We start from the raw sequence: 129,598 nt of genomic DNA, 5'->3' as shown, positions 1-129,598 counted from the left end.
CTTGGTATTAAAGCCCCAATGGTTCTCCTGCCCAACTTTAAGATTGTGTACCTTTTCAGCTATTGTTGTAATAAAGAATTTTAATCCCATTTATTAGTTTTTGATTCATTTCTAATTTGCCTATTAACCATCCTTTCTTCCCAGCAGTTCAGGTCTCATCCTTTTTAATGCTTTTTGATTAATTACAATAAAATTCTTTATTTTTACATGTCTGTCTCATCAGCCATCAATCTATATGCCTTATCCATTTTCAATATAGTATTCAAAGTTTTGTCTAGTATATTAAGCGTTGTCAAATTGTTGCCCATTTTTAACCTACTGTCCTTTGCAACACTGGGAAGACCAAGGAGGAGCAACAGTGGATCCAGTTCTAGCTCAGTTCCTAACATGCTTTGCATTTCGTACAGAATGGTTTCCCACTATTTTTGTAATTTTCGGCGAGACTAAAGACTGTGTAAGGCTGCCAAGCATCATTTGCATTTAGGCACTATAAGGAGAATATCGATTTACATTTGGAAACATCATCAGATGATGAATGCATTCTGTCTAGTATTCAGAATTTTAATGCCCTGGTCCAGACAGATTGTGTTCTTTGTTTTGTATTGTTCCAGATATTCTCCCTCATAGCTTTTGTAATCGCTATACCAGGTTCAGGTTCGTCCCAGTTCCCATTCATGTTGTATTCAATGAGGGGCCACTATGACCAGGGGCCTCATTTTTAAAGGTTGGTTATGCACAAAAGAAGGCGTCTGCCACTTTCAAAGCAAACTTGCAAACGTGTAGAATAGGAGAAATGTAGCTTCAGTCGATGCTGCCTCGACCGGGCAGTTACCAGTTCATAGTTTTCACTTATCCTGTGAAATATACTGTTTACTAAATATTTGATTCAGCCCTCCATGGTTCACAGATGATGCATTCTACTGATTTTGGTCTTCTGATTTTCTAGTTAGTGCTACCATGGCGTCATTTTCTCAGCTTTAGTGAAATGTATGAAGTTATTCAATGGATTGTCATGTTGTGCACACATTCATATCCCTCTCAGAATGAATTTGAATAACTTTTGTGACTTCATCTAGTACCATCGGGTCAAAATTTTCATTTGCACAAATTACAAGGAACTTGCAAAGCTAATGACATTCCCAGCCTTGGCTCCATTTTGCTAATATTCCCTGTTGGATTGAATTAACTGTCGACGCAGAGTAATGATTTCACAGGGCACAGCTGTGAGAACAAAACATGTTAATCTAACAGTTTCATTCTTTATACTACAGGTGTTGCTGGGGTTTTGACGTTACTGAAGTAACTGGTCTGGATATATGAAAATTTGATTAAATTATTATTAGATTAAATTAGACAGTGTTGATCACAACGACTCAGGAAAAAGGGTTGGATGATTTGTGAAAGCCTCTTCAGTTTGTGCCCAGTTTAAAATGCCTGTTACAACTCAACAAAAAATACCACACAATCACAATCACAATCACAATCACACATTATCAAGTTGAACCAAATCTAAATGAATGCAAACTACCAAACTAAAATCCTGGGGTTTTAGAGAGCATTAGAGACAAAGAAGGAGATATCCAGCCCTCGACATCAGTCGCAGCAATCAAAGGAAGTTACATCAGGTGTGGATCATTCTCAATGCCACAAAGAAAATTCCAGGTTTTGTCCAGATGAGATGTTTAAAAGGAGAACAGGGACATTTTTGTGTATATTTGTATTTATTTCTCATAGCCCCTGGGAGATGGTGTGGAACAGTTAGAGTGAAGAAGAGTGAAAGGGAAAATCGGCAACAAAGCTCTTCATCAAGGGGTGTGTGTATGAGTGCCTGCAAGTCTGCGGTCCGTCTCCCTGCAGTGTAGAGGATATCTATTAATAAGTTCATCTGATTCATCTATTAATACATTTCTCCGCTTTCTCCTCACACTGGCTCACTGCATAACAAGCTTTGACAGTAGCCAGTTGGGTATAACCATGCATGTAGATTTGGGGGCGGGGGTCGTCACTAGGCTGTGCTAGCTTTCAGCACAACAATTAGTGCCTCGACTTCGTTCATACAGGGTGGAAGAGGAAGGGGCTGCCTCTTTCTAAATACATGGCTCACTACTGGGTTTAGCAGGCCCATGACCTGTGGACCAGTCAAGTGCTTCCAAAAGTGGTGACGCTATCCCCTAGTTCTCTTAGAGTGGCCTCCACAGTGTCCTAAAGTATAGAAAATGTATAGTTATGCACTGCACAGAGTTCATGTTACAGTTAGTAGGTGTAGTTGGACCAAGAAGCGGACAAAAAGGCAGGGAGTAGTGTAGCAAGGACATTTATTGAGGCTTTACAGGGAGTATGCTGGTATGAGTAGTGACAGGCTCTGGCTGGAGAATCCGGAGGAGGAGGAGGAGGAGGAGAGGTAGCTCACAGTGGCACTGGTGGATAGCGTGGAGAGTGGCACTCAGGGGAACTCAGGGCAAGGCTGTTGGCTGCAGAGGCTGAAGGCTGGGTAACTGGAAACAGAGCCGCTGGTAGATGCAGAGTCTCTCTTTTCCCCATCCTCTGACACCCACGTTGCAACGCGCATCTCGGAATGTTTGGCAGACTTGGACAACTGCACACCACAAGCTCAACCTTCATAAAACTGAACTCCTCTTCATCCCAGGGAAAGACTGCCCTCGCATGGACCTGTCAGTCACTGGTGAGGACGTCACAGTATCGCCTTCATCGACTGCGAGGAACCTGGGCGTAATCCTCGACGACAGACTATCCTTCACCCCCAACATCACTGCTGTGGCCCGATCGTGCAGATTTGCCCTCTACAACATCCGCAAGATCCGGTCTTTCCTCACAAAGGATGCAATGTAACTCCTGGTCCAAGCGCTGGTCATCTCTTGCCTGGACTACTGCAACTCGCTCTTGGCTGGACCAAGCCTCTGCGACTAAAGCGTTGCAGCGTATCCAGAATGCTGCAGCACGCCTCGTTTTCAATCTACCCAAATTCTCCCATGTGACCCCCCTGTTCCGTGACCTCCACTGGCTTCCTGTTGCAGCCAAGATCCGATTCAAGACGATGGTACTGGCCTTCAAGGCCGTCCACGGAACTGCACCCATCTACCTCCAAACACTGGTCAGATCACATGCCCCAGCGCGAGCACTTCGCTCTACTACATCAGCTGGCCGGCTGGTACCGCCATCGCTGAGAGCAAACAAAGGTCGCTCAGTGACTCTTCTCTGTTCTGGCGCGTCAGTGGTGGAACGAACTCCTGACCAATGTCAGGACAGCAGAGTCATTGCCATCTTCCGCAAAAGACTCAAGACTCACTTGTTCAGACTTCACCTCGACCCCGCATAGCACTCCCACCCTTACCCACCTCTACTGTGATATGTTGTGGTTTCTTTCTTGTAACAAATGTACTTATTGTGAGTCGCTTTGGACAAAAGCGTCTGCTAAATGCCCTAAATGTAAATGTAAATGTAGATGAAACGAGGTAGATCACTGAAAAACACAAAAAAACTCTTAAAGAGATTAGCACTAGCAGGGGCCATGTACCATGCTGTACTGACGAAATCATCTGGCACCAGTCAGAGTGAAGACCAGGGTTATCGGCAGCCGCTGATTGCCAATCTGCTGCAGGTGTGTGTATGTCAGCAACTCCGGTGAGGGGAAACCCTGCCCAGGATTACGTCAGGAGAAGCCATTGTAAGAGTTAAATGTTGCTTCGTGATATTTGTTTTCCACTACCATGGCAATCAATTGGAATGTTTGCCTTTGCCTTGGCTGTCCCTCTACCATCATTGCTGGAAACTTGCTGTTTGTCTTGGATACATAATTCACGGTTGTTTCTTTTCATAATTATGAAAACATTTCCAAATTGTAAAAAAGATTAAACTGGTTCAACTTCAAATAATTTGTAACCTGGCTGCCTTAAATTGTTTAGCTAGGAAAGCTAAGAAACTTAAGTTATTAATTTGAGTTCCTTAAACATAGAATAAAAAGTTGGGTTGACAAAGGTGACAAAATAGTCCAGTCAACAAAATAGTCCAGTCAACAAAAAGTGTTTTGTTAGTGATACGACAAGACATTTCAAAATGTACAAACCTAAATCCTGGTTAAGTCAACAAAGAATTACTAATAAAACCAACAAACTTGTCTTAATATCTGAGTACAAATGTGAAAAATAAAATTTGTCTCAACTAAGCCCCTTGTTGATAAACTTATCTTCTAAGGCAGTCAGGTTACTTTTTCAGGAGTAGTTCATCTTAGTTGCAAAGTTAAGGTATTCAACAAAGTTGAACAAAGTTAGGATGCTATTTTTTCTAACAGCACTACATAAAATTGACCCAACAACATCAAAAAACATTCACAATTGCTATTTTATTCTATTTAAAGCTGACAGTGGTCTTATTGGTTTGAATGTATCAAGTATTAAAACATTACCATGAGGAACGGTTGAATGTTATAACAAATGCCACATATTTAAAGCAACATGGCCATCGTTTACAGTCTAAATGCAATTTGTATTGTAAAATTATTGAATGGAAAATGAGGTTTAAATTATGGTCATAACTGTGTGAACACATGGTAGTATACATGAAACCGAAACAAACAAAAAAACCCCAAAACAATAGGTATCAGTAACTTAGTATGAACAAGAACAAATGACAAACCCTCACTTTTTTCTCACGTAACAGCTAGTTTTTGTTTTGTGTTCAACAAGCTACTCAAACAAATTGCCCCTCATGGGATTAATGAAGTCTATATCTGTAGATGTCATAAAACAGCCATAATTCCGTCTGCATCAAAGCATCTGACTTGAAGGTATTATTTTAATATTGGTTGTAACTTTAATACAGGCTGAGTCACTCAATGCTTCAAACTGTCTAGCATCCAATACAGACTCAAGGCTGTTTTTGTTTCATATACTTAAAAATATGTGGAAAATATATTTCCACCATCCCCCATGTAGCGCCAGTGAGTGAGAGGGTAGGATCACAGCATTACATAAATTTTTACTTCAACATACAAGTTTTCAACACATAACATTGTTATGATGTCATGAGCACTACATCTGACAAACTGTTACACACCTGGGATCTGTATTGACCACAGTGGTAAACTTTTTGTATTAGCTCAAATGTATACTTCAGTCAATGCTAAGGCAGCAAAGAAGAGCCATCAGTGTTGCAAAGGCATTAGCACCTTCTTTTGGGTTGTGCAGCATGACATGCTCCTCCAGCAACATTGACAGTCTCTTAAGGCCAAGGACAGTAAGAAGGCCAATGTCCAGTTCTTTTGTAGCATCCACTTTCAAACCAGAAGTCTATAGAGCATAATGAAGTATTTAGTAAGTAGGCATTGTACCATCACTGCCAAACTTCATGTACTACTCTGTGTTGAGATAGACACAATGACAACAAAAACATTGTACAATGCATTTTTGTCTTCTGTACACACGTAAACAGTGAAAACAGAGCATTTGGAAAACTCCTACCAGGGTGAAGATATTCAGAAACTCTGTTTTCAGTGCTTACATCTGGATGGGCAGAAACAGAGATTTTTTGACACACGTCGTTTATCAGTGTTTGTAGTATCATTGGCAAATCTGAGCTTGGAGTGTTATTATATTGGAGTATTTGAGTTTGTGACAGTGACGGAATGGATGTTTCCCTGCCTTGTTAATAGTATTTTCTGTTGCTAAGCAAGCGACCCGACTATATAATCTGCTTCCTGTTTAAAACAGCACACATGCCCAGTGTACATGAATGGCCATGAGATGTGTGTTTTTCAGGTGTGTTCTGTGGACAGAGACGGTGCTAAAATGTTCGAGAGAGATATTTTTTTCCAATACCCTGTTTACAAAACTACTTGTGTACGTGTGACATGGGCTCTAGACTATGGGTTAGGTATGCTCAGGACACTGTTACGTGTTTATACAGCTGCTAGTCTGCTAGTTTGACAAGCTGAGAGAAACAAGATATACGAAGGCGAAGCTCTCAATTTACCAGTCCATCTCCATTCCAGCCCTCACCTATGGTCAACATATGGTCTACAAGTGGCCAAAAAGAGATTCCCCCATAGGGTGGCTAGACTCAGCTCGGAGTACAGCTGCTGCTCCTTTGCGTCAAAAGGAGCCAACTGAGGTGGTTCAGGCATCTGATTAGGATGGCTCATGGTGCCTCCCTTTGGAGGTTTTACGGACTCGACCAACTGGAAGAAGACCCCGGGGCAGACCCAGAACTGCTTGGAGGGATTATATATCTCATCTGGCCTAGGAACGCCTCGGGATCCCCCAGGAGGAGCTGGAAAACTCTGTGACCTGACCCTGGATAGGCGGAACACAATGGATGGATGAATGGACGGACGGACGGACAGATGGATGGCCACGGTCATTTGAACATATGAATATGTCACACAAACATCATTCCTCCAGAATGGCTGACACCCATACTGAGAAAATAAGAAAATGCTGGCAGAAGGCAGGGTCTCTCTGCAGATACAGACACTGCTACACCCTTCTATCTGTTCCTAAGTGTGGATTGGGAGAGAATATTTTTATATGAGTCTATGCAATTTTTTTAAAATATATATATAGAGTGACGCCGAGATCGAAAAGTGGCTAAAGGTATGTCGATTGCTGCTCAGCGGCATATGCCGATCCCTAGACTGGTATACCGATCTTCGGAGTGGTGGCCAATGGTATGTTGATTGCTGCTCAGCGGCATATACCACCTGCTCAGCGGCATATCCCTAGACTCTTATACCGTTCCTCGGAGTGGTATGCCGCTGTTATGCCGCTGTTATTCCACCGACACATGACGGTATGTGCCGCTAGAGACTGTTAGGCTTCTGATAGACTGTTGGACACACACACACACACACACATTGATTGACAATAGTTAGAAAATATCTCAATGTACAGTGAACATGATACATAATATGCCACAATGGTTAATGTTCGGCGAAGTAGATTTTATATCAAGTATTGTATTATTGTGTTCTCCTAATAAAGGAAACCTGTCAGTAAGTATTGTTTAGTTGGTTGGCTCACAGTTTCTGCTATTGAGTCAGACTGGATACTGTGGCTGGGCTAACAGTAGCCATGTTAGCTAAGGCTATCTCTTTCATTAGCTTAAAGTAGTTTATCGGCACAAATTTAGAAATATTACTTTGCTATCATATCACAAGAATCCCACGTGTTATTACTGTCTATGCCTACATCCCACCAACATAACATCCAAAAGAAATACATAGCCTACGTTCCTTTATTTACGTCAATGTGTTAAGGTAGCATTGTCAAAAAAGACTACAAAAATGTATACAATTATGGCAGTACCTGTCGTAAAACCAGCCCAGTGGCATTATATTTGCATATCCATCAGGGGGCGGTACCCATCCAACCGTCTTTCAGAAGCATAACAATCTCTAGCGGCACATACCGTCATGTGTCGGTGGAATATCAGCGGCATAACAGTGGCATACCACTCTGAGGAACGGTATAAGAGTCTAGGGACCGGTATATGCCGCTGAGCAGGTGGTATATGCCGCTGAGCAGCAATCGACGTACCTTTGGCCACCACTCCGAGGATCTGTATAAGAGTCTAGGGATCGGTATATGCCGCTGAGCAGCTGGTTTATGCCGCTGAGCAGCAATCGACATAACTTTGGCCACTTTTCAATCTCGGCGCTACTGTATATATACAGTACAGACCAAAAGTTTGGACACACCTTCTTATTCAATGAGTTTCCTTTCTTTTCATGACTATTGACATTGTAGATTCACACTGAAGGCATCAAAACTATGAATTAACACATGTGGAAATATGTACTTAACAAAAAAGTGTAAAACAACTGAAAATACGCCTTATATTCTAGTTTCTTCAAAGTAGCCACCTTTTGCTCTGATTACTGCTTTGCACACACTCTGCATTCTCTTGATGAGCTTCAAGAGGTAGTCACCTGAAATGGTTTTCACTTCACAGGTGTGCCCTGTCAGGTTTAATAAGTGGGATTTCTTGCCTTATAAATGGGGTTGGGACCATCAGTTGTGTTGTGCAGAAGTCAGGTGGATACACAGCTGATAGTCCTACTGAATAGACTGTTAGAATTTGTATTATGGCAAGAAAAAAGCAGCTAAGTAAAGAAAAACAAGTGGCCATCATTACTTTAAGAAATGAGGGTCAGTCAGTCCGAAAAATTGGGAAAACTTTGAAAGTGTCCCCAAGTGCAGTCGCAAAAACCATCAAGCGCTACAAAGAAACTGGCTCACATGAGGACCGCCCCAGGAAAGGAAGACAAAGAGTCACCTCTGCTGCGGAGGATAAGTTCATCCGAGTCACCAGCCTCAGAAATCGCAGGTTAACAGCAGCTCAGATTAGAGACCAGGTCAATGCCACACAGAGTTCTAGCAGCAGACACATCTCTAGAACAACTGTTAAGAGGAGACTGTGTGAATCAGGCCTTCATGGTAGAATAGCTGCTAGGAAACCACTGCTAAGGACAGGCAACATGCAGCAGAAGAGACTTGTTTGGGGTAAAGAACACAAGGAATGGACATTAGACCAGTGGAAATCTGTGCTTTGGTCTGATGAGTCCAAATTTGAGATCTTTGGTTCCAACCACCGTGTCTTTGTGCGACGCAGAAAAGGTGAACGGATGGACTCTACATGCCTGGTTCCCACCGTGAAGCATGGAGCAGGAGGTGTGATGGTGTGGGGGTGCTTTGCTGGTGACACTGTTGGGGATTTATTCAAAATTGAAGGCATACTGAACCAGCATGGCTACCACAGCATCTTGCAGCGGCATGCTATTCCAGCCGGTTTGCGTTTAGTTGGACCATCATTTATTTTCAACAGGACAATGACCCCAAACACACCTCCAGGCTGTGTAAGGGCTATTTGACCAAGAAGGAGAGTGATGGGGTGCTGCACCAGATGACCTGGCCTCCACAGTCACCGGACCTGAACCCAATCGAGATGGTTTGGGGTGAGTTGGACCGCAGAGTGAAGGCAAAAGGGCCAACAAGTGCTAAGCATCTCTGGGAACTCCTTCAAGACTGTTGGAAGACCATTTCAGGTGACTACCTCTTGAAGCTCATCAAGAGAATGCCAAGAGTGTGCGAAGCAGTAATCAAAGCAAAAGGTGGCTACTTTGAAGAACCTAGAATATAAGACATATTTTCAGTTGTTTCACACTTTTTTGTTAAGAATATAATTCCACATGTGTTAATTCATAGTTTTGATGCCTTCAGTGTGAATCTACAATTTTCATAGTCATGAAAATAAAGAAAACTCTTTGAATGAGAAGGTGTGTCCAAACTTTTGGTCTGTACTGTATATATACAATTTATTGTAGTGGTAATCTTAAAAGTTTCCAAAACACCAAATATCACAAACTGAGTTTGGAGTAGATGTGCAAAAAAAGCATTTTAGAATATATTTAAAAACTGGAGTCTTGGTGTAAACATCATACAGCCTGAGACAGACATACAGTTATTCATAAACATACAACATGTGATCATGGTGTTTGGAAAAAAAAAAAAACCAAATGGCTAACTAAATACCAAAACACAAATTTGGACCTGCAATCAATATCAAACTGACTGACAGCACTTTCAATAGCTGGATTAACACTGTACAATAATTGTGGCCTGTGCAAAGGCCTTATTGGAATTGCTCTGATTATTATTTATGCAAATGAATGGCTATTTTGGGGGCTTTAACATGTTCAAAAACTCATGACACTAAATCATGTTGGAAATGCATGTATTTTGCAGGTTTTGGCCATGGGCAGGAAAAAATGGCTCATCAGCGCCTCCCAAAATGCAGCCCCTGGGACTGCTTTCACCTACATGTATGAAATTCAGTGCACACGTGTATCACATCTAGACCTGCAAAAGAGTCTCTTGGTGCCATGGCCTACCTAAACCCAACAAGAAGTTGGCCATTTTGAATTTTGGACTCAATTTTGGCGTTTTGCAAATGGTGTACTCCTCCTAGAGCTTTAACCTGAACAACTTACAATTTTTCACAGGCTAATGTCAACACGTGTGCAAAGAAAAGTTATTTCAAGCTTGATTTTTCGTGGAAGAGCAAAGCCGTGGCAGCGCGGCAAAGGTCAATGTGTCATCATGAAACAGAAATTGCTGTCACTCCGTTGTACATGTTCAAATCTGCCCCACACTTCACACATTTGACAACAGACCCAACCTGGACACATCAACATGCCAATATTCAGTTACAGTCATAGCACCCCCTGGGTGGCAACAGGAAATTACATGTTTCTCTACTTCTATGTACTCCTGCTAGAGGGTTGACCAAATCCACCTCAATTATTCGCCATGAAACAGGAAGTTGTTATAATTGTGTAAATGATCCAATCTTTCCCAAATTTCACGTTTGATCAGAGTCCCACCCTTAACACTTCCACATGCCAAACAGAAGCTGTAGTCATTGCGCCATCTTCTGTCAACAGGAAGTAAACCCTGTGTGACAATTGTTCTTTGATATACAGAACATTTTCATGGTGCGCTCCAGTCTTGATATACTTTGACCTAACGTGTTATTAGTAAGGTTTTTCTGGCGCCACAAAGTGGAGACAGGATGTCACATTGACCTGTTTTACGCAAAGTGTCAAAAACACATGACATTTCAGAGGCCTGTCGAACAGCCAAAGCTGCTGGGTGGCGGCTGCAGCACACCCCGACACACGTGGGGGTACGAGGGCCCGTTCATCACTGCTTGCAGTTTTAATTAAATGTAGGTTCTGATTTGTAGTAGTACGTTAATATCATGTTTGTAAAGACAGCATGAAAACAGGCTTATACTATATACTATATAGCCTACTGTATGCTATATGCTTTCAATTATGATTAAAAAATTTGCTTTTTCATTTATGAATCAAGCTTTTTAACATGTATAGATATATCAATTCAGTTCACAACGCTAATTTTCAATGTCAATTAATTCGTTGATTATTTTCTTAATTAAGTGATTGGTGATTTGTTCTATAAAATGTCAGAAAATTGTGAAAAATGTCGATCAGTGTTTCCCAAAGCCCAAGATAATGTCTTCAAATGTCTCACTTTGTCCACAACTCATAGATATTCAGTTGCTGTCAAAGAGGAGGAAAGCCAGAAAATATTCACATTTAAGAAAGGTGGAATCACAGCTCTTTGACTATATTTTTCTAAAAAAGAAAAAAAGAAATTCACTCAAACCAATTGATCAATTATCAAAAGTTGGAAATTAATTTCACAGTTGACAACCAATCAATCATTCAATTAAATGTTGAAGCTCTACAATTCAGTGGTAAGTGCATTTGCAGTGTCAATATTAAATGAAAATAATGATAAAATGACAGTTATTTAGCTGTCTGTCTTACATTTACATTTACATTAATCAATATATTGTTTTTCACTGTGATAAGAGTTTCACACTGAATGTAACTCACACCTCACAGATACAGATCAAAGTGTTAGGATGCTCCTTCAGGCCAAGCAAAGCAGCTGCTCATCCTTCTGGTTTGACTTTTCAACACATGAGAACACCAACAGAATACAAACTGTGATAACTGTAGCAATAAAGCCTGCCTACGTTAGTTATTTCTGACAACACTGCGACTAAATTATCGCATTATAAGGCCTGCCCTCCTTATATATAATTTATAAGTAACTAAATATAGTAAATATAACAATATAATAAGTATGAAGTAACTCCTGTTGAATTAAGTTATTGGGACAAAACAACACATTATGTTAAAATACGATTAATTTTAAAAACAATATTAACAGTGTTAATCATTTATAATTAAAGATTTGTGCTGAGTCTACTATCACTTATTGTTAACCGTAAAGTACACTTACAATGTGGTGAGCATTTAGTAGTGATACCCAAAGGTCTGGTGAGAATTATTACACCATCAATAGTAGACTCAAAATATCCCTTGATTGATTGTAAAATGGCAAGCACAAGTACAGGTGTAAAATAAAAATTTGTAAAACCGAACGCTATCTACTATCAATGAATGAAAAAAACTTGATGGACACATCACTAACAGTATGTTAGTATTTGCTGTTGATCAGTATTCTGCTGCTACAGTTAAAGCTGGGGTCAGTAAGATGAAAAAATCATCAGGCCCAAGTATCCAGCCAGTGAACCCCGCCCCCTGCCTCTCTCCAAAGCCACTCCCCCCAAACCATGAATGAGCACTTTCCGAAAACTTCCGATAACTGCCGAATACCACCAACGGAGTCCGAGTCCTCACCAGCGGTAGGAAGAAGAGTATAACTTTACACCATTTTCATCACAACATCAAATCAAATCAAATCAAATTTTATTTGTATAGCCCAAATTCACAAATCACAGTTTGCCTCAGAGGGCTTTACAATCTGTACAGAGAATACACCCTCTGTCCTTCGACCCTCGATTCGAGTGAGGAAAAACTTGCCCCAAAAAAAAGCCCTTTTAACAGGGAAAAAAAAAATGCGGAAGAAACCTCAGAAAGAGCCACAGAGGAGGGATCCCTCTCCCAGGACGGACAGACGTGCAATAGATGTCGCATGTACAGAGCAGATCAACGAGATCACAATGTATACAATTATAATGGATGGTTGACAGGAAAGTACATAAAGAGGTATTACAGCAATAATAATGAAATGCACATGGAAATGTGATTACTAGTGATAACAGTAGCAGTGGGTAACGGTAAGGATAGTATGTAGTTATGCATTACAATAATAGTAGTGGAACGTATGTAACAGAGATATGACTAATATTAGCAACTGTAGTGGTGGGTGTCAGGCAGGGCCATGGCAGTAGGCGCATCCATGATCAGGCAGGGCCATAGCAGTAGGCGCATCCACGATCCACGACCCGGGCGCGGCCAGGATCCATGGGAGCCTGTAGGACTAGAAAGCACAAGGACTCCGGGGAAGAAGTGAAGTCAGTGACATGCAGAGATGGGGCATGTATACAGGCATAATGTATACAGATGGAGAGGAGAGGAGGAGAGAGAAGCTCAGTGTGTCATTTGTCCCCCAGACTGGGCCTATAGCAGCATAACTAAGAGCTGGTCCAAGACGGACCTGGGCCAGCCCTAACTATAAGCTCTATCGAAAAGGAAGTTCTTAAGTCTACTCTTAAAGGTAGAGAGGGTGTCCGCCTCCCGGACCAAAACAGGAAGATGGTTCCACAGAAGAGGAGCTTGATAACTGAAGGCTCTGGCTCCCATTCTGCTTTTGGAGACTGGTTCTGCTGTGAACTGACTCTTTGAAGGGTGGATGTTGATGCGTCCTCTCATAACTATAGGCAGGGCCGCCCCTGGCAAAATTGGGGCCCTAAGCAGAATTTTATTTTGAGGCCCCCCCCTTTACAAAATGACTGTATCACAAAATGCCATTTAGGTTTACAACTTTTTATTAGTAGGAACAAATCAAATGAACAGCCTCTTTCAACAATGGAACAAGCCTTTTACAGATGTAGGCTGCTTCAGTAGACATGGTGCCTGATGGCCCTTGTGACATACTGGGTGCTGGCTCCGTGTCACCCTTAGTAACAAACTTCAGCATGGACCCTGTTATGACAAGAAATCCATCATACAAGCAGATTATTAAGATTTGTTTTGGTCTTAATGGTAAATTACACAATGAAATTAATGTAAATACTAGCCTCACAAAGATTAAAATGCAATTAATGCAAATACGACTACAGCTAATAATATTCATTATGATTTGATTTGATGATATTTCTATATTTAAATATTTTTATATACTTATTTTTACATTTAGTACTTACAGTAGGTTCTATATTCACACTGCTGTTTGCTGCTGCAACGCTTTACATTTCTCCATTGTGGGTCAAATAAAGGATTATCTTAATTTTTCTTATCTAATCTTATATGACTTATGAATTAAATTCACCAAGAGATGGCGACATTTTACCTCCATAAAAATAGCCCAAAACTTCTATTGATAGCATAGATTGATAGGCTATAAACCTGAGCCAACATACGACCACCAACTGGTCAGTTAACCGCTCCTTTTTCAACAGAGGTGAATGTAGATGCAGTTAACAGGACATTCAATAAATGATAATCAGGGCCACTGGAAAATTTAATCTCCAGTCCACATCTAGACAGAATTATCCTCTCTTCTGTCTCATGATTAGCAGGCTAGCAGCTGGGCTGTTTATGCCACAACATACCCACCTTCAAGTCAAGCACGAGCCTCCTCTTGTTTTGACTCTGTCTTTCTTTTGCTTGCTCCCGATTCATATTGCCGTTTGGACGCCATCTCTCCACCTGCATACAACTGCCTGTCGGCGCATCTGACCGCTGATTGGTCAGATGCTGCGTGCTGTCAATCATTGCGGCAACGTGTGCGGTGTCAGATTACTCGTCTCTGTTTTTTTTCTCTCCTGCCTCGGGCTGACTCGGTGCTCTAAGCGCGCCTCGCGGCAGCGATGCGCATCCTTTGCACAATTGCTGAGAATGCTTCCCCTTGCGCAAAATGGGGCCCCCCACGAATCGTGGGGCCCTACGCTCAGCACGTGTTTTGCGTCTAGGGAGGGGCGGCGCTGACTATAGGACACAGAAACAGGCAACATCAGCACATTTGTAAAACGTCTAGTTCAAAGTCAATATGAATGAACTTCATATAAATACTATCTAACGACATCTGCTTACAAATACAATGCAAACTATATTCAGAGATATATGTAATCTTCCCAGGACCTCTGAACAGTGGACTTGGCCTTTCACACGTGTAGCACAAGAATTAGTTCGCCCCTCACATACAGCTCGTCTGGCTAATGTCCAAACAGCCCAGGGTAGCAGGGCATGTGTGAACACTGCTATATGCATTAGATCCACAGTAGTGGTGTATCTGGCGTGTATCTGGCGTCGTATACTGAATGCTTTTCTTATACTACTACTTCTACTAAGACGGGACGGTGAGCCCCACGACTCATCCAATCACTCTTCTTTGTTCCACTCCTCATTGGATTTCACTGACACAGCTGTTTTCCATTATTACTATCTCTTCTTACGGGGACATGCTTTGAACTCTTGTGTGCGCGACATAGTGGATGATTGCTATGCTTTAAACTCTCTTTGGAGGAATCTGGCTGACGCTTGCTAATGAGGTGTCCGCCCCTTGAGTGAATTCAGCTGCATTTAAAGCTACAAAAGCCTGCTGCAGGACCTGAGATAGTCCAAGATGGCGTCGACCCAAAAATTCATTAGGCTCCACAGAAGCGCTCTGCAGAATATGGCCTTGAGCTTTATCTGAACTCCCTCCAACTGTACATCCGCTCCTCTGAGCCTCTACTGACATTTCACACTCATGGTTTCACATTTCAGTGCTTCAACTGTTATGTGCTTATTTAACCAGCTGATGTGGAAAAGCACACATTTCTATCCATCTATCATGATTTCTTCACACATGATTATTACTTACATGATTATTCTACAATGTTGACTACATAATACAGAGTAATAATAGATTTCCCCCAACCAAAACAAACCAGCTCATTACCTGTCCAACAGAGACGCAGCTACCATGGCGTCCATTTTCAGGCCTTCGACTCCATCAGTTGTCTCCATTGTTGAACAGCCGCTCCAATGTTGACTCTCGTTTCACCTCTTGAGCTCTCCAACTTCTTTTTGTTTGTAGCCTTCTCCAGTTCGGTCTTTCCTTTCTTGCTCAGTTTGGCAGTACCAGCTGCTGTAGGTACAGCTGATAATGAAAAGTGTGGCTGTACTTTCTCTGCCATTCTTGTCCGTAAACAATGAGCTCACCCCGCCACAGCTCCAGCAGGGCGGTAAATTGACTCCGGTCACGTGCAATGACTGATGGGCGGAGTTAGCGCAGGGTGGACAGGTAAGGACAGATTGATGGACAGGTAGACTGTCCATACAATATCTTCGGGGCGCTAAAATTGATTGGATGAAGTTATTACAGCCCTGTCGCTGCCACAGACCATGGATTTTTTCCCTTTTTTTCCAAAGCGTTTTATATTTTGATTGCTGTCTGGATGTTAAAGTGTAACTAAACCCCTAGGTTTTGGCTGAGGTGCATCTGGGCTGGAAATTCAAAAAATGCCTTGATTGTGGGCGGGGCTCCAGGAGCAGTTAAGACACGTCCAGCCACTCTGTGCAGCCTCCAACAGAGGCCCCCCCCCCCTCCCACACCACTACACTCACACATGCAAAAACACACACAGAGGGGTGGGGCGAACAGTGGTGGCTCGTGATGTAAGCTGCCTCCAAAACTCATCGGCCTCCATCTCAGCCAATACCAAAATTCGATTGTAATAGCCGGGTTTTAACCCATAGAGGGCAGTCACTCTTACATTTTTACAACAAAATACACCAAATTGAAATACTTTAACTAAAATGTCAAGAGTTGGACCAGAACACATCAACAACACTACTTCATACCCAAATACATTTGTTTTCAGCAGAAAAAAGTGGTTTGGGGGTTTAGTTACACTTTAAGAGATTTTATACAAATATAATGAAAAATGCTTCAGAACAGAAATACCAACCCCAGCTTTAACTCTGCCTGAAATGCAACCATAACACTAATTTAGCACCAATATGGAAAAATCTACTGAACTGAAAAATTTCCCTCCTCACTCCACCTGTTCCTCATCCTGTCATTAGTGTGTCTGTATATAGTCTTTGTTCTCCCTCATATCTTTGTCAGTTTGTTTCGTTTTTGTTGTGGTTCCATCTTGGTCCGTTTCCGTCCATGTTGTTCAATGTGACTCCGAGTCCGGTTCCGTGTTCATCTGTGTCCACCCGTGTCCGCCTGTGTTTACCTGTGTCTTCCTCCGTCGTGTCATCTCCAGTGTCTCCTCATGTCTCGTCTGGGTATGTTTCTGTTTTTTGTTTCTCTTGTTTCTCATTGATTTGCACTGCTTTTGTTTGCACTTTGTTTTAGCCTTTAGTTGCTACTTTGTTTTTGTCCTTGTGACTTGTTTTGGTTTTCCTTGTTCTCTTGGTTTTTGTAATTCAACTTTGTTAATTAAAGCTCACCTTTGGTTCCCCTATTTCCTGCCTCCTGTGTGTGTCTGCACTTGGGTCCTCACCTTGCTAAAAACCACAACATTACAGAACAAACTGACCATAATGGACCAAGCAGACAACATCAACACACAGTTTTGACTTGTGGAACAATTTGTGGGTTGCTTTAAATGGCAGGAGGGATGTGGTGGTAATGTTACAGGATGTATTCGCTTTCAAGGGGAAGCTGTTTTTTAGGCCCTGGTTGCAGGAGGCTCCAGGCGCCGCGGAACTAATTTCCAAGGTGGAGATGCTCGAAAGGGCTTTAATAGAAGAACTAAAAGGCAGTAGCTCCCAGATAGCTGCCAGTGCTCCAGCCCAAGCCCATGCCTCAGCCCCAGCCCCAGCCCCAGCCCCAGAGAAGCCCCAAGTGGACCCATTTTTAGGAACCTGCCTGGCCTACAGGGTGCTGCCCCCCCCAGTAAGGCGATGTTCCCGGCCGCGTCCTGGCTCCCTGAGGTCTGGCTCCCTGTTCTGTGGTTCCTCACCACTGCCCGGGGCTTCGTCTTCACTGCTGCCCAGTGCCCTGGAGCCGTGCCTGCCCAGAGCTCCAGCTCCAGTAGTGGCAGCCCAGCCAACACCAGCCTGGTGTTCTCCATTAGCGGCATGGCTGACACCCTGGCCGACTCCTGGCAGTGGTCCCCAGTTGGGAGTCCGGCTGACACCTGCCAGTGGTTCTCTGTCAGCGGCTTGGCCAACACCTGTTCCTGCTCCTCTGTTGGCAGCCCAGCCGACACCTGTTCCTGGTCCTTCGTCGGTGGCCCGGCGGACTGCTGCTCCTGCTCCTTTGTCAGCGGTCTGGCTGACTCCTGGCGGTGGTTCCCAGTCGGCGGTCCGGCTGACTCTTGCCGGTGGTTCCCAGCAGGGGTGTGAATCTTTGCTGGTCTCATGATTCGATTCGATAACGATTTTCCTGTCTTCGATTTGATTCAATTCCACACTGCATCACGATGCATCACGATTACTGCACATGGCTATGTTTTCATCAAAAGATACAAGCAGTCAGATATGAACCCCCTTTTTATTTTATGTGCTCTGAGAAAGCACAAACATCACAAAAACTAGAACCACGAGTTTATGTAGTGCTGTTTACTTGTTAACAATATGTTAACTGACATATGAAATATGTTATACTGATTTAAATTTTTACCATTGCATTAATTGTAAACAGAAATAACTGAGATAGGCCGAGCCTACCTGGTGTGTGAATAACTCTTCAAAAAACAAAACATTCTGCAGCTCTGTAATATACAAAATAAAAGCTATAACACATGTTAAAGTAAACAGAAATAAATACGATAAGTCAAGACTACCTTGTTGTGTGAATATGGTCAAATTAAAAAAATATACATTCTGCAGTTCTGGAATATACAAAATAAAGTAAACAAAAATAAATAGCATAGGCCTAGCCTAAGCCTGTTGTATGAATATTGTAAATCTTCAACATTTTGCACTAACATGCTATAACAAATATAAAAGTAACAGTAACAGCCAGGGAACTTCCTGAATGTGCCGTACATGTGTGCCATACATCACAAACATGAATAACTGCTCAGCATTTGGGAATATGCAAGTTTTTCTGTAAGAACACTAGCTGATCCACATGCTCTGGTTTGAGAGTGCTTCTTTTTGCAGTTTACCTTCAGTGTCAGTAAAAGACTGTCCTAGCAAAATCACAAGCAGTAATTTCTTTCTTTTGGGAGCAGAGTGGCTGTCCTCCATGGATGTTTCATCTTCCAGAGTTCCTGTTCCCCCAGGCTCTTCATCCACTTCTGTCCTCCTAGATGTGCACTGGGTCTATGTTTGAACAAAATAATAGAAAATGGCTTTTAGATAATGTACTCAGTCAGTAAATGCAACAGCTCACATCTATCAGGAGAACTATTTTTACTATAACTTTTTTTTTCAGACAAAACTTAAACTTATTGTAACTACTTTTAATATCGTTATGAGCAATGTTTTAATATATTAATATTAAATATATTTAATATTAAGTTACTTAAATATTATTGAATTACTTAAATATTAAAAATATATTTAATATTTTCATATTGTTTTAATTTTGTAAGTTTTACAAGAAACATGATGAAATTACCTCCAAGGCTGCAGCCTTCTCAGCCACTTCTCTGTATATCTCCAACCTCTCCTCTTCTGTGAGAAAACGCAGTCCCTTAAAACGAGGATCCAGGGTAGAGGCTTTATGAAAGATCATCTTCTCTACCTCACTGCTGTACCTCTTCAGGAGATCTGTTTTGATGGCATTCTTGACCTCATGGACCAGGGGCGAGTCTCCGATGGTATCTGTCATGTTCTGGAGGAGTTGTGCATTTAGAGGAGCACAAAGACACACTGTGACATACACTCATAATGTCCTCTGCATTTGACACATCTGTTTCGTTGAGAGTGCAGAGGTCTGACTCTCCTTTTATGATTTCTGGAGACGGCAAGGTGGCACAGATTGCAGGCTGTTGTTCCAAGAACCTCTCATATGCGCTGTTCCACCTTGTTGCAACATCAGTTATCAGCTTATGATTCCTCAGGTCAAGACATTTCTGTTTCACTTTCAGAAGATGGCTCGCTGTAGTGCTGCGGTGGAAGAACGTTGATATTCTTCGGACTCTGCCCAGAAGCCTGGAGACAGTAAGACCCCGCTGGGATGCGAGATTCAGCGTATGTGCGGAAGCATTTCACATGAGGGAATTTTCTGACTTGAGCTGCAACAATCATGTTTGATGCGTTGTCCTTCACAAGCGCCACATCTTTATCTGATCATTCTTCCACGACACGAGACATCAGCTCTGCCAGATGAGCAGCAGTGTGAGACTCACTAACAGCTCTTGTTTGCAGCACAAGCAACAAAATCTGCCAGTCCTTGCTAATGTAATGTACCATTACTGTTAAATAAGATTCCATCGTGAAGTCCAGGAATCACATGTTATTGCTACTTGACTAGCTTGACTCGTTGATGACATTACCTGGGCTTTGGTTTTGTGATAAAGTGCAGGTATAACCTTTTCTGTGAAGTGGCTGCGTGACGGGAGCTTATATCGCGGCTCCAGTGTCTTCAACGGGTGATGAAACCCGGTGTTGTCAACAACAGAATAAGGCCATAGATCCTTAGCTATAAAAGCTACCACAGATTGGGTTATTCTCTTCCCTTTCTTTCGGCCAGCCTCCAGAGGGCTTCCGCCGTCGCCGCTGGCCTCCAGAGGGTCCCAGCTGTCGTTGTTGGCCTCCAGAGTGTCCCAGCCATCGCCTCCTGCCTCCAGAGGGCTTCCACCATCGTCTATGGCCTCCAGAGGGCTTCCACCGTCGCCTACAGCCTCCAGAGGGTTTCCGCCTTCCTTGCAGGCCTCCAGATTGGCCACTGTCTGACCACACTGGAATGTTGTTACGTTTTCTCGTCTCCTCCTCTCTGTTCGCTCTGGATCTTTTAGCGGTTTTGACAAAGGTCCAGTTTGGGTAGCCACAGGTTTTAAGTGCTCCCCTGATGTGCTGATGTTAGAGCTGAAGAAGCCTCTTGCATAAGAGGTGAAACGTGTTCAAGAAACTGAAACAAGTCCAGTTGCCTACGATACAGCACCTAGATTTGCCATGACCTGGATGACTGAGAACCTTCATCAACATAGGGGCATAAAACAAATCGCATTCTGGCAACGCAGTAACGATATGTTACTTAATATATTAACTGTAATATTAATACTGATTTTGAAATTGTAATCCCATACACTACCTGAACTCGGAAAGGTAATAATATTACAATAATATATTATTGAGTATTGCTTTACTGGCCAACACCACTGATAACATAGGGTACCTGTTCAACACTTAATTTGATTTGATAAGGGCAAAACGTTGTGCTTACCTTGAGAACTCTGATGGAAAATGGATGGAGTTGTCTGTGCATAACACGACACAAACATATTTGAGTCAACTAAGAAATCTATGTTGCCTCTATGTCTGACTGAACTGATGAGTTGGGTAAAGTTACACTTGTTATGGTAAATGGTCTTGCATTTCTATTGCGCTGACAGCTCAAAGCGCTTTACAATACTTGGCACATTCACCCATTCACACACATACATACACTGATGGCGGAGGCTGTCATGCAAGGCGCCAACTGCTCATCAGGAGCAATTTGGGGTTCAGTATCTTGCTCAAGGACACTTCGACATGTAATTGAGGGGAGCCGGGATTCTAACCAGTGGCCTTCCGATTACTGGACAACCCGCTCTACCTCCTGAGCTACAGCCGCCCCTTATAATAAGTACACCCAACATTTTAGTTGAACTCACTTAAGAAAATGAGCAGATAGCTAAAACCTCAAACCCTCTTTACAGTGACTGCTTATGAAATTCAGATCAAAGGTTCTGTTACCCCATGTGATGGAGCAGCTCCGTCACTGACTGCGGGCAGCGCATACACACAGACACACACACACCCAAGGCACATTGCTTCGTGGTGTCGCTGGCTGCAGTCCGCACACACACACACACACACACGCCACACAGCTCTTCGACCCGTTTACGTCGGCATGAACGACATCGCATAATTATCCATTCCCTTAACTGTTCAGTAGCGTGATCAAGGGTGCACACTTGCTCGCTCTACTATTTCCACGCATACACACATACTCACACAATCAGTTCACACTCACCTTGTCCGCGCTCAACCGGCAAAATGGAAGTGAAACCACTTCCGCCCTTAAAAAGAGTGGGACACACATTTCCAGGGTCAGGTGACCATTAATTCTGGGAAGCTGGAATACGCCCAGGGGAGGGGTTTTTTCATGTAAGAGAGCGCCATTTGGCTGGGGAAGGGCAGTCTTACCAGGATGCTCACAGAGAAGGTGGCATCTGAGACAGCAAGATGTAGCTGCTGGGCTCAACTTTTACTTTATTGCTGTGAAGTTTTGGGGGATTATTGAAGAATTCAACCTTCACTTTATTGTACAGTTTATTTGTTATTTTGTTATTTTTCACTTTTGTAAATATTTGCACTGCTGCATTGTGGTGGTTGGTGAGAATAAAATATATTTTCACTTTATAATTTTCCGACTACGCCATCGTTTTTTTGTTTTGAAGGAGTTTAAAATAGAACCCCGTAACATATGGTGTCAGAAGTGGGATGGCTAGTCGGAGGAACACAATCCGCCCCACAAGGCGGCGCATAGGACTGCGTTCGCAACGGCAGTTGCAGTCAGAGGAGGATGCAGCACCCTTTGGAGACCTGGCTTGGGAGACAGTTCCTGCCTCATCATCATCAGAGGAGGATGAAGTGGAGAGCAGGTATGGAGCAGGCCCCACAGCGTCTGCAGCCCCGGCATCAACAGGGGGCCAGGGGGGAGAACTGGTGACTATGATGAGAGACTTTCTAGCAGCCCAAAATAGGAGAGAGGAGGGCCTGTTGGCAGAGCTCCGAGGCCTGAGAGCATCTCTTCCACGGGCTGACCAGATACCTCACCCGGCCACCCAGCCACCTGTCCACACCTCACCGGTGCTAAACCAACCATACCTTGCTATTACACCAAGCACGGTAACAGCAAGCAGCCCAAGACTTGGCCTGCCGACTCCAGCACCCCGGCATGGGCGACGAGATGCACCACCAGAGGCGTCGTCTCCTCAGGTACAGGACTTTGACAGCAGACCTGAGCAGCCGAGGCCAGAGTGGAGACATTACACCGAGCCCAAAATACCCCAGTATCAGATGGGGGAGGACATTGAGAACTATTTGCTACGTTTTGAGCGCATTGCCAAAACATGGAGATGGCCAGTAAGTGACTGGGCATGCAGACTCGTGCCACTGCTGTCTGGAAAGGCATTGGAGGCCTACAGCATGATGGACGAGGAGAAGGCCCACTGCTACAACGACCTGAAGGAGGCACTATTGACCAAGTTCGACATCTCACCAGAGACAGCGGTTCCGATCCCCCATAGTACCACCAGACGAGACACCCACAGAGACCTACCACCGCCTTAAAGGTCTCTATCGACGCTGGATTCGGCCAGAGCAGCGCACCAAGGAGGAGGTCGGTGAAGCCATCATCCTGGAGCAGCTACTCAGGATACTTTCCCCTGAGGTGAGGACCTGGGTTAAGGAGCATGATCCAGAGGAGGGACTCGGCGCTGCCAAGCTGGCGCTACAGTACCTCAATGCTCGGCGGGGAGGACCACCTGTACGTCCCAGCCACATGGCACACAGACCTACGTTTCAGCCACTCCAGCCCCGGCCTACAAGGAGAGAGACCAGCCAGGAACCGCCAGGTAACCCCAGCTCTGCCCCAAACCAACGTGGACCTGGTAAGGACCTTGTTTGTTTCTACTGTCAACAGACAGGCCACAAAGCTTCTGTGTGTCCCATACGCAAAGCAAAGCTGACCTGCGCTTGCTATGCACCCCGGCCTGAGGTGGGGGGTGGTGAAACAAGGTTGCAGCGCTACAAAACTGTGACTGTTAGTGGCCAGCCGGTCACTGCTCTCTTGGACGTGGTAGTTTCATGTCACTGGTTAGACAGGATCTGGTACCAGTAAGTAGTATGGATTACAGCAGACAAGAGGACATTCTGTGTGTTCATGGCGATAGGCATCCTTACCCCACAGCTGAACTAACTGTGTTTATTGATGGACAGCCATACCTGATGACTGTTGGGGTGGTTGCAAAGTTGCCTGTTGCGGCCCTCTTAGGCTGGGACTTACCTGTCCTGCTGGACTTGTTGCTGGAGAATAGGCCAGCAAAAATAGACTCTGAGAGGAGTGGGGAAGAAAATGTCAATGTGTCTTGTACTGTGATCACTCGTGCTCAGGCGAAAGCTGGGGTCCCATTGCTCCCAGACTCCGACAATAGTCTGTGTGAGGGTGGCACTCAGGAGCTAATAAAAGAGGATCCTTGTGGTCAACCTCTCCCAGACTTTGACAATAGTCTGTTTGATGGTGGCACCAAGGGTCCAAGGAAGTCCCGTCGCCAACGCCGCTTTGAGAAGCAGCTGAGGTCAAAACCAAAAATCATCTGCCAAATCAAATGTGGGCTGTACCTGATAATATTTCTGTACTGCAGAGGGAGGATGAAACATTGAAATGTCTGTTTGCTAAGGTGGTAGAGGCATCAAAGGGTGATTGTGTGGGGAGGGACAGGTTTATTGTGGATAAGGATGTGTTGTACACAGTGAATAATGGGCACAAACGCCTGGTAGTCCCTGCTAACTGTAGGTCACTTGTCATGCACCTGGCACACACAATCCCATGGTCCGGACACCTTGGCCGCCACAAAACATATCTGCGCATCAGTTCACGTTTCTATTGGCCCTCCATGTACACTGACATTCAGACATATTGTGCCACATGCCCAACATGTCAGAAAACATGTGCTGCCCGCAAGTCTGATCGAGCTTTTCTGCAGACACTTCCTGTTATCTCCACTCCATTCTGCAGGATTGCCATGGATATTGTGGGCCCTCTGGTGAGAAGCAGCGGTGGACATGAGTACATATTGGTGGTGTGTGACTATGCTACCCGTTTCCCAGAGGCTTTTCCACTACGCACGATCACCACACCTGCAGTGCTGCGGGTTTTGGTGCAACTGTTTTCCAGAGTGGGAATACCGGATGAGATCCTGACCGATCAGGGGACCAATTTCACCTCCAGGTTGATGCAGCTCTTCCAGAAGCAACTAGGCATCTCGGCGATAAAGACTACGCCATACCACCCACAGACAGATGGTCTGGTGGAAAGATTCAACCAGACCTTGAAGAGGATGCTGCAGAAGTTTGTGGATGATACTGGCAAGGACTGGGACCGTTGGCTACCATTCCTGCTCTTCGCCTACCGGGAAGTTCCACAGGCATCAACGGGTTTCTCCCCCTTCGAACTGCTGTATGGCTGGGAAGTACAGGGACCCTTGGATCTGCTCCGGAAAGGCTGGGAGGCACCGTCAACGACGCAAAGCGACAGGAGTGTGGTGCAATTTGTGCTGGAGATGAGGGATCGGCTGGCAAGGTACCAGGAGGAGGCCGCGGTTAACCTGCGGGAGGCCCAGATAAGCCAAAAAACCTGGTATGACCAACAGGCCCGGCGCCGTGAGTTCCTGCCTGGCCAAAAAGTCTTGCTGCTTCTCCCTTCATCAAACAACAAGCTCCTAACAAAATGGCAAGGGCCATACCTCGTCACCCGCAAAATGGGCCCAGTCACCTACGAGATCCATCACCCGGAGAAGAAAAAGCCCAAACAGACCTACCATGTAAACCTCCTGAAAGAGTGGAAGGATCGGCTGGTCCAGGCTCCAACGGAGGTTCTGCTGGTAAGGAAGGTCGACAGTGATGACGAGATAGAGACTGAACTAGAGACCCTGACTAGGCCAGCTGTTCCAGTGTTGGCACATCTTGAACCCGACCAAGCTGCACAGCTCCTCCAGGTCTTCAAGGAGGCTCCCTCCATATTTGCCGCCAGCCCAGGGAAGACGACATTTGTGGAGCATGTCATACGCCTTAAGGATGGACGACCAAATCGCCAACGTCCCTACCGGGTTCCCCAGCAGCTGGTGGGAAAACTGCAGAGGGAGGTGGAGGAGATGTTGAAGCTGGGAGTGATCGAGCAGTCCAACTCCGAGTGGTGTAGTCCGGTGGTCATAGTCTTTAAAAAGGATGGCTCGCTCCGTATATGCATTGATTTCAGGAAGCTCAATGCCATTTCGGAGTTTGAGGCCTACCCCATGCCAAGAATTGAGGACTTGCTGGATAAGATCGGAGTGGCCAAATACATCACCACCCTTGATCTCTACAAGGGACACTGGCAGGTGCCACTAGAGGAGTCGAGCTGGCCCTATACAGCATTCCGAACTCCAGCTGGACTCTTCCAATTCACCGTCATGCCATTTGGGTTACATGGAGCCCCAGCCACCTTCCAGAGATTAATGAACCGAGTGCTCCAGGGGTGTGACAACTACAGTGCTGCGTATCTTGATGACGTGGTGATCTTCAGCAACACCTGGGCGGAGCACGTTCAACATCTGTTGTTGGTTCTGGGAAAGATCCAGAAGGCTGGACTGACACTCAACCCCTCCAAGTGCGAGTGGGCACAGCAAGAGACACGATACCTGGGTTACCAGTTGGGACGAGGAGAGATACGTCCGCAGGTTGATAAGGTGGAAGCTATCCAGAACTGCCCTCGGCCCCGCACCAAGAAGGAGGTACGGTCCTTCCTTGGATTGATTGGATGGTACCGGCGATTCGTGCCTCAGTTTGCAACCATTGCAGCCCCACTCACAGCTTTGACCTGCAAGGAACAAAAGAATCCAGTCACCTGGTCAGATGACTGTGAAACAGCCTTCAGGAGCCTGAAAACCCACCTGTGTTCGTCTCCCGTCCTCAAGAGTCCAGACTTCCAGAAAAGATTTTTGGTACAGGTGGATGCCTCGGCAGTTGGCCTTGGAGCAGTTCTGGCTCAGGGTGACCCTGGGGAGGAGCACCCAATCCCGTATCTGAGCCGCAAGCTACAGCCACGTGAGACCAGGTATTCCGCCATGGAAAAAGAGGGCTTGGCCATCAAGTGGTCACTGGAGAGCCTGCGCTACTACTTGCTGGGATGTGAGTTTGATCTGGAAACTGACCATCGGGCTCTCACCTGGATCAACAGCATGAAAGACCACAACAGTCGCCTAACTCGATGGAACCTCTCACTGCAGCCCTTCAAGTTCACCATCAGACATCGTTCAGGCAAGACCAATGTGGTGGCCGATTACCTCTCCAGATTGCCATACATCGCCAATCTCCGGGAGGAGGGGGATGATGTGACGGAGCAGCTCCGTCACTGACTGCGGGCAGCGCATACACACAGACACACACACACGCATGTGCGCACACACACACACCCAAGGCACATTGCTTCGTGGTGTCGCTGGCTGCAGTCCGCACACACACACACACACGCCACACAGCTCTTCGACCCGTTTACGTCGGCATGAACGACATCGCATAATTATCCATTCCCTTAACTGTTCAGTAGCGTGATCAAGGGTGCACACTTGCTCGCTCTACTATTTCCACGCATACACACATACTCACACAATCAGTTCACACTCACCTTGTCCACGCTTAACCGGCAAAATGGAAGTGAAACCACTTCCGCCCTTAAAAAGAGTGGGACACGCATTTCCAGGGTCAGGTGACCATTAATTCTGGGAAGCTGGAATACGCCCAGGGGAGGGGTTTTTTCATTTAAGAGAGCGCCATTTGGCTGGGGAAGGGCAGTCTTACCAGGATGCTCACAGAGAAGGTGGCATCTGAGACAGCAAGATGTAGCTGCTGGGCTCAACTTTTACTTTATTGCTGTGAAGTTTTGGGGGATTATTGAAGAATTCAACCTTCACTTTATTATACAGTTTATTTGTTATTTTGTTATTTTTCACTTTTGTAAATATTTGCACTGCTGCATTGTGGTGGTTGGTGAGAATAAAATATATTTTCACTTTATAATTTTCCGACTACGCCATCGTTTTTTTTGTTTTGGAGGAGTTTAAAATAGAACCCCTTAAATGTGGCAAGGTGAAGAGGGCCCGGGCGGGGATTGAACCCACACCTCCCGGGTAAGAGTCATGCGCGCTTGCCAGTCAGCCAAAGGGACATCCCTTTGGCCAAGTAGCCAGGGCACATGATCAATTGGAGGCATAGTGACCGGAACCTCAACTGTGACATCTCTCCCCCTCTTTTCACAAGCACGTCCTCGTGCTTCCGCGCAGGCTGCCACACATTAGGAATCCATGGACCCACCCCTAGTGCTACATGGATCCTCCCAACAACGCCAGAATGTGGCATCTGAGACAGAGAGATGTAGCTGCTGGGCTCAACTTTTACTTTATTACTGTGAAGTTTTGGGGGATTATTGAAGAATTCAACCTTCACTTTATTGTACAGTTTATTTGTTATTTCGTTATTTTTCACTTTTGTTAATATTTGCACTGCTGCATTGTGGTGGTTGGTGAGAATAAAATATATTTTCACTTTATAATTTTCCGACTACGCCATCGTTTTTTTGTTTTGGAGGAGTTTAAAATAGAACCCCGTAACACCCCATAGCAAATGTTTTCTGAAATACATGTTAGTGTACTAAAAGTACTGTAATGAAGACATATTTCGATCCTTTAATTAAGTAAAGGTACTAATACCAAACTGTGATAATACTCCACTACAAGTTTAAGTCCTGCATTCCAAACCTTACTTTGGTAAAAGAGTGTAAGCATTATGAACAAAACTTACTCTAAGTATTAAAGGAAAAGTGCATTTTATAAGGAAACCCTGTCAGTGGTTTACTATCTGTATTTTGATGTTTTTGGAATAATATTAGTGCTGAATTAATGTGTATGTTAAATTACACTGCTGTAGGTGTTTAAGGTTCTGCTGATTTGAATTACTTTGGTAGCTTGGCTACTGTTGGATAATGTAATCAGCAATGCATATGATCTATAAGAACATCATATGCTTGTAGTGTTGCTATCCTGTGAGAACCTCGCATTTGTAATAAGTTAATTACTACCACTGATTACGAAAAACAGCCCTGTTTTCAGCTTTGTGACGATGCATTTTCTAGCTGATCCAAGAGTCTATTTAGTTTAATAAGTAGGAGACTTTACTCAAATCATAAAGGAGCACTTCATCCTTCATTTTATCTGAAAAATTACAATTACAAATCAACAAATTTGGAGATACATGCTTTTCACTGGCTAGTATGAAAAATTGTAATCTGAAAAGTAACAAGTAACTGTCAGACAAATGAAGTGAAGTAGGAAGTACCTAATTTGCCTCTGAGATATAGTTAGTGTTTTTGGCGGCCTGTTTTAATTTTAGTTTTAGTCTAGTCTTTGTGTCAGATTGTCATTTTAGTTTTTATCAGTTTTAGTCACGTTTATACTCTTTTTAGTCTAGTCAAGTTTCAGTCGACTGAAAGTCTGAGCATTTTAGTCTTATTTTAGTCAGAATTATCCATGACTATTTTTGTCTAGTTTTGGTTGACGAAAACTGATGACATTTTAGTCTAGTTTTAGTCAATGAAAATTGTACTTTAGTCTCTTTTTAGTAATGCTATTTAACCCAGTTAATATAGTAAGTACCTAGTATAGAATAGACAAAACCAACATTTTCTTTAAGTCACCCATTTCACAAGTCAAACAAGATTATCTTATTATTAAATTATTGTTACCTTATAGACTCAAGAATACGTTCAATTCCAGACACGGAAGACACTCTTATTTCTTATTTGAACATATTTATTTATTTATTTATATCCAACCCTGTAGTTATTCTACGTGCTGTGGCCAGGTTTTGTTTGAGCTTAACTTTCTCTTCTTTGGAATCAAGTTAAAAGTTTTATGTCTTTTTGGCACTTTGAACTTTTTGTCCATTTTTGCCATCATGGCGATGAACTCCTCATCTTCGACAATTCGTGCTGGGAGTCCTGTGTGGCCTATCCACTGCGCTATCGCCTCCTCTTTGGTACATTGTTCTGGGGAGTTGTCGTTGTACCTCCTTGTGGCAAAGAAGTCCTGAGCACTAGTTGGCTTGTCCATCTTCTTGGGCGGGACTTGCTTCACTGATGCTCTATCTGGAATCTAGCACAGGAATAGATACAATGTCACTCAGGACAGTTGCAGCCTCTGGAAAATCTAATTAAGTAGCATAAATCCTTGTTATGATTTTTACCTTACTAAATCAACCTCTGAGTGAGTGACTTGACTGGCAGATATTTTGGAGAAACCCACTTTACACTCTCTCACACTCTCTCTCTCTCTCTCTCTCACACACACACACTATTTGTGTATGATTCTATATGTTATCTGTCTATATGTGTACTTGTATTGCATTTGCTATGTTGTATCCTCCTCCCCTCTCACCTATAGGCCTATGTCATTTGGTAACAACAGCACACACACACACACACACACACACACACACACACACACACACACACACACACACCTCATGTTATTATTCATTATTCTTTGTTCTATTTATTTTCTTTTTTGTTTGTATTTTTTATGTATCCCTTGTTTTCTTTTGTTTTCAGACACACACACACACACACACACACACACACACACACACACACGTTTGTCTCAGTCATTTTCAGCTCCAGTGGCTAACGTCTAAAGCTGAAGCTAACGTTAAAATGTGACACATTAACCACAGCCTCATGAGTTGGCATGAGCTTTCTAAAATAGAAAGTAACTAGGGGTGTGAATCTTTGGGAGTCTCACGATTCGATTTCGATTCTTAGGGTCACGATTCGATTCAGAATCGATTCTCAATTCAAACGATTCTCGATTCAAAAATTGATACAGTGCATAGTGTGTTAAGGCAAATTATGGCATCAAAACATACAGTTTGTATAAGATAATGTGATTTTTAAACAAACGGATTCCAATGATGTAATTACACAAAGGCAAACATTAAAAAAAGGTAACATTTATTCATGCTAAACAAATAAAAACTTACTTACTTACTGTACAAGAAATAACTTGCATAAATAAAATTGCCTAAATAAAAGCTTAGGCCAGCTGCCCTTTTCTCCGAGGAGTTACAAAAGTAAACTGTACACAAATAACACAAATTGGTGTTTTGTGTGATTTTTCAAAATAGAAAAAAAATAAAATAATAAAAATCGATTTTTGAAGTTTATGAGTCGATTCAGAATCGTGGATGATTAGAATCGCGATTCTTATGCGAATCGATTTTTTCCCCCACCCCTAAAAGTAACGTTTCGTTAATGTCTTGACTTACCTCGATTTCATTATGGAATGCCTTGACATGTCTTTTAAGATTCGTGGTGTTTTTTCCTGCGATTTTGTGGCCGCATTTCTCCCCATCTTTTTCCACAACACATTCGGTTTTCTTTTCCACTTCAATGTAATGAAAGTGTGTCCAAATGTCCTTTCTTCTTTTTCTCCCAAAGACGAACCCCGGCTGGCCGGCCATCGGTTCCATTCTTTGTGTCAGACTTAACTTTGTGTCTTGAGTTGTCGTTAACGTTAACCCACTGCAGTTGCATCTTCTAAATAATGCCGCGCGAGTGGGGATTGAGGAAGTGACGTCGCCTGCGTCTGCGCAGTGCGACCTGATGCAGCCCCTGAATTGAGACTCAGGAAACAGAAATATTGCAAATAATAATAATAGTGAGACAAAAGAGAGTTTTTATTTTGTAAACCACATTTAGTCCCGTTTTTTTCATCAAAAATATTGCATTATATATTTGATTATAGTTTTCGTCACATGACCACCATTTACGTTGCGTCTCGTCTCGTTTCCGTCACGTGATGAAGGTTCATTGACGACGATATTTAGTCATAATTTTCGTTGACGAAAGCAAAACTAGATGTAGTGGAGTAAAAGTATAAAGTTGCAGATAATGGAAATACTCAAGTAAAGTACAAGTGCTTCAAATTTGTACAGTAGCTACTATCCCATACAGGCTGCAACTACGTTTTCACCTTTTGAAGAGTAGAGGGTTGAATTCAACCTTCATCATGAAGTTTTAAGACTTTTACATTGATTTTCTTCTAAGTGCTATATCGTAGGCAAAAGGACTTGTTTCAGTTTCTTGAAGGCGTTGCACCTCTCATCCAAGAGGCTTCTTCAGTTTTAACTAACTGGAGGGGAGTTGCAGGCTTTTAAACTCTGTGTGGAAGTGTCTTTACAGAGTTGTTAGGGCCACTTGTGGGTCGTTGACTTAAAGGATAACTACCGTTTTTTACAACCTGGACCTTATTTCTAGCAAAATATATGATCATTTACTCACCCAGATAACTTTGGTGTCATTTGAAGTCGTTCGGACGCGATTAGATCCAGTGTAGCGCCGGTATATCCATATAATGCGAGTGACGGGGCAAAAAAGCGCAGCCTCTATGAGCATTATCTGCCATGAAACTAGTTCATTTCACTAATATTTTGTTACGATACGCTAGTGCTATTCCCGTCTGAGTCCGGGCTCGTCTGCTGTCAACATCCGGGGTCTGTAGGTTGACCTACTACCTCTGACCTGGAAGATGTCATCTCTGAGCTGCGCGCGCACCCGCGACAGCCCGGCTTGTTTACCTGTAGCTGCTACTGCTAGTTTGACCCCGGATGTTGATAACGGACGAGCCCGGACTCAGAGGGGAATAGCACTAGCGTATCATGACAAAATATTGGTGAATTGAACTAGTTTCGTGGCAGATAATGCGTTATATAGAGGCTGTGTTTCAGTGCCCCGTCACTCGCATTATGGATATACTGGCGCTACACTGGATCTAATTTCGTCCGAACGACTTCAAATGACACCAAAGTTATCTGGGTGAGTAAATGATCATATATCTTGCTAGAAAAAAGGTCCAGGTTGTAAAAAACGGTAGTTATCCTTTAACCGGCCTTCATGTGGGTTGCTAGGGCTAGGTGAGCCCAGGTGTGAATGGTTGTGAAGCTGTCTGGGGAAGGAACTCAGTACTGCATTGTAGGTGGGTGATAAGTAATGTCTTAGCCCACCTCCTCTGTTCAAAGATGGTCATTCCAGTTTGACATAGATGGATTCCTTTACTCCTCTTTCAAACCATCTGTCTTCTCTGGCCAAGATGTTTACATCGCAGGTCCTTCCTTCCTGCTGCTGTCAGAGTCTACAATCAGCACTGCTCCCAGTAGACCTCACATGTGCACGGTGCAATACAAAACTATACACATATCCACATACTTTTTGGTTTGCACTAGTTGGACAATTTTTAATACTCATATTTGTTATTTATTGTTTGTAAATAAAAATAGCAAACTGTTCTTACTTATACTGTTATTATAAATATTATATTATAAATACTATGTCATATTGTTAATACTAAGTTCATATTGTAAATACTATGTATATACGAGTAAATTCTATTTCTTATCTTCTTATTATATTGTTTATTTTTTACTTTTTATTATTGTTTAGTGTGACACTGTCCTTTGGCTGCTGTGATTAAGAAATTTCCCCATTTGCGGGACAAATAAAGGAATTCTGATTCTGATTCTGATTGTTGTCCTCAAAGGAATTCTAAGTGCTGTATTCTAAGTGCTGTATTGTAGGCAACTGAACGTGTTCCAGTTGTCTTCGATGCAGCACATATAATTACCATGACCTGGATGACTGAGAACCTTCATCAACATAATCACAAGTAGATAATAATTTGTTATGTTGAACTACTGGCGCAAGTAGTAGTGTGCAGGCAGCAGCAGTTGTTTGTCCTCTTTTGTCTGCTGCAGCTACATGTTTTTGCTTGTACAGTAATAGGCTAATGTTTACTGTATAAAATGTGCATGATTTCAAAATACACCTTTTAAAATAACTTTTATACAATGTGCCGTTAGTGCCAAACAAGTTGGTAGATTATTGTTCCATACTATATAAAGATGGATTGTATTGTATTGTATGTTGGAATGTATTTGGAGATGAAAAGAAATGGCTTCAGGCCTTCTTAAGTTATGTTCATTAAATGTAAAATTAATAACTGTATTTGAAACAGTGTATTTGTTCAGGGTTTGGTTTATGTTGTGCAAAGTTGTGTTTGCATGATAAACACTGCATTTGAATATTTTATAATGGTCTAGTGATGTTGGTTTATAATCTTGATACATTTTTTAAATAATAAATATCTTCATTAGTATCCTATGATACTTACTGTGGGTATGTTAACCTCAATTAATTTTAACCTCATTTCTCCGGCACAATATTAAAGTAGAACAGAGTGATGTTAAATGTGTGACAGTAGGCCTCATGGTTGGCGAAAATGTCTTGTTTGGAATCATCTCCGTCTCGGTGTAGTATTTTAATAGGCTACTAACTGATAGTACCCAATATAAAAAGCGTACACTGTGGTGTGTCCGGTATCGTCATCACGCCGCCGAGTAGGTGGGGGGTGACGTATGCAGCAGTCCTCCACTCCTCTCCCCCTCCCTCTCTCGGTTCCTCTCGCGGATGCTGCGACCGAGCTCAACTCCTCCTCCTCCTCCTCCTCCTCCCTCAAAGATGTCGCATGAGGTTCTCCTCTCACCGCAGCGTTTCTTTTCTTTTCTTTCTTTTCGTTATCTCCCAGTGCCATAAATAGTTCACCGAGTTCGATCAAATTAGCAACTCTCACCGCCGGGAGCAGCTCGCCTTCTTCTAGGTACACGGACTGCCCCTCCTCCCCACAACGGAGGTGTTTAGACCCCCAACCCGGCGCATCCTCTCTCTCTCTCTCTCTCTCTCTCTCTCCATCTCTAGCTCTCTCTCTCTCTCTCTCCCTGTCTCTGTCTCTCTCTCTCTTTCCCCGCAAACGCCGCAGAACTCCGCCGACCAGCCGTCAGGTGACCGCGCGGAGCGGAATATTCATCAGCAACGTCGTCGTCTTTCATCCCTTCACTCCCTCGGACTCCAGGCTGCTGCCGCAGCCCCGGTCCCTCCTGTATCCTCTCATCCGGTCTGGGACATTCTCTGCTCCACGCACACGCAGATTAACGGGGATTCTGCCTCCCCGCCCGCGCGCTGATGCTGATGTCCTTGAGCTCGGCCTGCACGGTGAGTCGGTGAGTCCGTGCGCGCCTGCGTGCGTGACTGTTATTTACCCCGGGTGCCCGGGTGCAGTTTTATTAGGGGGATGTGTCGCTTCATTAATAGCGTGTCGGGAGGTTTGGAACGGACTGGCAGAATGTAAAACAGGCCTAAGGTGGGATTTCTCAGCACAGGCCTGACACAGCTGTAATGATAGCCTACACAGGAGGGCATACCATAATACCCTGGCAAACAGCGCTATTACATTATGAGGGAGTATGTGTGCGCGCGTGCACGCGTGAATGTGCTTGGGCGCGCGTGTAGAGCTAATGATACATATCTGTCCGTCCCCGTGTCCTGTCACTTGATGGAGGGCTGTCGCTTGCCTCTTGGTTTCCCGGGCGCTAGTATGCACCAGGCTGTAGGCTGCCGGCTATCAGCTGCGCTGTTTGTCTCTGTTACGGCGCGTCGCACCTGCAGCGCTGAGCTGCGGGGCTGTCGGTTTGATCTGGGAATGATCTCTGGCCGGAGGGACCTTCACAAGCCGCCCGGCGCAGGGTGGATGTGAGCCGGGCCGGTAACCTTGCGGAGGGACACAGGGTAAGCAAGTGGCGCACCACACTCAGTTTCTCCTTGCATTATTAGTAGGCGTTCGGTGCAGTTCTCAGCGTTAACCAGGACCTCCTCTTGTTGCCATGTATGTGTTGAGGACGAGGATGAGCAGTGGGATGAAGCTCAGGCACGTCTGAAGGTGACCAGGAAAGGTCGTTTTGTGTGGGAAACACACTGTTGAATGGGGCCATTCCTTGAATGAAATGTGTGAGTGTGTGTAGCTTTGGGTGGAGGTGGATAGTAGCTCATCTGGGAGGGACATGGGACACTGTTGAGTGAGATTGTGTGTGTCTGTGCATGTCTTTAAGAGAGATGGATAGACATCAGAGTGGACATGGATCAGTGTTTGCCAGGACTTTCTTTCTTTCCACCCCCCCATCATCATGTGCCATCATCGTCCTCTTCATCACCAGTACCATCCAGTTTTCTTAATATGCTCTATAGTAATGCAGATATCTGTGCCCTGTTGGCTGCTCACCTTTAATGGCTCCAGCCACTGACTGTGTCGAATTCTAAGTGTGCTATTTCCACTGGGCATTACAGAAGTGTGTGACTGGCGCTGAGCCAGTGACGGCCGGCAGCAGCCCAGATAACACAAGGGCTCTGCTAAAGGTGACCCTTCAGATGCCTGTCAGAAAGTAGGACTGCAGGTGCACAGGTGGACCACAGACTAGCCTGTGTAGGAGGAGAGATGCAATACTGACAAGTTCACACTCACACACACACACACACACACAGAAGTAATGTGAACATGGTCACCTAGGATGACAATTGTGTGCACCAGAAGTGCAGACAGGAACACGTGTGTGTGTGTGTGTGTTCATGTAGCTTGGATTGCCCCATCAAGTGCACACACACAGACACACACAATCACTCAGACACACGCATGCAGACACAAAGCATAAAAGGACCTGCTGGTCTAGAATCAGATCACATGAGGACCTGCTCTCCCATATCTTCTCCACTTTGTGCCCTTCTCAACCTACTTTCCTCGTCAATAAAGAGAAAATACCCAAGGGGAAAGAGCAGCCACGTTCCTTACAAAAAACGAAACGAAACAACAACAACAACAACAAAAAAACAATCAAATTGCTGCGACCCTCTGAGGGACGGTGGAGGAGCATGGCTCGCATTTAGGATAAATGGGCAGGCTGCTGAGGACTGTGGTGACCTTTTTTCTGACTCTTTTCATGTTCAAACACACTTTCAGCCAGGACAGACCTGTCTCTCCCACTCTCACTTTTATTTTGAAAGGACTGTGGTGTATGACACATTTGTGTGTGTCATGACAGACATCATATAGGTGATGTCTATGGGCATGAGTGTTAGTGTCTTTGTGTGTCTGCTGTACATTGTGATGCTTGCATCCTGTGACAGTGGAACATATTTTTTTGTGTGTGTGTATGTATGTAAGAGTTAGGAAGGCGTGACAAATTGGAAAACAAAGTGTTTTTTTGTTTCTTGCAATTTATGTAACACAGACTCTCAGACGCACACACAAACACGTGTGCACTGTACACATCAAAGCTATGGGACAAACAGAGAGACACAGTCAGAGTTAGTTGCAGTAGTTCGGAGGCTGAACAGAAGAGCTTTTTCTTGCATGAGTGTTATAAAATCAGACAGAACCAGTGAGTAAGAGATCAGGCTGAGAAGAAAATGTGCGACTGGCTGAGTAAATAAATGATTGCAGTAGCAGGAAGCAGATAGACAGGGAGCGTGACAAAATGAGGGAGTCAGGAGTGGGCAAAAAGAGGAAGGTAAAATAATAACAAGCAATGAGACACCACAAGACAAGGGAAGCAAAAAACTGACAGAGCACCTATAGATAGATAGATAGATAGATAGATAGATAGATAGCAAAGCAGGCAAATAAGAGAAGATGGAGAGCGAGAGGAAGCTTCAAAGGCAAAGCAGGGTGACTCAGACATAAACTAACACTCAGTCAGGATTGAGGCATGGCAGGGAAGAGAGGAAAAAAGGGAGGGAAGAAATGCAAGAGGAAGAGGGAGCTGAGGGAGAGTGAAGAGTGGAGAGGAGGGAGGAGAAAAGGAATTAATGATGAGCTTTACTTCTGTTTTTTCATGCTCATCCTTATGTGAAATACCCTGATAGGGAAATCTGAATATGTTGTCATGTGTGATGCTGAAAATGTTTAGTTACAGGCAGCACTAATTGCTCATGTGGGAAGAAGCTTGGGCTCAATCAGTGTGGCTGAAGGAAAGCAAGTCGCTGTTCTACTCGGCAGTCCTGAACGCTATCGGTGTCAGATTTATTCTAATTAAATCAGTTCCATAGATGGGTTGAAATGTTAATTCAGTGATTAGGAAATTGTTTTTCAGTAGATTCAACACGAGCAGCCCGCTTCAGGAAATTTCTGTCTTTCAGGTCTCACAAGCTTTTTATTAGGCTGAACAACTTGAACATGAATTATAATCACACCTGTCAGGCATGTGGATGTGTCCAGGCATGACGTGGTTTGTGTCACAGTGGATGCACTGACATACATGGACTGAAGAAATTTATCTGGGCTAACCCAGAAAAACAAAATTTTTTTTTTTGTAAAATCAACCAATCCCACAAGCCCCATTGTTCAAAATCTATTAAAACACATCAGTGAGCCACACTGTTGCACTGGGAGACACGCTCCGTCATTTGAACGCACACGCTGTAGTTTTTTTTTTTACTCAATCCTACATACGCCTACCTGCTGCCACAAATACTTATTAGTCCGCAGCTGAAAGTAGTCCTCGCCCAAGGCACAATGTCCTCCTGTTTGAATAACACTTGATAAAAACTGCAGTGCAGGAAATGACTGCGCAATTTTTATATATATGATACTACATATTTGTGAACCGGACTGCAGTTTGTGACTATTTTTGTCAACCCCAAAAATCTGTCAAAAGTGACACTTTCATTAGTCGCATCAGTGCGCTTGATATTCAGCAGGTCAAATACAAAAAAGAAAAGCCTATAAAAGTATTTTTTAACACGCACCAACCAGATGGGTGTATCCACAGCTTTAATTGAATAAATATTAGCCTGTAAACACATTTTCTGTAGATTATTTTCTCAGCATGGATTTTATGTACCACTTGCTCGTGTCGTGCATGTCTGCGTGTGCATGTGTGAGACACAACGAGAGCACTATAGTGTGTAGTTTTAACACTAAGTTCCAACATTTAGATCAATTAAAGCTGCTATAAGCGTTGACGTCATTTTAGCTAACGACCTGTCCGTTTTACAGTTAGCAGTCCCCTCCCTCCTCTCTACATCACCACAAAAACCCTGAGTGTCGCCACTTCATCCAATCAGAACAGACAACAGCAAACTGGAGGATCCTGCTCTCTGCGTGTTCACAAGCAGACAGGACCACCTCTTTATGGAGTTCTCTGTTCTGATTGGATGAAGTGGGCAGGGATACCAGAACATTTCGTTTCTCTTTCCCTGCATGAGCGAGGGAGGAGAGACATGGGTCAGTGACCAAACACTGTAACAGTGATGAATGTACGAATATAGACACACTTTAACTTTAATAAGAAAATACCACAGCAGCTTTGATGGATTGTATAATACCCCAGTAATATTTGATATTTGAAATATTTTCATACAGATTCTGCAATATCGCTGCAACAAAGGCCTTTACGCCGCCTTTGTGTGTTCACATTGAACACAGCATGCCGGCACTGCGGAACCAAAAGAGGTGTCGCGGCATACATCATAACGTTGAGATCTCTGTGTTTTTTTTGGGTTATTTTTTTGTGTTTCCAATGGTTTCACGCCAACTGTTTATAATCATATGGATGCAGTTATAATGTGTTGTGATTGCGATCCTGACCCGCCATGCATCGTGGAAAGTGACAAAGATATGATTTTTGCGCAAAATGACATCACATAATCACCATCAGTAAGAGGACCCTGTCTGACTCTGACTTGCGAGGAGGCATGCTGTTTTTTGGGGGAACGTTCACGGAAGTCTTGGTCAGGAGGGCTGACTGTCGCAGTGATTTTTTCTCTATACAAGTTTCCAGAGAGAGTAACTACAACAACACAATAGTGAAAGGCGACCAAGACATAGTGAGTTAAAGTTTTTGTCTCTGAATCGCGTCACATAATCACTGCAATTCAACTGCAGGAGCTTGCACTTTTCCACGTATAAATGCAATATTTTTTCTCCTCATATAATTTGCCAAATACACGACCTGCTACCACATTACTGTTGTTTGGTCCTGTAACGTTGCTTTGTGGGTTGAAGTGTGGGACATTTCTCTTTAATTTGATGAGTGAAGGATCTGTTTAGCTGTCAGACTGTGAACACCATCACACTGACACACCCCTGATCTGTGCTGCTGGCTTACCCTTTAACACAGAGGTCTTCTTGCCTCTGCTGCGGCTCTGTTACTGTTGCTGACAGATCAGAGGCGGAAGGAAACTGTCCCCCCATTCCGCCTTGAAAAGGCAGTTTGAATGGGGCTTCAACTTCAACCAATCGTCCACAGGCTTGTTTATACAACAGAGAGAGATGGGGAAGGTCTCATTTTTCACATCACATTACAATCCACTCACATATGACCAATAAAAAAGCAGCAGGCAGCTCAGAAAGTTCAAACATGTAGACTAGTAATGCTACAGGACCTGCATGGCACCAAACAGCAGACAGACACAGTGATCGACCAGCTGGTGAACAGAGAGAAGCATTTAGCAGCCAAAGAGCAACATTTTCTTCCTCAGAGTCGGAGTGAATATTGGACTTATCAGGTGGCCAAAAACACAACTCCAAATGAATGCCAATTCTGCTCAGTATCTGCTGGACTTGTAAACAAGCCATATCCACTTTGTGAGATAGTATTATGACAGTATTGGTTTCAGTTTGTTGTTAGAGGGGTGAATCTACAGTGGCCTCACAACTGGATTTGATTACAGTTCAGCTGTCAATGATTTTCAATATATGGCATCCGCCATGATTTATATTACTGCACACGGCTACTTTTTCATAATTTAAATTCCCTTTTTATTTAGAAACAGTCTGCAATATAGAATCTGCATCTTTTCAGTAGCAGTATCTGTGTGAGCCCTCACCTCAGTACATAAACAAAACTTAAATCTGTCTGCAGTGTATTGCATGTGTGCTGTAATCTACAAAAATATTGTTTTCCCATAACAGCCCTAAGACAGGGCACTTATTGAATGTGGCAAACATCACAAACATGACTGCTGCACACACCTCTCTCAGAGCTGGATGGCAAAGTTGACACCGCCTCCTCAATTCTTGGCTGATTAGCTGTGCTCGCTGTGACAGTTATTCTTTATGGCTGCAGACATTGGTTTTTACTTTTTAGAAATTGTTGTGAGTCAGAAGTTACACACGGCTCTGTGGTTTTTTTTTTAATCACTTGCTGCTGATTTCTGCCTCCCTACAACATATCTCCTAACATGAGTAACATTAGCCTAATGTTCGCCCACAATTCAAAGCATGAGAGCAATGTTGTGAAGTAACTTTACAACTTTATTATCCACCCAAGGCCGGACAATCAACACCCAACATAAGCTGCAATCTCTCAATTATGCTGAGTCTGCATTGATGCAGAATCTTCTATGTCCTCATCACAATGCATCTTATAATTGAGAAATGTTCACACTTCTTCTTGCTATGCTGTCAAATGTGCCATGTTTGCACCCATTTTCAAAAATTACTGTGTGTATATATCAAGTGATACTTGTGACTTTATTTAGATAAAAACAAATGTACTGTATGAATTGTACATGTATAACCTCTGCTTCAAAGATATGAGTTTCCGAACTGAAACCAGTGTGAGCTGGCCTCGTCTCACCTCAGAAATGACTTGATGCAATGATAGTCAGTTGGATCAATAGAACGGAGTGGTAATGTGTTATCTCTTCCTGGCTCTCTCTTAGGTCCTGGTGGTGCAGCAGTAGCTACCTCTGAACTGGATCCACTTCCTCTCTCTGATTTATCAGCCGCCTTTGCCCTGCTCGCCCCTCTCTCCATCTGTCCATCATCCGTCCATCCTGGTCTGTGAGTCTGTCAGCCCGTCCATCCATCCGTCCATGGACTGGCCGTGACCCTGGAGGGAGGGGGACAGAAACGAGGAAAGAGCGGAGTTGCAGAGGAGACAAAGTAAAAGAAAGCTGGATTCATTCAGACATTACGCTTCTGAAGTGCCCCTGCTCGCTGTCCTTGATCCCCCTCACCTTCCTCCTCCTCCTCTTGTTATGAAGAATTAAAGGAGCAGTGGGAGGCTAGGCCAAGCTTGTTGGGAGGAAGAAAAAAAAATTAACAGCCAACGCCCCTTCATTGCCCTTAAATAAAATTACCTGAGGGTCTAGGTGTGGTATATTATAATTGCACATTTTTAAGTAAGAAATCAAGACCGTACCAAGATTCTGTTGAGCACATGAACAACCCTCCACCAGCTAAACGAAAGGGGAACTGAGTTGAGGACACACTACGCTGAGAAAGGAGGACCAAAAAAAAAAAACCCCTTCCTGACATGTCAACAACAGCCACGATGGGTGAAATGGCAAATAGCGCGGTGGAGTTTTATCCCAAAGGGACTCGAGGTGGGGGCGGAGGAGGAGGAAGGACAGATGGCAGCCATGCAGGGGGAGACTTCGTGGTCACGGTGACGGAGCTCAGGGAGCTGATGGAGCTCAGAGGGGCAGACGCCCTGCAGAAGGTCCAGGACAGCTATGGAGACACAGAGGGGCTCTGCCAGAGACTACAGACCAGCCCCACTGATGGTGAGCAGGCATGGATTCACGAATGCTTAAACTGTGAAAAAAGTAGATTGGTGGATGGATGGGTGGATTAATAATGGAGATGTATATGATGGATGGATGAATGGGTGAAAGCCCAATTGTATAAATAGACTGATGGAGGAATATTTGGGTGGATGAGTAGATAAATCAATGGGTGAACAGATTGTTGGCTGGCTGGGTGGATGGATGGATTTGTAGAGAATGAATGGACATGAATTGGTACACTGACATGAGAAGAAGAATGAAGTGGAAGGATCCCTGACATTATACTCTTGGGTAGAGTCACATATTAACACCACTGCATTAGTGGTGTTGCTGCAAACTGTGCACTGTCTTAATTCTACAGCATCATCATTTTGCTCAAACAGAATATGTGGTCACCAATCATTCAATAACGATACCTGTTATTCTTGCAACACTAACATGCTGACAAAAACTCACCAGGACCAGGCTCATCTTATTTTACTTATGCATTAATAATACACACGTAGACTGGATGCTGAAATGCAACAATTTCAGTGCAGCACAACACATCCAAAACAGGATGCATGATGAAATGAAAGCACTTCATCAAACAGAAAAAACACATTATACTCACAGAGCGTAATCCTGGCTATGGAAAGCAGTTGTTGGTGGAGCTGGATGCAAAGAGAAAATGGGTGGATGAAGGGATTATGGTGGATGAATGGATGGAAAGTGAAGGGTAAATCAATAAATGGATGATTGGAGGAGAATGAAGAAGAATGGTGCAAGAATGAACTAGAATCTCTGTTAGTGCACCTCTAATTATTGCAGACAGTGTAGCTTGTGTTTAGAGTTGTTTTAACTAACAGTCATTCTTGTTGTTGAATAATCTGCTGATTATTTAGCAAATATACATAACATTGGCAATTCATTTTTTTATAATCAACTAATCAATTCATGTATTAATTGTTTCAGCGCTAAATAATTGAGTCATTTTAATGACAAATAAAGAACAATAAATAGAACTGAAACGATTGATTAAAAGATTTTTTTTTCAATAATAAGCAAGAGTTTTCTTCCTTTGTAATTGGAATTTCTTTGTGTTTTAAATGTACATTTAAATTGATAAAAGCAAGCAATATGATTTTTTAAGCAAAAAATTTCAATGTAGCTGCGAAGCTCAAAGCTTTAGGGCTACTTCAGTTGTTTAGGAGAATGCTGCTACGCTGTTTTGCTGTGAAGCTCCAGAAATGTTCTCCATTGGCATGGAGGTGAGAAGGTGATGACTGAATTTTCATTTTTGGATGAACTTATCTTTTAATTTATAATGAAAATAATCATTAGCTGCAGATCTAATAATAGCAAATGCTTGGTGAACGAGTTGACAAATAAACTGGTGGTTGTGAAACCACCCACATGATACATATAAGACAAAACCAAAATACATACATCCATACAAAAAACAAAACAATTACAAATAAACAGAAACAAATAACAAGGCCAGTCAAGCAAGTTCCATGCAAGACAAACGATCACCCTAATGCTAAAACACAGCCAAAAAAAAAAAAAAAAGTAATTGACAATCTTGATAATCTCGGTTAACTTGTTTAAACCTTGCACTTGGCTTGCTGTGGTAGTCGGTCTTCCTGTTGTAACATGGTGGTCCGATTACATTATTTGCCCATCGCACCCACTGTAGTTTTATCGATAGTCCGACAACGGACGCTACGGTGACAAACTGCCTAAAGCATCTACTCTATGCAGCAGCGGGGCCAGCAGCAGAGTCACAGCATGTAACAGGAGTCACATTTAACTTTTAGAGTGGAGAGAGTTAGCAGAGCTGACTGACGACAATTGTGGCAGGTTTGTTGTCAAAGCAGAAAGCAAAAGCGTCTGTTTGTCAGATTTAAACTCTAACAGGGAAAAAGAGTTGTTACCTTACTGAGAAGTTGGAGATGTGGAGCCTATTGCCTGCAGTTCTTAATCAAACAGCTCCTATCTGTTCAACACTCCCACAGGACTGAATAAAACTACTCCCTGACATATTGGATCCACTGTCTTCAAATGCAGAACATGACCGCTGTTTTGTGCTGTAGACACATTTTTGATGAACATCAGCGGTGCTTAACTGAACACTTTGCATTCCCTGTGACTCGTCTACCTCGAAATAAAAGTCAACCCCCTTGAAAACATTAAGAAGAAATATGGATTTATATTTTGATGGAAAATTAAGTGACTTCCTGCTGAAATGCCATCTCAGAAAGATTTGAGTACAGGACAAGGCCAAATACATTGTATATAGGAAGCTGTATGATAAAAATTTTGCATAATGGCGTGAGTTGAATTTCGTTAATATTGAAGATGTAAAGTAGATCCAATGAGAAATTTTAAACTGTGTTTCATGTATCAGATTACAGATTAATGAGGAATTAATTGAGTTTATGACTTTATTCCAATCATCTTCATTCAAATTCATTTCCAAGTCTCTTTGCAATCCAGATTTGTTTTTTTTAAATAGTTTCTGTTGTAAGACAGCAAAGCAATTTCTAACACTCAGAAAGAAAGTAGTTCCTCTTCCTTTTCATTATCAGGATTTCCTCCATCTTATGTAAAGATGTCATATTGCTCAAATCAGTCATTATAAAATGTATAACTTATTTGAAGAAAGGCAAAAAAGTGATATGAAGATGTTCCATAAATGGACTGAATCTGATGAAATGACATAAGACTATGAACTAGAAACTAAAATGTTTGGTAGTGCAAGTCCCCCAGAATTTATAGGTAGCTGCAGTACAGTGGATCTTACTCTCAATTTCCTCCCTCTCCATATGAATCTCAATAAAATTCTATCAATCTCTTTTTCTATCTTCTTATCAGTATAAAGTGGTATCACCTGTATTATATAAAGAATATGTGGTGATATGTTAATTTTAATTAGGCTAATCCTACTCATCTAAGAAATAGGACGAATAGCCCGGCACTCCAAGTCTGCTGTCACAGCTTTAAAAGAAGGTTCATATTTTGTTTATACAATTCACATACAGTGGGAGAGACATTTATGCCCAGGTTAGATGGACCAGTGAAAAGATAACTTGAATGGAATTTTTTTAAGACTAGCAGTATCTCCATATGAGCCAAGAGGCATCATTTCAGATTTTCCCACATTTATCTTATAACCTGAAAAGCAACAAAAATATTGTATAACCTCCAGGGTAGCAGGTAAAAAGGTTTGTAGGCTCGATATAAATAATATGTCATCTGCATACAATGTATTTTTGTTCAGCTATATACCATGAATGTCATCATTAGCTCTTATAGCTTCTGCGAGAGGTTCGATAGTCAGGGCAAATAATATTGGGGATTGGGGACAGCGTTGACAGGTTCCTCTCTTCAGGAGAAAATCCTGTGAGCGTATCCTGTTTGTAAATAACCCTTGCCCTTGGTGCAGTGTACAGCAACTATATCTATTTAATAATATCTACTCTCCTATCCATTTAATAAACTACTCTCCTACCCCCAAATTGTTAAGCACTCTAAATAAATAATTCCATTCAATCACTTTAGCTTGATGTATAATGTCATTTGACTAATTAAACAACCTATCATTTTAGTAACACTTCATTTTATAGGTCCGCAAAATTCATGATAAGTAGCTTATTTAAAATTTCTTTGAATTACCCCCATTACCACAATAATTACCTCAAATTTGATTGAAAATCACCCCATTGAAAATCATCACATTATTATTAAATCATTTTTCAACAAGCACTTAATAAATGGCTGCTAATTCTTTTAATACATTTGCAGGAAACTTCCAACTGCCTTTTGCTTAACTTCTGCTGATCATGACTTTAAAATTTCCAACTAGTTCTGTGTAACTTCCCCTCAGCAGGCTGCTAAACTGAAGTGAGTTGTCGCAGCTTTATTTCCAACTGGTTTCTACTTCTGCAGGCCAGTAAATTTAAATACAATTTTTAACCATTTACCATCTCACCCATTACATATTATTAGGTGTCAATTGGCAATAAATAAATAAAACTTTTAACATGGGAAATTAGTCACTTGATTCTATTATTATGAAGTTGTCTTTGTCAGTAATTAGCAAGTCATGGTCGCTTAGATAACAAAAAAAAAGACATTTAGGAAAGTCCCAAAGTTGGACTGATTTGGTGAATGCACACACACATGCACGCACGCACACACACACACACACACGCACGTCGCACGCACACTATGTCTTAAGTGTGTGTACGTGCCTGCACATGCTTGTATGATCTAACAGGGGTGTGGTACCACACTATGCCCACTCTTTGATCTAGTTTGTAACCTAGCAACACAACAGCAGAGAGAAGTTGGCTGGGAAAGTCAGAAGGAGATAAAGATGACTGAGAACTGTGAGATGGAGATGTGTGGAACAGAGGGGGGTGAATGGAGGAGAAGAGAAATGGAAGAGTGTGTGGGTTCAAATGTTAGCAAAGTCTAGGGGATGTTTGTGTGTGTGTGTGTGTGTGTTTGTGTGCGAAAGAGGGAGATGGAGAAAAAGCGAGAGAGTCGGTGGGTGTTGAGTTACGTTAGGTCCGTGTGGAGTGTTGTGTGCTAATTTGACACTGTGTGCTGGTCAGGAATCAGTGCAGCAGGTCTCAACAAACCCAACATACACACACACACACACACACACACACACACACACACACACACACACACATAGAGTCATATATCTGCAGTTGTCCCTACAAAGCATAGTTGGCAAACAACACACACAAACACGACCAAACACTGCTCAACACACTTGGATGGGCCTCTTTTGCACTGTGTTGACTGTTACATATTATATATGGTGTTATCTGCTGTGAGAAACCAGCCAAAGCCCCAAAGTGCTAACACTGATGGGAAACAGTGTTTTCCACAGGTTGAGAATGTACTTGTGGTGGTGGGTGGCGCAATGTGTGACGGGCAGGTTCAGTAATAAACTATCCAAACAAAGGTGTATGAATAACTCTGTATATTGCAAACAAATAACTACTCAAAATAAATATCTATCTATATGTCAACAAAAATAACCATGAGGAAATAAACAGCTAATGTCACATTAAAGGTGCACTATGTGGTTTTGGCGAAAAAAATCTAACTCAAAAAGTTAATGTTTACAATATTATAATAATTATAATATTATAATATAATTATAATTATAATATATACAAACTCAGAAATAGTTATTTGATATATTCCATATAAACAAGCTGTCCTCGAGGGGAATAAGGCCCTCAGAGGACTGTTTGATGCTAGAAAGGTAGCTACTTGGAAGGGTCATTCTAACACAAACAAAGTAAATCAGTATGACATTGCCTTGTCCTTTGAGGACAGTTTGTTTATTCAGTTAATTCAGTCATGAAAATCAATTAAGATATTCCTATTCTCATAAAATTTCTTCTTCAAAACTACATTGTGCACCTTTATAACTAGAATGCACAAATAAACACACGCACACCTCTGCAAAACCCTGCAGGAAGGTGTAACATTGCTGGATTTTGTGTGAATTTCACTGAAGCTTTAGCTTTAGCATGTAGCTCCTTCAGATTTTACTACTTTTTTGTTTTCCTAACTGTTTTTTAGCTTTGTTTCTGAAAGAGGTGTTTAGTATAGGATTTGGCTGATGGACGATGCCATTGTTCATCGCAGATGGCTGAAAGTCATCGACTTTTGAGCCCTGTACCCTTGCAACATTGTGGTATAAAGGCCCTCCACCAGATTGCACACAAAACTAGTGTGGCCTCTTAGAGTTGCTATAAGGCAGGACATGTTTGGTTTTGTGACATGTGGGATAGAAAAGGAAAACCAACTTTTGACATAATACTTGGTGCTCACACACAGTCAAAGCGGATGGACAGTGTTTGTTTGTGAAACTTTCAATGTGAAAATGCTGATTTTTGTTTGGACAGCATGTCCCAAGCTTGCTCCACTCCCTGCATCCTGGAGCCGTGGGTCCATGTCAAGACCTGCTTTCATCTGACACTCTTTTGCTGAGCAACAAGTTCCTAAACTGTGGAGAGTGGGGATGGACCAAACTCTACATTAAAGGAACTTGGGGCAGGATTTGTGAAAAAATAAACATGCATTTTAAGTTTTTTAATGCTAATGGGTGATGAAGCGTTCAAAACCAAAAAGAATGAGCCCCCCCACGTATCTCTCCATCGCCTTGAACAGGCTGTGTGCTGCATAATGTACTGTAATTTGTTGTCCGAATTTCCCGCGCAGTCTTGCGGATGTGACGTCTGATGACGCTGAATGCGCGTCCTTGGATACGGGACGAAGACAAGCGCGCTGGACCAAAACTAGTGTTTGGGTAGTAATGGATTCTGCGACGGCCAGCAAACGACCCACCACCACAAAGTCCACTAAAAAGTCATACTAAGAAGAAAACAAAGGTTTTATCAGCGGCATGTCGTGAGTCGAAACGAAATTACGACCAAAGCCGGACTGGCACCCGAATAAACATCGGATACGCGTTCGACTCATGGAGGCAGCTTCAACTGGAATTGGGACTGAAAACAGATGCTGACATGGCTCATTTCCTAGTAACCAGGTAAGAAAACATTACAGGTCATGTGTAGAGCTTGATTTGAAAATCATATGAGATCACCGAGGACTCGGAGTGACCTAACGTGCAAAGTAGCGTTAGCTGCCAACATGTAACTTAGTCCACCGCTGTGTAACACTGAATAGTTACAGACTGCGCATTTTCCACGGTCCTTTAGTCTGAAACCGAATAGTTAGAAATACGTCCCTTTATATATGGGACCGAAAGCCCAACCTGTTATTCAGGAGGTGACGTAGCCACAGGCTAACGGTTTGTTTGTGTCTGTGTAGCAACATTAGCCGCTTACACACAGCAATCCCGTATCAGAGATTATATTTCTGTCCCCCAATATGCCGTCTTTGCTTTCACCTGTGCCTTTCAGACCGTAACGGTAAATCGCTGCGCTTGTGTGTCGCTACACACAGCGAGCCGGCTTCCCGGCTGCTTCGTGTGTGTAGGGGATAAGGCATCAGCTGCACTGCTGTGAAGAGTTCATGCGCGCTCCCGCACCAGCTTGTCTGATGGCTGCAGTTGCCCTAATGGCCACAACGGCCGTCGTGTCACTATTGAGTCTTATTTCTTGATCCTGCCCCAAGTCCCTTTAAGGGATCCAGCTGGTCGACCCTCTTTCCTCTGTCCAGGCCTCCACTCCTGAGCTACTTGGGGGCTCCTCCTTTGCTGAGGACTACACATTTAACCTGCCTCCTTCTGCCTGCCACCTGCTCGTCCCAGGGGTAGGTGCTCCACCCGCTCGCCGGCTGCGGCTGTGGCTGCGGCTGCGGCTGCCCTCTGGGAGGCATCCATGGCCTGCTCTCCCTGGCTATCTCTACTGTCACCCCATACAGGAGTCTCCCCCCGTAGACCAACACCAGCAAGTTCAATTTCACAACCCTCTGCAGCTAACCATTACAATTGAATTCAAATTCCTCTACATTCTGTGTCACCATCTGCTCTCAATTGTACTCCTGTTATTTTTGGTCTTTTAAACATCCAATCTCTTAAAAACCATTTTTATGTCATGATTTTATTTCTTTCAATGAGTTAGATTTTTTTTTTTCATCATCACAGAGACAGATTATCCCTCCAACCATGATTTAGTAGGCACATTCAAAGTTTTACACATGAAATCAACCATGTGCAGCCTAGGAACTATCGCCACCAAATTTCTCAAAGAGGTTTTTGACACAGCTGGGCCCAGTTTTTTATTGATTATTAACAGCTCACTCGAAAATGGTCATTTTCCATCTATTTTTAAACATGCAGTGGTCCAACCTCTTTTAAAGAAATTGGACTTTGATAATAATTATTTTGTATTATTTTGATTATTTTACTTTGATAATAATTTTAGGCCAACTCCCTAACTTCCATTTTTATCCAAAGTTTTAGAGAAAATGGTTTCAACTCAGCTTTAAGCTTTTATGTGTGACAATAACATTTTTGAGAAGTTCCAGTCAGGTTTTAGAGCATTACACAGTACAGCAACCCTCTTTTTAGCAGCTGACAGAGGAGAGAGAGCACAATTTTAATTATTTTCGACCTTTTATTTCTGATCTGTCCTTAATTCCGCTGATGTGATGTTGTCCTCTTATCACCCTTTATTGATTTTATTGATTTTATTGATCTCTATTTTTGCATTACTCCCCCCCTTTCTTTTTCTGTAATCTTGCCTGTTTTATAGCTTTTATTCCTTTTACTTGTAATGACTCATATTGTCTTGTGGTTTTACATCTTCTGTTCTGCCTTCTTGTTTTAAACCACTTTAGTTTTGTGTTTGGCTCGACTGTTGAGTGTTTATTCTGTAATATTGAGTTTCCTGCTTTTGCTTGTTTGTTAAAGCACTTTGTAAACTGTTTTTAAAGTTGTCCTATAAATAAAGTTTATTATTATACAGAGTGTATCACAGGGCTCTGAGATTCATTAAAAACTGGTTCTCTTACTCATCATTTGTGCTATACTCAATAGTCAGCTTTAGGTGCACGCTGCCTCAGCCACTGTTATGTTTTTATTTACAGAGCCATTCTTGACAAACTTTCTGTTTACTTATCTTCTCTTTTAAACTTGAAATATGAAAATCACAGTCTTTGTTCTCTTGACTTTTTGCAATTTGTTGTTCACAAATTCCAAACTGAATTGAGAAAGAAAGCTTTTAGGTTTTCGGCATCCGCTGCATAAAACAATCTACAGACTGAACTCAAACTTCAGGATATTGTACCACTGAGCAGCTTTAAAACTATGATGAAATCCATTGAGTCCAGGTTGTCTGTGACCAGGTCTCCCTTATAAAAGAGATCTATGATCTCAATGGGACTACACTGGTTAAATAAAGGCTAAATAAAAACCAAAAAAAAAGTATGATGTGGACTTGTAGTGGAGAATGCTAGTTCACACCCTGGGCATTGCCGAGGTGCCCTTGAGCAAGGCACCGGCCCCTAACACTGCTCGTTGGGCGCCGTGCATGTGGCAGCCCCTTAATTTATCTCCACTATACATTGTTTGTGTGTGTGTGTGTGTGTGTAATGTGAGTCAAAAAAAAGAATTTCCTTTGTGGGATTACAATAGTACAATTAAATTAAATATATCAGGCCGGGTATATCAATATACCAGGTATTTTTGGTGACCCATTTTAGCATTTCATATTTATCTTATACTTTCTTTTTCTTCTTTTCTTTTTTTTTTTACTTATTCTTTTAATCTGTCCTAGAGAAGAACACGATTTATTAACCAGCAGACAACCTGCCCTCGCTCTCCCGCTTACTGTGAATCACACAGGCACCAATCAATCACACCATCCTGTAAATGTACTGATTGTGATGTGACCTCTCCTATTTAATGTACTGTAGGCCTACTCATGCCGTTGTTCTGTACAAACTTGTAAGTGCACCTGATTGTTGAGATGTCGTTTGGTGCACGTTGGTTTTGATCCGCTACATAATTAACAAGCTTCCTCCACATACGGCTCACCTGCTGTAAAGACAATGGAATCGCAAGTTTAAAAAATTCTACACAAGAGGTGTGCTTTTTGGTCGACTTTATTAAACAAGCTGCTGACGAAGCAAGCACAAAACATTGCTGATAGAGAGAAACAGAAAGGAGAGGCAGCCAGTGTGCATGCATTAAAGTGGACTATTACATTTGTTATTCTCAGGTCGTCAAATACCCTCCAATGGTTTTCTATCCAGAAGATATTGTAAATAAACATTGTGATTCAGTCAAAGTAGTTAAGCAAGCTTTTATTTGCTACATGGTAAAAGGTAATTTATTGGTCATTAAAACTACACAAAGTTGCATCACAAAATTAAACTTTTTTAAACTCCTTCATGCTAAACAAAACACAGAACATATATACAGTTATTTATATACAAATATACATAAACACGTAGTGCATCTTGTGAATCTTTGTCGGAGTGAATGTAAACAGCAGCAACAAGATGGTGATGATAATGTGGTCGGTATCCTCATATTAAAAGTTCAACATCAGGTAACCACTGTCCATCCACTTTGACTGCGTGTGAGCATAAAGCATCAACGTTATAAACACAGAGTCCACCTCTCTTTGGCCTGCTGCAGTCCTGCACTCTGTCGGCTCAAAACGCAGTCTGCCTGTCGTATGCAACTGCTTGACCCAGGATGTAGTGGTAGAGACAGGTCTCCGTAAAGATGTGCGCTCACCAGTATCTGATCTCCCGTTGTTTGGCAAGCCTGAGTCCTATTTATCCATTTCCTTTCCCTGTGACAAGACATTAGCCGGCAGTAGTGTTAAAACCAAGCTGTATCACCATTATTTGGACTCCCCTTCTCCCAGGCATCCGCAATCCTGGCAACACAAACAGCAACCGTTTTTATGCATGTTACCCAATGCATGATTTGACCTCATGAATCAATCTATCCACATTGAGGGAGCAAACTATAAGATATGGCCAGAATTGTAGTTTTAAACATTTAGAAAACTAAAATGGCTGTCAGTAGTGCGCATACCTCCGCCAAGGCCCAACAGTCCCCTTACATTCAGTCAAGCCTAATCTAATATCAAACTTGATAGCCCTATAACTTTTAAACCACTCATATCTGCTCAACCATCATTTAAGATCACCAGATCTAGTATCCACTCATAGATACCAGCCACCTAAATACACCTGTTTTTTTCATCAAGATCCATGCATTATTCCCTGAGAAATTAACAAAAATTTTGAAATCTCCCAATTTTAAAGAAAGTGAGAAACAAGACTAGGTCAAAGCCTAGTGTATGGCTGGACCATGTCTGGTCAAGGTGTGAAATGAGTTTATGATATGAATTCCTGGATGTGAAAAGCTCATATGTGGGGAAAATGAATAAATCCTTTGTCAGCTCACAGTAACTTAGGAATGAGTTGTGTTGTTATCACATTCACAAGTTACATTCATAGATTTCTTTTTAAAAGAAATATATTTTACTCATAATTTAGACAACTTTGCTGGGTCTACTGATTATTTCCCCTTTAATTAACAAATTCCCATTTTAGATGAACTATTCCCCATTTTGAAGTACACATTTCATGATTCCCCTTATTTTCTCTTTTTTTATCCACGAGTAGAGAACCTTTCCAGATCTGCAACTCGAATTGGGATAAAGGCTATTGTAACTTCAGCCTGTCTTTTACCTGGTAACTAACTTTTCACAGTGTGGACCAACTCTGCTGTGAAGGATGCAGGAAGTCGTAGTAATGTTGCATGAACAACACAATTCTTCTCTTCTCTTCTCTTCTCTTCTCTTCTCTTCTCTTCTCTTCTCTTCTCTTCTCTGAACACAATACACCGTCTTTCAGTAGCCATTTCACTTATTTAACTACCATCCCTTTATTTCTCTTCATTTTTGTGATGTTGGACTACAGACACACACACACACACACACGCACAGACAGACAGAACTTAATTGTCCCCGTTATCAAACTGGACATTAACAAACTAGAACTCACCAGAACGGTGTTGGTTTGCCTTTCAACAATCACCTCTGGTTTGGTCCAAATAAATCCTCAGTAGATGTGGAAATAATCCTGCTCTACACGCTGTTTTCACCCGCTGCTGATGCCTGACTCTCTCTCTCTCCTCTTCATACCTCTACTGTCTCCGCCTGCCGTGTCTTCTTATCCCTCAAGTCATAGAGGCTTTATTTAGTCCCAGTCTGGTGTCCAACTGTGTTCACTGGGAGGCCAGGTGACTGTGCCCAGTTGCCCGCAGTGACTCCCCCACTCTGTCATCCCAGGTAGCAACAACAGCTAGCTGAGCTACTTGCTGAGGGCATGTAGTCACTACAGCCAAAAATACTCCAAAAGATTATAGTTGAGAAGCAGTTAGTGGTTTTGCTTCCCCCTATAGTTTTGGAGTTACCTTTGAATTTTGGCAGCTTCCTAAAAATTGTACTTTTAGATTTGAGAGCTTTGACCATGAAGGTCTGCTGGACTGTGAGCATTATGAAATTACAACTGCACACCGTGATTGAAAAAAACTGTTGAAATTCAGATTTTATGAGCCTATGTGTGGGAAACACTGAGGAAAGAGGAAAGCTCACATTTCAAGATATTTTCTGCTCCTGATCTGAGGCATTTGACAGTACAACAAAAAGCTGCTTATTATGACTAGAATAACACAATGAAATAAAGAACCACAAAGAGGCAACATGAATTAGCAGATCAGATAGATAGATAGGAAATATATACAGAGAGAAATAGTCATGCCAACAGAAATATTTTGTATTACAGTATTACACAAATAGATAATGTCAAGGGATAAACTTCAGGGTAAATGTACCACATGTGTATACATTATGATGTAGCTGATGCTGAGCTTCATCCATAATATGATACACCGAGCAGAGGAGTGGGGGTTAAACCAACACAGAGTGGGATGTTTCTGTCTTTGTTTCACACAATCGCTTATGCACACACACACGCACGCACGCACGCACGCACGCACGCACGCACGCACGCACGCACGCACGCACGCACGCACACACACACACACACACACACACACACACACACACACACACAGATATGGATACCCCAGCATTGCAGTATGAGCGCATTATATCCAGATTGAAGAGACTGAAAGGACAAGGAGGTGAAACGATGAGAAGAGAAAAAGGGAGTGTGTGTGTGGTGGGGGTGTGAGGGGTGAGGAGAGAAAGCTAGAACAGCTTGCCGCATTGTCAAGGACACATCAAGGGGAGATTGAGAGAGGGAGAAAAAGAGAAGAGGTGAGCCAATGAGAGAGGCTGTGGAAGAGGATGAGGAGGAATGGAGGGATGGATGAGGAAGGGAGAGAGGGAGGGATGGGCTAATGGAAGGAGGATACAGCTTGCTACGATTACTCAGCATAAGGTCACTGATTTTCTCTCTCCCTCTCTCTCTGCCTTGCCTGGGCCTGAACCCTGTTGAGCATCATATTGCTACACAACTCTTCAGCAACACTGGGAGCTACATATGACTCCGTGCAGCAAGCACATTGGACCAGGATGTCTTCAAACACACACACACACACACACACGCAAACAGACGGAAAGATAGTCACCCATCTTGGCCAACCACAGCACACAAATCGCTCTTTTCTCTCACCAACAGCCAATCAGAAAAAAAGCTCTACTCCAAACCTAGCACACTGCAGGAATGACATCACCTGTTGTTGGGCAGAAACTTGTTAGAGACAGGAAGCCCTGGACCTGATATCCTGGTCACCATGGAAACAATCACTTAGGAGTGAGGTTGAGGAGGAGAGGACGGTGAGGCTGGAGATAAGAGAGAAGAGTTTGGAGGGACGAAAGTAATCTCAGAGTTAGCAGTCATAATTCAGATCGAATGTGGTTTAACTAGTTTACTGGATAGAGAAAGTTTGTCTCATCAGTTTTGCTGATGCTTAACACTGCAATATGGAATTTTTTCTACACTTTTATGAATGAAATGACACTCAAAGTGGTGACTGATAACATAATTCTCACTGAAATTAAATAAACCTTCAAACTTTTTATTTAAAGCAGAAAGTGACTTGCATTGTGAATGTGCACAATATTTGTCTCTCGGTGGATATGAATTTTGCTTATGCATTTTTTTTTGTTTCTCCTTGTGTCTTTCTCTTTGTCTTATCTTGTGTCTCCACTTGTCAGGCCTCAGTGGGGACCCAGCAGACCTGGAGCGTCGGTGTCAAACGTTCGGCCAAAACTTCATCCCTCCAAAGAAGCCCAAGACCTTTCTGGAGCTCGTGTGGGAGGCCTTACAGGATGTGACACTCATCATCTTGGAGGCTGCTGCCATCATCTCCCTCGGCCTCTCTTTCTACCAGCCTCCGGGAAAGGAAAGTGAATGTAAGGACAGGCAGAGAGGTGGTTTTGGAGGGTGTCAGAAATGCAGGCCTAACAGCAAAGGGCAGGTTCCATCTGAAATGGTGTTAAACATTGTGTGAAGGCTTTGAGGTACTTATTCTCTTGTTTGGTGGGTGGGTCAGAGGTGTTATCCAATAATAAGCAACATGAATAAACCAAATTAAAAAGGCAGTGCGTTTGTGTAACACAACATGTGCAACTGTTTCCTTTTAAATACACATTTTGCTGCACTTTGTCGGAGCTGGACATTCCCAAAATGTTTCAGTGCTGAAGCTGGAGTTGAACAACAGTAAAAATAATAGATGGAGACCTTTCTTACACTGAACTAAACAACGCTGGCATTATGCCACCCCAGTGTGTGTTGTGAGATAGCATGCTGGCATTCTGGAAGCAAAAGAGGCATGACGTGTAACACAAGAATGACATCTATACCTGTAGGGCAGCGCCATTGCTTTCTTAACAATAGCAATGACCAGTGCTGTGCCTTTGCTAGCCTCCATAAATCATTATACCAAACCAAGTAAGCCTTAAGCAGCCAAACCCAGGTGTATTTAATTGATAAATGGGTTTATATGAATTTTTTTTAATTTGACATTATTGTGTTAATGGTAAATGTTACATCATAGTGCAAGCAGCTGATCATCTGCCATTCCAAGGCTTTTCTCTGTTACCACTTTTACACCAAATGTAGGGCGTATATATAAATACGCAGAGAGTTGTACATGTGCAGTCTCTCTTTCAAACTAAGTGCCAACTGAACAATGTTCAAGCGCTGCTTGACAGAGACGGATGGAAGGATGATAACAAGCCAGCATCCTCAACTTCAACACATGTCTCAGTATTGTGCCTGAAAAGTAAATTAGTGTGTTAACAGACAAGACAATAAATAATTGTGACTACTGTAGGGTTAACTGACCCGGGAGTAAATCCTCATTGTACACATTCATATTTCACACAAAAGCCAGATGTTAGCGAGTGTAAGTAGTTTCTTTGGCCAGTGTGAAATGGGTATGTATGATCGAGGCCTGACAGAAGCACACGTAGAGTCATAAAGTCAGTGGACTGATTCAGTCATTTCAGTAACACAGCAATATCTATCTGAAATATTTCAATATTTGCTAACATCGTCCACCATAGAATATTATCACTATAGGATAGTTTTGAGGGTAAGTAAAGTGAGGAAAGTGAGTGAGTCCACATCAAAATATCTGCAATCTGCCTTTGTAGTGTTCCTGTAGCACAGCTCTGTGCAGACAGTCAAGAGAGAGGGGAACAAAGTTTTACAAAAGCATATGATTCAGCTGGGCACACATTGCGTGCTGAACTTACACTTAAATGCTGCTTCAGTATCAGCCTCAGATGATTGAAATAACAATCATTGTCCAATAAAATGTTGTCATTGTTGCCATTAGCTTTCTGGGTCTGTTTACCACAGTAAGAGGTTGGAAGTGGGCTCAACAAACAATGGAGGAAATATGGGACAGTGTGGTTCTGTTTGACACCTCATAGTGCACCCAACAGCAGCACATGCAAACTATCTTTACATTCATTTCTTTGGGTAGGATGGTGCAACATAAGAGGGTAACTATCTTTGGTTTGGCTTTTGGATTTTGATATTTGTCATCCATCAGTTTTGGTAGAGGAAGACCCATTTATTCACATTTGGATCACAGATCGTCTGTCTTGTCTTAATTTTGTTTTCCATCTTACAGTTGATAACTTACGGGGAAGATAGCAACCTATCCAAACTAGCTATACCACCCACCAGCTGGTTAAATATTTGATTCAGTTGTGATATCATGTCTCTAATAACCAACCATCCGCTCCTTCCCCTCTCTTCAGCATGTGGGGCTGTGTCGGGGGGCGCAGAGGATGAAGGCGAGGGAGACACAGGCTGGATAGAGGGTGCAGCCATTCTGCTGTCTGTTGTGTGTGTCGTCCTGGTTACTGCATTTAACGATTGGTCGAAAGAGAAGCAGTTCCGGGGTCTACAGAGTCGGATCGAGCAAGAACAGAAGTTCACTGTCGTGCGAAAAGGAAATGTCATCCAGATTCCTGTGGCTGACATGGTTGTGGGGGATTTGGCCCAGGTCAAATACGGTAAGACCATCACAAATGGTTATTGTAGCAAAATGGCAGCAATTTATTAATATTTTTCAAATTGAATGATTAATTGTTCATCCTATAGAATATTAGAAAATAACAAAGTGAGCTGGCTATCGCCACTAATTAAATGACAGCAAAACATGGTAGAGACAGCCTTTAGTTGCCAAACTGAAAATCTACCTGCATTTTGTGCTTAATTTTTTTTTGGCCTTTATTGATAGGACAGCGTCAGAGAGATGACAGGAAACAGGTTGAGAGAGTGACATGCAGCAAAGGGCCCAGGCCAGACTTGAACCCTGGGCTGCTGCAGCGAGGGCAAGGCCTCTGCACATGGGACGCCCGCTCTACCAACTGAGCTAATGGGTGCCCCATCTTGTGCTTAATTAATGTTTGTTAACGCTGACACGCGTCCACAAGAAAAGGCATATACTGCAAGCTCAATATTATGATATTATAATGTTGGATCATTCAAATAAAGGTTGATTTGAATCAGAAAATTGTTTTTTAAACCAAGCCCTAAACAAATGCCCATCACAAGCTATGAGAAGCAAAATACAATTGTGTATTTTCTCTGACCAGCAGTGAAATACTCAAAAGAAAGCCAAACCTCTGTGTGTGGATATGCAGAGTTTGACACTTGAAGGCTGTTTTCACATTCATTGTTCAGAGTGCTCAAAATCCGATTTTCAATGAGCACAGAGAGAATTCTGATTTTAAAAGGCTGGCCTACCAGCATGATTCTGGATTTGTTTAATGAGGTAGAAGGTATAGGTGCCTTTTTAAGGATTTTAATGTGGCAATTAGAATTTATCCCCCTGGTAGGCACACGTTGGAGATTTTTTTGTATGCTTTAAAGTACAGTGAGTTTTTTGTTCTTCTGACAACACTTAATCTGAGTACTCTTTTCACCCTGAAATAAAAATGGCAAAACTGGGGTTAGTCTGCATGTGAAGGACAAACAGAACAAATAAATAAAATGTTAACAATACTGTAATGTGAGAAATTTGCATACTACACATGTCAACTACGTGTTACTGTTAGGCATCATGCTTGGAAGCAGAGGAAAACAGCAAGCCTAACAGTCTGTTACCTCTACATTCTACCAATCAACAATTTACAAAAACAAGTTTATTAATCTGTGCACAGACAAAGATAGAAACATGGGTTAGGGGTGGTGTTAATGGGAGTCATGTACTATAACCACAACTCAAATGTTTTTTTCCTTTCTATTTGTGTATGGATTCAACAAACAAGATGTAATGTGTAACTTAGTAAAATTGAGAGACGTTGGTAGGTGGATTTTCTACCTTTGCACACAGTCAAGCTAGCAATAATTTCCATCTTTCTACTAAACTAAACCAAGCTAAGCTAAACTCATGACCTCCTGGTTGTACGTTGCTTCATATTTATGCACAGACGTCAGAGCAGTCTCAATCCTCTCATCTAACTCTCAGCAAAGACTTAAATAAGAATATTTCCCACATTCTCACTATGTCTACTATACCTGTACTACTTATCTCTGTAATAGTACATAATATGTCCACAAGAGATACTGACACATAAATGTGTTGGCATGTCCCTATCAAAGAGGAACATAAAGTACAAAATGAATCAAGCACTGATCTCCTCCTGTCTGTTTTCAGGGGATCTGCTGCCAACTGATGGTATCTTGGTCCAAGGCAACGACCTGAAGATAGATGAAAGTTCTCTTACAGGAGAGTCTGACCATGTACGCAAATCTGTGGATAAGGACCCCATGCTGCTCTCAGGTTTGTTTTCACATTTTTGTCTTTTGTACAGGTGGCACAGTGGGGCAGACATTAGATGCACACTGTCACAAGGTTCTGCCATGCAGACCTGATAACTGATTATTTATCAGTGTTGGTGATTTTTCAGATTGCCGATAAAATAAACTGATTGAATAATCTGAATTTGCAAAGTAACTAAATTGATCAAATAAATGTAGCAGAAAATGGAAATATCATCAATCACTCAATCTGTATTTGTATTGTGCCAATTCACAACGAAAATGATCTTATGACACTTTCCAAATTGAGCAGGTGTAGACCATACTGGTTAACCCATTTATTCACAGAGGCCCAACATTTTCCCCATGAGGAAGTACTTGGAGACAGTGTTGAGAAAAACTGCCTTTTAACAGGCAGGAACCTCAAGCAGAACCGGACTCAATGGTGGGCAGCCATCTGCCTCAGGTTGGGTTGAGAGAGGGAGTACAGTAGTAGTACTCAAGTAAACTACCTGAAAATTGTACTTAAGAACAGCACTTGAGTATATTGTACTTAGGTTTATTCCATCACTGCTTATTCAACATTTTGACACTAAGATTTTCATTTTTACTGCAAGTGAATATCACTCCAATTGGTATCGGCCCTGAAAAAGCCATATTGGTCTACCCCTATTTTTTTCTCTTCTTGAAGACATCATAAGTTTTATTAAGTTTTGTGGTGGAGAGTGCTGTCTGACACGTCAGTCCGAAATCTGCCAGATGTGTTAGACTGGGCTAAGATCTGGTGACTGCAAAGCCCATAGCATGATTCATGATTCATAATTTTTATACTCAAACCATCACTCAGGACAACTTTGTATTGATTTGTAGTGACTAGGGATGTAATGATACCACGATATCATCACGATATATAGTCCGGTTCCAGACTCTGCCTGGAATTTTTTTTTTTTTGTTTGTTTGTTTTTAAAAAAACCACATTTGGGCTCCATGCAGGTCAAACCAGCGGCAATAGTGATATGTGGCAGCACGTGATTCAAAATATCACAGGCCAAATTGTGAGATTTACGGAAAATTCATGCTGGTTAAGACACATTAGTCTGTATCCGTCATAAGAGAACATTTCTGCTCCGTAAAGTGAAGCTTTTGAAATGGTCTCCTTTTGAATTTGTCCTGGGATATTCTTGGTTATTGTTGCTCTATAGTTTTAAGCCTGTATTTGTTGTGTGATATTTGGTGCAGGAAGCTTGAAACAAATATATGTAAATTAATGAATAAAACATGAAAATGTATGCTTTTTGAAATACTCTGAATTTGTTTTTTACTTAGTTTGGTTGGTGGCGTATACATTTTTTTTTTTGGTGGGTGGGGTGTTGCTGGGGGAATTAATATTTTAAAACCCTCAGTACAGTCATGGGTTGACCTGTCATAAATTTTGATATTTTTTTTTATCTTGGGTACGTGATAAGTTGCTCGGATATTCATCACAGTAGGAGATACCCTGATAGAGTTTCCCTCAGCTGTATGCAGAATTTTAGCATCTTTCAGCTCATTGTATTAGAACTTTTCGGTTTTGGCTGTGGTCAGGCCAATAGCTACCGTTGAGGTCATGTCCTCGGTATGTCTTCCATGTCTTTATCAAATTTGGTAATATATAAATGAGTGGCCAATTGCTTAAACCTGTCATTCACTTTGTGTGCTACGCCTGAGGGGCTACACCTGACCTACTCTCTCAAAACAAGTAATAAGGCTACGAGTTACACCAGAGGGACTGAAGAAGAAGGAGTAACTGCGTTCAAATTCTGAACTCAGATTATTAATCTATACTAATTTAAAACATGATGTCCAAACTTTTACCTTCAGAGTCAGCTGGAGTATAACTGAGGACAGTTTGATAGGAGTTTCTGTTACAATGTGTCGGTGGTTGGTTTAGAATCCAGAAGTGGACACCAGAGCAGGGAGCAGTATAAAAGATATCTATTGTACCACAAGAGGGCAGGTCAGGAGAAATGTGGAGCGGGCACTGGAGATGAAGCGAAGGCAACACACATGGCGGGGCTGGAGGATAGCACTAGGGATGGGGAGGCACTGGGAGAGTTGATGGCAGAGGTGCCGGAGGCTGGGTGACAGGTGGAGCGTGGAGCTGATCCAGGGAGGGCGTTCACTAGAGGAGTAGAGAAGCAATATTAGGATCTTGGCAAAGTGCAACACAAGAAAACACTCATGCTAGAAGGAACTAGAAGAACACTAGAGAACGCGACCATATAGCACGTCAAACTGACAAAATCATCTGGCAGCAGGCAGGCTGAAGATCAGGGTGCTTAAGCAGGTGCTGATTTGCCCAAACGCCCTTGCAGGTGTGTGTGTGTGAACGACAGCAGCTCCAGCACAGGGAAAACACCGCCCAGCCTCTCCAAAGCACCTCTATGTTTGCATATATATGCAAGCCTGTATCTCCTGTGTCATTGTGCTGCTAAAGATTTTGTAGTGACAAAAGTTTCTAATTCCTTTTGTTCTCTGTGCTGCTCCTTCATGCATCTGAATCTCTGCAGACAGGACATGAGGCAGATAGAGAGTTGTTTGTCTAGTGATTATTACCGAAATGTTACAGTGACCTCACTTTTAACTATTCCATTGATTAATTGATAATTTTTTTTGTATTGTACTGCAAATAAGAATTACAATTACACTAACTTATTATTCTAAAGGGCATATTATTGGTATATAGGCGTACTTAATTTAAGGACATATTAAGCCTTTGTATCTTTTCAACAATGATATACAACTTGGAATTTGTGGAACATGGAGTAATTGTTTTTCAGATAAATAAGTCTAAATCAAACTGCATTTTTCTAAGTCAAAAAAATCCATCTCCTCTTTCTTCCCTGTACAACCACTAACTTGGCGACCACACACCCAGGCATAAAAAACACATCTGGTAATGTCCAGTAGGCTCCAGTAAATCAGCACTGAACAGCCACTGCAGCTAAATTTGTTTGACAGTGAAGGTGACTTCAATGCAATAGGAAACTGAACTGAAAAAGAGTGATTTTAAAATTTTCCATATTTGTCACGTATCTTCTCTTGAATTCTAGTACAATTTTCCTCTCTGTTTTGGCACCGACATTTTTTTCTTAAGCATATATTATGCATTATAATGCAAAGATTTACACTATGGTCTTCAAAATGTTTGTGTGTGTGTGTGTGTGGGGGGGGGGGGGGGCATGCCCCCTGCACCCTCCAAGCAGGTATAGAATGCATGACCTCAGAAGTTCTGGCTATGGCCCTGGTTGTGGTCATGTTTTGGTTCAGTATCACTGCTCCCATCAGTCTAATTTCCAGTTGCAGCAACCAGTTGTTGGCAATGAAAAGGCTCTATTAACCTTTAGTTAAGTAGCAGACAGCAGGTGGACAAAGTGGAGGATTCAGCAGCTAAAGAGCCACATATTTTTTTCAGGAGCTGCTGGACACCAAAACAGAGCTAGAGTTAGAATCAATGTTTGACTTAAAATCATCAGAAATTGTTACGTTTATGAAATAAAATATTTTATGGGGAAATAATTAATCGTATTCTCTGTGTTGATCAGAATTGTGAAGCCTGGGTGGATTTTCTCAATTTAAAGTGGGCCACCTCATTCTTGAGTTTGGGAATGGCTGGTTGAGATTACCAAACTAGACCAACCTTCTACAAAACTCTTGACCTAATTACTTATTGTGTGACCCACTTGCCAGATGTATACTTTTGATGCAACCCAAAGACAGGGTCAAGAGGTTGTTTTTTTTTTTTTTAAGTTTGGTTTTTCCTCTAACAAGTAATCTGTTTGGATGTGAAGGTACTCATGTGATGGAGGGCTCAGGCAGGATGCTGGTGACAGCTGTGGGTGTCAACTCACAGACGGGAATCATCTTCACCCTGCTGGGTGCTGGAGAGATGGAGGAAGATGGGAAGGAGAAGAAAGGTAAGTGAATCAGTGGAGAGACCCAACATTTACAGAAAGGTGTTTTGGACTGCATTGACAGACAGATGAATATTTTTGTTGAAAATATACTGCAGTTTATTTGTAGTTTTACCTGCTCATATAGAAAGATGAAAAGACTTAATATTTAGTGATACGTTAGAGGTACAAATGTTTTTTCTTCTTGAAATATACGAACCAGTAAATGTAGTAAGTAAACAGATGTTAACAAAACCCAGGAAAGAAGACAGTGTTTCTCATACACCTCGGTCTCCATGGATAAATACTTACAACTGCTCCAGTCAGTTAACATGTATTCACGCACAGAGGTGGAGGCGCCCTTGAGTCTGGTGGCGCCTTGGCCAGAGCCTCCATTTAAAGTCAGTATGGCTGCAGGTATAAAGTAATTCAGTAATTGAGTATTCTACCGATTGTATCAATGTTTAATCTAGTAATTGGATAAGAAATACTTTTGCTTTATTAAAAAGCAATATTAAATAAACAAAAGAGACAATAAGACACGTCTCTTAAAGAGACAATTATTTTTTCATTGACTGCAGTGAGTAGCTAATTTTACACAAGCTACTGTACATGTTTTTATTATGTTGAAGGGCTGCTGTGTGCGTGTGTCTGCGTGTGTGTGTGTATGTGTTACTATTATAATAACAGCGTGAATGAAGCTCAGGTTTTTACAAATTGACTGTAGCATTTTTTTTCTGTGGTTATTCCCTTGAGCCAAACTCAGTTTACCTAGTGCCGTCATAACTAGCCACCATGATGATTTACGTTCTTGACTAGCTATTACATACAGCCATAATTAAAGTAAGTAAGTATGCTTTACATCTCAATCTGCAGTCATCTGACAGTTGAATGTTTACCTTAATGTTACCTTGTGTTGGGCATGCTTGCGAAGTGGATGCATAATGGTAGACTGGATATGTTCTGCTGAGATTCTATAGCATTGATATTAGTGATATTGCGGTTGGCTAGCTCAGTTTTACAATAGGCAGACTGTACAAGGTTTTTGTTTTGTTTCAGCTTGTAATTATTCCAAACTCTGGACACTTTCTGTTGCTTTATCTGGCCTGTCTCTCCTCGTGCAACCCTTGCTATTTTCTATCGCTACCTCCATTTTTTTGGGGGGGGGGGAAATATTTGTTTTTATTAACACATGCTTACATTACAGTGCAATTGTGATACAAAAATATGTTTCCATTTGTGCATTAGAAAATATTATTTAAGACAATTAGTAAAAAAACAACAACACATAAAAAAAGGATATCATCATCCTTGTTTGAAGAAGGTCCACTTTTGGAAATGCATGAAAGCCCTGAGTCAGGAGCGCAGACTTTTCTTTTTTTCATTCAAGGGTACAAATAATGCTGTTATGTTCCTTAAATGGCTTGATTTAGTTATCAAAGTTTCATTTTCTTAACAATAAAGATGCCGTGTTCATCCATTCTAGTTCTCTTACTGTATAACTGCATGCTATTATAAAATAACTTCAAATCAAATCCTTAATCACTGATAAGTGTGCGTGCTTCCCCCGCCCCTCCCAACAAAAATCCCGCCCCCCTTCTCAAAAAATAGTTCCGACGTCCATGGAGATCACCTTTATTGACTTTACATTGCAGACACATGTTGAGAAATGTTGCTGTCAATGTTATGCAATCTGTAGTGGATGTAATATGTTCTGTGAAATATATTAAATTAGATTTGCCTATACTTTGCCCACTCCAGTAGTTGATGCCAATCCTCCTCACTTAAAACACAACCTATATCTGTTTCCCATTTTCCTTTTGTGGATGCCTTATCATAGCCAGGTAAGTTGTCACTGACAATGCCTTATATAGAAAATGTTACTCCCTTGGTTGCTGTACATGTCCTGTTATACAGGACTGTTTCAAAAGGGGTTTCTTTTGAGATTTTTTGGACATTTGAAAAAACTTTGTGCAGGAAGGTTGAATTTTTCAATTGTTAAAAGTTAGCAAATGTATCATTAATATATGAACTGTTTGAGTTGTTTTTTATCTTTCCGTCTTTGTAATACTGTGTCAGCAATGTGGTTTGAGAGATTGGGGTTACCCCATAAAGGAGTCTTCCTGAAGTGACATTCTTGCCAAGCATCAAATGTATTCAGTATTATCAGGTTCAATTTTATATAATTATTTTTAAATATCTGCTTATCTGATTTGCATATGTTTGTGCCGAGATATTTAAAACCATTCATGCACCATTTCAATGGGTCAGTGAAAGATCTTATATTATCATCCTGTATATTAAGTGGTAGAATCTCACTTTTAATATAATTTAATTCATATCACGAAACTGCGCTGTTTCATTGCCCTAATAAGCGTACTGATGTGCGCGGGTCAGTTATGTAACAAGAGGTCATCTGCATAAAGAGACAATTAGTGCTCACTTGTACCAAATTTGCTTCCCGAAATAGCGGGATTGGATCAGATGGAAATAGCTAATGGCTCTGTTAAAATAATTCTGCGTTAAGTCTCTCTAAATAGGGCTGTGTAAATGTCAATTCACATTCCTCTACATGAAGTACAAAATTCTCATCACAGGCTCAATGGCAGCAAGGGTGAGCTTGGACAACGTTGCCAGCAGCCCTAGTGAGGACGTCATTTGTTAAAACGTTGGCTTTGGGAGAATTAAACAATATTTTAACATAGTGAATACATTTCTCTCTAAAGTCCATGGCCTCAAGAGTCAAAAATTGAAAGCTTGGCACAGTCCTATCAAACGCCTTGTTTGCATCCATAGATATAGGTTTTTCCTTTTTTCGGCCAGGTATAAGGAGCAGTCACCAAACATTGTCCAATCCATGTCTGTTCTTAAAGAACCCTTTCTGGTCAGCATGAATTAACTTTGGTATCATAACTTCTAATTTGCAGGAAATTGTTAGAGAAAACCTTATAATACTCCATTGGATGACCTCAGTCTCCAATATGTCAGCATCAGTGTATTTTTTATCATCAGTTTGTAATCTGGGGAGAGGTATTTCATCCACTTTTCTTTTGGTCAATATTTCCATCTTTAACACTCTGTGACGTCATCTTCCAAGAGATCGCGTCGGCCATCTTGGCTCTCTCTGTCTCCATGTCCACCATTTTGGCTCTCTCTCTCTATCTCTTTGTCTCTCTGACGCACGCACACACACACACACACACACACACACACACACACACACACACACACACACACACCGCATGCATGTTTGTTGTTTGTTGCATGAGTTTGTCTAAGTGTTTTAGTTTCATAGTTTAGCTGCTGTAGTTGAAAGATGTTTGTTGATTGAAGTATTATTGATTATTGATCAATTTGCTCACATTAATACATTCTATTATATTGTACAGAGCCATTTTCAGTGATTATTCGTGCATATGCTTTGTGGTAACTGCTGGTTGTGATGGTCAGTGCTGGGATTCATTTCCTTCACTGTTCCTTTAATTTTAAATATCTTATGAATATGTAAAATTATAGTGAACACTTCTTGTGAGACTGTTTTCTGGTCTGGTTATTGGTCCCTGATTCCAGGGTGGTGCCCCGTGTTATTGATTATTAATTTTGATAATTAATTGCTAATAACCACACCTGCCTTACCTTTGTTCCCTAACAAATGGTGCCACATTTGAGACTACCTTAAAGCAGCTTTATTGCAATATTTATGCACAATAATGCAGAATTATTCATTTTTAAATTTTCAAATTGTTTTTGTTGAAATCTTTTTTGGAAAGTAGGCACCCATAATTGACCAAACATATTCAGTTGTGGTTTGTAGATTGCTGTAGTGTACTAGTGGTTAGATTTTTCTTTTAACCCTAAATAGTTTGCATGCTATTTAGATTCTGAGGTCACTAACACTATTAGCAACATAGCAGCCCCTCACATAAGTTTATTGAAACGACTGGCTGTAGCAGCTACTTCAGTAAAATGAGTCTCCAAAACCCTAGTGTGACAGGAGCGGACCCAGCCCTGCAGGATGCGGTCGCTGGTCTCCTCCGCCTCTCCATAGTAAATAGCTATGATATTAGCACCTGTGATGAGAAATTAAAGGAGTTAATTTGCTATGTCAATGACGCGGCTGGAAAGCCGCAATGCACTGTTGGAAGTGCTTGGTCAGATAGCGCTGCTGTATCAGTGCAAAGCCCAGCTGCAAGCCCCAGCGAACTCTCGCCTGCGACAGGAAGTCTGGGCCAGGAAAGATGAGACCTCCCACACACGGGAAGATTGTGTTGGAGTTCAACAGACAGATGCACTCCAACATACGCCAGTCCAGGACCCCTTGCACCAGGCAGAGACCAGGATGGATGGAACACAGGTCAGCCTTGTAAGTATGGCCCCTGTCCAGCTGAACCAGGATTCACCTGACATGGAAACCATACCCCTTCACAGATGCAGGTGGACCTCTGCTCCAAGAGGACCCAGCTGAGCCGCTGCGTGCTGAGTTTCGAGCCTCTCATGTGAGAGAAGCAGCCCTGTCAGTCACAGACTCTCAGCAACTTGGCCAACCCATCCAGGCCACTCCAGTCAACTCACGCTAACCCCTAGATTCTACCAGATACGTGTCTGCTGCGTTACAGCTCTGCCATGGCAGCAGAGCTGATCGGTTTCACTCTAGTCTATGTGTTAAATATATTATGAAAAACATGTTTTCTCTGGTCTCTACATATATGAACTGGTCCTCCCTGAGCCTACCAACTCCCAGAATCAGGAAAGCAAACCAGTCCTGCATGGTCTCTGCAGCCCACCCACTGGTAAAATGGGGCTCCTACAGGCTGTTCAGTTTTTATATTTATGATAAATACAGGCAGGAGATGTGAGTTGTGAGGTTTTTTTTGCTTGTTTATTTGAGGAATTCTCCACTCTACAAGGGCCATGTGGCAGAAAGGGCTAGTGGCCCGGAAGGCCAGTGGCAAATTTCCCTTATTGTCTACCCCTGCCATCCGTGGTCCTAAATTTCAGCTGTCTAAAAGTCGCTCAAGTGAGCTCTACTGAGAGCAGGCTGTTTCTGTGCCTGCACCTTTAATGCTAATGAGCTCCGTCTGTCAGCACCTGCCTTGCCTGCTACACGCCCCTCTCAGGGAGAGGATGCCGCTTACGCTAGCGGTAGCATACGCTAATGTTTACGGTGGATGTATTGCTATTGCTCACCGAGATGCTGTCGTTCAACCATACCAGTTTGACCTAGAATCGGACCCAGAAGGAGAGGCGCAGAAAAAGACAGACTCTGCGGCTGCAGCAGGACTCCCCAACACAACCACCCGGCTCCCATCCCCCACTGACCTGCAACAGGTAACATCTAAAAACAGCTAGCGAAAGCTGTGTTTGTCTCCAACACAGTCTCCAAACTCTTGGACACTGTTCGCATAGTCTCTGTCTCCAGTCTGCACGTTTCCAGACTTTTTACTGTGACAACCAAGCTCCCCGTAATATTATTAACATCTAACTAGTTAGCCAATTTCAAGCTGACTTCACCATACGCGTAGGCAACTGTAAATACTATCAAAACGTGGCGACACTAACCTGTGGCTCGTGTGCAGTTGCACAGGACTGATCCTTTTACGAGGGTCAGTGTCGAGGCAAAGCCAGCTTTGTACTGACCCTCGTTACTGAAGCAGTCCATGTGAAGTGGTTAGCACACACAAACAGACTTACAGGAACCGTAGCCGGCACATTGTCATTAAAAATGAAACGCAACCACTGTCTCTTCTGTTCTTCTGTAGCTGGGACAGAATATAGGCACTTATGTTGATTTTTACAACCAACAACAGAGCAATTTGCGTGTCTAGCTCTGGGCAACGACATCACTCCTTTCGTTACGTAACGAAAGGAGTGATTTGCATAGGCCGGCCTCCTTTGCGCGAAAACACTCCCCCCTCTTCCCGGAGATATCCGAGAGTTCTGTGTGTCCAGCGGTAAGAAAGCAGTGTTTCGCAATGTCGTTGCCCAGAGCCTGAGTCTGTATTTTTCTGAGCCTCTCCTTCTGGGTCCGATTCTAGGTCAAACTGGTATGGTTGAACGACAGCATCTCGGTGAGCAAAAGCAATACATCCACCGTAAACATTAGCACATGCTACCGCTAGCGTAAGCAGCATCCTCTCCCTGAGAGGGGCGTGTAGCAGGCAAGGCAGGTGCTGACAGACGGAGCTCATTAGCATTAAAAGTGCAGGCACAGAAACAGCCTGCTCTCAGTAGAGCTCACTTGAGCGACTTTTAGACAGCTGAAATTTAGGACCACGGATGGCAGGGGTAGACAATAAGGGAAATTTGCCACTGGCCTTCCGGGCCACTAGCCCTTTCTGCCACATGGCCCTTGTAGAGTGGAGAATTCCTCAAATAAACAAGCAAAAAAAACCTCACAACTCACATCTCCTGCCTGTATTCATCATAAATATAAAAAACTAGCTACTATAATTTCTATAAAGCAAGTGTTTATCATTAGATTGTTAAAATAATTGTATCATAATAATTATTAATAATATAATAACAATAATAATTCAAACAAATGGGACATGTGTGCTTGCAGATCTGCGTTTGCAAGCGAGACCGTTATTTTCTCCGTAGTTACACAGCAATGCGTTATCATACACTTCTGTTCATACACTTCAACTTTTCTCTAACTTACTTGTCTGCAAATGTGGGCATTGACCTGCACAGTTCACAATAGACCTAATTTTTTCCTCGTCATACCCCAGCCAATTCCAGCAGTCTCGCCACTGAGGCTGGAACTTTCTTGCCCTTTTGTTTTCATAATTCCTCTCACTCTCTCTCAACTCCTCCGTTGCCTTTCTTTTCTTTTCTTTTTGTTTTTTGCCCGGCGTTTGGCCCGGTACTGGGGGTTTTAGAAACATTACTGATGTCGGGAACAGTGCCGGTGAGAAACTCCGTGTCAACAGTCAGCAGCAGTGTGCGAGCAGCACGCGTTACGCTGGAAAGAGCGAGCTGTGCAGGTGGTGTGTTTACGTCCAAGGGAGAGCACACTGCTTGCTGTCTTTGATCGGGATCACGTAACACTGTGTGTTAGCGGTAATAACCGAGACGATTTCACAGAAATCATTGCAAAACACAGTACCACATGGAATTAATGTGAAATTAGATTTCTTTTACCAAACCTTTTTTTTCAAGGCATATTTTTCACTGGCCCCATCGGGCCAGTGCTTGGAGCGTTCTGGTGGTCCTGACAGTTTTAAAAGTACGTCCGGGCCACAGGGCCATTTATATTGTCGACCCCTGACGGATGGGTTTGGGGCAATACATTTCGAATACAATGTTGTTGGACCTCTGACAGCTGTGTGAAATTGATGAAAAACAGTATAATAAGGGACCTTTAACTTCCACCGGGTCCGCTGCGCTGCGTGTCTGCTGCGTCCCAGCTCCGGCAGTACGCATCCCTCCAGAGCAGATACACAGAACTTCTATATCTGGTGGATGCCGGAGCACGATGCAGCAATTCAGCACAGAACAGACAGGAAGTCAGACACGAAACAAAAACATGACATCTGGTTAATTTTCAAAATAAAACACTCTATGTTGATGCCAGCACAAAAACCTCAAAAAAGAGACAAATGCAAGCTCTTCTTCTAATCCTTCTGCCAGGAACACTTCGTGTTGTTGTGTTTATAACACATACCTATAGCTGTGGACGCGGGTGATTATGTAATTATCACGGGAACTCCTTGGTCTCATAACTCCAGCTGTTCAGCAGAGCTGATGGTGCAAAACCGTACCGGAGCCGCTTTGCTCCGTGTCTGACTTCCTGTCTGCTCTGTGCTGAATTTGGCTGAATTGCTGCGCCGTGCTCCGGCATCAGCCAGTTATAGAGGTCCTGCGTATCTGCTCCGGAGGGCTGCGAGCCGCTGGAGCTGGGACGCAGCAGACACACAGCGCAGCGGACCTGGTGGAAGTTAACCCACGGATCAAAGTGAAACCGATCAGCGGAGCCGTAACGCAGCGGACACGTATCTGGTGAAATCTAGGGGTCAGGGACCACAGCCAGCAGCCCCCAATTTCTGAAACCTTCAGAATTAACCCATCAATCATAGGCAGGTATAAGGTACATAGTTTGTTTCTTTTAAGGCAGCACATCGACACATCACAACACAACCTTGCGCACGTTCTGCACACCAGTCTGCAACCATATCACTGGCTAGCTCCAATCCTCTCGAGGATGAGGAGAAGCCTACTAACCTTTCCTGTAACCACCCTCCTTTCTCTCTTTGGTTCTTTCCATTTCATTTTGATGTTTGTTTTTATTGGTGGATTAAAAGCAGCAAAGGAATGAACAAAGGGTAATGGTTGCTAATGACTGTTATGATGTTTGAAACTAGACGTAGTTAGAAATCTTCTGCCCAGACATGCCTCAGTGTGAATGTTCTAGTGCCCAGACCCAAAAGCCATGAACTGTTTTAACTGTATGGACATTTACAACCCTTTCTTTTCCTCAAGGACATGTGGATTATTCAGCCTGCCCAGTGTTTTTAGGAACACACAGGGACTGTTCAGAGGATACATCGACTGTGTAACCCCCCAGGTTACCATCCACATGGACTATTCGGCCCTTAGATTGCTCCAAAGACTGTGGACAGCACCTCACTCTTTGGACCAAAGGGGGGATGTTGTGACCTAACCACATGGTTCTAACAATAGAGTGGCCTATATGTAGACCAAAGCCCAACATGCGGCCTCCTTGCACTAACAAAGCCTGGTAAACAAAAGGAAAGTGCACCAACCCTAGTGTCCAGTAGGTGGCACCTGGTTACCACAGTCCCCCCAGGTTTGAAAACTCCCTTCTCCCATTGTCTGAGAGCGCACCTGAACGCATTGTCGGTTCCGCGCAACAGCTGGATGCCGGAGATCTTAAAAGAACAGCTGATGCCCCAACTCAAGGCAGTCCCATCGTAACGTGTTGCTAGAAGCATCAGCTTTGGTCCGCGCAGCTGTTACTCAAAGGGAGCAACCAAAAGTTTAGATTTTACCTTTGCCTAGGCTGCAATCTTTTATCTCAGTGGTCGAGCCAAGACTGCACTGTGTTTACCAAACACGTTCCAGATCCAGAAAAGATCCTGCACAACCTCTCTCATCCCTGCAGAAGGAGGACTTGTTAACTTTGCCACCTTGTTAGTGTACAATAAGCCGCGTTTCTATCAAGGATCAGCGGAAGGTGATTTGAGCCTGAGTTCGTTCACTGGCCGCTGAGTGATAGAAAGGCGAGTATTGTCTCTCCATGGCTGTTTCTCCCTCCTTGCTGCGCTCTCAGCGTTAGCCCTCTTTCTCTCTCTCCCTTTCTCTCTACTAACCCACACATACACACACACGCATACGTTCAGGTAGACGCACACACATAGACTCATGAGTGGCTTGTTGAAAACTAACATTTTGGTTAGAGAATTAAGGTGTTTTTCCTTTTAAGGAGCAATGTGATCCTGTTCCAGTTTTCTATTATCTCTTTCCAATTTAGCTAGTTTTCTCTTTTTTTCTTTTACTTTATGGGCACTGTATGATAGGACTTGACCTCTCATATAGGCCATAAGGGCTTCCCAAATATTGGCATGTGAGGAGGAATCTGAATTGAAATATTTCTTTATTAGTGGTCATATATAAAATAAATTCAGGGTCACTTAGCATGTAATATCTTAACTTCATGTTTATGGAGTATTGATCATCCAGTTGAGGTTTAGGTGGTGGCTAGGTAAGAGCAATCTTTTATTACTGGAATCATTTCCCATACAATGTATCAATTGTGAAGTATGTTTAATGTATTCCTTAAAAATAAGAATAATCCTTTTGGTTTAGGATGAATCTTTTGCCATACTTCAGTTATGCCAATATCTTTCCTGCCTTGATTCAGTACTGTGGCTGCTTTTGATAGAGAAGTTGATTTGGGTGATGAGCGATCCATTATAGGGTTTAATACCAAATTAAAATCTCCAGCCATAATACAATGTCCCTGTCATAAAATTTTTAAGAGATAATATAGTTGGGCCCATATATACTGTATTTACTAAAGTTAGTCTATTCATATTTAGTAAGCAGTCAACAAGCAAGAAAACCATCACCAGCTACCATCTCTCCCCTTTTTTTCCAACTGAATTGAATGTAGAATTGGAGTTTTTATAAATGAGCAAGGAAACTCCTCTTGCTTTTGCGGAAAATGATGAGTAGTAAATATTGACTGCCCAGTCCCAACGCAGTTCCAAATGTTCTGAGTCAGTGAGGTGGCTCTTCTTCTACATTCTGTCACATTTAGGTATGAAAAAATGTATTCCTCTAAATAGGTGAATAGACCCCTCTTATTCCAAGAGATGCATGTCAGTTGACCCATGACCTTGATTGTACAGGTGAATGTCTCAGCAGGATGTGTGTTATCAAAACTAGTTCTGAGAGGATTGGATCGTGTTCCTGCTCTGGATTTAGAAGTGGCAAAGGAATCCATATAAATATAATAAGACTCGACCTGGACCGGAAAGCCAGCTTTGTTTTTGAGTATTTAAATGATTTCATTTTTGTGAGGGACCATACAAGACCCCAAAACGCCAAACTAAAAACCTACCAAATAAGACCCCAAAAAATAACGAAAAGTTTGTTAGATGACTTTCTTAAACTACAATAGTGGCCCTGACAACTGCTGAAATTGGAACCAACCAATCATGACAATTTAAATACAGGAACGCTAAATATTAAAACATCAGAAGCACATCAGAAACCAAACAAACGGGATAAGAGAAAAGAGTTAGATACGGCATCAATTACATTACATCATTACAGCATGCAGTAGGCACTTTGATAAATGTTACCTGACTGTTCTTTCAGGAAACTTTCTGTTTCGGCTGGAGTGGATCAATGGTGCTTAATGCAGAGCTGGGCGGGATAAAGCAGAACATACTCAACATCTCTCTCTCTTTTTACTCCTCTGTTGCAGATCTGCGCCGTAATCTGGATAAAATGTTATCCTCTTGTTCTCATATATCATCTTTCCCTTGCTTCTAGAGAGCTGAAGGACTTTGTCTTTGTCTCTAAAGTTTAGAAATTTGGCAATGATGAGCCACAGTCTGTCCGACTGCTTCCCGATGTGGTGCGCTCTTTCCAGGGTGACAGGCGAGGTGAAGTTATCGTTGGCCAGTAACTATAGTATGAGTCTTTCCAAAAATCCTAATGCATCACGACCTTCCGACCGTTCAGGGACGTTCAGTATTTTGATGTTTGATCTCCTAGTGCCCATTTCCAGATCATCAGTTTTGTCTTCGAGTTGTGTTACAAGTCTCTCCATCTTACCAATGCAGTGGCATGTCTTTAATATTGTCTTTGCACCGACTTTTCTCTCTATCTTTTGAACCTGTTCTGACAGTGTGGAAAGTGATGACTCTATTTTGGTCAATCTGATGTGAATGTCAGCTGTTTTCTTATAAATATGCTTGGTTAACTCTTCTTTATTTTCTGGATAGCTTCCAAAAGTTGACCAAGGGATGTTTCTGTTTATATTTACCCATCCGCTGGTGTCCAGTGTGTGAGTAACGTGAGGGCAAAGCTGTAGTTTTACTTTGTTTTTGTTTTGAAAACTGTAGCTTGCCATACAAAGGTTCAATAAATGTCTCTGTTTCTTGCTTGTAACTTATTACTTATTATACTTATTATATATATTAACTTATTATAAGTTATGAAGAAGTAAAGGCGGTATTCAGGGCCTGCCACTCCTTTGCTGCATCCGGAAGTCCTTCTCTATCTCCATTTTGCACATAAAATCCTGTGTCCACAGTGTCATTGTAAAGACAGTGCATCAATGAATTTTATTGAGTTTAACAATTAAAGATGCAAAACGACTGAAGTCAACCAAACAACCAAAAAGAGATACAAAAATCAACCACACACGGAGGCCACAAGATCATAATAAAATGAAAAACAGCCCCAAAGAAATATAGTCCGACCTCAAAGAGACAGGAAATGCCTATGAAGAAATGAGTCAAAATGACAATGGAGAAACACAAAACAACGATAAAGAAACACAAATCAATCTCAAAGAGATGCAAAGTGACCACAAAAAACACAAAGCAACAACAAAGAGACACAAACAAGAACCACAAAGAGATGCAAAATTACTACAGTAAGAGACTCATAATGACCACAAAAACAAGACAAAATGACAATAAAGAAATACAAGATGACCATAAATAGACACACAACAAACACAAAGAGAAGCAAGATGACCACAAACCGTCATTAGATGGCTACAAAGAGATGAAAAACCACCACAAAGAGATGCCCCATGACCAAAAACAACCTCAAATAAATGCAAGACAAATGCATATAGAAAAAAAATTACCATGAAGAGACACACAGCAATTACAAAGAAATTAACAATCGCAAGACGCAAAAGTGACCACAAACGGCCACAAAGCAACCAGAAAGAGACACAAAACCTGAAACGACTACAAAGAGATGCAAGAGAATTCTTGGTACAAATATGTATGAAATGACAACGTAGAAATGAAAAACAATCTCAGAGACACAAGACATCAACCGAGATAAAACACGACCATAAAGAGGCTAAGAACGGCACAGTCTTTGTCTCACACATTGCAGCATGTGTGTGTGTAGAGTTAGTTGGGTGCCTAACTGATTTCAGATAAGAGCTTCAGCAGGAAACACACCAGTTTAACCTCATCGATAATTTAGCCCACATCCTCTCAGTCCCTCTCTCCACTCCGTTTCCCTCTTTCCCTCTCACTGTCTCACGTTCTCATGCCCTGTCTCTCTGTCTGTCCATCTTTCTCTCTCCCTTCATCTTCTGTTAATCCCATTCCTGTGCCATCTTTCACTCTCCCATGTTTCTCCTTCTGGGAGAGAGAGAGACTGCAGATTGAATCAATTATTGAAAGAGCAGAGGAGAGCAAGGCAGCCGAAGGATTCAGGGAGGAGTGTTGGTTGGTCAAAGCATGAAGTATTAGTCTATGCTCAAATTTGTTCTGGAAGGGCCCTGTAGTCAGAGCAGAGCTGCATACAACAACAAAGGCTACACATACTCTCAGAAGCACTTAAGGTTAATATCATTACCAGTGTATTCATCTATGCCTCTACCACTGTTGTTCAGTACTGCATGGGAATCTGTGGTGTACTGCTGACATCTTAAAAAGGAGAAAACCTATGTGGCAAGCTGGAATGAAGAAACAGACAGCAACAAATTATCTGATGTAATTCTGAAAAAATACTTCTATCGCTTGTTGTCCTCATTCTGTTTCCAAACTGTTATTTGTGTACCAGGATGTATTGCACTCAGTGTAGCAGCCTCTGTGGACTGGATCATTCAGACAGTCATTTACTGGAGCTGATACATAATTCATGAGACTTCTACAAATGCCATAACTTGTTAGTTTTTCCTCATGCGATGTTGGTTTGCTATGGGGCTGTTCACTTTAAGCTTTGATCTGTCTCTGATTTTGGGATTGAGTTTATTTTCAATTCACTTTTTTCATTCTATATACATGTAGTCATCTACAAACATTCTACTAGTATAGTTGTGTGTTATAGCACATTTACTACTAGAGTTTTTTATTCTTCCCTTTTTGCTCTCTTTTGTTTTCCCTTTTCGCCAAATTCTCTCATGTGCCCCCAAAACCCTCCTTCCTCACACATTCCCCAAACAGAGGACAGTACTCAGTTGCTCATCTCTGCAGATGCCAGTTACAGCACAGTCACCAATGGTATGTGAGCATAAAGTTGTCTGCCCTGCCCCGCTCCTTTCCTCAGGCAATGAATGGACCCCAGTACACGGTGCAGTGAAAGTGACAGTGACTTATACATATAAAAATGTCTCTGACTCGCTTGACCCAGTGTAGAGTGAAGATGTTTTTACCTTTATTACTCTTCCCTTGGTATTGTTTCTTTGTGTTTTTATTGTTTCTGAAAGTGTTTGTTTGGCTTTCCTGATGGAAATTATAAGCTTTTGGTGACTATGACACAGGTGAACACTGTTTTATCATAACTGTTTGTCTTTCTATTCCCTTATACTTGTCTCTTTCTCTGTCTGACTTGCTCTCCCTTTCTTACAGGAAAACAACCTGATGGAGCTGTGGAGAACAATCAGAACAAAGGTAAAAGCTTGTGACATGTGTGCACGTGTAAAGATCATCTTTCTTCATCTGCAGGTGCAGTACTGAAGAGAGTGTGTATATTTTTGTGTGCTTGCGTTTCAGCCAAGAAGCAGGATGGGGGTGTTGCTATGGAGATGCAACCCCTGAAGAGTGCAGAGGGAGGGGAGGTAGAGGACAGAGAGAAGAAGAAGACCAACGTTCCAAAGAAAGAGAAGAGTGTCTTGCAGGGCAAGCTCACCAAACTGGCTGTTCAAATTGGCAAAGCAGGCAAGAACTGTTGTACACAATCTGGGCAAGGTTTACACTCTTCTAGCAGTCGTTTAGGAACTTTCTTCACTTAAATGAACATAGAGTTCAAGTACTTTCAGAAAGTGATAAATTAATTGTGGGAGTTAAGTAAACTTTGCATATCAGGTGCAAAGAGTCATAGTTAGAATTATATTTTACTGCTGCTCGGTGACCGAGATGTGTAAATGACTATAGACAGTGATGGAATGTGATCACACAGGTGAAGAAGTGACGTGAATGATTAAAAAAAATTGTGTGGTTCTTCACCAAACATGCATTATTTCAGACCTAAATAAAAACAGAAATATTGAATAAAGTCAGAACAGTCTGGCTAAGTGACACACTCATCAACTGTCCCTTCTCAGTGCAGCAGTAGCTCAGTCCGCAGGGACTTGACTTGGGGGCCAAAGGGTTGCCGGTCAAGACCCACTCGGACCAGTCTAAAAGGACTGTGCCCGTTCACCTCCTGACACTGCCATGGTGTCCTTGAGCAAGGCACCAAACCCCCAACTGTTTCTGGTGCCTCAAACAGGGCAGCCCACTATCCAGTAATACATTTGTAAGAGGCCTGTTTGTGCATGTAAAAAGGATTTTTTAATAAAGTCTTTTCTTCTCTGAATCTTCCCACAGGTTTGGTGATGTCGGCCATCACTGTCATCATTCTGGTGCTGTATTTTGTCATCAACACTTTTGTCGTTGAAGGTTTGTTTTTTATACACCTTCCCAACAAAGTCACATACTGTCTTGCTTTTACTTATTCCAGTCATTTCACATTGTGTTTAATTTGCTAAGTATGAATGACTATTTAAAGTGGATTATTTGTTTGGCCTAATATATAGTATGATGTGTATTGCAGGTCATACGTGGTTGTCAGAGTGTACACCGGTCTACGTCCAGTACTTTGTCAAGTTCTTTATCATTGGAGTCACTGTGCTGGTAGTGGCTGTCCCGGAGGGCTTACCTCTTGCTGTCACCATCTCTCTGGCTTACTCCGTCAAGGTAGACCCACACATTCTGTTTTATGAATGCTTTGCAAATAGAAATGTAGGTGTTACAGGAGGCTCTATAACCAATGTAACAATGTGCACTGAGTCTATTACTGAAAATGCAGCTTGACAGGAAACACTACTTAGAGCACTACAGGTCTCCTTGTCTCCTCCTTTTCATGTTTGTTAAGTAAAAATACAAAAACAATTGGAGGAATAATTCAACAGGTTTGGAAACTTGCTTGTTTTCTCGCTAGGTGTCGGATGAGATGATTGATACCCCTCTTATGTCCGTCTGATCAGAATTAAGGTAGATGGTTAGTTGAGCTTAATATCAATCCATCTCTCGATCCATCCATTTTCTTCTGCTTGTCCCAGCCTGGGTCATGGTGGCAGCAGGACAAGCAGAGTGTTCCAAACATCCCCTTCCTTGGCAAGGCTTTCCTGGGGGATCCCGAGGCATTCTCAGGCCAGATAACATATGTAATCCTACCAGCATGCTCTGGTCTCCTCCCAGTTAGACGTTCCCTGAAAATGTCCAAAGTGAGGTGCTTAGGTGACATCCTGATCAGATGCCCGAACCACCTGGACTGACTCCTTTTGACGCAAAGGAGCAGTGGCTCCCTGCCGATGTCTGAGCCCAGCTACCCTGCTGAGGAAAGTCATTTCAGCTGCTTGTATCCTTGATCTCATGTGTTCAGTCACTACCCAATGCTCGTGTCCAGACCTGACAGTTGGAAATTAGATTAACTGGTAAAGTGAAAGCTTGCCTTCTGGCTCACCTTTCTCTCTTCATCACAATGTTGTGGTACAATGCCTGCATTACTGCTGATGCAACTCTGTTCATCTTGGTTTGCCCTCATCTATGAATAAGACCCAGAGATATTTGACTCCAGATAGACCAATCCACTATGAGGGCTCTGTCCAGAGACAAAAAGCCTCCTTTCGGTCAGGTGACAAAGAAACATACATCACCGCCAGAGCAAGAATGAAAGCTGGCATCAAGAAGGCACAGAGGAGACATCAGCAGAGACTGGAGAGGGACCTCAACACCAACAGCACTAGAAATATGCGGCGATTCCAAATGTCACAGGCTACAAAAGCAGGAGTGCCCCCATCATATGTGAGGCCATGCTGCTGGATGAGCTGAACACATTTTATGCTTGCTTCGATCTCCTCAAAGACTCAGCCGACAGAACCAACAGATCCACAGAGGGAGCCATATCGATTGACCTTCACTCAGTTTTCAAGCACCTGGAGAATAAGAACAGCTACATCAGAATGCTGTTTGTTGACTTCAGCTCAACATTCAACACAATCTTACCCATGAAGCTGATTGGAAAACTAAACACTTGAGTACAACACTCTGCAACTGGATATTGGACTTCCTCACAAGGCAATGACACCTTCTCTACATTAGTTCTAATCACTGGAGCCCCCCAGGGCTGTGTGCTCAGCCCTCCTGTTCACACTGTACACCATGACTGCACTCCCAGATATCAGGAGAACTCTATTGTGAAGTATGTGGACAAAACCACCATCATCAGCTGCATCATAAATATGGTGAGTTGATATCGGGAGGAATTCAACAATCTTGCAGGGTGGTGCACAGAGGACAATCTACTGCTCAACGTCAGCAAAACCAAGGAGCTGATTGTAGGAGGCAAAGACACACACCCCTGTCTACATCAGTGGAGCTGAGGTGGAGCAGGTGAACAGTTTTAGGTTCCTTGGAATTACCATCACTGAGAACCGATGTTGGTCATCACACATCACCACCCTGGTTAAAAAAGCACAGAAAAGCCTCTACTTCCTACGGAAACCCACCCAGCCACAGTCTGTTCACCCTGCTGCCACCTGACAAAAGATACAGAAGTATCTGCTGCCATACCACCAGACTACAGAGCAGCTTCATTCCCCAGGCTGTTAGACCTCAGTTCATCATCAACACTCCATTTTCTGAAATATATGTTGCAGGATTCAAAGGACTCGAACGTAGTTTTGTTTTTCAAACCCTTGTGATTGTAAAAATGACAATAAATGTACCTTGTACCTTATATTCTTTACCCATACGTACATGGTCCTTCAAAAATATCTTAAATAAAACAGTCTTTTATCTGCTCCTGAATTTTCATTGAGTGACCAGTTTTCGCTGCCTCCCTCTCTACTTCTTTCAGTCAATCCATTTTACTCTGCCTCTGTCCTTGTGTCCTTCTTCTATCCATTATCATTCATTCTCATTACACCCTTCCATCCACTCCTCCCACATCCCTCTGCTCTCCATCACTATCTCATATGTAGAAAATGATGAAGGACAATAACCTTGTACGTCACCTGGACGCGTGTGAGACCATGGGCAATGCCACAGCCATCTGCTCTGACAAGACCGGCACCCTCACTACCAACCGCATGACTGTGGTGCAGACTTTCTTAGGTGAGTGAAAACAAAAAAAATCATACATAATATTTAAATAAAATTCACCAGGATTTAAGGTTCAAGATTAAATTTTTGTGTGATTCTTCAACACAGGATTGAACAACAAAATGATAGTTAACGATAACGATAGTTAACGATAACAACATTACGTAAATGGACAAGACAGATGGAGTGTTGAGGATTAATTAAGGAGTCTCAGTCTGGGGAATGAAGCTGCTCTGTAGTCTGGTGGTATGGCAGCTGATATTCGCTGCCTTGTCATGGCCATGCCCTTTAGTGAAAACTCAAACTTTCAATAACTTTTAATTGCATAATTGTTAAGATTGCCCTGACAAAATTTGAAGTCGATCCGTTTGAAGCTTTCATGAGTTTTTGAGCATGTTTAGGTCCTCTAAAAAGTGAACTACTTTGTCATAGAAAGAAAGAAAGAAAGAAAGAAAGACTCGCTGCCCGGGCCTTAATAACACATTCAAAATTATAATGCAGATTAATGGCACTGAACACTGAACACGTTACCTTCAGGCTCCACAGCAGCCTTGTAAACATGATGGAGGCAGATGACTAAACACTGCTGAGCTTACTGAATGGAAAAGTCCCACTCCAGCCTGTTAACTGTCTAATTGTTACATTCTTTCTCAAACCCAGAATGCTAATGTGGTTAATAGTCAAACGTTATACCATTACTAGCAGACTGCTGTTACAGCATGATTTATATCATTAGCAGGGATATTAGCATGGATAAAAATAGCAGGGATATTAGCAGTGATAGCAATAGCTGTCCCTCAACATGAGGTCTTCTTGTGTGTTGAAGAACTGCAGAGTTTATTCAAACTGTAACCTGCTAAACATTGCGTCTGCTCCGGTGGCAAACAGCCATCTGCTCTGAGCTCAGCCACTGGCCGTCGCTCTCCACTGACTCGCTACGAACTGCCCTGTTCTTAAAGGAGCTACACCACTCTCTTCAAACATCACCTCCTTTTAAGGTTTATAATGTCTGCCTATACATAGATTCACTTATCTACTAACATCATTTTACAGTGAAATATTTTAAATGCTTATGGCAAATATTGGTATGTGCAATTAATTAAACTAAATTAAACTTTGCACTCAACTATCAAATGAAATACATTTGTATTTTATTTCTTGCCAGACCCCTGGCAGCACTTCTGCTCATATTTTTCTTCAGATTCAACAAACAGAAGTACACATCTGTATGCACTCAGTCATAAGAGAGTACCTGATAACATTAATGAGGGAAAGGGAGTTGTTACCTCACTGAGAAGTTGTAGGTGTGCAGCATGTTGCAGCTCTTCATCAAACAGCTCTGTCTTGTTCATTTCTCCCACAGTCTGAGGGGGTGCTGGAAGTGGCACTTGGGCGGCAGTTTGAGGCACCTGAGAGATTATAATGTATACACATTAACGTGAGATTGTTTTCCCAGGTGACACACACCACCGTGTGATCCCGGACCCTGGACAGCTCAACCCCCGGACACTGGATCTGTTAGTCAATGCTATTGCTATCAACAGCGCCTACACCTCCAAGATCTTAGTGAGTCATGCATAGATATGCCATGCCATGCCATGCCATTGTTGTACATAAAGTCATTTTGTGACACTAACTTGCTTCAATCATAATCTCTATCAGCCACCAGATGTGGAGGGGGGTCTGGCTAAGCAGGTGGGCAACAAGACAGAGTGTGGCCTGCTGGGATTTGTATTAGACCTACAGCAGGACTACACCCCTGTCAGAGAGCAGATCCCTGAGGAGAGACTATATAAGGTAGGAAACCATGCACCACTAATCCTTCACAACTTTCAGCTTATTTATAGCACTATAAAAGTGACAACTGCAGCTTTGACAGGAGGTTCTATTACAGTTTATTTAAACTTAATGTATACAACTGAATCGTCGTCAATAGACTATCAATTGTGTTCCCTTTTTGATTTTTATCATCTAGTTTGCCTCATGTTTTTGTACATCTTCATATGTGCATGTGTAAGCTGAACTTTCAGCAATTTATTTCAAAGAAATACAGGCCGCACCAGCTTCCCTGTAATTGTGCTGAAACAGATCATTTACAGGGTCTCTTGTTCATAAATGCTGTCTTTACCCTCCGAGAGAAAAATCCAGAACAAATAGAGAAGGGGACCACATTACAACAAAGCTGCAATACAGTACAGATTCATTGGGATACAAAACAGTTCATCTTTAAATCAATTGCTTTACACTGATTTGACATCCAGCAAGCTTGACCAGCCAGCATCATCTTTATTTACACTGATGCAGGTGTGAACCCTTCAGTACACAATCCAACACACTCAGAGCTGGTTTTCCAGTAAGGGATATGTCTGCCTGCCTCATCTTTTACTCTCCTGAATCATACATCTTGCTCTCCCTTGCTCTCTCAGGTGTATACATTCAACTCAGTGCGTAAATCCATGAGTACGGTGATCAAGCTGCCTGACGGTTCCTTCCGTCTCTACAGCAAAGGAGCCTCCGAGATCATGCTGAAGAAGTGAGTGACGGAGGAGGATGAGGGAGGCAGAGGTGGTCAGATGCAAATAAACAGAGGGGACTGTGCTTGAATGTAAGAAACAAAATAGGTTCTACTCATCAGTCCTGTCACCATTTTATGTCCTTCCATCTCTCTCCAGGTGCTCCAGCATCCTAGATGCCAATGGAGAAGCGCGCAGTTTCCGCCCACGTGACAGAGATGAAATGGTCAAACAGGTGAGACTTGGCGACTTAAAGCTCTGATATGCATAATGGTATCTTCACTTTATCATTCTAGAATTAATTTAGGTGGATCTGCCTGGTGAAATAGAGGTTAAAATGCTGATCATGTCATTGCAATATCTCCTGAGCAACGGATCTTTGTCATACAAGTCATTTCCCATTCTTCAGCTGTCATTGTATAAAAATTGCATTTGAAAACTCTTATCAAGGTCAGTGGTGGATGTAGGATTTAGAACATTTAGATAAGTAAAAGTGCCAATACACAATGTAAAAATATTCCATTAGAAGTAAATACCTTGAATTCAAAATCCTACTAAAAGTACTTAAGTATTTGCAGCAAAATGTACACAAATGTACTCTCTTAGAGAGGAAATGTCTCTTAAGTGGAACTGCTAACAACATACTGTATATGACAAGGGGGCCCCAGCCAGATATGGGGTCATAAGCCCAAAACAATCCAATGTTGTGTTGTTTCTTCCATAAAGTCTTAGTCCTGAAAAATAACAAGCAATAATAGCTGTGAAGTAAAACTACAACATTTCTTTCTGAAATGTAGTGGAGTAGCAGTATAAAGTAGCATAAATGGAAATACTCTTCCCTATGCTGTCTGCAGCAGGGTGGGGTTCTTTTCCCTTCAGCTTTTTAAGAGAGCGTTCCCACCAAGGCATTCTAAAGGTCATCAGACATAACTTTTATCCACCAGATGATGGGATAGTAATGTAAATGACATTTTTGTATACACCAAGTTAATGAGTCTGTAGTGTGATGGGTGGTGATGTGTTCTTCCTCCTGACCACAGTTGTGCTAATGATTGATAAACAGGTGATTGAGCCAATGGCATGTGAGGGGTTGAGGACCATCTGCATTGCATATCGTGACCTACCGTCCAATCCAGAGCCAGAGTGGGACAACGAGGCAGAAATAGTGACAGAGTTGACCTGCATAACCGTGGTTGGGATAGAGGACCCTGTGCGGCCTGAGGTAGGGTACCGTGGAGTGTATGTGTGTCTGTAGCTTGAGTTTCAGCTGGAACTGTGCAATCCACAATATGTGACTAGAACCTGTATTTTAGAAGAACTTGACATTGTGTCTTTCTGTGAAAAAATGTCCCTGTCCCTCTAAGGTACCTGAGGCCATTCGTAAGTGTCAGCGTGCAGGCATTACAGTGCGGATGGTGACTGGCGATAACATTAACACAGCCCGGGCCATTGCTGCTAAATGTGGCATCATCCACCCTGGGGATGACTTTATCTGTTTAGAGGGCAAAGACTTCAACCGACGAATCAGGAACGAGAAAGGAGAGGTGAGTTGGGTTAGGTACAGGGTAAACTCACTCATTTTTAAAAGTGTTTTTTGGTCTATGATGTTTTGGAGGCTACCAAAAAAATTTGGTGGAAGGAGCCCACTGACACATTGGTTTCATTTAGCCTCTAATATCTACTGTCACTTGGATTAATGTATACAGTTAACCCTTTGAACTCTGCAATAGAGATGGTCCGCCTAATTATCTAAAATACTGAAATTGTGTCATAAATAGAAAAATAAAAAAATCTGTTTGTGTGTGTACATATGTATACGTACGTATATGTATATGTATATGTATATATATATATATACACTGATCGGCCACAACATTACAACAGCCTACTTAGTATTGAGCAGGTTCCCCTTGTGCAGCCAAAACATCTCTGACCTGTCAAGACATGGTCAAGACCTCTGGGGGTGTCCTGTGGTGTCTGACAACAGGAAGTTTGTGGTAGACTTGTGGTGGCTTGTATGTTGGCGGGTGGGGCCGCCATGGATCGGACTTGTTCTGGCACATCCAACAGATGCTCTATCAGATTGGGATCTGGGGAATTGGGAGGCCAGGCCAACAGTTTTTTGTGGTGTGGCCCGAGGTGTTGACGTGGCCTCCAAATTCCCCAGATCCCAATCTGATTGAGCATCTGTTGGATGTGCCAGAACAAGCCCGATCCATGGCTTGGCCCTAGGTCCATCACTGGTGCGGCTTGGCTCAACTCGCCACAGTAAAACTGGTGATGGAAAAGCAAAACTGCGTGGCTTGGTTTGACTTGCCGTGGCCAAAAGTGCTAGTGGAAAAACTACAATAGCCTATTCAAGTCTGTAGATGTTAATCTACCCATATGACACAAACTCGGTGAAATAAAGTTTAAGTTTCACAGTGCTGTGCTGGACTCAAAACCTAAGGCAAAATCCTAAAACAAAAGCTCACTGTCTTGTGTTGCATGTGACCGACAAAAGCCTATGCCGTATGTGCCCTGCAGGTGCAGCCAATAAAAAGATACCTGCTGTAAATAGCACATGCACTTCACAAACATACATTATTGTCCAGTGTACCCAAACGGTAAGAGTGTAGGGTGGTTAATTGCAAGATAGCACTACATAAGAGCCAGTTTAACAGTGCGGCTTTGATGCTTTTTGCCTCCATCGTATGTTAAGTTAAACAAAGTGACACTCTGGGTAAACAGTGACTTCTAGTGCATGGAGAAAATAGTTAAAAAGGTCCACTATTGTGTTATTCATCATCACACAATTTTTCTCCCTCTTGCTTTCCATCTGGCTGACAGATTGAACAGGAACGTATTGACAAAATCTGGCCCAAACTCCGCGTGTTGGCTCGGTCCTCGCCAACAGACAAACACACGCTGGTCAAAGGTGAGTCTCAAGTTTAATAACCTAAACACATGCACACACACATTCATTCACATACACTTATAACCTGTTTTTTGCCTATTTGTATCCAGGAATCATCGACAGCAGCGTCATAGAACAGAGGCAGGTTGTCGCAGTAACAGGAGATGGAACCAATGACGGGCCAGCTTTGAAGAAAGCTGATGTGGGCTTTGCCATGGTAACCTGACATATTATTTAGCATTAATGTCTATTTCCATTTCATATTTCAGTAGTTAATAAGTGACTAAATACAATAATCCCTTCCTTGATAGATGAGGACCAGACAGTTTTTGTAAGTAATAGGCAAACGCACAATAACACAATATCTTATTATTAATTACATTTCTGAAGGAACATCAGGTGTAGTCCTTCTCAGCCTTGATGCTTAAGACGTTGAGTTTACCCGACGGTGTTGTTAACCACTCGTCAAAGTTACTGTGTCTGTGTTGCAAATAGTAGTGTAGCGCCAGTTAAAATTAAGAAAGCTTTTACTGGTGGTGGTCTGAAGTATTTTATTCCTCGAAGAGATTCTTTATGACCAACAACAACAACGTAAGAGTTAAAATAAAAACAAAAAAAAAAGCCATTACTCCATACATCTACAATTAGCCTGTGGCATTTAGCTTAACTTTACATTAAACAAACTTTAATTTCAACACAAACATAAATGTACCATAAGCCTTTACCTTGTTGCCACTTTCAACCAGGCTAATAAATCACTCTTGTAGTTGAGTTCAACACCGTAGTTATTTTCCTTTATCCGTGAATTTCCTTATATCCATGTGATGCTTGTTTACCTTCCTCAATTAATTTACCGTCCATTCGCTCCTTTTCCGTTTACCAAACCCTTTCAAAATAAAATACATCCGTTTAACAGTAAGTGTCAAAATAAAATATCTAAAATAATACATAGTAAATAAAAACCAACATGCACTATGTTGATGTCCTTTACAAGTAGGCTAACCGCAACGTTTCACTGAATCCATTCCTGCTACAGACAAAACCGAAAAAAACAACATACTGAACTGCCTCAAAAAAATGTTCGGTATATTGGTGTTAGCTATCTCACTGGTAGGTGGGCAACGGTGGAGCGCACAATGGCGGTGGTCTGATGGTTTTTTTGGGGGGGTCGGGGTGTTTGTACTCATAAAATTTGTTCAAGGTTGGCAGGTCTGTAAATGTAAATGTAGTGTAAACTCATTGTGTTGCTGCAGTTCATTGTTTCACACGTTCCTCTGAACAGTAATTCTCAGTCCTACTGAAGATGGAGATTCTTCACCATTTCCTTCACTATTTGTAATTGTTGTTGCTTAGTCTAGATACGTGTTAATGACATTAGAAATTCGGTGTAAATCTTAAATGAATAACTCAGGCTTGGAAAGTGTAAGAGTAATATAATTTTCTTTACCTTGAACAAGAATTTTGATGGCGACTGAATAAAACAGTTACTTTATATTGATTTTAAAGGGTGCTGCAAAGGTAGTAGCATTTAATGCTCAGTCAAATTGGTATCCAGGCAGATTTATGATCCCTGCTGTTATCTGCCAGGCTCCCCACTTGGGAAAAGGGTTTTTTTCAAAATCATGCTTCACACTGTAGTGTTACTTACAGTCCATTGGATGTTGATGTCCACAGCTATTAAAGCAAACAGTCAATACCAATCAAAGATGAGGTCTGATTATTCAATAACTGTAGAACAGACCCCATCTCCACCATGTCAGGGTGTCATTTGTCCTTTTGGCCGTGATAATCTCATCAGGCCTCTATTGTAAATCCTTTGAGAAGTTCGTCCTTCTTTTGGAGTGGTCAACCTCCCCAATCTGGATAGCATCACTATGATAGTTTTGTGGCTGTTAAGTGGGGAGGAATCAGTTTGTTGGAAACAGACCTAAACTGACCTCATTATGGAATGTAACTGGGCTGAGCTGTGTCTGCTGCACATGTTTTGAATAGTGTGCATACGTATGATTTTGGCCACAGCTCTTACTCACTGTGAGTGGCATCACCTGAGGCAGGACAACGCTATACTGAGACAGTAGCACGCTATGATATTGTGGATGTTTGAATGCTTGCATGAATCATGTTATGCGTCTCTCTCTTCTCCTAACTGTCTCAATCTTTGTCAGGGTATTGCGGGGACAGATGTGGCTAAAGAGGCATCTGACATCATCCTGACTGATGACAACTTCAGCAGCATTGTCAAGGCGGTGATGTGGGGACGAAATGTCTACGACAGCATCTCCAAGTTCCTGCAGTTCCAGCTCACAGTCAACGTAGTGGCTGTCATCGTGGCCTTCACTGGGGCCTGCATCACTCAGGTAGACAGATTTATTAATAAACATATATGCTGACACACATGCATTACTACACACACACACACACACACACACACACACACACACACACACACACACAACAGACACACATTTTTGCTCTAAGCTAATATAAGCAGAGACAAGCTGACACACATGGAAAGAATTACATATGTTTGAAATGCAAGGAATACCTCACTAATGCCGACTCCAGTAACACAAACGTGGAAAGTAAACACATAAAAAGAGTGTCTATTTAGGGGCTCTCCTTCAAACCTTGTAGATGGTTTGATTAAAATAATTCTTCTCATATCTCATATTTCATAAAAAGATTAGATTTATCTCTGAAATCAAAATATACATTTTTGTAACAGAACTTAATTTTCTCTTCTTTTATCTCACAACCCCACAGTATACACAGTATATGTAGTCATTCAAATTAGCTCTACGATTATATGTAATAATATATTAGTCCCAGGGGTCATTTTTCTGCATAAAGAGTATAATTTGATTTTGATCAAAATTTTGATAATTTAAGCTGACAATACTTGTGTACTTTTTCTTAAATAAGATTGTAAATGCAAGACTTATTTTTCAATAGAGTATTTTTGCATCACTGTAGGCCACTGCCCTCTGCACACTCAATGCCTTGGTCCACTATAGCATTTAGATATTCTCAAAACCCTGCGCACATAAAAAACAGACGTGTGAGAAGCCAATGGGGCGCACAGAACAGTATCCGCATGCATATATGCGGTCCAGCGAACATTAGTGTGACAAATGCGAGCTCAACCCCCCCACAAGCTTCAACTGCTCAATACTTCCCAATGCCAAGTTGATTTTTGAGACTTTGGGGGTGGAGAAAAATAGACAGTAGTGCTGTCCCATCCTTCGATTGGTCCCTTTCAACACCCATCAACATCTAACATGAAAAAGGCTTTTTCGCTAGCAATAACACAGTGTTAGGTTTATATTGCAAACAATTAACAAGACCTAGACCTATAATTGATATTTGGGGCGGCTGTAGCTCAGGAGGTAGAGTGGATCATCTAGTAATCGGAAGGTTGCTGGTTCAAATTCCCGGCTCCCCTAGTTACATGTCAAGTGTCCTTGAGCAAGATACTGAACCCAAAATTGCTCCTGATGAGCAGTTGGCACATTGCATGGCAGCCTCTGCCATCAGTGTATGAATGTGTGTGTGTGAATGGGTGAATCTGACAAGTGTTGTAAAGTGCTTTGAGTGGCCAGTAGACTAAAAAAGTCCATTAACCATTAAAATGGGATCTGTGAAAGATGTGAACTCAGTGTAAGACTTACATGCTGCAATATGATGGCCCCATGAAAAAGAAACTACAAACTTTCAATTTTGTTATGTAACCCTGTGTGGTATAATGACAAATAAATTAGCTCAAAACCTTGACAGCGGGGACATCATAATTAAGCTCATCCATACAAAGTATGAGCACAAGCTCATGGTAAACAACAATGTCAAACAAACAGATACAAGTATGCAAATAAGCAAAGGGGTGATGCTAGTCTATCATACAACAGCAGTCAGAGTCGTGATATGTTGTCATAGAAACAAAACCTGTGTGCATTGTTTTTTCTCAGTGCCCCAACACTTCTTCCCAAAGCTCCCTTGTGGACTATGTGGAAACAGACCCTAAAACTACACAAATTAAACAAACTATATGATCATACTGATAGATTAACAGACTTAAACAGTATTGTTTTAATACAAGAACAACTGTTAATATTGGGAATCTGGGCCATATGAAAAGGCCACAATCACCAGCAGTTGGTTAGTGTAGCCAAATTCACCCGACCATGATTTGTGACACAGGCCTCTGGTTGCAAATCTCTGTGCAGGACTCTCCTCTGAAGGCGGTGCAGATGCTGTGGGTGAATCTGATCATGGACACATTTGCTTCTTTGGCCCTGGCCACCGAGCCCCCCACTGAGGACCTGTTGCTACGGAAACCGTACGGCCGGAACAACCCGCTCATCTCACTAACCATGATGAAGAACATCCTGGGTCATGGAGTGTACCAGCTGGTCATCATCTTCACCCTGCTGTTCATAGGTGCACACACACACTTACACACACAATTACACAGCAAGCAATTACACTACTAGTCAACTAGCCTCAAATAGCTGGCTTTGATCAATAGATTACTAGAACACTGCTTGCCTAAACCCAACCCTTAATGTGCTTTTAACCAAAAAAAAAAAAAAAATGATGCCTTGGCGGTGGAGACATATCCACACAAGCACACAAATACACGGCTACATTAGCAACTAGCATGTGTGCCGCAGCATATCAAATGCAGTTCCTAACTAGAGGCCATCCTGCAATGGGATCACACCTGTTGCAACGCCCATCACTCAGTGGTCACTACTACATAATTACATTAGTACTCAATGGTCAGACCATGCCCATCTTTGAACTTGACCTTCATTTTGATTCAACTACACGCCTGTACAGTTTCATGACTGTACCTTGCACAGGTGTGATAATATCACGCTGACAAAATCTATCACTGGACACACATAGAAAGACCTGGCAAAGTACTCAAAACTGCTTATGTGGGAGTTCCCGCTACAAAAGGTGTTTCCAGGACCACATTTTCCCATGATGACACACACAGACTCAAAAATCAAAAACATTACCAGCCGATGCAGTTGCAGTTGGTAATAAACAACACAGCAGATCTTCCATTTTTCACACCTCATCTACTCCTTTCTTTACCCTCTAGGCGAGCGCATGTTTAACATCGACAGTGGCCGCAATGCACCGCTCCACTCCCCTCCCTCTGAGCACTACACCATCATTTTTAACACCTTTGTCCTCATGCAACTTTTCAACGAGATCAACGCTCGCAAGATCCACGGAGAGAGAAACGTCTTTGACGGAATATTTGCCAACCCCATCTTCTGCTCCATCGTTCTTGGGACCTTTGCCGTGCAGGTAAGGTTAACCCATTTAATCTCTGTATTGTTTTCTTTGTCTTGTTGTTTGGTTTTGTTGTTGTTCTTTAAGTCTTTGAGTATTGAGAAAAGCGCTATAGAAGTACAATTTATTATTATTATTATTATTAACGCTGGCTGTAGATCATTTATTTTTTTGGCTCGCTTCTTTATTTGATAGTGAAAGTAAAGATATAGAGAGGAAAAGGACGGGGGGGGGGGCGGGGGTGAAAGAGAGAGTGCGATTACATGCAACACAGGTCCTTGACTGAAATCTTGTTATAAATTAGTTGTACTTAACTTAAATTGACTGAGCCTCTCTAACGCTCAGTTGAAGAATGTTAGGCTCAGACACTGGACCAGACTTCTTTAGGAGGTGACTTCTATGGGCAACAAAATGATTCTTGGCATATGGTATGTTTATGGTATTTTATTGTTGCTTGGGTCCAGCAGAGTGACTGAATGGAATCATGTAAATACTTACCCCTGAAAAAGTCTGTTTGTAATAACTGTTTGAAAACGTACTCCATCAATGAATTAAACTACCAAATGTTTGTGGTCATACAAATGACGTCTGTGCGTGCGCCAAAAAATATTCAAAAGAAATTAAATTAAAAATATACAAGGAATGTTTAGTGAAAGGGAGGGGGGATATAATCTAAGGGGAGACCTAAATTTTAAAAATCCAAAGGTTCGAACAAATATGAAAAGCATGTGCGTATGGAGCTGTGGGGTGACTTTGTGGAACAGTCTGGAGACAGAAATAAAACAAAGTGCAAATATAAATCTGTTTAAAAAAAGGTACAAAAAAATATTTTTAAACAAGGAAGAAGGAAGAGGAAGTATGTTAACGGAGGATGATGAGGGATAAATCTATAAATAGAATAGGGTTGATTGTTATATTGTAACTAACTTAGTATATGGTATATAGGGTTTATATTTATTTATGGGGATAGTTTATATATATATATATTTATATTTATATTTATATTTACAAGGATAGGTATGTAGTATATATTTATTTTTGTAATTATATATTTATATAGATATTTATGAAGTGTATATATGGTATATATTTATATAGGTGTATTATGTAGTTAGGATATCTGTGTAGTTACAAACTGAAGAGTAGTTAAAAAGGGGTGGGAAATTAAAAAAGTATTGTACTTCTTCCCACTCCTTTTTCGAACAATGTGCGGTGTTTTGTTATGTCTTAGCTCTTTATTTTATTTTACTTTTTTAATTTCTTTTTTTTTTTTTTCTTTTGTATGTACAAATAGTTACATTCCTTTTTTTTGTCTTTTTTTTTTATACATGTTCGAAATAAAAAATTCATTCATTCATTCATTCATTCATTCATTCAAACCTGGACTACCCTGCTGGTGTGCAATTTCCTTTTGTAAATCCCAAATCAACTTTGTATCAGCACGTGGATCAGCCTCAAACCCCACCCTCTGTGGATTCTTCCATTCACATTGTCCTCTAGCAGTCAGTAAAAGTCTTTGCATGCAGCAGTATGTTAGTGGCACTGCACTTTTTATATCTTTACAGCGATTTGACTGACTGCTTCACTTACCAAAATGGTCTACAGTAGGCATTCATTCATGCCCCACCATGGGACATCATTTAAGATTTAAGTTGGCTTATTTCTTTTACAATTGAAAGGTTTATAGATTAGTATATATATATACATATTATAGATAGATATGACACTGGTTTAAATTATTATGATAATGTGGATCTATAATAAACGTTTGATATTAAGTGAATTAAAATGTGAGATGTACAATTATGCAAAGAATAAGGCCTGTCACATTTAATTTCTGTGATCTGGCTTCAGTTCACCACCTCAGTGTCTGAGTCGCCAGTTTTCCCTGCATCTGAACTGTGGGCTTTCTCATCTTCAGCCCGCTATTGTCTTTAACTGTATAACCCAATTTTACCCCAAATACATGTCCAGATTTAGGATTCCAAACTTAAGAACCCTCAGAAGAACTGTTTGTCGAATGAACTCACAGTCAATACAGAAGAAATTCACTGAGCGTGAATTGTAAGTTTACAAAAAAACTGAGAAGCAAACAAAGACAGAGTGAGAGATGGAGGGAAGGGAAGAGGGATATTTTCCGAAGCTTTTCAGTTCTCTGTGGTACTCTGGGGAGAAATGAGAGAAGACAGAGAGCTTGAGGGTGATGGTAGTGATCAGGAGGCGGAGAGTGACAGAGACATTTGAGAAGGATTGGGAAAAGAAGAGATGACAGAGCTGAAGACTGGAGACAACTTGACAGAGGTAAACGAGAGAAATAAGTAGGAATGAAGGATCTCTCCTCCTTGCACAAAGTAATAGTTACTGTATATGATACAGTGTATCACTCTCCCAGTGAGACTTATGACTGTGCAGTTTGGTGTCAAGATGATAATGTCACTCTGATGAGCCTTGTTCCTGCTGTAAATGATCATGTGCTATATAAAATTCTTTCTCTACATCCTCTGAGGCAAGTAAGCCTATAGGAGCCCGGTATTACAGTGGTCCAAGTTTAAGGACACAGTTGGATACTGGTCTGCTTTTATTATTACATGACCATTAACTTTATCCCATTTTAAGGCATTACAGTAACACCACATTATAACACAAGTTTTGCTGTATTTCCTTTTTATCATGGTCTTGAGAATAGTCCTAAACTCTGATTTATAAATCTAAAAATTCTAAGTTAAACACTTTTTACTTAGTTTCCATCCACTTGTAAAGAAAATGTATATCATGGCAGTCTTCAGTTCCAATGATTTCTACAGCTCTCATTTCTCTGTGATGGAATGAAAGGAACACAAACTGCTTTATCACAAAAACATTTACAAAGTTTGGTTCCGTAATTTAAGTTATTATAGGTCTTCTGAAAATGTGACAAAATCTGCTGGATCAAAAATAAACATAGAGTAGTTCTTATATTACTTTAAGCCATTTTCACCTCAGCTGCTTTTGATATCCATCCACAAGCTTCTGGTCGTCCTCTGGCTGAATTTTAACCATTCCTCTTGACAGAATCGGTTAAGTTCAACTTAATTGTGATAGCTTCCTGGTAGGACTTGTTTCTTCAGCACAATCCACATGTTCTGATGGGGTTCAAGTCAGGATTTTGGGAAGTCCATTCCAAAACCTCAATTCTAGCCTGATTGATCCATTTGTTTACCACTTCTGATGTGTGTTAGGGATCATTGTCCTGTTGGAACACCCAACTGCACCCAAGAGCCAGTCTTCTGCTGATGGTTTGAGGTTTTCCTGAAGAATTTGGAGATAATCCTCCTTCTTCATTATTCCATTTACTTTCTTTAGAGCAGCAGATCCACTGGCAGCAAAACAGCCCCACAGCATAATACCACCAGCACCATGCTTGACAGTAGGTCTGGTGTTGTTGGGGTTAAAGGCCTCACCTTCTCTCCTCCAGACATATTGTTGCTCATTCAAATCAAATCAAATCAATTTTATTTATATAGCCCAAAATCACAATCACATTGCCTCAATGGGCTTTACAATCTGCACAGTGAACGACATCCTCTGTCCTCATTGTGGCCAAACAACTCAGTTTTTGTTTCATGTGACCACAGAGTTTTCCTCCAGAAGGTTTTTTCTTTGTCCATGTGATAAGCAGCAAACTTCAGTCCAGCTTTAAGGTGCTGCATCTGGATCAAGAGCTTCTTTCTAACATGGCAGCCTCTCAGCTCATGTTGGTGTAAAACACACTTGACTGTGGACACAGACACCTGTCTTCCAGCAGCTTCTAATTCATTGCAGACTTCCTTTTTGGTGGTTTTTGGTTGACTCTTGACCATCCTGACCAGTTTTCTGTCAGCAGCAGGTGATAGTTTGTGTTTTCTTCCTGATGTGGCAGTGACACAACTGTGCCATGCACTTTATACTTACAAACTGTTTGTACAGTTGATCTTGGGACCTGTAACTGCTTTGAAAAGGCTCCAAGTGACTTTCCTGACTTGTTCAAATCAATAATGTGCTCTTTCAGATCAATGCTGAGCTCTTTAGACTTTCCCATTGTAGTGTTTGTGGCTGAGTCTAATGGGTGTGTCAACAAGCCCTATTGAAATGGGTCCAGAAATGTCATTAGCTGTTATCAATCAGAATAACTCAGAAGAAGTTAAGAGGCCATGCTACAAAGAGCATTTCATTCACACACCTTTCTATAATCACCTAAATTGATCATTCAAGTTACTGTATGTATATTTTTGATCCAGCAGATTTGGTCACATTTTCAGAAGACCTATAATAAATTCATTACTGAACCAAACTTCATGAAATTTTTTTGTGACAAAGTAGTTTGTGTTCCACTCATTCATCACAGAAACATGAGAGCTGTAGAAATGCTATACACTTTGAGAAGACAGGGTAACATTGATCAAATTCTAAGTGTGCTTCTTTGCACTCCCATAACATTGACAATGTGTCAACGCAGCCTCCAGATTTCTCAGATCTCAATCTGATCGAGCATCTGTGGGACTTGCCAGAACAAGTCTGATGCATGAGGCACCACTTGCAACCCACAGGACTGAAAGGATCCTGGTGGCAGACATCACAGGACACCCTCAGAAGTCCTATGTGTATGCCTTGATGGGTCAGAGCTGTTTTGGCAACATGAGGGAAACCTGCACAATATTGTGCTTATCTCTCTGGTCTTCACACCTAAACCACAGCTTCCAATAGTTCCTCATAGGATGCTGATTGGTGCCAACCACTGTGTGTTTAGCTCATAGTTTGAAGCCAGGCAAGATGGATTTACAAGATTACATGATCATTTGCTAATCCAGCTGTCTTGCAAGGTACATACACAAACAGATCTTCATGACCTGATGTTAGCGAAGTCAAATTGTGGTTAACTAAGGGTTAACTATACAGTTACAGCCGCCTCGAATTTCTCCTCCCATCGGCTGCCAGCCGGCTGGGAGCCCCCCCTCCTGGGGGTGTGCCTAGATTCCACTGTAAATACAGCCATTGATTTCGATCGCCGGGTGTCACAATGAGATGGCACTTCCCTCACAAAAAACATAAACAGCATAGAAACCCTCTGAACCTAAACCTTTATTAACTTTTCTTCTACCCCATTACATCTCAGTGGCAAATATTACATTTTTATCCCACTACATTTATGTTAAAGCTTTAGATAGTTCAGATAGCGTAAGCCCTACTGATTACTTTACTTTACTTACTTAATTTATATTTTATATCAACAATCTAAAGTTATAGCTAGGTTATATTATCATAGGGAAAGCCACCCAGCAGTATATAGTTATTAAAATTAGTTCATCCTTTACCTACTGCAGCCCTAAAGTTATGAGCACATTAATGCATCAATTGTTATTATTCGAAAATATACTATATGTATATTATTCTAAAATGGACCATTTGTTTATTCAGTTCATTCAGTCATGAAAATCAAGACTGTGTGTTAATTTAGTGTGTTTTAGCACAAGAAATCAGCCAATGATGATCTTTCTGTTCTGATTAAAATGTCTCTCAGCGATGCACCCCAGTAGCTCAGTTGGTCGAACATGCGATCCATATACAGAGGACCAGGGTTCGAGCCTGACCCGTGGTCTCTTGCTGCGTGTCATCAACCTGCCACCTGTCATCAAGTGACACACTTCTCCCCCCACCAACTTGTTTTACTGTTTTTTTAAGCCTCCACTTTCATAGTACATAAATAAAATGGTGGGGACTTCCGGTTCATGACCTTCCTCTATTTTAGCTAAGTACTAGACGAAAAATGTTCCTCGAAGCATATTAGGGGATGAATAGGCAGTGTAGTAAGAGATTCTTGCTTTATGTGTTATCAGCACAGGCAGGTTTAGACAGTTTGATCGAGATTTAGAGAGGCGACTCTCGCCCTTGAGATCTATCTGTGCTCTTTGTGTCTGTGGATGCACGCTGACAAAATTCTCTCGTTGATTCAACAACCCTGCAGCTGCCAGATGAGTGTGGGGGGCTGGGAAACCTGTTGGGATGGCCGTTAAATAAGAACAAAGAGATGCACTAATGCTAATAATGTGTTTGGCCTCTGTCCCCTCCCAAAATACGCAGAGGATGTTTGTGAACACACTTTTATACACTGATTGCAGCTCTTTTATCATCCACCACTGCGTAAGGGATTTCTGATTATCAGAAAAAAATTATACAGCGCAAAGCGATCATTTCTGCTGAAAATGTGTCAATTAATAGCGTAATAGTCATGTGTCTTGTAACCACCCACACCCAGTGAAATATTCAAACCAAATACTTCAAATACAAATATGATCACAAATATGATCACGGACCGACCATATTACTTTCACTTTCATGCAGTACTGTTGAAAAACGAAAAGCTGAAGCAAAATATTGATGACCTCATGATATGGTAGCCTCTGTGTGAGAATCACACTCTGGCTTTATCTGTACCTCATGAATAACAAACTACAACACTCAGACATAAAATGTCTGCATGTGTTATGTTTGACTTTCATTAGATGCAGTAGCGATTAAAGTCATAATGCCACCTTGTATAGGAGTTTACTTTCACGTCTACCTCGTATAACTGTTTACATTTGTAAATTACATTTTCAAATTGCACATGCATAATTGCATGGCTCACATTTGCACTATTTTTATTATTATTATTATTGTTGTTGCTTTTTTCTTTATATTTCACATGCTGCCTTTTAAAATTGCCTTTATTTTGTATATTTTTGTTGTATATATTATATATGTACACAGTATATAGGCATTCTGTGGACAGCAAAGGAAGAATTTCATTGTACAGGGAAACATGTTTCCTTACTGTGCATATGACATCAAACACTTTGACTCTTGAATCTTGAATCTTGTATATCCTACTTTGAATTGTGATGGCCTAGAGGATGTATCAGGGTTTTTTTTTACAGTGTAGACTGTGGTTGGTGCAGCAGCACGAAAAGGAGCAGTGCTGGTTTCTCCATCAAAACTGTGACACAATAATGATGTTCCTCCTTGTGTTTCTGCTGCAGATCGTGATTGTGCAGTGGGGAGGGAAGCCCTTCAGCTGTGCTCCTCTCAACGTAGAGCAGTGGCTCTGGTGTCTGTTCGTGGGAGTTGGAGAGCTGCTCTGGGGGCAGGTAAGCCGCTCTTCAGCCTGCTGAGTCAAACCACACTGAGCAAGTGTAGGCTGGCAGGCCTGGTTAGCCTAGAGTTTTCTGTGAGGTGAAGCTAAGGAAACATTTTCACACTGACTTAGATAAACCCTCTGATGAATTGTGTGCTGAGATTGACAGTTGAAATAATCTATTACTATCCGGTCCATCATGCATGTAAAATGATTGGAATAGCTCCGAGTGGCTCACGATAACACCATACTACTGTCTTCTGGTCAAATCACAATATAACAAACCTGGCTTCCAGGTGATCGCCACGGTGCCGACAGAGCGCCTGCCTTGCCTGAAGGAGGCGGGACTGGGCCTGGAGCCAGGGGAGGAAGAAGGGGAGGAGCTGGCAGAGGATGAGGAGGAGATCGACTGTGCTGAGAGAGAGCTGCGTCGTGGACAGATCCTCTGGTTCAGAGGCCTCAACCGCATCCAGACCCAGGTACCTTTTTACTGGACCAACAAAACAAACCATAACTGAACCCTTTTCACAGGAACACACACATACACAGATATCCAGTCCCCACAATGCCTCAACCAGAAGCTTCATGTCGTCATGACACACAAGCAGTTTGTTTGAGGTGAAGTACAGATAGATGGGGAACGTGCCAAAAGTATGATAAATATAGGATACATGAAAACCAAAGACAATATTATGTATCACAAAGAACATGAATCTGAACATAAATGCCTAATGGCTTTAGCTTTTTATTAAATGCTTTATTATAAACTGCTCATTATTTTGGAGGACAAAACAATTTCCATTGTTCTGCAATTGTGTAGTAACACTGCCTAAACTAGAATGGCACTCAGTCAAGTGTATACCTCTGCCAAGGCCCAACAGTGCCCTTTAATTCAGTCAAGCCCAATCCAATATCAAATAAGACATATTTAAATCTGCTAAATTGGGATCAAATTACATGACATTGTATATACAATGATAAAGAAAGTGAAAAAATTCTGGGTCCCCTTAATCTGGATCCACACCAAAAGTTAATGGGGTCTATTCTGGGCCAAGACGCATCCTCCATCCATGTTTGGTGGAAATCCATTTGGCACATTTTGTGTAATCCTGCTGACAAACCATCCAGCAAACCAAAGACACAGGCTAAAACACAACCTCCTTGGCGGGGGTAATAAACTGGCAGTCTTGTGACCTTAACACAACAAAAGAGATGTTTGGAAAGAAAGAAGGTTCTGCATTATTGACTCTTCCATTGTAGTTCAGTTTAATCACTGCATCTGATTTGTTCTTACTCTTCAACAGTCAGTCTTTCTCTCATCCTGTCTGTGCTGTTCTTCTGACTTGTGCCAAACATAATGATCCAGTTTTTTCTCTCCAACACAGCTAACTCTTCTGTTCTCTAAAGCTTTCTCTAACTCGGAAGTGGTATTTTAGATACTTATAAGCATCATGAGAGAGGATAAATGCTGTGATTTTGTGTGTGTTGCTGCAGCGGCACTTGTGTGTATGAGTGTTTACACAATGTGTACAGGCTAATGCCAAGTAGACAGGCTGTTGACTTGCTTGATTGCTTTAATTGATTGATTCTCGCACTGCTTTGTGTGGGAATGGACATTAAGACAGCAAAACAGCATCAACAATCTGCTAACAGCCTCCTAAACAGTGTTAGAGAGCCGGTGCAGACTCTCTGCTAAAGTGCCTGTCTTTGCGTAAAGTGGTCAGGTTTCATTAAGAGGGTTTTGGTCTGAGTGTGCAGACACTAAATACACATCCAAGCATACACACACAACCTCATGCAGTAACACAATAACCATCATTAATAAATGGTACATTTATAGTGTTTATTATTATTTTATTATTTGTTAATAATTATTTCACTGTTAACAAACAATGGAATGCTTCATGAACCTTTTATTTAAGCTGGGATTGGTAATTCTGTTCAGAAGCTTTTTTAATTATATTTGTATAAAATCTCTTAACATCCAGACAGTAATCAAAATATAAAACACTTTGGAAAAAAAAAGGGAAAAAGTGACAGGGCTGTAATAACTTCATCCAATCCATTTTAGCAGCCCGAAGATATCTACCTGTCCATTAATCTGTCCTTACCTGCCCACCCTGCGCTAACTCCGCCCATCAGTCATTGCACGTGACCGGAGTCAATTCACCGCCCTGCTGGAGCTGTGGCAGGCTGAGCTCATTGTTTACGGACAAGAATGGCAGAGAAAGTACAGCCACACGTTTCATTATCAGCTGTACCTACAGCAGCTGGTACTGCCAAACTGAGCAAGAAAGGAAAGACCGAACTGGAGAAGGCTACAAACAAAAAGAAGTTGGAGAGCTCAAGAGGTGAAACGAGAGTCAACATTGGAGCGGCTGTTCAACAATGGAGACAACTGATGGAGTCGAAGGCCTGAAAATGGACGCCATGGTAGCTGCATCTCTGTTGGACAGGTAATGAGCTGGTTTGTTTTGGTTGGGGGAAATGTATTATTACTCTGTATTATGTAGTCAACGTAGCTAACGTTAGCTCCTTATGTTGCTGTCGTATGTATTAGCCCAACCCTAGCATCGTTAGCTAGCTATGACAGACTACTGCCGTATGTAACATATTTACATGTAACGTCACCGTTTACACGCAGGCCAACGTTTACACGTACTGTGGATCTGATCCATATAGCAGTGTTCACACATGCCCTGCTACCCTGGGCTGTTTGGACATTAGCCAGACGAGCTGTATGTGAGGGGCGAACTAATTCTTGTGTGCTACACGTGTGAAAGGCCAAGTCCACTGTTCGGAGGTCCTGGGAAGATTACATATATCTCTGAATATAGTTTGCATTGTATTTGTAAGCAGATGTCGTTAGATAGTATTTATATGAAGTTCATTCATATTGACTTTGAACTAGACGTTTTACAAATTTGCTGATGTATCCTGTTTCTGTGTCCTATAGTTATGAGAGGGACGCATCAACATCCACCCTTCAAAGAGTCAGCTCACAGCAGAACCATGCCCTGATGTCTACACTATTTCTGCAGAGTCCCTCTCTGACAGGTGAGTGTAAGTTGATGCTGGTAGCAACATGGATCAGACCACTGTTATTCATGTAATATTTATCTTTGATGGATACATTTCATATGTACGTGTCCTTCCTTCATATCAAGTTGGTTTGCTTTATGTGCATGAATGTGCTCCTTAGCAGGGACACAATACAAAAAGGAATGGCATCATTTCTTTAGCTGCACCAGGAAAATGCTTCAAGTACTGGTCCTAGCAGTCACATGTTAGCCTACTGCTCGAGACTGTTACATATTAGTAAGACATTTTTTAAGAAAATAGACACACAATGCACCTAACAATCCCTATAAATAATCGCTTGCCACACATCACATAAGCATCACCCACCTAACCACAGACTTCTATTGTTACTTTTTTTAAATAGCAACAGTCCTGTGTTGTCTTTGAGCGAATCAGTACACTTTGTATGCCCCATAAACACATTCAGATGTAACTTTATGTCCTGTGAATATATTTAGTCCTCCATCCTTATCCAGTATTGTAATAATTAGAATTTTTGCAGAAATGATGACTTTTCAGTCACAGGAGTTGAGGAGTTGGACAAGTAAAGTTGTAAAGTAACGTGAAACCATGTAAATAACTCTGAAAGTAAAGTTTTGCTGATTGCTGAATTGTGATGTAACAGAGGCTATTTCTGGTTGTTTTCAGGAATATTTGTCACTGCATTAAATGCATCCAAAGTTGTGGTGTAATAATAAATTGAAAGTAATTTCAAGGTCTTTGATAAGCTGTATTTACTGTCAGATAAGTAATTGTGTTATTCTTTCTACAGGACAATCACTGTAAAAACCGTACAGGGTTGGGACCGCACCGACATCAACAGCCTGACCTGTTGGCCAACACAGAGCTGTGTCTATAATCAGTCAAGAAACCTCTGGAAATCCTTCCTGTATAAAGTTTTTAATGCTAATTGTACTGTATATTGTCTAAATGATAAAAGGTCAACTATTTTTGTTGTGTTATTTATTTACATGTGTTCCAAAAAATGGAATAAACCAGAGTCTTACCTAATTCAGTTGTTATTATTAGTGCATCATGTAAAGAGTCAGAACTCTAATGGGATGGTTGTTTATGCTGGAAGTGTAAAGAAAAGGCATTTATCATATTTAAAGACTTTATTCAAATGTTAGAGATAATGCAAAACAAGGAGTAAATACAGAGCGACAAATAAATAGGTGTCAGGCAGAGTTCAGCACTTGATGAGATTGCTCCAAACGTAGTCCTTGAATTCTGGCCTGTAAAGCAACAGATGAGCAACATGATTAGATATTTTCATGGAACAGAGCTCGACTGTCCTCAGCATACTGTGAACACAGACACTTTCAATGGTCAATACTTAAATTTTTTTGAAGTACCAGCCACTGGTGTAGCCAGAAAAAAGACATTGGGTGTGTACCAGCAAAGACTGGTTGTGCCAAATTTATTTTCAACAAATTGAGTTACACCTCCACAAACATTCAAAAGTATGTATCTCTCTCCATTCCAACATTATTAACACAAAACATATCCACACGTTGTGTGCCTTCTTATCAGTAATAACAAACCATGTGTTATGCACACACAGACATTGCGTGCCCAATGAGATGAACATAATGAAATATAACACATGCGCGTCCTCATGCACTCTCATAGAGCCATAACGTATCCACATTACGCATGATCAACAAAGCTATTTAACCATCTGAACACAACTATTGCGCTTAGCAGCAAAGGAAAGGACACAACGATATTGCTGCTCACCTGTGCGCACTGCGCAGCTCTCAATTTAAAGGGCAAGACGGCGTGGCTTGGCCTTGAACGCATTTATTATTTCATCAGAATCCAGTTTCTCCGCGAGCTCTTTTTCAAACATGAGCAACGAGATGCTATTCAGTCTCTCTGTGAGCATTGTAGCTCTGCTGGTGGATTTAATCCTGTTTACAACTGAAAAAAGGCGCTCCACAGAGCAACTCGTAACAGGCAGTGATATCAGGATACGCAGTAAACAGTTCATGTTGGGAAAAACATCTTTGTCGCAGGAGTCTAAGACTTCAATAATGGACGGGAACTGATGTCCCCCATCCACTTTCCGTTTGATGAGTTGCCCAAACACAGTCAATTCAGAGTCCTCCAAACCAAGTCCATAATGCCTGCTCGGCGCGCGCAATGCGTCCAGCTGGCAAAACGCGTCTGATGCAGGCAGCAGGGAGGCAGCAGCCTTCATTATTCCACAAGAGTCACTCTGAAAACGGTTGTTCAGTTCGACCAGCTGTCTGTCAAGGATCATAATCCACAAGGACTGCAAATCAGAATCACTCCTGATGGGTGCACACCTGCCCACCGTAGAGGCCACATGCGAGTCAGCAAACTTGGCAGGCAGCTTTCTGTTCCGTGCGCCTGCTACATCCCAGTTCTGAACATCGTTTTTCTTCATGATGTCATCAGTTAGCCTGATTATTCTCTCAAATTCCCTGTCTGAGTTACTCCTGAAAGTAGCAAAAGTTTCGTTGAGGCCCTCAATCATGTGGATGCAGTCAGTCACTGACACAGATGGGGACTGTAGGCTTTTTGTCGCAAAATCACTTGCACTGAACAGCTTAGAAAACGCAACAAGAAGAAATATGAATCTTTTGGTCTGTAGTTGCTGCAGGAGAGACTCTGCGTCTAGTTTGGTCTGACCTGACCCCTCCGCAAACTCACTCAGTGTTTCTAATATGACATCATACAATGTTAAAACTCGGCTCACAGACTCTGATTTTGAACTCCACCTAATATCTGTGGAGCGCACAAGCTCCAGACGGGGTGCGTCGGGATGAAGTTCTTCTTGGATTTGTAGAAATCGTGCATGTCTGTTGGCTCCGGTCATGAAATGATGCAGTGAATTCACAACATCAAAAAAAGTGGCCACAGTGGGAGACACTTTTGAAGCTGTCGAAAGCACCAGATTCAGGCGGTGGGAGTGGCAGTGTACATACACTGCATGAGGAAAAGTTTTTTTGAGCTGCACCTGCACCCCGGATTTCTCACCAGACATAACTGCTGCTCCGTCAAAACTGAAACCCACACACAATTCAGGATCCAGCTGCAGTGGTTCCAGTACTTCCAAAATCTTTTTGGTGATGCCAGATGATGTCATGTCATCCGTCGCAACAAATCCGACAGCTCTCTCTCTCAGGTTACCGTTATACACATACCTTAAGCAGACAGCAACGAGCTCTTTCTTTGAGAGGTCCTTATATTCGTCAGCTAAAATGGCATAGTACGTGTCTGTCTCTGCATGCAGCTCCGCTTTGATTTTTCGGAGGAGTAGTGATGCTGCAGTTTCAAGGAGATCGTTCTGAATGTCAGGGCTCATCATTTTTGCGTTATTTGGAAGCTCATCAAAGCGCTTTTTTATGTCAGGGTCATAATCACAAATCAGTTTGAACAACTCTAGAAAATTTCCTCTGTTCAGGCTTTCTGCGTCCTCCTTGTGACCACGCAGTGCAATGCCTTGTTTTGCGCAAAACAGCAAAATATCAATGACAACTTTCACGTGTGCCCGGTTTCTTTCAATAGAGTCAATGAAACGCTCTTGTTTGTCTTTTGTCACCTGATGTATGATGTCACAGTTTCCAGTTCGTTGTATCTCAATGTAACCTTTGTGTCGGGCCACAGCAGAAGAATGAGCTTTACTTGCTTCATGCTTTACACAAAACTGACCTAGATGCCCCCAGTCTCTCATTCCCGTTTTTCTGAATCTGTCCTCCTTGACGTCTGTGCTGAAGTGGCGACAGGATTGGCAAAAAACCGCATCCAATTTAATGCTGTACTCCAACCAACTGTATCGGGCATACCATTTAGCGGAAAAAGTCCTCCTCTTTCCACTGACAGCTTCCGTGGCTGGGAAAGCTTGCAGTTTGGGCTGGCATGCAGGCTCGTCCACTGTGGAAAGATCTGTGATCCCCGAGGTAGCTGTATTGGGGTCGTTAGCTGCATCATTCCCCATGGCGTGTGTAGCCTCACTAGCCTGTGTCGGAGGGGTCGTGGGCCTGCTTGTTGATGGAGAGGGAGAAACATCCTCTTCAGTTGTGGAACTTGTGTCCTGCTGGAAGTCAAGTCGAGGTTTCTTGAAATAATTTATCAGGGAACTCTGTTTCATCGCTATTAGCAGCAGAACTGACGATGTTAGCGCTCCCGCAATGCTTGCTGGGCGAGGGGTCACAGTCAGGTCAGTAGGTTGCCAGTTGCAGGTGTCGCAACGCATCGCCTGACGGCAATTTTTTGGGTGTGCCAGCTGCCTCTGTGGGTGGCACCAGCACACCCTGGCACACCCGTGGCTACGCCATTGGTACCAGCCCTTTATCGTTCTTTACATGTTTCTACTTACTGTGTTTATTGTTATGCACCAAAACACAAATTCAAATGGTGAAAAACTGCTTGGCAAAAAATGTGATTCTGATTAGGGCACTTGTGTGTCTAAGTCACATGCCTGGTCAATATACTGTACAAACACAAATAGTGAAGTTGTAGGTGATGTTTATGAGAAAAAAAGCACTGTGCCACTGCTCATGTGCAGCTTGAAGATCCTCTACTCGACATGTGTCATCTTTTCTGAGAACATCTGCTCCTTGACCCATCGCAGTCCCACGTCCACAGCCTCTGCTTCCACTTCCTCGGATACTACTGGTTGTCCTTCTGTCGTCCTCTCTGACGTGATGATGTGCTGCGCTCTGGCGTGTACTTGTCAACTCCTCAGGTCCAGACTCTGCTGTCCACTTACATCTGAAGGAGAAAAATCAGTCCTTTGAGGACAACAATGTAAACATCTTGGCCAGAGAAGACAGATGGTTCGAAAGAGGAGTAAAGGAATCCATCTATGTCAAACTGCAACAACCGTCTTTGAACAGACATTACACAACATTACTTATCACCCACCTACAATGCTGTACTGAGTTCCCTCCCAGACAGCTTAACAACCATTCACACCTGGGCTCACCTAGCCCTAGCAACCCACATGAAGGCCGGTTAAGTCAATGACCCACAAGTGGCCCTAACGACTCTGAAACTCTGCAAGGACACTCCCACACAGAGTTTAAAAGCCTGCACCTCCCCTCCAGTTAGTTAGAACTGAAGAAGCCTCTTGGATGAGAGGTGAAGCATCTTCAAGAAACTGAAACATGTCCAGTTGCCTACGATACAGCACCTAGACATTTTTTGTTACATTTGTAGAAAATCTCTTCCCAACAACTTCCTGACAGCAATCAATACATCTGACAAATAAAAAACACACAATCCAGTATCTGTGGCTGTCACAGGCCTCAACAAGTCCATCCAGACATCTCATACAGCCTGCATGAAAAGATTGCACACACTCTGCCCATGCACTGATTGTACATGACTGCAGTATTCCAGAACTATGTGATTATATTGCTAAAGCTATTAGCAAACTTGTCGTACAAGAATGGCAGAGAATGAGCAGCAAAAATGTCTCTTTGCTAACATACTAGCATGACAGCGGTGAGTACTAACAATAGCCACATGAGTTGTTATAATCATCATGATAACGTTAGGTGTTTTCTTACATGTGAGTGAGACATGAGGTAGTTGGATATGTTAGCAATGACAACAATGTGCTGAGCTCACAGTACACAGCCACTGAGCCTGCTCTTCAGCAACTTGCCAACTCAATAGCACTAAGCACACAGCCCCTGAGCCAAAGTGAGCTGCTGCGGCAGAGTAACACAAAGCACACAGCCACTGAGCCCTGTAAAAAAGCTACTGCAGCAGCAACACAGTCCCTAAGCGGCTAAAACACTAGTAGGGAGTAACTGTCGCACTGAATAGCCTTATAAGACTGAGATACATTCATGGCGGCTATTTTGTTTGTGTTTATATGAGTATGGCATTTAAATTAGACTAAAACAGCTTAGGGAGCTTGTTAAACGTAGCAAACTTGGCACACATTTGTCTGCTGACAAGCAAGAACTATGGGGCAGTGTGCGTTTATGTGTTTCAGGGGAGTGGCTCTGAAATGAAAGGATCCAACTTGCTGGTTTCTACAATCTTACCATTCCCAGCTTTAAAGTTCCCATGAAGTCAAAATTGCTGTGGTATTTTAGAGTTTGTAACTTCCTGGAAAATCAATAATTTTTATTGATGACTCTTCCTGCACTCGGGGGTGTATATTGATTTTTCATCAAATAAACGGACCTCACCCATTACAGTACAAAAACACAACTTTATAACTTCATTCAGTGATTTGTTTGGAACTGGGTCATGTTTTATGGAGAAATTATATGCTGGTTTTCTCTCTGCTGCCCTCGGGCTGCTCTGCCTTATCTGAACAGATAGCTTACTTGTTGCTAAAGTAACAGCTAACAAACGTACTGATAACCAGCAGCTTGTCAATGAACTTCTCCGGACCACGGCTGTATGTGGCCTCCGAGAACGATGATGAAGGACAGTTACAGTACTGAGGTGATTTATGGAGTTTCCTGGCAGACAGATACTGGTAGCTTTGTTGTTAAAGTAAGCACTAACGGTTGCTTAATCTAGTTAGCTGCCGTTAGCTTAGTGAGCGGTCCTTGCAAACTCAGCCCCGAGTTGCCAGGTTCCAAGAACACCACCCCAGTACTGTATTCCATTTATCAAACTAGCCTCCATCTTCTCGGAGGTGGCGTTTTTACAGCAAATACGTAACTATGCTGAAGCAACTAGCATTCTATTAACTGTTTCGTGGGGACTTTAAGCTATTGTAAAAGTTTATACAGTTGAAACTTTACAAATTACAACAACAATTACTGAGTTGTTTATAAATCAATTCATGGTTTATTAACAGTGAAATAACTATACGTTTACCATTCATTAGTGATGGTTATGACTGTGACTGAAGCACATTTGCCATCAAAGGGGATTAAAATGGTGTTCCTATCATCCCTTCTGTTACAAAGAGATCACCACACACACACACACACACACACACACAGATGCACACTCAGACCGGCCTTTTCTGCCCTCACTGAGTGCTGCTATTTTGTCTCTGTCCTGCAGATGGAGGTAGTGAGCACGTTCAAGCGAAGCGGTTCGTTTCAGGGAGCAGTGAGACGGCGCTCCTCCGTGCTCAGTCAGCTCCACGACGTAAACACTATCTCTACCCCCTCTCACGTAGCTCTCTCCACCGCAACAGCCAATACCAGCCCAGCCCCCGGGAGTGAGTCCGCCGAACGCATGTACACACATTAACACACACACACACACACACACACACACACGCACACACACTCACACTTGCAGGCACTTTATCTCCCGCTCACTCTCATTCAAGACACAAATACACACACTGCTGCACGGCACGTGGACTGCAGTATTTTTACTCTCTATGGTTGTGTCCCCTCCGGCTCGCTCGCTGCTCGTGTGTGTGCAATGTCTCCTCTATTTTTTTCTCTTATTCTCCCTTTCAAACAGCACCCAGTCCTGACCGGCTGTGTAGTTCTGGTTGGATCTGGTCTGGTCCAAATCCAGGTCCCGGTCTCAGTCCAGAGTTCATTTTTGTTGTTGAGTGTTGGTGGGTACAGGAGGCAGCTCACTGTTCTCTCTCTGTCCGAGGTGTCCTGACAGAAATGGAGAAGCATTGGCTGGAAAGACAGAAAGTGACTCATGTTGAAAATAACAAAAATAATCAAATTTAATTAATGAAAACAGTTTGATATACTCTGACAAGGCAAGGACGCATCCTCAAGATCAGAGAGCAAATGGCAGCTCCTCCTGTACCATGTGTTATTTCCTGTCTGTGAATGAGGTCAAGCGTGGTTACTGTGGTTGACCCCCACTGTAAACATCTCTTATGTAAAGGAGTGTTGTCATATCTTTTCTCTATAAACTAAGAGAATATGGTGTAATTACTCTGTGACTCCTGTTGTAATGTAGAAAATGCAATGATTAGATTTCACTGCCATAGAATTCATACTCATTACCAAAAGGCTTTTATATGGCTTCTGCGATTCTCTAAACTGTAAACCTTCGAGTATAAAAGCCCTATAACACACTGCTGTTTCCAAGATGACAGTAAAAAAAGTTCCCTCTTCTATCGCTCTTGCTTTCTTTCTCCTTCCTGTGCTCCTCTCACTTTTGTCCGGTGCTGCAATTGTTGTCAACTGGTTATTTTTGTAACAGTATTTCCAGCTCCGACGTCACAAGTTTGCCCCCCACCCCCCTCCGATGTCCTGATTTTTCTCTCTGTCCAGTCTGTTTTCCCCCCTCTCTCTCATCACAGTTCTCTCCTCCTCTTTTTTCTATATTTGTGAGATATTACAGGTTCCCTGTTTGCAGAAATATTCTGTGAAATGTGTTCTTACTGTTCTTCACGATTAGAGTTGTTCTTTTGTAGAGGTATTTAGATTGTCCCAGATCTAAATACAGGCTCTTGTGTAGCATACTGATAAGATTTCTTTAGTAGGTTTCTCTTCATTTTTCCCCTTTTTTTTGTATCTTACTTTATCCTTCACCTCATCCCTTTTTGTCATCCTTCCATCTCCTAACTAGAGTAGCATCCACCCCTCATGTTTCCTCTTGATTTCTTTGTATGTCAGTTCCGCACGTGTCTGTTTGTAAGTGTGTTTATGTGTGTGCATTTCCTGATATATTCGAGAGCCAAAGTTTGACTTCTGTGTGTTTCTCTGTCAGTGTATGAGTGCTGTATGTGCTTGTATGCTTGTGTATGAGTGTTTGTGCCTGCGTGTGTGTGTATGCATGTGTGTGATTGTGCTGTCTCTTCATTTGATTGTCTTCATCCGTCTTCTCAGTTGCTTCTCCTTACCTTCCTTGCTCCCTTCCCTCCTTTCATTTCACGCTGCCTTCCTCCATCACCTGTAGGTGTAGATACAGAGAGGCCAAAGTCGGCTCTGCTGCTGACACCTCATTGTTGTGATCATCTTGAACAGACACTAGAAGTTACCTGGACTCTAAGTACTTTGGAAACACATCTTTCTCTCCATCACTTTACAGCATCAATATAATAGTAATGCAATAGAATGTATTATATCAACATTCAGAGCTGGCTTTAAGATTGGCTGCCTGATAGCAAAGTCAGGTAATATGACAAAGGTGTGGAAGGAGGGATGTACAGTCAAAGTATGGCCCCACCACTGCTAGCTCATTGCTTGCTTTTTCTATTCTTTTTCCTTAATTCGAAGAGCTGGTTGTGTCCAAATGTGTCATGCAGCAGCAGTATGACACGTACTTTCATTCTGAAGTCATCCTTATGTGGTTCAGTTCCTGATAACAAACCAAATGAATTTGGACAAACACATGGGAAAAGGAGGGAATGTGAAGGAGCAAGCATTAACTTTGAGTTTAATGTGACCCAGGATTGCTTCTCTGACTCACTTTAGCCTGTGGTCAAATAAAATGTGTTCCCATTTGCTTTCCAGCAACAGAAAAGTATATCACACTAGATTTTACTTACTTTAAAGGATATGCCTGGTGATATTCTATTAGTTTCTTATTGTCAACAAATCCCATGAACAAGTTCCTAATATTTTTTATTCTTCTGTCATAGAGCTCCATTAATCATTAACAAGCCCTTGACCACCAAGAACAAGCACTATAACGTTAATGATAATGATCATTTTGTGAGTATCCACACTGAAGAAAGGAAACATTCTCTAATTCTGTTATTAAACACGTACTGCGCACTCCAGCTGTGTCAGTAGCTCAGGACAGTGGCTATTGATGACCTGTTGTAAAGAAAAGAAAACCCAAATTCTTTAAAGATGAGAGGAATAAGGAGGATCCAACACTTTTTTTTAAAGTCAACATCAATTATCCTGGTGATTGTCAAAGAGGACATCAGTAAATACTAAACCAACTTCATAGACCTCATTAATGCCAGAGTTCCTGCAGGGGGGCTGCCAAATTATGGTTTGATGATATTTCAAAAGGTTTTTTTTAATTTTTAATTTTTAATTTTTTAAAAAATATTTCAGGAAATACACGTAAAGATGAATCCAACATGTTTTTCGCACATGACAAAGCAATCTGTGGAAAATAAAAACATTGAATTTATACATTCAATGACTTATCTACCCATGACTGATCGTGCAATCATATAAGCAAGCTAACCTACTCAGCTATCTATGTATTATTAAACCATATTGGCCAGTTATCTGTATTATTATAAGTGTACAGACATTCATGTGAGACACAGTGGATCGTTTTGAAACTTATCAAGCAAGAGACTCTTACAGACCTTCTACCTCAGAAACCACCTGGGAAATTGCAGAGGGTGAGGCTGACGTGCTAACATAAGCTATGCTACAACTGCTGCCAACTTGTTTATACATGGCACTATAGGCCACCTTATATATTATTGTACGCCTTGTAGTAGAGGGTTCCTGCTCTGTCTCTTTATAAACTAAAGGGTCCTTGGCCTGAAAAATGTTGAAGACCCCTGCTCACGTCTCTGTGAGGCTTTACTTAGATACAACAGTGCTTTGAGCTAAATGCTAACGTCAGCACTCAAATGCTCACAATGCAGATGTTAAGCAGGTATTCTGTTTTCCATGCTCATCTTCTTAGTTTTAGATAGATAGATAGATAGATAGATAGAAATGCTTAAGTAGTTATAAAATGAAATAAAATACTGAGGTAAATAAAATAAAATGCTGAGGTATCGAGGAGTAAAGTGGAACATAAGGTGCAAGAGAATAAGGTGCAGTTTTATTTACAGTAATAATAATTTAACTACAGTAGCAATAATTTAAGATTATTTGTGTGTTTTGGAGTGAGTGTTGTAAAGCCTGATGGCACCAGGTAGGAATGATTTCCTGTGCCGTTCCTTAAGGCAGCAGGGTTCAATGAGTCTGTTGCTGAAGCTGCTCTTAAGCTTGTCCAGAGTTTTAGTGTAAGCATTCTAACATTTGCTAATTAGCATCCAAACACAAAGTGCAGCCGATGGGAATGTCATTAGTTGTGCAAGTATATGGTCATATTAGAGAAAATAAGATTTTCACCTGATAATGATGTTATTTGAGGTTAAAGTTATTCAAATTCATCCTGAAGGGAACATGAATGTTTACCAAAAGTTATGATAATCCATCCAATAGTTTTTTAGACATTTCACTCCAAACCACTAAGCATGAAAGGGGACCACAGATGTCTGTGCACAATTTTGTGTCAACCGTCTCATAGATATTTAAAAAGAGTGTGAGCAGATGTGATCCCCTGGCTAGGGTTAGTCGGTTGAGGTCAGGGGATCATCAAAGTCAGTATGTGTTGAGGTGTTTGGGTTGTGGACTGACTGAAAGACATTGACATGCATAGAGCCATGCTTCTAGGCTAAAACACAACACACTGTTCTTTTTATAGGATTTGGTGACAATAGCACAAATACAGAATATCGCCAGCCTTATCCGTTCAGTACTTTCCTCAGGTCTGATCATATGCTCTGGTATGGGAATCACCAAGCAACAAAGACACACTACAAGTGACTGCCTATGTGTTATCAAGACACACTGACCTCTACCCCTACACTAGTCATTTCTTTACTGCCCTACCCAGAGTTCTTTGCAAAGCAGACCAAGCCCTCAGTCTCTGCAATGTGCCCCATTCCAATATGATGTGCGTAAGTTGTAACATCGACACCAGAACCTCCCTGATTTTTTACCACCAAATCTATTCTAAAAGGAACATCTTAAATATTAAACAGGGCGGTAAAAATGATACAAGTACATGCCTCTGTTTTATGCTTTCATCCACTGGAGCCATGCTCCGTGATCCCTCTGGATCCAGTTTGTTTTCATTTCAGACGAGGCTAGTTTCACTGCACTTACAGTAAAAGTCAGATAGCAGATCAATACCAAAGTTTATTTTGGTCAGGAGACATTAAGAGGAATAGGATGTTTAGGCCAAGTCTCAAATCCATCCTCGATTTTCAATTCTTTGCTTCAGTTTTTTATGTTCAGAAAGAAGATTTCAGCCTCCATCCTCAGTCCTCTAATAGTTTATGAGTAGGAGACATGAAGAGAATAAGCACTGAACTGAGGAAGGTGTTGCTGATATGTTGCCATGGATTAGAGCTCAGTCATCACATATCATAGGGTGGCTGCTGCTCAGAGTTTGGCCAGGTGGTGGGAAACGGGAGCCATCAACCAGTCATGTACCTCACAGCTTCTCCCTGTATTTATGTTGCGGTTTCTTCTCATCCGCAGTTGTTTTGCACACAGCAGCCTCTCTACCCTCCAGCGCCTATTTCCTTCTCGTACTTTAACCATCATCGTTTTTCCATCAAGCACTGCTGAAAGAGCCGACAGGGAGAGAGGGAGAGAGAGAAAGTGGGTGAGAGATATAAGTAACACAGCAGTGCCCTGACCTCCAGGCCTCTCTGGTCACACTGTGGGCGTTGTATACTCAAAGGTTTACCCTTTTTCATGGAGACAAAATGAAAACAAACCAAGCGCTGACGAAGTGAGAAAGTAACATTCTGAAACCTTCTCAGTCTGCATGAGGTGTTTTTCTACTGTCTGACAGGCTCTTTGGAAAAACAGATAAGCACTGAACCTACTGCTTGACCGTCTGTCTGTGTGTCTGTATGTCTGTCCTTCTATCACATATGCCAGAGTCATATATAGAGACTCCTTCTGGTTTGGCCAACTGCAGCCCTGATCTCCATTCAGCTGCCTGACCATCCACCTCCCATATTCACAGTTTGAATCCAGTGGATGCTGCAGTCAACATTAAGCTTCTTCTCCGTTGATCTCATTTGGCCAAACTGTCTCTATGTAGGGCTCTGCCTGCCTGTGCCTGTCAGTATATTTGCACTGAACTGTCTGTGTTTCTTTTGAGCTCATGCCGCTTCTTTTCCTCTGTTTGGGCTTGGGGGAAGGGTGCATGGACCAACTGCTATGGCAAAGGAATGTGTTTACGCACGCATACACCATAGACAGCATAATCCACCTTGAAGTACACTCATAGATCTCACTCTGGTGTGTGTGTGTGTGTGTGTGTGTGTGTGTGTGTGAGAGACAGAAAGAGAGCGTTCGTGACAAAGATCTGATTCAGCATGACCTGGCTGCCTCTCTACGTGTGACAGGGCTGACGCTCGAGCTTCACTTTGGCCTTTGAACCAATCACCTTTTGTTTCCAGTAATCTAACCAATCACATACTGTTCTAACCTGCTGATTCTCCGTGATGTCACCTTTCCGTTTTGCAAGACTTGTTTTTTTTCTATCCTGCAGCAACTTCATCATCAGCATCGTCATCATTCAATCACTCTGCTGTCCTCTGTCCCTCACTGCTGCATGGCTGCAGTACATTTGGATGTGTGTGCGTGTGCATTGAGATGCTGACAGACTAATTCACTAGCTGTCAATGTGTTTGAGTGTGTGAACCAGATTTCTTTAACAAACCCATGACTGAAAGCTGCCTGATGCATGTGGACCAACCTCCAAGCCACAGAATGTGGAGACAACTCAACTGTGGTTTCACTCAGTTGCACTGCTGCTGCATGCATGTTTATGTGTGTTTGTTTGTTTGTGCGTGGGTGTGTGGTCACTGCTATAGGTTCTTAGCAATTTCTTATTTTATTAAACATGAAACTAACACTCACCATTCCTGCTTCTTTTCCATGTGTGCCTAACAACCACCCTCATCTGTGTATATGTGCATGCATGTGATCCAGTGTGCTGAGGAATGAGTGTTTTCCCCACACATACTATATCATCCCCTGACACACACACACACACACACACACACACACACACACGTGAGTATGATGTAAAGTGTGTGCAGCTTTTGCGGTCTTTGTGATGTGGCTACTCGTCTTGTGAGGTCTGATTGGTGTGTGAGAACTGACAAAAACGTGTCATTAGCCAAGTCATTTGGAAACACTTCTTTTTTTAAATTTTTTTTTTTTACTTTTGTCTCTTGTAGACACACAGGATCAGGTGGGCACTCTGTTGATACTGAATTAGTCAGCATATTTGTGTTCTCTTTCTGAAATAAAAATCATAAATGTTATTATAAATATATTTTTTAAGTTGTTTTGTTTATCCATTACCATATAAATTTACCTCAATCCTTGTACAAAGTGGTCTTGCCTATGTGTGCATGTTAATTTTCTCACACGATAAAGCATTAAAAATGATTGCCACAATTTGTTCATTAATCATATAATTCTTAAGGTGAGGGATACACTCTTAAAGGAACAGTTCAACCTAAAATGTAAACTTCAGTCATCATCTCCTCCCCCCATGGGGATGGAAAGTCGGGTGAAGTTTCGTAGTCCACCAAACATTTCTGGAGCTTCACAGCAAAACAGCGCTGCAGCATTCTCTGAGACAACTGAAGTAGCTGGAGACTTGTTTAAAAAATGTGAAAAACATCTTAAAAAAAACATAAAATGGCTCCACACAGCTCGTCTGGGGCTTCAGGAGACTTGGATTACAGCAGACGAGCTGTGTGGAGCCATTTGATGTTTTTAAGGTTGTTTTTCACATTTTAAAGCAAGTCTCCAGCTGCTACAGTTGTCTCAGAGAATGCTGCAACTCTGTTTTGCTGTGAAGCTCCAGAAATGTTTTGTGGACTACGAGACTTCACCTGACTTTCCATCAGCATGAAGGGAGAAGATGATGACTAAGTTTTCATTTTTGGTGAACTTTTCTTTTAACATGTGTTTCTTAACTTTGCCTCCTTGGCATTTAGACTTGCCAGTTACTTGAAGAAATAGTACGAACTGAGCTGCGTTATTTGCTTTCATGCAGAGAGTTTCCTAAGCTATTCAACAAGCTGACGAGTAGTTCAGACAGAGTTTACACCAATCAGAGGAATTACGGGAAGTAGAAAAGTGCCGCTACTGTGGTGCCATCTCCCTTCGGAGTCCGCAAATTTGAATGCAAGCTTTGCCTGGGCATACAAAGGACCAAGAATATTATAATTATTATTACAGGTATTAATGATTAATGAATATTATCATTATTGTAATTTTGACCCTCTATGAGTGACCTGTAGTTTTCATTTATTTGAGACACAAATCGGCAGCTGGACTGTACGATTCAATTTCGACTGGCTGCAGGGTGTCAGTTAACTTCTGATATATGGACACCTATGGAGCAGTGAGACTGTCTGCTATAGCCTGTATCTAATCTGCATATTTTATTTACAACAAATAAAACCTTCAGTGCATCATCCTCTGAACACCACACCACCACCTTCACTACACAAGCTGAAAGTACTATAGGCTGCAGCTGACAGTACATCAATATTTTGATCACAAAACACATAAAAAATTCAAGGCCTTAATTTTTTTCTTTGGCGAATGACCATGATTTAAGCGGAATAATAATGAATAATAATGAGTCCATTAATTGCGTCATAGTCACCTCATTGGGCATTATCCCTTAATGCTCCCTAACTGACTTCAGGAAGTCATTCCTCCCAGTCCTGTACATAAATCAAATCAATTTTATTTATATAGCCCAAATCACAATCACATTGCCTCAATGGGCTTTACAATCTGTACAGTCAATGACATCCTCTGTCCTTAGAGCCTCAGAGGAGGGATCCCTCTCCCAGGACTAATAGACATACAATACATGTCGCATGTACAGAAAAGAACAACAAAATCCCAGTTTACAAGTTGCATTGATATCATGAACGTCTGTAAAACCTCAACTGGCTGTTTTTACCCCTCGATTTTTGTACAGATTAAACAAACAAGATATAACATGACAATTACTTAGCTTCGAGGTGCTGGCAGGTGGATTTTGTTACTTTCTGACACAGCCAAACTAGCTGTTTCCCCTGCCCGCCTTCTAACCTAACTCTCTGCAGAATAAGCATATTTCCCAAAATATTCCTTTCAGCTTTGGATGCACCAGTTAAATCCAACCAATAAGATTATTTTAAAGTTTCAGAGCAGCTCTGAGTCAAGACACTTTGATATATTCATTTACATTTATGTTTTTTTTGCATACAGTAATTATTTATATATCACCAAAAGATGTCATCTTGTTCAAACTTTGACAGAAGCCACCTGGCCCTGAGTGTCAGTCACTCTGTTCATTTGCTCGAGGACACAGGTCTGTCTGCCTCCGGGTCTCCCTTGTCTCTTGTTTCGCTTTTATATGTTTGACCTTCTCCTCTTTTTCTTGTGGTCCCTCCCTCATCTCTCTTGCTTTCGGCAGATGCGAGTAGTGAAAGCATTCCGTAGTTCACTGTACGAGGGCCGGGAGAAACCAGAATCCCGCAACTCCATCCACAACTTCATGGCCCACCCGGAGTTCCTCATCAACGACCTCATCCACAACATCCCGCTGATCGACGACACTGATGTGGATGACGAATCAGAGCTCAGCAGATACCAGCACCTGCACCCGGCCCTCCGCAAGCCGCCGCCCCCTCCCACCCAGCCGACCCGCACCCGCCCCACCCGCCCCTACCGCCAATACAGCCTCCCTGTAACCCCGTGCAACCGAAACAACAACAACAACAGCAGCAGCAGCAGCAGCAGCAGCATCAGTTCAGCAGTCACCCACTGCAACAAAAACAGCACCAACGCATTTACACCCGGCAACCGGAGCCCCCATCAGCATCACCGCCACCAACACCACCATAACCATTATGGCAGGGACAGACCAGTGAAACCCTCTGCCCCTCACCTGGCGCATCTCTACTGCGTGGAGACTTCCTTATAACTGAGCTGAACGTGGGTTGTGGGGAGAGGAGAAGAGGAACAGAGTCTTGGGGAGGGGGAGGAAAGGGGAGCGGAAGAGAGGGCTGAGGACTCACTCATAACATTTCCATCCACTCTCCCTTACAACAAGCTAACAGGAGGGAGTGAAGGACAAGGGAGGTACAGGAGGGAGTGGACAATGGCTGGAGACTTCTGCTCACAACTCCCTAAGAACATTGCTCCTTTCCCTCCCTTTGCCCTTGCTCCTGCCCTCTCAGTCTGACCCCCTGACACCACCACCCCCACCTGCCTCCATCCTCGAACCCACCACCCCGTCTGTCGCCCACCCCTGAAGAACCACCCTGCCCTGCCTGACCTCATGCACACTCATCACACATGCACAGGTCTGCTCTCGCTGCTTTGACGTGAGCGGTGGTGGGTCGGGGAGGGAGGGGGGGAGACGGACATAAAAAAAAACACACAAAAAAAGACAACACATCCCTCAATTCTTCAGTAGAAGCGGGCCATGTTAGGGCCAGAGGTTGACTCACTCTGTTTCTATTGGTGTTCATCATCAGTGTTGTCACTACCCACCTACCTGCCATGGCACCATAGTCACCACCACCATTATTGATCTGGCTACAATCTATGGCCACTTAAAATCACCAGTTTGCTTGCGATATAAGTGAAACGCTTTGTTAAAGCTTTAACTAGACTTCCATCAATTCCATCCTCTGATTTCTTTCTTAACATAATGGTGCTCATTCATTTCTTTCTTTTACATTGGTTTATTTCTTTTCTCTCTCTGAAATTTCACATTTGTCATATTTTCTTTTTTTCATTCTTCTCTCTCTTTCAATGTATGTATGTGTATTGTCTTGTCTCTTCTGAAAAAAAACAAACAAAAACATAAGAAAAACAGAAATTGCTAACAAAGATACTGTTCATTTAAACCTGGTAGTAAACAGAATGGCTGCAAAAAACAACTATAGGAGGGGGAAAATACATATATATGTATATACACAGTATATATATATGTATATTTAATTTGAATGTTTGGGAAGCGACAACACAGAACTTGTTATTTTCATCACTGTTCTTTCTCTGGGCCAACCTGCCCATTCTTTGAATGGCGCCCCATAAGCCACATGACCTGTTATCTGTAATACTGTCACCCTGCTGTGAGATGATTCTGTGTGTGGGATCTCACATTAATTGTGATGTATACATGTATACATAGATTAGCCCCATACAGGACAAACTACAGCCTCCTGCCATGTTTGGTGAATTGATGAGTATGTATGGTTAATATCTATGGGCACCACCCAGGGCAAACTCATGGGTGGCGCCCTCCTCCAGTCACTTCATTTCTGTAACATGTTCCATCATCTTCTCTTCTGCTGTTCCTCAGTCAATTTTCTTATTTCCTTTTTTCACTTTGTCTTCTCACCTCATCCATTATGGTCGTCTCTGTGTGTGTGTGTGTGTGTGTGTGTGTGTGTGTGTGTGTGTATCAGCTCTTTTGGAAAAAAGCTGAACGCTTGTGAAGCATTAACCCTTTAAATGCCATCAAACACACAATGCACAGGCGATGGCCCTTTAACAATAATGCACACTCACAACGAACCTGCTTCTGTTCACGTGCCGTTGGATCACCTTTATCGTGTATCAGTGCCCTGTCCGTAAGAGTTGTGGACAAAGAGATTGATTCATTTGGGCTGCTGAATGACGACAAAGAAAACACTTTTGAAGTTGAAAAGCAACCAACCACTCAAGCAATCAGGCCCATGTCTAATGTCAGTGTTCAGTTTTAGCTGTAGGCCCAAAGTCCGCTCACATCTATCAGGTACGACCAATGAGAGCTTATGTGTTATGTGCTTGTGTCAAATACTGTGCATTCCCCTTCATCACGATGTGCAATTTGTTGATTGGGATGTCTTAAAGAAATGGTTGACATTTTGGAAAATACACTTACTGGCTTTCTTGCCAATTTCATGTCTGTTTGCTAAAGACACTACAGTCTGCAGCACGTTAGCTCATACCACTTTTACACCAAAACTAACGTGCATACGAAGCCTTTTTAAACTTAAAAATAGTGATTTACTCCTTTCACATTGCAAGGAGACAAGTTTGTTTTTAGTTTTTTTGTTTTTTTTCTGTCTTGTATGGGTTTTTTGTCCAGTGTCAAAGGGGTACTATCTTAGCGTACAGACTGGAAACAGGCGCAAATAGTCAGCCTGGCTCTCTCAAATGTAAAAAAACCCCGTCCACCAGCACCTCCATAGCTCACTAGTTTACATATTATATCTTGTTTGTTTCATCTGCGCTAAAACAGGGTCTGTGTAGGTCTTCATAGGTCTTAAAACGCATTGAATTCAGTTTGATCAGTCAAAGGTTAACACTAATCAAATATTATCATTTAACTCTCTGCAAGAAAGCCAATACGTACACAAATGTTTAGCTTTTGCTTTATCATGTGTAAGCTGTCCAGTGTAAAAGAGCATAACACACTGCATAAGCACACCCCAGCAAAAGAAGATCATTTGGACAGCCACCCATGTGTCGACAGGTACAGTGCTCATGATATTACATTCCACCGTCACCTCGTCCAACTCCACCTCAACATTCCATGGAACATACATTCCAAACAACTGCATCACATTCCAGACCGGGTGTGAGAGTGTCCTCCTGTATCCAATGTTGCACTAGGTGTGGGTGAATCGCTGACTTCATGTTGCCTCGGAGCGTGACTGCAATGCTAACCTGGAACCCCCCCACCATCTCTCTCCCTTCCATCCTCCTCCCCTCAGTTATCCCCTATTGACTTCCCTGAGTTGTCAACTGGTTCCACCGCCAGTGAAAAGCAAGGGCAGACAATATGCAACAGACTGCCATGTCAACAGCTGTACCCCGATGTAGGATTACAAACAGAAATGAGAACACATGCAAACACATGAGAACCTGTCCGTCCTGCTCGTTCTGTTTCAGGATGCATGCAGGGCTCTCTGGGAACACCCTTACCTGTACAGAACTCTGTCTTCTTGAATGCTCATCATCATCGCCACCACCCTAACCGACCTATCGGGAGGGGGCGGGTGGTGACATTGTATTGGTCTGTCTGTTTTGAAGCATGCATTTGGTATCATTATTGTCACTCTTTATGTGTTGGTAAATCATTTAGGCTACTGTCACTACTGTGTGCTATGATCTCTTCACGTCTCCTCTTTTCCTCTCTCTCTCTTTCTCTCTCTCTCTCTCTCTCACACACACACACACACACACACACACACATTCATATCCTGTTCAAGTCTAACCTATTCTATTTCAGCACCTCTTAGCACAGCTCTAAATGCTTTCTGCGGTATGCAACAACACATAGACTCACACGTATACATACACAGCAAACAACAGGTGATTAATCTACAGTGGTGTAAATTTGACTGTCCAGTTCCAACCATCTCTGTCCATCCGTCCAGCCATGTTACATCATGATGTTGTGAGACAGTTTCACAGAAGGCAAAACACAATGTGAAAAAGAATATATTTATCAAAATTATAAATTGTACAACTGCACCACTTCTGTACAGACCGCCCAAATGTGCACATGTGCATCATTAATTTACAGGTACTATGTTCCTGTTACACTTTTTAAAGTTTTTTTTGTTTCTTTCTTTTAATCCTATTGTTTTTTGTAAAGAGAGGAACAACAAAATGGAAGCGCTTGTATATTATTATTATTATTATTATTATTATTATTATTATTATTATTGATTTTCTCCACCGGTGCTCCCACTGATGGAAAAGGACAGTTGCACATTCTCCTGAGCATATTCTGAGGGCTGTGTTTTCTGTCCACTGAACAGCCCTTGAAGTGTGCAGAGGTGTGGAGATGCTTATAGTCTCTTTAGACCAGAGACACCACTCTGTAAATAGGAAACAGGAGATACAAATGTACCTCATTATGATCTAAAGGACTGGACAAAGTGGGGACCCGGGGAGGATAGAGAACTGGAAGGTGATGCAGAGCTAGAGAGTGCAGAAGTGCAGTGCGTCCAAGCATTGTTTAGGCTGCTCTTTTAGATCTACAAGTTTTTACTGCCATGTTACGATGGAAAGAACTTGACGTTTTACATTATTCATTATACATAGTGTTGTAAATAATGTGTGTGGAATGGTCCCCCTTCTTGCACAACGCAGTGCTGTTCTGCAGACAGAAAATGCAGCCTTAACTGTGCTGAAATGAAAAAGACCAAAAAAAGAAAAAAAAAACATAAAGACTATTGAATATATTAAAGAGTTACCTGCCTGTTATTTAAGCGAATAAATATCTATATATGAGAAAGAACACACCTGTATACTGTAGACTAAATCTGTATGGAAATCTAAGAGAATTTAATGGGAATTAAGTCCAACACCTTTTGTCTGTATGAAAGAAAAAATACATCGAAGTATTCTACAATAATAACTTTGACAAAGTCTGTGTGGTCCTGTGTTGTTTTTTCACAATTTTGCAAGAATGTGCATGTTACATGATGAACCTCTGAAAAAGTCACACTTGACCTGTTGCTTTGAAAGAGATGCAGCATTCGCTCTCATCAAAATGCCTCACAGGTAGCTGAAATATTCAATGAACCTGACCTTAAACTGAAACTGTAATATCAAACAGAGCCACGAGAACATCTATTATAATTGTATACATTGTGATCTCGTTGATCTGCTCTGTACATGCGACATCTATTGCACGTCTGTCCGTCCTGGGAGAGGGATCCCTCCTCTGTTGCTCTTCCTGAGGTTTCTTCCGCATTTTTTTCCCTGTTAAAAGGGCTTTTTTTTGGGGGCAAGTTTTTCCTCACTCGAATCGAGGGTCGAAGGACAGAGGGTGTCGTCTCTGTACAGATTGTAAAGCCCTCTGAGGCAAACTGTGATTTGTGAATTTGGGCTATACAAATAAAATTTGATTTGATTTGATTTGATAGTACTAATGCAAACATTGATTTTGTTAATGCATGAAAATTACGTATCTTCAAGTGAAAATCACTCTCCAGCAAACAACCATTTGTGTGCCGTAGCAACACACGCGTTATGGTGAAGGTGCAAAGCCAAAAGTTCCCTCCGTTGGACAGCGACATACAGACATTTTGCTCAAGCGAAATAAGGGGGCATTCACCCCCTCAATTCTCTATTCCTACACCAATGTTACTGTGATGGAAATTCTGTAGAGCTGGTGGACTTGTGGTTATGAAGACGATGCCAGGAGACCCGATGTCTTAAGAAGCAGTGTTTATTGACGGGCTTGATGAAGGAGAATAATAGCAACCGGTACAGTGTGCCAACTACTACCATTCTGAAGAGCTTCCTGAACAGTAATCCATTTAACCTATCACTGGATGTCCATGTTCACTTAAGAGTGACCTGGGTCAAACCGTATGCTGTACTCTTTTTGGGCTGACGCACATGCTTTTTGTACTAAGACAGAATAATCAGTCTAACTTTGGTTTCCGAAACAGGGAATTTGATGAGGTCCGCAAGAGATGCAGGGCGACCGACCGCCACTATATCTTCCTGTATCTGGCTTGATTTAGGGTCACAGTGGATGGCATATCATGCTAATTTTGGAGCAAAGGTCAGGAGAGTAGCAATTCTATTTTAGAAGAACATCCCATTTATTCAGACTATAACTATAGTGGATCCTGATTGTAAATATTTTAATTGTGGCAGGCCATCTTAACGCTAAACCAGTGACCCTAGTTAACATTTACGGCCCTGACTTTGACTGTCCACAGTTCAGAGAGAGATCATACAAATGTCAAATGTCTTTGAAAAGGCCTTAAAGCTGGGGTTGGTAATTCTGTTCAGAAGCATTTTTATTATATTTATAGAAAATGTCTCAACATCCAGACAGTAATCAAGATATCAAATGATTTGGGAAATGAAGGAAAAAAGTCCATGGTCTGTTGCAGCAACAGTCAATTTTAGCGGCCCGAAGATATTGTATGGACAGCCTACCTGTCTATCAATCTGTCCTTACCTGCCCACCCTGCACTGACTCCGCCGATCGGTCATTGCACGTGACCGTCAATAGGCCCTTTTCACATGACGTCACACAACTTCCGTTTTGGAGCGAAGCAGGGTATCCTGACTTCCGTCTTTGCTTCCGCTATCTCAGTGAGCGGTGTTTCCAAAATGGATTTCACACAGTCACTCCTCAAGCTCCCAAAATTTCATTTGGGAGACGTACACAGACTGGCAGAAAAACTGTCAAAGACTCCAGCCTCTAAACTCGACAAGGGTTACAAGTTCCTTATAGAACAGTACCTGTTTGATTATGAAGGTAAGTGTTTTTGTCTTCTTAGCTCTGACGTTAGCGGAGATGCTAGGATAATGATAACTTAACGTAGGCTACAGGTGTTTTGATAATCTATTAGTTGTCTGCTTCTCGATTAAGTTGCTATGGTAGCTTTATAAATATTAAACTGTTGCTTTATCCACTATTCTATTTCACAGCTGTTACCGAGTCGTGCCTCGAATATAGTTTAGTATTGTTTAGCCTTCATGTTGAATGCCGAGCCCTCTCTCACCTAACATTGTTTTGGAACAGTGTCAAACGCTGTTGACCACTCGGTCACAGTGAGAGCATGCTTTCACAGGTCAATGAAGAAAAACAAGGAGCCTCATTATCTCCAGGTTTTTTAAATAAGATTTTAGGGTTCAGTTTTGTCTTTTGTTGTGTTATGCTGCGGTTGCAGACTTTGCAGTATCCCACAAAGTTTCACTGTGGGTTCAGTGTGTTTCTCACTCTCATGTCAGTATTTTAGGAGCCACAATCAATAAAACAGCTGCGCACATAACTGTTAAAGCTGGAGTGTGTAAGTTATTTCTGGCGTCATTTAGTCAAAAATCAATAATAACCTTTCAGCATATTGTAACTCACTGTGTTATGACAGAACACTGGACTTCTGTGTCTCCTCTTGGCTCTGTATTCAGGCTTTAAAAAATCAGTGCTGTGACGGCAGTAATCAGCCAATCACAGTTCATTTTACAGAGCAAGCTGTTTTGGGCATTCCTATTGGTTGCTCGACCAAAGTCGATGTGTGTTCACTTTCCATCGGTGGTGAAGATGCAATGGCGGACGTCCAGGCAGGAAAAGCCGCTATCCCGGCATTACCAACAAAAGCGTACACGGCTAAGGAAGCCAAAAAAAGGAAGACCGATATAGAGAAACGATAGTATAAGAGGGAGAGTGACAATAGACGGAATAAATCACGTGTAAACATTGGACAAGCATATCCGAGGTGGAGAGAGCTGAGCGATAGCATCGGGCTGAAGTTGGATACTGAGCTTGCTGTTCTTCTCCTGGACAGGTGAGCCTCCAATGTAAGTTTTACGTAGCTGATAATCTAAATGTGTGGTAGTAATTGGCTGTGTAGTTGAAATGACCGTGAATCTAATAAAGCAGGCGGTTTGTGGTCACACTTGACAAGTAATGTTGTGAGTTGATTAGCTTTATGCTAACCGTAGCCAAAGGCTCACGACAGCTACAAGCAAGTCAGAGCCAAAGTCAACGTCAAATGTATTGTCAGTAGCGTTATATATACACGACATACAGAGGACGTGTGTCGTGTAGATATGGATGTGACAGTTATTATTTATTTTCAGGTTGCGGAGAAAAAAAAGAAGTGTCTGAATAAAGTGGTTGTCTCTGATAGTCCGTGCATGTGGGGGTGATTGTTTACTTTAGCTTTATATGTTGTTTTATATTCTTAGCATTCACACCTCTTTCACGTGATATATAAAGTGTTGCTGTTGTCATTAGATTATGCTGTATAAGTATCACGTCAGTATGACAAATATCGTAGCGTTATTAGTGCCAGACATGTAGGCTATGTCATGCTGAGACGTTAGCAAGAAATATTTGTTTTCGGTCTCTATCGCTCTTCTAAACAATGCAAAAGTAATGTTTGTTTGTTCATGCGTTCAATTTGTTCACGAGAGAAAGGTAAAGTACTTTCTTACCTGTAATTCGGCCATGGCAAGTGTATGACAGAAAAGTTCCGATGTGAATATTCCTTGTGCTACAGTCGCATGCGTCCACGAGAGTGGAAAGTGAAAGTGTGGAGCTACGGAGTCGAAACAGGGAGGGGAGGGGGGGAGCGCAGTTGTTTCCATCCCAGTCTCATGCGTTTTTCACATATTCTACAAACTCCAGCTTTAAGGCCTAGGTTAGTTGAGGACAACAAAGGCTGAGAAAGATACTGTTGAGGATTATCATTGAAGTGGCCATGTCAATTCAATTCAATTCAATCCAATTCAAATAACTTAATGTATCCCAGAGGAGTAATTTAACAGCATACTGATTATTATTCTGGGCATGTAAATGCACTCAATGAAAAAACAAAGTTGTTTACACCTACTGTTCCATACGTTCATATTCTGTCATGTTACTGTTTTGATGATTTAGAAATTATCCAACTTAACACATCATGTCTCTATTTCCAGTTTACAATTGACTCTGGAGAGGACCCCGTGGCACTGGAGTGCATGGCATGTTCCTGTGCCGCAGGTAAAGCTCTGTGTAATCACATGGTAGCCCTGCTATTTCAGACAGCACACTACAGTACCTTGGGGTTCAAGACTGTGCCATTGCCACTGTCCTGCACCAGCATGCTGCAGACCTGGCACCGGCCAAGGACACAGGTCAGATATTTATATTTGCTACTCTTGAAAATGTAGGACTTGCAGTTCGCATTGCCTGTATTGTTGTTGTTATTATTATTATTATTATTATTATTATTATTGTTATAGGGAATTGCACCAGAGGCAACAAATGATATGACAGTGTGTAAGCCCAAAACAAAAAGAAGTGTAAGGACTGGTGCAAAGTGCACACTGTACAGAGCATATGCTGGTGAGTTTGAATGAGTTTTACTCTCCTCTTTATTCTCTTCTCATCTTCTGTCCTGTCTTTGTCTACTCTCATCCTCTTTCCTCTCATTTACTCTTTCTCTATTTTTGTCAGGGCCTCTTCCAGATCCTCATATGATGGCCAGTGGGGAAAAACTCAAAGACATTCATCCACAACCAGGGTTATGTAAACTGCTGCATGGGCTTGAGAACCTTAATTTGGTCGACTCTAAATTTGGCCCTGTGCCATTTGGCTCTGTCCTTTCTTACCAGTGCCCTCCTGAAATAAGTAAAGCCTGTATTAGACACCCTAAAGCCCCTGCGTTTCCGCAGTTACCTGTTGATGGCTACAATTTTAAATTCCCAGTAAATTATGAGCTCAGTTACAAGCAACAATGCCACCTGGAGAGCCTGAAGGTTTTTATTGATTTATCCTTTATTTTTCGAGGGTTGTCACATTAAGGGTGTTATCTGTTCATATTCACAATTAATGTAATGTGCATTGATTTTTCATTCTTCTTTTTTTAAAGGTAACACGGGAGATCTCAGCTGCTATTGAAGCTGAAACCAGGCAGCAGTCAGAATGCTAGTTATGGACCCTGGTACGCAAACCCCGACTCACAGCCAGCCGATTCCGTGAGATATGCCATGTTCGTGAGGAGTCTTCTTCCAAAGCCTTGGCTTCTCGCATCCTGAGGGGAACTCCTCAGACTGCTGCCATGAAACGAGGTTTGGACCTGGAATCTGAGATACTGCGGCAGTATGAAGATTTTTGTGATGTCTCAGTGACACCTTCTGGAGTAATAATCCACCCAGACGCACCTCACCTTGGGGCTAGCCCTGATGCCAAAGTCTTCAACCCTTGTGAAGTGCCACCATTTAGCCTGGCAGAGGTCAAGACCTGCAACGTGGAAAGCTGGAAATTATCTTTTTAATGGTTTGGCCCACAGTGCTGCATAATACATGGTTTCTGAGACTAATTGGGTCAAGAAATTCATAAACGATGTAGAATTATTGATTTTACCTATTTTTGACCTTTAAATTCAAGATGGCCGCCAATTTTTGGCTCTTTAAATGTCAATTTTTCAAAATCATCATAGAGCCTTAATATTAGGCTCAAATGAAAACTCTGCTCATACTGAGTTCAGTTAAGGACAGTAAATTTACAACTTACACATAGATCATTAGATGTCTGGGGTGGAACAAATGAAAGCAGGAAGACAGAAACGATTATTTAGCTTGGAGTTCTTTTTATTAACATTCTTTTTTAGTATTAACTAAAAAGACTCTCCATCTGAATCTGTTGAATCTCCACACTGACTCCTCTCATCATCACTGCTACTCTCATCTGAACAGTCATGAGGTGTGAGCTGCTGGGGCAAGGGGGGCAGGGTGTGACGCACTGGTCGACACTTTCCGTTCACTAGTTCCCAGCCGTGACCAATGGGAGAAGGATGCTCTTGCATGTTGTAATGGAGCTGGCACAATGTAAGGTAGTTTGTCCTTTCCATATGAAGATTCAAAGAGTCATCATCAGGTGGGAGACGAATTGTACACTTATTCTTCAGTTTGTGCCATTTGGAAGCTGTGGCCTGTCCACAGCTCACATCTGCACTCTCAGCATAAACGATGGAGAGGACAAATGCCTTCATATCTGCTCTGACTTCATGTTTTAATTCCAGACTCTCACCCACACGTCCGA

At 42.1% G+C, this 129,598-nt stretch overlaps 1 protein-coding gene and 1 long non-coding RNA gene across 6 annotated transcripts; both read left to right on the top strand.

Moving 5' to 3' along the window:
* The first annotated feature begins 34,000 nt into the window (after positions 1–34,000).
* Positions 34,001–123,473, top strand: atp2b3b (ATPase plasma membrane Ca2+ transporting 3b). 5 transcript variants are annotated; one of them, XM_084365969.1, is made up of 26 exons: positions 34,001–34,586; positions 41,088–41,933; positions 55,628–55,825; positions 57,686–57,943; positions 59,593–59,718; positions 63,527–63,652; positions 77,707–77,748; positions 77,851–78,015; positions 78,667–78,738; positions 78,893–79,035; positions 81,324–81,456; positions 82,901–83,010; positions 83,107–83,241; positions 83,871–83,977; positions 84,117–84,192; positions 85,021–85,179; positions 85,322–85,501; positions 86,787–86,874; positions 86,964–87,070; positions 89,019–89,210; positions 91,074–91,287; positions 91,961–92,172; positions 99,192–99,299; positions 99,583–99,765; positions 109,379–109,465; positions 118,508–123,473. In XM_084365969.1, the coding sequence occupies exons 2-26, from the start codon at positions 41,684–41,686 to the stop codon at positions 119,015–119,017; spliced, it is 3,981 nt and encodes a 1,326-aa protein (XP_084222095.1). In that variant the 5' UTR covers positions 34,001–34,586; positions 41,088–41,683; the 3' UTR covers positions 119,018–123,473. The 5 variants fall into 5 exon arrangements, with proteins under 5 accessions (XP_084222095.1, XP_084222091.1, XP_084222092.1 ...); XM_084365968.1 differs by having other exon boundaries at positions 34,002–34,586; positions 109,379–109,538; positions 118,508–118,627; XM_084365965.1 differs by lacking the exon at positions 109,379–109,465.
* On the top strand, positions 101,179–103,292 carry LOC311264831. Its single transcript, XR_014623494.1, has 3 exons — positions 101,179–101,742; positions 102,243–102,343; positions 103,140–103,292. It is a non-coding gene; the product is annotated as an uncharacterized lncRNA (long non-coding RNA).
* Positions 123,474–129,598: the final 6,125 nt, after the last annotated feature.

Source organism: Pagrus pagrus (genome assembly GCF_965226575.1).
Source record: "Pagrus pagrus genome assembly, chromosome: 11".
NCBI lineage: Eukaryota > Metazoa > Chordata > Actinopteri > Spariformes > Sparidae > Pagrus > Pagrus pagrus.
The sequence above is the reverse complement of the archived record's forward strand: the minus strand, read 5'-3'. Positions and strand labels throughout refer to the sequence as shown.

Excerpts from the sequence above, each read along its gene's own strand:
- atp2b3b (XM_084365969.1), top strand. The coding sequence starts at position 41,684 with ATGTCAACAACAGCCACGATGGGTGAAATGGCAAATAGCGCGGTGGAG. Across the intron at positions 41,934-55,627 it reads ACAGACCAGCCCCACTGATG|GCCTCAGTGGGGACCCAGCA; the intron begins GTGAGCAGGCAT and ends TCCACTTGTCAG. Across the intron at positions 85,502-86,786 it reads TCAGGAACGAGAAAGGAGAG|ATTGAACAGGAACGTATTGA; the intron begins GTGAGTTGGGTT and ends TCTGGCTGACAG.